General features: G+C 39.7%; 3 protein-coding genes across 3 annotated transcripts in view; all 3 read right to left on the bottom strand.

The window, feature by feature from the left end:
- Positions 1 to 23595, bottom strand: part of PHEX (phosphate regulating endopeptidase homolog X-linked) — a 103333-nt gene extending 79738 nt beyond the window's left edge. Inside the window, exons 1-5 of the mRNA XM_027902472.1 lie at positions 23056 to 23595; positions 18790 to 18858; positions 17486 to 17647; positions 2124 to 2210; positions 327 to 553 (exon numbers count right to left, since the gene is read on the bottom strand). Coding sequence (XP_027758273.1) covers positions 327 to 553; positions 2124 to 2210; positions 17486 to 17647; positions 18790 to 18858; positions 23056 to 23167 — 657 coding nt within the window. The 5' untranslated portion in view covers positions 23168 to 23595. The remainder of the gene's footprint in view (positions 1 to 326; positions 554 to 2123; positions 2211 to 17485; positions 17648 to 18789; positions 18859 to 23055) is intronic.
- Positions 23596 to 37404: 13809 nt separating this feature from the next.
- On the bottom strand, positions 37405 to 83466 carry SMS (spermine synthase). Its single transcript, XM_027902470.1, has 11 exons — positions 83319 to 83466; positions 69089 to 69209; positions 60202 to 60295; positions 59373 to 59437; positions 56549 to 56724; positions 54292 to 54446; positions 53264 to 53353; positions 52121 to 52235; positions 51371 to 51450; positions 41502 to 41617; positions 37405 to 40219 (listed from the first exon to the last, which is right to left on the bottom strand). Exons 1-11 carry the CDS (start codon positions 83368 to 83370, stop codon positions 40177 to 40179), a joined length of 1107 nt encoding a protein of 368 aa, XP_027758271.1. The 5' UTR covers positions 83371 to 83466; the 3' UTR covers positions 37405 to 40176.
- Positions 83467 to 105207: 21741 nt separating this feature from the next.
- Positions 105208 to 141760, bottom strand: MBTPS2 (membrane bound transcription factor peptidase, site 2). The gene is made up of 11 exons (XM_027902471.1): positions 141600 to 141760; positions 140705 to 140853; positions 138937 to 139075; positions 135108 to 135211; positions 132849 to 132976; positions 128899 to 129017; positions 127764 to 127944; positions 125236 to 125330; positions 122825 to 123020; positions 112809 to 112884; positions 105208 to 110884 (listed from the first exon to the last, which is right to left on the bottom strand). Exons 1-11 carry the CDS (start codon positions 141666 to 141668, stop codon positions 110662 to 110664), a joined length of 1479 nt encoding a protein of 492 aa, XP_027758272.1. The 5' UTR covers positions 141669 to 141760; the 3' UTR covers positions 105208 to 110661.
- Positions 141761 to 144179: the final 2419 nt, after the last annotated feature.

The raw sequence follows: 144179 nt of genomic DNA, 5'->3' as shown, positions 1-144179 counted from the left end.
GTCAAAAGCAGCACCCAGAATATGCCCAGAACTAAATACTGACCTCTTATTCTCATGCACATAGACCCTGGACACTGGTCTACTGGCAACATTTTTTTTTTCCCCAGTCATTGGAAAGAAGAAAACAATCTGTAGGAAATATTTTTCAATAGCATGTGGTTGCTAGTGGATCCTACATTCCTACCAATTGGCAGCTATGAACACCTGTGTGTCGGTAGATAATAACAAGAATAATCAAGTGCAAACATTTGGCATGCAAACATGTTTTAAAAAAGAAGACCATAAAATACCATGTGAAGTAACCTATTAGATATGCTATATGGTACCTTCAGGATATACCGATTGGAGATTTTGTCATCAGCAGCCACATATAAACGGATGAAAACAGAGTTACTGTATTGGCCACGAAGAGTTGCCAAGGCTTGGACTAAACTAAACCTCCTTTCTGACCACAGTCCTTCAGGCCCAATATTGGATTCCAGCACAGGCCAGCGGAAGGGTGAATGCCTCAGGATGCTTAACAGGGGCTTCACATCGGCTTTTTCAATTTTATCTGAAATGCCAAAGTGTGACAACAATTACATTCCAGATAATTCAAATGCAGCAGCAGACACACAAGACAAAGATTTAATGGCATCAATTGATTTCTAGGCAAGACAAAACACTATAGCTGAAACCCAAAGCCTCTGCTCTGCCTGTGAGCACAGCAGCACCGTTTATGTGTATTAAGAATAATAGGGGCAAATCAGTACCTTTCAAAAAAGGCAAGGGCTGGAATTAAGTAAATGTTAAAAAAAAAAAAAAAAATCTGATTTAGAAACTAGCATAGAAACTTCACTGTTTCTGTGGGGCCGAGAAGGGGTTGGTTATCGTACATAACCAAAGCTAGAGGGGCAGTATCTTGGCACCAAGGCTGCAGGACAGGCTGTCTCAATTGCTGGCAGTCAGTCTTGGGCTGTGCTGGAAGAAAATGGTCCAGGAAATAATGGAATCACAGAATCACAGAATATGCTGAGTTGGAAGAGACCCACAAGGATCACTGAGTCCAACCCTTAGCCCTGCACAGGACCATCCCCAAGAGTTACAGCACGTGCCTGAGAGTATCATCCAAATGCTTCTTGAATTCTGTTACCACATCTGTGGTAACATACCAAATGCTGTGACCACATCCCTAGGGAACCAACCACCCTCTGGGTGAAGAACCTTTTTTTTATATCTAATCCAAACCTCCCCTGACTCAAATTCAGGCCATTCCCTTGGGTCCTGTCACTGGTCACCACAGAGAAGAAATCAGTGCCTGCACCTCCTCTTCCCCTCATGAAGAAGTTGTAATTGCAATGAGGTCTCCGCTCAGTCTCCAGGCAGAACAGACCAAGTGCCCTCAGCTGCTCCTCATTTAGCTTCCAGTCAAGGCCCTTTACCATATTGGTTGCCCTCCTTTGGACACTCTCTAATAGCTTAATATCTTTCTCATACTGCAGTGACCAAAACTGCCCACAATCCAGACGGACAAAGGGCACTTCCAACTCATCTTTCACCTGTGCAGCTACATAAGGGTAGTGATGTGCTGCTTACAGCAGCATTTATAAGCTGAGGAAAAGCACTGCAAACAGGGCTGTAGTGCTTCCCATCCTAACTTGCTTGACTCAAAGCAGATAAAGAGTCCAGGGCTGTCTATACTCAGCCTTGAGGAAGTGTTTTGATTAAATAAATTTAGAGAAATATAGAAGGTGCTGAGCCACAGGCTGTTGAAAATATCAGTATAAGAATTTCATCGGAAGCTCCTCTGCTTTAGTGACCCAAGGCACTAACCCCACAACCCTGGGACACAGCATTCTTTTGCACAGATAAATATCTATTCACAGTTCTCTGACAATCAGAGGTGTCTCTAAAACTGATTTCTAGTGCCTGGGTGTACCTCAGCTTCAGAAATGTGTAGAAGACCCTCTGGACTCAGTTGAATCCGTATCAGCAAAATCCGTGCATCTGCACAGAGCTCAGCAGAGAGATAAAACTCCTGCCTTTATAAACACAGGGAACTCATATATCTTAAAATCATTGAATATGCTGTGCTGGAAGGGACACATCAGGATCATATGCCCCTCTCAAATGAAGGCACTTACTCTCATTCATGCAGGATGCATAAAGGATCTTGGCCTTCTGCACAGCTTCGCTGTCTCGCCTTTTGCTGATGGGTTTCTCAAGTAATGCTGAAAACAAAAAAATTATTTTTCAATACATTGAAAAATGTAGAAACTGTTTGTTTGCTTCAGCATTTCCTTTAATCATGGCATTTGTTTAATTAAGGATGAGGTTCCACATATATTTTTTTAAGCACTAGCACAGAAATATTCACAACTTATTCAAACCCCAACAGAGAAGAATTTTTAAAATTTATTTATTTTTAAAAGGACTGACTTAAAGCCAGGTACTGGGTGCTATTACCTGTCCTCACAACCAGCTACTCCCAGCAAACTGAGGCGACAGGGAATCACAAGGTGAGGATGGGAACAATCACACAAGTCAGGGAGTTAGGAATTCTTTTAAGTGTCTCAGCTGCTCGTGCTGGTACATTATGAAATCAGGGTCTAACAGAGAGGGTTAAAGAATCCCAGAAGCAAGACCCCTAATGCTCACTTTTGCCAGCTCTGCTGCTGCTGAAAGAAAGAAGCAGAGAACTGCCCCATTGTCTGTCGAACACACACAACCTCAGTCTTGGTAATGACCCAGAAGACCAAGTGTCCAGCTACTGTTTGTAAAGCTGTGCCATACACACTCATATCACACTATAGGTGTAAACGTGCCTGGTGTTCAAAAGCCAAACCGGCTGCTTTTAAGCTGTTGTCTCTCTACATTCTTTGCATTCCTCACTTTATGTAATGAAAGGGAAAGAGCATGAAAAGTCCATCTGAATCTCAGCAGTCCCCTCTCAGCTGCCTCAAACTGCTTCATCCAAGTTGTAAATCAGCCATGATGCAGCTGCAGATACAGATACTATGGCTAAATGCAGAGGCATTAAAAAAGAAAAAAAAGATCAAATCAAAACAAACAATGCCCAACTCATTTTCTTGGACCCTTAAGACATTTAATGAGATAATTCCCTTTTAATCATAGATAAGATTTTCCCTAAGAATACTTCTGGACAGGATCCCCAATACCTCTGTTTTCAAATCCTCAAATTGCTAATGTTTTTCAGTTTGTTAAATACAATATAATGCCAATCACTGACACATATCTTCAGTGTGCACAATTCTTGGTTGAATAATCAGACCTGTTCATGTTTTAAAAATGGCACTATAGCAGAGAGTGAGGTGGGGTAGATACTGCCAATTGCTCAGAATTCTTTTACAAAGACAATTCTTGCTTTCAATAACAAAAAATCCAGTTATCAAACATGAAAGACTTAATAAGATGGTTGAATCCTGTGGACACTGAAATAGGGGATGTGATCCATGAGCGTTCTTCAGGCTATAAAGGTTTCTCAGCTTTAACCTCAAGTTTTCAGAAAGGTTTAGAAGCTCAGACCTGGTGCACGGCTCACATCCATGTGATTTCTGCATTAGCTAGTATAAAATCCAAATATAAGGCTTAGAAATTTTGTTCTTATTTAGCTCACAAATACATATGGATTTTACATGTCCTTGAGTATTTAAACTCTTAAACATGAATAGCAAAAAAAGGCAAGAAGCAAAGCAAAGTGATCAAAATACGTGTAATCAATTAGTCTGTCTCCAGGTTGCTTATCCATGGAAAGAAAGGCACTACTGTGATTGAAATCAATGTAGACACATCAGGCTATCTTTAAATTAGCAATATTGGGTACTGTGAGTAGCCTGGCCATAGCTGCAGGCTCGACAAACCCACTCCTGCACTGAGCAAATCTAATCGTGTGGGTCGATACACCCTGTGCTTCTACAGGGCAGTGTTTTGGAGGCTGCAGCTCAGAGTTTCTGCTCTCTGAGGACCTCCACAGGTTGATCAAACCTGCCTCAGGGCCATCCCTCCGTCTCCTCAGCACGGAGAGGCACTCCCTGAACAGTGTTCCATCTCTTGGCACGACGTGGATTTCCTGCTACACTAAGGGAAATGCCGGGAGCCCCCGGTGGTCCAGGGGAAAATACACTGCACTGTCACTGCAGAGACCCGGGTTCGATTCCCGGTCGGGGCCCCTCCCCGGGCAGATGGAGCTCGTTAGCCCGTAAGGCAATCCATCTACGTCCTGAGGACCTCACTGCCACCGTCCAAGCGTGCTTGGCCCCGGCAGATGAACCTCAGGATTAAAGGGTGGGCTCAGTTCCGCGCACACTGTGTCTCACCTAAAAAATCCAATGCGCAGGCTGGAAGGTGGAAACACCTTCCCCGGTTCTTCGTTCGCGAAGAGACTGGCCATTATTGGCATTTAAGGGAAATGCCAGTCAGGCACACAGAGACAGGAAATTCAGCACCTCAGAAAAAAATCAGCTGAACTGTAGCTGTCTGGGAGGATTGCCTTTCCACCTTGAAAGACTGTAATAGCTTCAGATATTTTCTGTTTGGACACCAAAATGTAATTAAAACCTATAAGGTCTTTCAAGGGTAGGAAGAGAAAGACCACCAGAGACCAAATATTCAGCCTCATAAGATACAGACAGACCTGCTGTTTAGTTCCCTACTTTACTTTTCCATACTGCTACTCTCACCCTTCACTAAGGAATTGTTTTTCATATGAATCCACTGAAAAGTTCAGTCTAGGAGGCTTTTCTTAAAGCACAGTTTTCTTAAACTTTGACTTAGTTAAGGAGATCAGGGCTACCAACATTTTAACTAAAGCAGCTCACTTAGCACTGAGAAGGACATTGAGTTTGTTCTACTTGCAGCTTTCTTTCTTTTATTTTTTTTTTAAACTTAGTTTTCTTGTTTCAAGTTAAAAGTTCTAATTTCCTAAAGTAACCTTCCGTTTTAGGACACCAAACATTTATCTTTAAATAAGAATTTTTAGGAATAAATGCTTTTGATCAGACTAGGAAATATACATCACTTCAACAATATCAAAAAACATCCTTAAAATAACAGCCCATCTGTTAGACCCCAATTAAATGTTACAGTGCTAGACAATCTGGCTGCAGAGGTTATAAAACCCCCACAGTCCAAGCTGATTTGCAATGATTATTAACAATTTAACAATTTATTGCTGATACTGAATTACAAAACTAGCCTGTCACAACTGCAAAGCAGAATATCATAACCAAAATCACCAGAACAAGCAAAGTGAACCAGCATATCTTAGGTCACCAAACGAAGTCTGGATCATTTTCCTTTGGCCAAATATCAAGTACATATTTCAGTGGCTTTTCTGAAAAAGCAGCTCTTCTTCACTCACATCTTTTACTTTCTTCACTTTCAAATTATTTCCAAAGTCATTCTCTTGGGGATAAAAAAAGATCTTGGCCTGTGGCACTGATCTCAGCACCTCACTGTCCGTGTTTCCATATGCACAGGACTCCTAGATGCAAGATTTATATTTCCCTTCACATAAAACTTAGTTATGGCGAGTGTCAAAACCTGTTGGCAATTCCACTCCACAGTACTGTAATAACATAACTCATCTCATTAAGCAACTACCACTTGAACAGTCAGAAACTGTTTAAAGGTGTTCATGACATCCTAAACTTCTGAGGCTGCAAATTGCTTCATCATTCAGTTTCTTCTTCAAGGGGCTGAGGGTCGGGACGTTCCCATTGCAAAGTTCTGGTACTTCTGGCACCCCAGGTCAGGCAGGTTTGAATCATTGTGCTCTTGTACAAAACACAAAGAATCAGCACCACCAGCAAAAAAAGCCACTCCATAGCTGGGAGTGATCCTCACTTGCCTGAGCTGGAGATGCTCAGATACATAGTCAAGGAAAAAAGCCACAGCTGGGGGTGGGGAGCTGAGAAGGGAAGGAAGAGAGTTTATATTGAGTTGCCTTCACATAGTTCTTTTCCAGGGCAAGAGGGCTAAAAAAGGCCAACTTCCTGTGGTTCACTACCCTCCAGTAAACAGCAATCATCTGCTGTTAAAAGTGAGAGCAAGGCACATTGCAAAGCAAGCTCTGCGTGAGTGTTTATTTAACTGCATGCTATTCTGAAGCTGCTAAGGATAGTCTTGTGCTCAAGTGTTACCTTTAATCTTACTTTCCATTTCCAGCCCTTGTTGATTTTCCAGCCCACTGTCTTGCACAGCTTCACTTTTCAACCACCGTATTTTATTTGTGGCACCAAGAAATCCTGTGCCTTTCCCTCTTCTGACACGGAGTGCATGAAAAAGGGATTGTAAAGCCAGATTTGCAGAGAAAAGAAACATGCATGCCATTTATTCCAATTAGAAATATTGATTCAATTTATCAGTGTCCTTATCAGCAGATTGTATATTTTCTTTGTCCTATCAGACAGTTTTCCACATATATAATTGAGTTGCAATCCTGAGAAACACCATGTGATTCGTGAAGCTTACTTCCTATCCTAGAGAAAAAATACAAGTTTTCTCTGCACTTTCCAACCTGATATGGAGAATACATCACGCTAGTAAAGACAGTAGCATTTTTCTCCACTAATTTCTTCCTTATCCTTTTACAAATATTTGCTCCATGTGGAAAACGCAAACTGAAGTGTTTGCACAGTGGTATCTGACAATGATCTGAAATACATTATAATGCTTTATATCTTGAAGGAAAACAACTGCATGTGCAAACATCCCACTGGGAATATGCTCAGACTTTAAACAAAACAAAAATTATACAAGAACCCCAGGGGACATCCCATTTCCTGGAAAGTTGTAACCCTGGAAGACTGAAAAGCTAGAAGCAGACAGATAATTCAGCATGAACTCCCAGGGCAATTCTAGAACAAACAGCAGTCTTGGACTGCAAAACCAGAGAAGTACCAAAGTGGGGAGATGATCTTATTGTTGTACACAGGCTGGTGAGACAGACTCCCTGCCCTTCAGCTGCCTGTATTGTAAAAACAATGTTGGACAACTGGACAAAGGGCAGAAAAATATCAAAACAATTGGGTTTTTATTTTGGTTTGAGAAATAGAAGGGAGGGAAATATGAGAAAACATGATTTTTCTCACAAGAGATGTGATGGAATCAGTTTGAAAGCACCATTAGGAAATGCTTGGTGCCAGAGAGGTCTTTAATCTATTGAAAAAAGTTAGAGAGAAAGCCAGCCACTGGAAGATGGAGACAAATTCAGCAGTAACAGTGCTTAACCTCTGGAACCAGCAAGCAGAGGAGATAGTGGCTTCTCTGCCCCCTAACATTTTCAAGACTTGAAGCTTTTTTGGAAGATAAACTTTTTTCCAAAGTGAATTATGCTGTATCCCAGTACAAGCTATTGAGCTGCATTACATGGTTAATGTAATTTTCTATGACATAAGAATTGTCATAGGAAATAATCTAATAGTTACTCTTGGAATTGCTCTCTATACATTTAGGATACAGATCTCATAGCACTCTTAGACACGAGGAACTAAGGAGACACAGCCATTATCCATTGCTGTAGATAAAGTGAGCCACAGATTCCTCCTTATCTAATTCATGCCAGACTCCTACTGATAGCAATGGTGCTCCTTTATGAGTATAAAGCTTGCTGAACTTGGTCCAGACACTCAGAGAGCTTGATCCTTTTTGGAGATGGTGAATGCCCTTCAGTCCCTTTAATGTCAGCGACAGTGGGAGTTGCTCAGTATTGCCCAGATGATGCTCAGTACTAAAACTGAAACCAACTTGTAGCACATTCTTTTCGGGATCAGACTTAGAAAGCAGCCCAAGGACCTACTCATTCAGTGGGCCACAGTCAGAAGATGCTTTCATGTGCTACGTCCACAGTAAGACCCTATCAAAGCCTCACACAACAGCATGCTCTCCCTTTGGTAGCAGTAACTAGCAGCCAGAGATTTGTTCCATGTTGGATATTTATGTGCTTCTGTTTCTTAGACCAAAATGCAGGAAATCTGCTTGCGGAAAGGGAATTTATTTGCAAATACATAATAACAATGAATTTCTCTTTCAATTCTTGAGAAATAAAGGCCCTGTTCTTCACCCTCCCCTCTATGCTGCTCTACAGCTATAGGGATTGGGTTTCTAAACTGATGAGAAGAATAATTACAAGAGCTGTTCACCCATCTCCAGCTATCACTGAGAAGCTTTGTTTGCTCCTTAGGTTAGCACTATTGCATGCTACCTCTGTGAAGAAACAAAACACAAGTTATCATTTGGAAATTTGCAGAAGATCCTCTGATGCCAGCAACAGGTTGTTTAAAGGATGTTCTGTGAGGAATTACCACCTACAAGTAGAGAAAAACCTACTCAAATCTTGGTTTGAGTTTGGCAATCAAATCAAACGCACACCAGAATGTGTGCAGAATGTAATTCCCTGAGGCCCCTGAACTATAAGATAATTATGATTAATTTAGTCCTCATTAAGAATGTCTAACCTTTAACTCCCATATTTTCTTCACACTTAAAAGCTGTGGCAAAAGAGTTCCTGGGAAGCAACTGCAATGCCTCAAACCCAAGTATCCAACTGCACTGTGCCACAACGGTTATCTGAGCATTCCAACAGCGTCATGGAGGTATCACCCTTTCTTCAAACTCTCAGCACACTAGATTTAAGAAGTCAAGTTCAGTACAGTTCACAGAGCAAATGCTTGGCCAGGATGCCAAAGGACACACAAAAAAAAACTTCATAACCCTGCTGTTGTTATGGAAATTACAGCTAGATAAATGTATAGTCTTAATAAAGTAACACTAGCTCACATGTTCCAAGGGTGATCATTTCAGAATGGTTTGGGGTCAGCTGATGTTCATTCAGAGTATCTGGTTTCCAATTCCTTTTTTCAGAGCCCAAAGTGAAGTGAAGGAGAGCTGGCAGTGTTAAGTTTCATAGTGTCTACGAGAGACACAATGTTCAACCCCAAAATAAGAGCACTGGCCACAGCATCCAAAATTATACACAAGACTGTTGAGATCACTTGACCATTGGTAACATTCCTGTCTTGCTACATGAAAATATGAATTTTAAAGACTGCAACAGTTCAGGTCACAAAATAGTCAAAGAAGAGAATCTGATACATATATTTTTATTCTCATCAGTTCGAAAACCTGATCCCTATTGCTGGAGAGGAGTATACAGGGGAGAGGGAAGAAAATATATATAATGTATTTTATATATACATATATAATGTATGTAATATATACATACATATATATATATATTCTAAAAGGAAGTGGCAGACTTAACTGACATTTCCAAGCTGTACATATTTCTTGTGAACAAGACAAGTATTGTCAAGCCAAGATTATTCTCAGAGTTAAATCTGTTCTCACAGAGCACTCTCCTGAGAAAGACATGCACATTTCCTGCTGAAAGATGCAACATTTAATGTTTCTGTACAGCTTTATCCCTCCTTGCAGGTTTATTAGCACAGGTCAAACTCCCACACAAATGCACCTGTCCAGCTTCCATTTCAGAGCTGCTTTGCATCTGGAAGCCTTGGAAGAAGAGCAAAGCAAAGTCTTGTCTGCTGGAAAATACCACAGAAACAAACCTCAGTGGATGTGCAGAAGCCTACTTACAGCTCTCTCCTGACACCAGTGTAACCCAACTTCAAATACATAGTTTCAAAGCCTCAAGAAATTTCTTTATGCCTTTAAAACACAATTTCTTCTGATAATTTCTGCTGATATGCAACTTTAGTGTACAAAACAACTCATTTCCTCTACTAACAGTTGACAGCAATATATGGTTTTCGAGGCTTCCCTAAAATACGAGTCAACTTAAATTTATTTACTTTTGTAAACTACGAGTTCTACTGATTGCCCTGCAGTGCTTCTTGTTTGTTATCTCAAGTGTCTTATGCAAAGTCTGACATGAGCAGTCTGGGGTCCTCTTCCCCACCTGCCTCTTTACAAGAAGTGAGCTGCAAATGATTGGTTTACAAATAAAAGCTTGTTTTCAGAATTCCAAAACATGAAAATACACTTTTTAACAAGCAATGAAAAACAAAAAAAAACAAGCAATGAAAAATCTTCTCATGACTGTAGTTAAATAATTTTTAAAAGTACTGACACCTTACTGACATAAAGGTTCTTCTTCCTTATTTTTAATTGCTGGCTGTAAACAATCCTCAGCTTCAGAGGACAGGAAGGGAAGCTGTCCAAGCCTAATCAGGTGCTGGAATGGGCTGCCCAGGGAGATGGTGGACTCTTGGTTTCTGGACGTATTTAAGAAGAGACTGGATGTGGCACTGAGTGCCATAGTCTAGTAACTGTAGTGGTAGTGGATCAAGGGTTGGACTTGATGATCTCAGAGGTCCTTTCCAACCCATCTGATTCTACGATTCTAATGCAGTAAAAAAATTATTTCACTGCATGCCATAAATAACTTTTTTGAGTTTCTGAGGCATTATAGTCCACATTTCTTTACTGTTTGCTAAATATATATATATATATATATATATATATATATATGGAAAACCAAACTAGCATTAAAGACTAGCAAAAATCTTTCTCCATATGCTTAAAACTATCCTTGCCTAATTAAAGCTTTTCCCTTTGAGCCTAAAGTAAAAAAAATAGCAAGTCAATACACCTTTCTAGTGCTTTTAATGCATCTTTTACATTTTACCAAAGCATATATTATTTCCACTTTCATGTCTTTTCCATTCTCATCTTAACCAGCCTTCTACTACTTTCTTACCTTTTTTCTCTCAGTTCCTCATTGCAAATACTCAAGTCACCAGAATCATCTTTCTGGAGGACATAAGGATTTGAAATAATCACTCAAAGCGACTTTTGTAATGGCAAACTCCTTGTTCACACAGGAAAATGAAATAATGCAGAGAAATACACACCACCTAGATTGTCCTGCCACTTGCTGTATTATATGTTCCCACCTCTTGGGAAGGCAGAAGCATCCAGGATGTCAATGAATGAGGCTAATGGTCCCTTTTGGAAGGCCCTGCGTGGGCTTACACAGCCTCAGATATGCCTCAAATATAATAGTTTCCACATTTTTCGTACCATTAACTTTTTTTCTTTAATAAAAAACACCAGTGTATTCTGCAGCTCCGTGAGCTCATTCCTCAGAATAGTCTTTGTGGAGCTGATGCTTCAATCTAGGCCTGTTTGTTTTGATAAACTGCGTCTCCCCCACCCACTTTATGATCTGGGGGGAGACAGTCATTTGGTTGGCTTGGTTTTGGGGGTTTTTATGTTTGGTTGGTTGGCTTTGTTTTTTGGGGTTTTTTAAGGCCTTTAATGGTCATCAACACATTTCCCTTATCAATTCAGGAAAATATGTATTGTATTTGATACAATTAATGTCCATCAGCCTATTTCTTGATGTCATCTCACCATGGATAGAGTAGTGACTCTTGAAAACAGCAAGCCCATAATTTTTAATTCTCCTGACATTCAGATGGAACACTTAATCATTATGAATTAATTTAGCATTAATGAGGACATAATTAATATGCATTTCCACATGAATTCATTAAGATCTAGTAATTAATCAGTTCATACAGGTTCTAATTTCCAAGGAACATAAATCAAGTAAATCAAACAAATGTTCCCAAATACCAATTTCATTAAAAGATGCTGTATTTACACAAATAATCTTAACTAATATATTGACATTCTAAGGTTCCCCCTCACCCCTTTGAAAAGAAACTCCCCAGTTCTCTTCTTGAATCCATTTTAGTAATATGGAAGTTCTCATGGAAATGGCATTGACACAGCCGTGCTTACATAAATGTTTCCTAATGCTGTTCAGTGCCCTAATATACAGCACATTTCCTAAACGGAAGTGCTGTTTGTTTACAGTTTCAGCATTTTGTAAATTCTCTGAGTTTTGTATATCAAAAGATAAACCCATCATGTGAGTTCCTCCAAAAGTCAACATAGCTGCACACAAACTGTAACTAGAGCAAAAATCATCTTATGGGGATGGGAGAGCCTCTGTTCACAAACCTGATTTCAATAATAAATTTTACTCTTTTGAGTAGTATTGACCTTTCCCCTGCAGTGCCCCTCTAGCCTCCCAGTGTTATGCTGTAGGGGATAACACATGTCATTATAACATTAGGCAGGAAGAGTTTAAGCCACATTTAAACTGGAGGATTGCAAGTTTCCCAATTGTTACAATATAGGTGGAGCTCCATACTAAATGGCAGCATTACATTTACTTCATTATAGTAATACTTTCAACATGTACTTGCTTTTTGTCAGAAACATAATATTTTTTTTTTATTTTTTTTTTTGGTCAGAGGAAGGGAATCAAATGTTACAGACTGCTCTATCTTCCAAAGTATGAATCCCTGTTCTGTACAATTACCAGTCCAAACACAGTCATCAAACAATTTTGAAATTCAGTATCTACAGATATGAACATATCATCCAAAACAGAGGTTCACCATAAATAGAACGGAAATATTGTGCCACATGTGGAACAGCAGTGAGCAGCGTGCCCCTCTCTGGTTGTAGCCCAGGGCTCGGAGGAGGATGCCATTCTAGTGTCCCAGTCAGGGAGATGCTGTGGGAATCCTGCGGCTCAGTTACTGTGCTGCCTTAAAACCTCATTTAAGAACCAAAATTATCTCCTTTCTGTATTCATGGTTTCCCAAAATCACCCATTACAAATACAACTTTCATTTTCAGCAACCACAAAGCCTGGAAAAGTCGCGGCTTCTCCATCTTTGACTTAGGTACTTTATTTTACCAAACAGCTCCTTGCCCAGAGAGATTTACCTGACTTGTGCCACTTATTTTTTTCTCACATTCAGATGAATAGGCCATTGTAGGAAAGATCTGAACCAGTGAAAAAAAAAGAAGTCTGTACAATTGAAAAGGGATCCATTTATAGCAGAAAAATCCAAGCAAAACAGCATTAAATGCTGTTGCTGTTTGCTGCTATCTTGTTATCCAGGAGCAGGTATCCAATAAGATACTGGAGACAAAAACATAAATACGCTCTGAAGACTTTATTTTAATTACTGCTGGTATTCTCTCTCTTACTTGGGACAGCTCTCAACTAGCTACCTCTGAAGTAAACAAATCACAAAAGACAGATCAGCAAATACAGAAACCTGAGGATGAGTGCCAGCAGCTACCTTACAGATTTCATGGGACACATCCAAGCTATTCCAGTGGGCCCAGCTTAGCACCAGCTGGATTGTGGGAGAAGAGAAAACAGCCCTAAAAGAGCCCTGCAGCACAGGGTCCTCTGTCTAGGACAGAATCACTCAACAGCAACTGCTCCACACCTACTTCTGGGGTTAGTCTGAAAGGACCACCCTATAGATAAACACTAGAAATTTCCAAACTGAGATATTCTTACCTTACTGGTTTTACTTATAAAGAATTCATTTCCCAAAGAAAACCATTGCAGATTATATTGGGAAAAGTTGCCTATACTGCCAAGTTATTTTGTTTGCTGTCTGTCTCATGTTCTTAAAAAACCCACACGCTATATCCTGCTAAAAGGCCTCCATTTCTTTCTCTTTGCTGTGATAGAAATTCCTCATTTTAAGCAGACTGACATTCAGAAAACAAACATGCTACAAAGCTTAGCACAGCAAATCAGTCTGAAGTAGGTTTCTCACTGGGCCAGGAATAGTATGGAGACTTAATTTGTAAACTGGTTTCCACAGACATAAATTAAATTTAAAAGGCCTGGAAGACACGTTAACAAATGATTCGCATAATTAAAATCAGCTCCATTGCAGTGTTGAGATTTAGGAATGTTTATGTTGTTATGTATTGTTGTTGTTGTTGCTTTTTTAATTTATTGCTTCCTGCATGGTCACTCGGAGAAAAAAAAATAATAACCCAGCTGTACACCATTGTTCTGCAGACTTCAGAGAAAGGAAAAGAAACTGCTTGGTTCATAACCAACATTCATCACAGGTAATAGGTACTTATTTACTTGCCTCAGACTTCCAGCTCTGAATTATCCACAGAAAGCCACTTCCATATCAACAGTAAGACAATAGCACTCCCAAAAATCTTAATTGAGGTCAGCAAATCAAAACAGAAAAATTCATCAAGAACACAAATAGCTTTGCAGAAAGTATTAGAGTAAGTGAAGAAACATTTATTAACTCACAGAGACACTGCAATCTTGACCTGACTGAAACTGTTGCAGTTTGAGATCACTCTCATTCATACAACACATGCCACAGGCAAACCATTTTCTTTTCCATTTTGAAGGGCTCCAAGAGTACCTCAGTCCTCTCCAGGACAGTTCTATAAGGAATCAAAAAATTTAACCTAAATATTACATATCCATTACCTGCATTTGGGTCATAACCAAATCATAAGTCTCTGCTTTTGATATATTTCTGTCTATCTAAAATTATCTCCTTTACCTTCCTCCACAAAACATGAAATCCTGCTGTAGGTCACGTCCAAGGAAAGATCTAACATTACTTTTGCCAGGATAGGACTTTATTAATTTTATATAGCCAGGAGATCAAAGTGAGTTACACATGTGGTTTGTGGATTCCTCTGAGAGCAGAAAAAGAAATCCAAGTGACCCTCACACAAAGCACGGAAAAGAAATTAAAGGGGAAATGATGATATGGTTTTAGTTTGAATCCATCCTAATACAGCTAGAGAAAGCCATGGGAGCACTATATATATATATATATTCTTAGCCCATTTTAATCCCAAATCTTTAAAAAAATATTTTTAACTATTGTATTAAGTTTCACAGATCTAGAAAAATCCTGAAATAAATGTTTCTTATCCTATTCCTTCAATCAACCAAAGATATGCACAATTACCATCCAGTAGTTCTTAGCTCTTTTCCATTGACGCATTGCCATTCGACTCTTTGGAATTCCCTATTAGAGCAACATAGACCTTCACCAATACAGTAAATGTTCTACACCTTTTTGAAGCTGACACCTGCAAAGTCAAATGCTCTTCTGTTCCTATAACCTAAAAAAAAAAAACCCCAAACCCAAAGCCCCAAAAGAAATAGGAAAAAAAATTCTTTGTTCTCAAACCCAGTAATACCTAATGCAAGGTTTAGCATGTTATACAGTTACATCTACCTTTTTTTGGTAAGAAAAAATTAATTCTTACACATGATACCCATTATCAACTGGAAGATCTTCTTCTGTAGCAAAAAAATATTAAGCTTCAAGAATATTCAAGATATGCTTGTGTAACCAAGGCCAAAGGTCTTTGCCCAAACTCCCTTTCTCAGGAACAGGAACAGGCTTAGGAACATTCAGGGACCAGAAAACAGATTAGATGTTCAAATAAATTATTATAAGTAACATCATTTTTTAATATATAACCTGAATAAAAGCTTCCATCTATATCACACCATCAAAGAATATCAAATATGAAAAATGTGGCTTTCTGGCCGAGCCATGTTATCACTTCAAGATTAATTGTTTTCTTTAATATGACAAATATTTCAGAACATAGAACTTGCGTAATAATCAGCTCTTTAAAGACTGGGGCTTTTTTAATCTACTGAGTGTCAAATAGGGACATTTACGATGAAGTACAAAGTTCCACTAAGAGTTCTTGAAGAGGAAAAGATTAAATTGGCTTCCAAGGTCTGGTCAGACATATAACTGTTTCTCTATGCAAGAGTTATTCCTCTTGCTAAAACTTCTTCTAGCAAGTTGATGGTCATACACAAATTAATAACTCAGTGTTGAGATAATTTATTGAAATAACTCAAGTGAAAACACAAATATACATAGAGGTTGAAACTATGCCATGTTATTTCAGCTGCCAACACTGATATCCAACACTTTTTTTCCCTTTTCCTTTTTTAATTACAAGGAATATATTTTGAAAAGTTTATTAAGTTAAGGAGGAGATGGCAAATGTTGTATTAAAAAAACCTGCTGTACACCAACCAACATTTCAATATCTTTGTCTCTGTTTCATGCTAAGGAGCAGTTTAGGCCTCCTATTAAAATAGTTACACACTATTTTTTTGATATGAAGTTTCCATTAAGCAAATACTTGGCACTTGGTTTTTCTTTTTTGTCTTGTGTTTTTCTACCTATGGATTAACAACTTCTAAAGGGCTTCAGAAAGAAAACCAAATAAAAATGTGGCTTAGCATGATGTCCTTGATTAGGCTCTGTAAAAGAGGAAATTAAGGATGACAGTCACAGTTTGCTACTCTATATTCAATTAGGACTGGCTTTTTGTGGCTGTGGTTCACGCAGGATGTGCAGTTATCTAATACAGCCCAATTCTGGCAGCAGAACAATTAGAATGCAAAGCATAACTTAAAACAGGCTCTGGCAATATTTCTTTCCCTTTGGTTGTGACATCTTTAGCAGACTTTAAACAGAAATCTTGAGATCATATCCTACCCTGACAATCCAAACCCCTATTCGGAAACCAAATGCAGCTTTTAAAATATTTAATGATGTGAAAATTGAATATGATATGACTGAAGAAAGCAAGTGGAGAAGGGTTTTGATGCCTACACACACACGTACAAAATCCAAAAGAAAAAGAAATCCTGTATTTAAGCATAACATCCTAAAACTGACCTCTGTTCTGTAGTGAGCTCAGGGCAGGCTCTGATGTCAACTAAGAGGTCAAAAATGTGCTCTAGGTGTGTAATGCTCAAGCACACCACCAACAACATTAACTCTTGCACATCTCCATTCCTTTGTATGATTCACTTTTAGCAAAGACTATAAGAATCTGGCTGGCTTTTCCTACCTAAGAATAATCACCATCCGTTCTTCCCTGTTGGTCTGCAGGGCTTCCTGATGAGTTGGCTGCAGTGCAGAGTATAGCACAAACTCAAGTCACACGAAGATTAAAATACCTCTCTTCCTACACATTTCCACCCTGGGGCTATTTTTTCCTCCAGAAACACATTCTTAAGCATCCTTCTGTTTCTCTGATGATAGTTCAGGTACTCCAATGGCAGCCTGAATGGCAATGTGAAGGAAACCCAATACCCAACTAACCTCCATCTCCGGAAGTCTGGGAATTGCCTCTGCCAAGAGCTAGGTAAGTTTACTGGAAAATATCACTCTGGTTTTGCCTTATTATATTGTTTCCTGCTGTTGGCCTCTGTTAGACTGCTGTACTGAGTTGGCAATTGTCTGATTCTGGGACATTCTTAAAGGTGTGTGTTGTGTTCCTGCACTCTGGTCTAACCAGCTACTGCAAGAGGGAAAGACTTAAACCCCTCATCTTTCCTTTTTGGTATAATGAGTATCATTTCACCCCTCAGTTCTTAACTGGTAAAGTTTCCAGCAGTTCTATTCTTCCTCCCAACTTCTGTTTCTCTTATAATTCACTGTCTCAATAAAAACAACAAAAATATACTTAAAAGAGAACATCAAGTTGGGCTGTTGGATGTGATCCAATGATCAGAAGTGTGCAGACTTTTGGTCATTTCAAAACCAGCAGGTTAACAAGCTACAGTGACAAGCCAATCAGATACCTTCAGAAATGACATATTTACCCTTTAGTTTGAGGTCCACATTGTGTCGCAGCCAAGGATAAACACCATAGTTTGACATATCTTCAGGAATAGGGTTATTATATATCCAGCCATCACATGCAAATCGATAGAAGTTCTCACACGGATCTACAGATTGATTTATCTTGCTCAGGATGCCAGCAGCTGTAAAAAAGATACCACTTAGATTTTGTGGAACACTTTTTCCTAAATAAAAAATTACACAAGGCTACAGTCCAGAAATGATGATTAATGGGAAACAGACAACAACAACAACAAAAAAGACAAAATATCTACAATGAATCTTCTTGAGAGCCATACAGCAACGATGACTGAATTTAGCACTACAGGAACAAGAACTGCTGGAGCCAGACACCTGAAGACAGGCTCTCTCTATTGTTGCCATGATAGAATTAATTGCCTGAGGAATTTAGTAGCAATACATATTAAGTAGATTGTGATTAGCATTCCAGAAATTATGCACTGTTTACCCTTAGCTGAATAACTGCACAAGAAAACAAATAAAGTTCTAATCTACCATATATTGGAAAAGATAATTGTAGTATTTTCAGCTCCATTTTGTGAATTCATCCCCACCAGTTTCTCTTGCAGGCCAAACTGGTAAGAGAGACTCAGTAGCTTTTGAGTACTTAAACATCAAATCATAGAATAGTTGAGTTGGAAGGAGCATTTAAAGGTCACCGAGTCCAACCCTCTGCAATGATCAGGGACATCTTCAATTAGATCAGGTTGCTCAGAGCCCCATCCACCTGTCCTTGAACATTTCCAGGAATGGGGTGGTCACAACTTCTATGGGCAACCTGTGCCAGTGTTTCATCACCCTCATCATAAAACATTTCTTCTGGGTAACTAGTATGAATCTACCCTCTTTTAATTTAAACCATATAAAGTGTGTGCCACATCTGGCCCAAAAGCATCTCTGTGCTTAACAATTCACTTGCTAGTTTTCTGACTACTGCAAAGGAAGCAAAAAAATACACCTGAAGGTCCAGTCACTCAACACTTTGTTTCCTATTAAAAAAAATGTAAACCCTAAGGGAAACTTTGAGTTAACCTCATGAGACTGGCATTAGACCAAATTAAAACATGAATTTTAACTGTAAAAAATAAACAGAACTGAAGCGACTTTGACTTCTAAAGAAGTTTGGGGTTGTTGTTCTTTCCCTCTCATTAATTAAGTTTTCTGAGTAAAATGTATAATGGGGGAAAAAAAAATTAAATGGCATAAATATCTCATTAACATACTATAATCATTATATAATTGAGAGGATAAAATTGGTGCTTACCAGCTTCAATGCATTCTGCAGTCAAACAGTACTGTTGCTTCCGATGAAACTTTATAAGACCTTGGCTAACTGCAAAATGGGAAACCATAATGAGATCATTTGCAATGATTTTTGACAATTGCAGCCAAATGTTGTGTACTCAATCATTCAAATGTCAGGGCAACCTCTGGTCCCAGTGCATCTCTGACTACATTGATTTAGAACACTTAGAATGTATATTAAAGTAAATACTGCAGCTCATAACAAATAATTTCCCCTTCCTGGGCCTGCTTTCTCCTTCACCTCTCTTTGCTCACAGGCAGCACAGAGCAAGCGTGTATCTCCATGTAAGTTTGCACAATGCCTGGAGCAGCATCACTTCGGCCCTGCTCACTGACAGTGAACACCACACGATACAGGCAACCCATCATTGTTGGTATCATCCTCCAGAGATCTTACAAACACAGAATCATAGAATGGCTTGGGTCGGACATTAAATATCCTGTAGTTCCAACCCCCTGCCGTGGGGCAGAGACACCTTCCACCAGACCCAGTTGCACCTTTTGCAGTTGGCAATGCAGCAGAGAGCTCACTGGCCACCCTCTGCAGGGCTTCCCCAGCTCCTCCAAGCTGTGGGGCTCACAGTGCCCTGCAGCAGCACTGCACTGCCCAGCACAGCCCAGCGCTGAGGGGAGGCATTCAGTGTCTCCTTATTCCAGCCTGGAATAAAGCAGATAGTAATGGGCACAAGGATGGTTGCGGTTTATAAGGCTCAGCCCCGTTTCTCTCTGAACTGTCTCCCAAAAGTACTGTAATTGAATTTGCTTCCAAAAACCTTGCTGAGAAGAACTATGAAATTGTCAGTTGATTTTGCTCATCTTTTAAAAATGTGTATTTCAACTGCCAGTGAAAGTTAAGCACAGGAATTGCTAATCTCAGACACTGCTGTCAGGCAGCAAATACGTGGATAATTGATACTTGGGATTAGGAATGGAGAAGCTCAAGGGTCAGGTGAAATAGGACTCACTAGATGTGCTCAGTAGGCACAAAGAAATGTCTCATTATATCCATTATCTTGATAACAGTCCATGAAAAAAAACAGATAACACCAAACAAAAAAACCCAACAATTATGGTGCTGTAACTTTAGCAGTGCTGACAGTTATAAAGCAATTTCTGCTGTAGTTATGTATTGTTCAAAAGTGACAGGAAAATGTGAAATGGTATTTCAGCCCAGGAAAATTTTATTATAAAAAAACCTAAAGCTAGAATTGAATATAAAGCTGTTTCACCTCCTCCAAACTCACAGCTTTAATGACAGAAATGGTTGGATTTCAATCAAACTTTCTTAGAAGCTGAGAATGTAAAACTATTCTGGACAGCTTTACCAAAGCTTGCACTGGTTCAGTGAAACACAATACCTTAACCACCTTTGTAAATTAGCCAAGAAATACATGAGATTATGAGGCATACAAAGGTTGTAGTTGGAATATTGAAGAACAGTAAAAAATAGAGAAATGGAGATCTCCAGAACATGATTTTGGGACATTACAAATAATGAACTACAAATAATGAATAATGCCCCTATTAGCTAAGAGTTACACTCCTCCCAACTCACCTTTTTCCTCACTCTGAATTTAGGCTTCTAGAATCTGTCCAGGTCTTGACAGTTTGCTAGAGTTTTGTCTTAACAAAGCAGAGAAAGGAGAGGAAATCCCAGACCTCATTTCATTCTTAATCTGAAGCAGCCCTTATGGATTTGATATTTATAAACAAAAGCAAAACACCACTTCAGCTGGTTTTGCTCCACTTACAATGTTATCGTTAGAACTGATTAAAAAAACCCCAAAACATTGGTAGTAACATTTTTCTTTTAATTAACAGCTAATTTTGATTGAAAAAACTTTGTCTGGTTTTGTTCTCTTGTCTTTTTGTTGTTAAGAGAACTAACCATTATATTATTACCTAAAGTTTTGGTTATAACCCTCAGTGACCCATCTTCTTCCTTTATAAACCTGTTTCCAGATTCTTAAGCAAATACAACTGTATTTAGTTTCAAAAAAAAAAAAAAAAAAAAGAAGAGGAAAAGACATACAAATGTGCAGATGCAAATAAAGTGAATAATCCTATAATCTGAGAAGCCCAGAGGGCTACCAAGTCAGGAAGAGAGGCTATCAAGCTGAAGTTCAAAGCTTCCTGACTTCTCACCAAAGGGCACCAGAGAGTGATCTTCTTCCCTTTGCTCTGGTTCCAGCTCCCAGGGAGGAGGTGGCTCATCCCTGCCATAGCCCACACCACTGACAACAGCAAAGCAGGCAGGGCCCTTGGGATGCCAAATGATTCCCTGGTAGCTCCCCACTGAAGTCACAGCCCGTACAAGCAAGGAACAGTAAATAAAAACACATGATTCTCCCACATTCTTCTTAGAGGTGTAGGAACTCTGAGAAGAAGAAACAAGAGAAGAAGGAGAAGGCTGTTTCACTCCTCAGGTTGGAAAATTGATTTCAAGTGTACCAGAAACAGCAAGTTTTGAAGATTAAATGAAAACTGAGGAAAAAAGAACATCTTGAGGTGCCTGAAATGACAAGAAATAATTATCTCCTTTTCTACAGTCTAATAAAACTAAAAAAAGAGTTAAACTCAAACTTGCAAACAAAACACAGTGTCACAATGAAACATGGGAACACCTTTTTTGACCAAACTGACCAAATGTTAGACCAAAACAATTTAACATTTTTTTCCCCTTTATTCTTTTGGTTGAAAATTTCAGGCAATTTCCAAAAAAATCCTAAAAACATTTAGGTTGACCCAAGGCCAGCATTTTTATTTTCTTAGCAGATATGCCAATGAAAATTTTAACACTGAATCCCCCTATGGAACACACCATAGCTCACTTGGAAAGCTGTTTGTAAGAATTAATATATTTGCTTGGATTTTCACACCTAGTCTATGGATAAAGCACTTATATCCCCGAGAAGCTACAGTGGTAAATGTCTATTGCTTTTTACAAGCAATAAACAAACAATCTAGTGCAAACAAAAAGAAAAAAGGTCTCTCCATTATTACTCCCTGGTGTTTATACTGCAGTCTCAAAGTGGAAAATGTTTTGTGGTTTTTTTCCACCTAGAAAAAATATTTTGCACTAACAAATTGAAGATTCAATTCTGCTCACATTTATAAAAAGTTTAGTTAATCGACTGGGATCACTCACACAGAAGTCACTTGCCTGCAAATGTTGCAGAATTTGCTCTAGAGCAGACAAACACTAACCAAGTGTGAGCCTGGAGCTTTAAATATTCTATAGAAAACCTGGCATCATCCTCTTGTTGTGATTATAAACGAAACAGACCTTTCAAACAAGATCATAAAGGATTGGAGGGAAGCAAAAGATATGCTTAGAGGCAAGGTTTCCCCCAGCCTAGGGGAATCTGTGTTGGTCTAAAGAAATGACATTTTGGGCTCAATTAGTCCAAAAGAAGATCCATCTCTGCAAGTTCTTACAGGATACACCACTTCTTTCTCTTCTCTGCTTGGAGTTTCTGGCTACATTTACACTTCTAATTGTATTATTTCAGAAGTGTAGGCATATGCTTTCATTTGATATTGCAACAAAACCAATCTACATAGGATTCCAAATCCAGGAGAGGAAAAACTAATTCCTTCTCTATTGCCTCTAGTTACAGCTTATAAATCTGATCAAAACATTTTAATTTCATCCCAGATGCACTCTTTATGATTTTTGCAAAGCCAACTTAGCAATTCATCATAGAAGAACAGAAAGATCTAAAAAATGTGCACACATAAGCACTATTTGAAGCTTTCTACAGGAATTTTAGTCAAGCCCTAGATGAAAACCAAATGAAGGAAAACCCAAAGGATTCCATGAAATGTGTGCACTACAGATTAAATTTCAGGAAACATAGAATATTACTCCACATTGGCCTCAACCTGTGATTTTGTAATCAGCGTTACTGATCCACATAATCTTACCCATTCCTGGACATTCTGTGAAAGAACCCAATTCCAGCTAGAACACATTCAACTGAGTATCCAAATCTAAATTCAGCATTCAGAAAGTTACATGAGCTCACATTGCATCTTCCAGCTCTAGTATTCCCATAAGAAGAACTCCTTTCCCGACACATATCCCCTTCAGGACAAATAACACAAAATGGGGGAAGAGGAGACTGAGATTTCCCCCAAAACATGTTGCGAAGCACAAACACTGGCACCAGGCAGACAGGCTGGGGAGGGTTGGATTCAGGTTAGTTCCAGCATTTTCACTTACCCAAGAAAAGCGCAGTGCCAAGCACAACAGTGCCGCTCACAAAGACACCGAGGGCGATCCGTGTGGCTTTGCTGGCTCCTCTCCTGGCCTCGGGTGCCGTCTCTCCTTCCATCAGGGTAGCTTGTGGCGTGCTTGCTCTCGCAGAAGTCTGGTTTTCCCCTGCTGCTGTGGTGTCAGTGTTTCAACTGTTCACAAAATGTGCCCATGAGCTCTCCTCCTCCACTCTCCTATTTAAAACTCCAGGTTTCTGTCATGAACCATTTCCTAGGCACTTCCTGCTCTCTCCCTCTCAAAGGAAAATCATGTGTAAAACTGTAGCTGTCTCCTATGTTTTCCTCTGGCCAGGAGGAGGGAAGGCAAGCGGTGACCACTGTACGTACAGCCCTCGCTGCCTGTAGAGCCTCTATGAGCCAATCGCTCAGCAGTCCCCCTTATCAGGGGTTCTGAACATGAGGATTTCACAATGTCACTGAACAGATGTTTTAGCTATTCAAACATAAAGCTGTAAACCCTTTACAATCAAAGCAGGATTGCTGGCAACTTCTACAAACACAAGACTGGTGGAAGGTTTTCTTTCTTTTCCTCCTTGCACTAATTTAGGGAAGACTAATTATCTGCTGACTAAAGTTTTCTCCTTTTATACCATTCCCACTGCATCATTTGGCTTCACCAGAAGAGGTACCCACTTAGCAGACAAATCTCTTTTTAAAGTTTCCTAAGAACTCTTAGAATATCATGTAGCATTTTATTTCGGGAATTTGGTATGTGACACTGCGTGCCAAAAATCACAGTCATGCAGCACAAAGCAATAATCAGCACAACCTACAGAATAGTCCTGCTCTAAAAGCTAGATACGTTTTTTCCAGGCAAGATATTTCAGTCTTTGCTGATGCACGATACATTTTAAGAGATGATCCTATGCTTCCAAGTCAAGTACTACTATAAGCTTAGTAGAAACAGATCTATCTGGCACTTTAAGATGGTGGGGAATATATATATATATGGATTTATATGGATTTCTCAGTGTCTGATGTACTCTTGATAATCCTTTCTCCATGTGGCAAATTTTCCCAATTCAATCAAGTACCAAAAATTAGTAATTTCAGGGTGAATTCTCTGAGCTGAGTGTGACATTCAGCCCTCTGAGGAGTTCTTGCTTTCTCCAGAGCTGGACTTTGATGAAAAACATAAGCATGCAGGGAGAAGCAGCATTATGCTCATGCTCTCAACAACAATTTATGTGCCTGAGTTACTTTTTTGTGGACTAACGAGTTCTTATCTCAGCCCTCAACCATCCTGATAAAAAGCTGCACAAGCAGAGAGGAGAAAGACATATGTACATCACGAAATGTGTGTGATGGTAGTTATCAGTTTGGAGACTGAAGGGTTTTTTTCCATGTAAGCACCATGTACAGAAGTTGTCCCGGATGTCACATGGATATAAAGGGAAAGCCCACTCTATACAGAAGACGTAGAGTTTGAAGGTCCTGAAATTCTCACTCCTCAACCCCCTCTACAACTTGGCTGGGGTCCTGCAAACAAGATGCCCTGAGTTCTTATTCCTGTCCCTCTTGACCCAGGAAGCTGCAGGAGGACATTCTCATCACTGCTTGGTGTAAAACAGGAAAGAAGTATTTGTTTCTTTTCATCTGCCCACTTGTCCCACATATAACCCATGATTTTTGACAACCATCAGCAGAGGAAGGAGAGGGAAATGATGCCATGGAACCAGGAGGACCACATACCACCAAGTACAAAAGTTCCTACTTATGCACAAATGACTCCCTGGGTATGAGCACATCTCTGATTGTAAACAATACTCAGTACAAGACTGTTACCAGCACAGGTTTGAGAAGGTATTTAAGCAACATTGGTGCAATTTAGTCTTTATATCAGAAATCTCTATGAATCTCAGAGGGGCTGCCAAAAGGACGGGGTGTTGACACAGAAAATGCATGGACATGGTGTGATCTTAACACTTAATCCATGGTGCCCACAATCTGAATGCTGAGTACAACTTAAAAGACCCTTTGACAAGAATTTACTATTGGCTGCCTGATGGTTTTCCTTTTGTGTCAGTACTAAAGCCCTGACAGTACTAACACTGAACAGTTATTAGATCTGTGCATATGGACCATCAGCTTGATATCCCCCCAACCAACACTGCATTATCACATCCCTACTCAATTCCCCCATACTTTAGAACTTTCAAGTTTTGCCCCCTTGTACTGACTGTCACGCTCTATCAGTGTTTCACTAAAATGATTTTGCTTTCAAGGCATGATCTCTTTCTGGAACAACATCAAGCCAGAAACCAAAAACAGCTTTCAACAGCAAAAAGCAGCAACCAGTTATTTTTCTTTGGAAATCTGGGTGGGGGGAAGGGGGAAAGAGGAGATAGGGAAGCGATAGGAAGGAGAGGCTGGACAACTCAGTCCCCTCTCCCAAACACCCAAAAGAGAAGGTGAGGACTATGGGAACATGGAGCTATTCCAACAAAACCCAACAAGCTCCAATGACAGGATTCCTCTGGAGAGTCAACTCCATGCAGCACAAGATCCTTGTGGCAAGAAAAATCACAAATCAGCTGTCAGCAACACTTTTCTTGTGTTTGGCTTATTTACACAGTGGCATAGCATATGTCCAGCATAAGTGTCCTTCCCTCTGGCTGTAGAGCCTTTCTGTAGTCAGCAAACCATTTTGGTTTCTCCAGTATGTACAGAACTACTGAATTAGGGCTAAACTACAAACAGCTGCAGGCAACAGCTGCAGAGGTTCATTTCTGGAAGGATTTGAAAAGGTGCACGGAACACACGCAAGTAAATTCCTGAGCCTGCTGATCTGTAACAGAAGTCTGTGGAATTTAATACAGGTTTCTGATGATCGTGCTAGGATTTGGTTGCCTTGCTCATCTGAAGTCCAGCGGCTCTTTGGCAGGTACAGGATACATGGACACGCTTGCTGCTGGAACTGCTAACAGCACTCCTGGCCACTGCAGCCCAGGGAGGCACTGTTTAATGAGGCTGTGCAAAGACTGCTAAGCATTCATAAAACACTGAATAGACAGAAGGGGAAAAAAAGTAGTGGCTAAATGCTACATGCTCCAAATCACTCTTCATTTGCTCAGAATTGCCTCTGACCAAGATCCCAGTCAAACAATGGGATCACTCTGGTTCTTATAACAAAGCCAGGACAATGCACAAACAACTCCACCCAAAGCCATATGCCAGAGCTGGCAAACCCTCCAGAACATGCTTCTGGGCTGAACCACAGCAGGAGTGTCCCAGTTTCTAGAAAAGGTCTGTTCATATATTTAAATGTGGATGCATGTGAACATACACACAAATACACACACGTGTATTATCTTGCTGTTTCAAAAGCAGACACAATTCTTACTTCTATCCATTATGACAGAGTCAGACAAGAGCACTTGATCAGAGATAAAATCAACAGTACTGTGAGCTTCTCCTCACATAGTCTGGTCTAAGGAAGTTCCCATTTATTGAAGTTTGATTACTCAATAGACACACAGAATCACACATTTGCCTAGTTTTCACTGTAAGTCAAAACCAGTTACATAGGTGTTGCTGACTGTCTGGAACAGCATAACTGCTGGAGATCAGCACATGTTCAGCCTAAGCTTGCTGAAGGAATCTGCCTGCAATGAGCCTGAGGCTAACTGATGGGTTACCTTAGTGCAAGAAGAGCTTAACAGAAGCAGTCCACAATCACAGCATCAACAGCTTTGGTGATGACTTATTGAGCATTTTTAGCTCATGGTAAAAGGAACAACACAGCCACTGTCACACTGATGGAAGCAGAGTCAACAGATACAGCTTGAGTGGCTTCCTCAGAGAACAGAGGTATATGCCAGCTTCATTGAAAGAGACTAATTAGTGTGGGACAAAGTAAAGGCTGTATTCCATTCCATTTCCAGGGTTCTACCATGGGGCCTTGAAGTGTTTTTTTTTCAAACTATGTAGATGTTCTAGCCAGAATTGGCCAACTGGGCTTTATGGACACAAATGTGCTAGAGAAAAGCCCAACGTTGCATTTGAAGACAGCTTGACCAGTTGTCATCAGATCTCTGAATCTTATAAATTACACTCTTTTGGCTGCAAAAATCCCCAGATTCTGTGCTGAAGCCAACAGCAACCACACTGTGGTACAACTTCATGTCCTTTATTCATGTGACAGATACAGCTGGAAATAAATGGCTCCATTGTTTTCCACTGGTACAGCCACATCACAGAAGGCCTCAGTGCATCTATGAGAATGTGGGTCATTAATTAGAGTCAATACTGAGCCAACAGGATTTGCAGGACTCCAAACACTGCTGGTGGCAAGCTTTTTGACTAACTATAACCGCAACTTTGGAAAGAACACCCTGCAAAGCAGAAAACTGTTCTCCAGCACTTAACTCCCCAAATCAGTTTTCTTTTCTTTTTCAATTTCAAGTAGGCTAATCTCAATTTCAAGCATAGCTAAGCTATGCTCATTAGTCCAAGAAAAATTTGCCTCTGCTGCTGGAAACATTGCATTCTCTGACCAAAAGGTGTTTATATCTAACCCAAACAACAACTGACTATGAAAACCAACATCTGGGATGATTAAAGTTAAGCCACTCCAATCCGCAAACTTTTTTAGAGTTGCTTTTGAAAAAGCACTTTAATGAAACAATGCATATGTTCTCATGCAGAAAGAACTGCTTTAGGTCTTCCGGCAATTTTTCTTCAACAAGCACATTAAATTATAGCTAAACAAAACACAACTTCTCCTAAAGACCACATTCACACTACAACAAGAGTGTGTTTACATATACACATCACATGTGCTTACTTCTCATCTGTCATCCCCCTGTATAGATTAAACAAGCGTGCATGCTGACACATGCTGCAGAAAGGCGTGTTACTTGGGGATTAAGAAATTTATAAGATACCCTGGGGTAACTCAGAGCAAATTTTTGTGGTTTTTTTTTAATATGATCTAACTGTGAACACAGGCTGAAAAGGCACTAAAAAAAGACATTGCTGGGAAATGTCACTTTTTCAGTGGCCATTGCCATAGGTGCAGGGATGTGGACAGGACACAGCTCTCTGTTGTTTCCTTAAAATATTGCATCAGGCCACCAGAGCTTTACCCACTTATTTTGCTTTGTCCAGATGTTCACTCACAGCTGTCAAAGACTATTTATATGAACAGTGGAAGCAAGGAAGCTTGGTTAGCAGTGAGTTTATGTCACATGGATGAGTTTTCAGGTGTGCAATGAGACATACGTTCACTGGTATTTTAAATTAAAAGAGGAAACCCGCATGTGGCTGCTTTCAGCATCTACCAAAGAGATCCTTCTACTGTGACCTCCAGTCCCTCAGAGAAGCATGACTGCCTCTGCAAAAGCAATGGCTCCTTCCTGCTCTTAACAGTTGGATCTTCAGGAGCACAAATCTGTCTTTGACAGCAGCAGAGCTCAGAGACAGCTGGAGCCAGGAAGGAGCAAAGGTGCCACTGAACAGGTAACAGGCACTCTGTCACTGCTATCTTCTCGCTTGCTTGTGCTAACTTTTGTAGAAAACCAGAAAAGGTGGAGCAAAAAGTCCTCCAAATGCTTTACTACCCAAGGCAGTAGAGCTCAGCAGTCCCATAAGATGCCAGCTGTGATGAAAGCTCTTCTCGTACATGGGTTGTTGCGTCCCATCCCTCTGCACAACAAAGGCACCTGCACCTTCCAAGGGCCACACTCACACTGAAGCCTTTGTAGCAGAAACAAGAGACCTTTTCACCCAGGCTAAGAGTTGTCAGAATTTAATATCTTTGAACCCAAATCCTCTCTGTCGAATTTGATTGAAGTTGACTGACAAGGTCCAGCGTTACTAAGCAAGGCTGCGTGGGAGAGAGGGGGCACAGAGCCAGGAAAAGCACAACTGCATAACCTCTGTTTTCAGAAGAAAACAGCCTGGCCGAAAAAAAACCCTGAAAATCCAATCATGGTCTTCCAGGTTTATGCTGCAACCAGCTCAGGATCTTCCTGAAGTTAGTTTTACTTTAAAGCATTTTACTCAATTGAATTCTTCTTCATCTTAAAATGACATTACACCTAAATTTGCACACTGCTAAAAGCCAGAAAAATCCCACATTAAATATGAGGTCCTAAGTAAAATGCCCCTTGACAACATCTATCAGTTCAGTGCAGGAATTTCTAGATATTGTCTGTTCTTGTCACCATCTTGGTGCAAATCCAGTAATTATGCACATATCTAATAATGACAAACAGCAGCCCCTCAGGAGAGTTTAAATGCATCAAGTTCTTCAGAAAAGGGAGACCAGAGTCAGATCAGGTTGAAACCACAGCATGAGGCCCCACAGGACATTATCATTAAGACCAAACATATGCTTTCCTGAAGCTGCAGAAATCCTCAAAAAACAAACAGTTAGGCACGAACTATAATTATCTTTACAAGTCAAATTGCTATGTCTCTGACAGCCCTTCCCTGAAGTTTCCAACATCTCTATTTAAAATAAAGATTTGTTGTCTTTTTTCCTATTAACAGAAGGCTGTAAAACATATAGAGATATGTCACTGCTTTACATCTTTACAGATTTACAACAAAACATGACTAAAAACAAGAGAAAAAACAAGAGTAAAACCCGTTGACACATCTACTATTTGCTGTATTCATATATGTTTCTCAAAGTCAATGTTTCAGATTTTCACTAAATCTGAATGATTAGTGTATAAACTTCAAGCTTATTGCAATGCTTGTGTAGAGGACTTATCTAGGACCAAAGGAAAACACATAGTGATTTTCTTCTTTTGTGACTTACCTGCATAAACTGGAATGGAAAAGTAGGTATTTTGGTTTACTTGGTTTCAATTTCTATTATTGTAAAAAATTTGCATGAAGAGAGCACACATCTGAAAAGGGTTTCAGCAAAATGTCAAACATTGTTTCTGCTCTGAGCAGAATAATAGGAGAAAAATAGTCATGCCTCTGTAAAAGCCAAAAATGGAACAGAAATTTAGTAGTAAAGTTAAAATAGCATTAGAAAAGGTGGTCAATTCACAGATCTCTAATAATTTAGTGCTATTTCTGCTGATAGTTCTTTGAAATTACTGAAAACATGATCAGACTCTTCTTTGGCTGTACTGGTTGAATGAAATGGGAAATTCATTACCCAACTTTACAACAATATTCAAGTCAAACTTTCATGAAGATTGTGCTTTTAATAAAAAAGTCATAGATATGATAAGTATCTTGCAATTTTGATTACAAACAGAAATAAGATTGGCCAGAAAATACTCATAACATCTGCTTTGCCTAAGCAAAAATCTGCAGGCAGAAAATAGGTTTCTAAAAGACAAACTAGGAGTATCATGGCTTTTGAAGGAGCAATTAATGAGAGAAAACAAGAGCCTGTAGAAGCATATTCCATCTTCCCAGCCCAGAGAGAAAGCGCTCAGGCTGGACGAAGACACACAAGAGAATTTCCAACTGGTTTCCAAAACATTACTTGACGCCACATCTGGGCAGCCACGGACATAAGAACACTGCCAAGACCTCAATGAGAATTGCATTGTGTCAGGGGCATCAGAGAGATCAGGATCTAGCCACCCAGGATGTGATCAAATAGTCCAGGCTATTGATTATTTTAAATAAAAGACCTCCATTTCTCACAGATCTTACACCTCCTAGAGACTGAGACCTGCTCAGACCTTACACAGGCCTTTCCTAACTTTCTTTGGTTCCAAGTCTTTCTCTGAAAAAGCAGTTTGAGAAAATGCAGTGCCATGTTCCTGCTTTTCACCAAGGTGCTGACTGTTGCTGAAATTAATTCATTCCCTTTGCAGTCACCACTCACACCTTTCAGAGCACCAGGACAGGTTATCAGGAATGATGCAAACACAGTCCATTTCACTCTGGATCAGTCAGATAAACTCACACTCCAGTCCAGGCTTTCATACTGTCATGCCATGACTACATTTTCTTAGGGCATTGCAGCCTTTGCCTCTGGAAAATATGCTCTTAAGAGGAATCGTGTTTTTTCAACCTCATTTCATAAAACATTTATTGCTTGCTGGTTTTATTTTAACCATGCATTTTTCTTCTCTATATCTGGGCATAAAAGCAACTATAAAGCACTATTTTAAGTCAAATAAAATACTGAATGAGTCGCATCCACTGTTGCATGACTCTGGAAGCACCATAAAACATTTAAAGCTACTCAAATGTATTTTGATCAGCGTGACATTAAACATATTTTAGCATGTCTGAAATTCAGATGTATTTGAGTATCATTTGTTCACAACTGAATGCTCAAGAAAGGCCAAATTTCTGCTGTTCACTGGAAAAACGATTCAGCCACTACCACCAGGCAGCCAAGCCGGTCCTGGAAAGCCAGGTCACATCCAGACCTAGCCCACATTGTTCTGTTCTCCCAGATAATGTTCAGTACAAAGAAGCACTTTTAGTAGATGAAGAAAATCACTGTGGCCCACACAACTATTTGCAGCTGTAGCTCACTGATCAGGCACTTACGTTTGTAATAACATATGACAGCACTCCTGCTCACACATCTGAAGCTACATTGTTGACTTTGTAGCAAAAATAAAATTAAATAATAGGTCTTGCATTTCCTCCTTTTTAAAGAACAGAGAAATGTAGATCAACAGCCAGGAAGTTCACGCTGCACTAAATGGGTGCTGTCCATGAGTTCTTTAAAACAAACTCCTCAGTAAGAAAATGTGCAATAAAACTTGAGTAGCGTTTTCATCTTTTTAACTTAACCTCAGAAAACAGAACAAAATCAGTCAATATAACTGAAATTACCGGGAGAGGTAAATTACTAACATAAACAAAAATTTATTTAAAAGTTTTGAAGGTATGAATGACAAGTAATTGAAAAACAACACATACCCTCACAAAGCTATGTGCAGAGTACTGACAGATAAAGCTCTTAATTCCCCATCACCAGTTCTCATGCCTGCACACCACTCAGGTCTGCCAGCACAACTGCTTGTCTGGCAACACGAACCAGACAGGTCCATTTTAACACAGATTACTTTTTTACCCATTAATTTCAGCAGCACAGTTGAAGTGACATCAGTTCCTCGCATCCTTTTAATATCTCTGCCTGCTTGTTTTTCATGTGACTGGTTTGCCACTTGGCCATGGGAGAGCTCACTGCAACTTTCACAGCAGAGGAACTAATGCAGGGTGAGGACAAAGAGGTGGGAGTGCAGAGATGACTGGGACCATTCACATGGCATAGCTACTGGAATAAATGTCTTCACAGCAACCCTTTCACATAAGCTGTACTGTTGAGGGAACTGGGTTGAATAGATTTTAGAAAAAACTCCAGTCGAGAAAGTCTGAAGTATTTTTGATCTTTGAGAAGTTATAGCTAATTAAAATTTCCACACATCTCTACATATTCATGTGCATTTGCAGCACTTCTAGAAATAGAAGTTTAGAGGGACAGAGAACAAGGGGGACTATACCTTCTAGACTCAGCAAACATAAAGGTGAGATCCGGTTTTGAGCAAGCTCTTACAATAGTTCTAGCATAAACAGTTCTAGCATGACCCACGGACTAAAGACACATTACAACAGAAAGGCTTTGGCAATAGCTTGACTCTTTAGATTTAGCTCAAGAGAACAGTTTCTTGTTCCAGAAGTTCCAAAAGGTGTCAGTATTTTCAAGCCTCCGGACTAAGCAGTCAGCAGCTTAAAACTGGTTTGGGCTCCTCAGTTTTAATGAGGCTGTCTCTTGCCTTAGTTACCTTGAAGATCACTACATTCCTCTCTTATCTTGTCTGTTTTCACAGTCAACTTACATTTAAACTATCAACCTTTTTTTTTATTTTTTTAGAAGATGTTCCAGGGAGGCATTCCTGCAGCTTGCATATGGTCCTGCAGAAGAATCCAAGTGACCTGTGTTCACTGTCTCATGCACCCACTACCAGCAGGGAATCCATAAGAGTGTGTGGGCTGCAGACTTCCCTTGTGGTGAGAATAGTGGTCCACCCTCAGCCACCAGTCTGATTTTTGTCCCTCTCCCTGTCCTGCAGCTCTGTCTCCAGCATCTGGCACTTCTAGAAGGGAGTGTCTGGGCAAGCACTACACACATCTGAGTTGGCCTAATACATCCAGTGCTCCTGGACTGCTCTCTCCTTACTGCCCAGGTGCAAACGGTACCCACAGCACAAGGGCCCAACTGTGTGCACACAGGGCAGGACTGACAAGCACAATCATTCCCATTCTAAATGTTGATGGCTTTGGATTGTGCTCAGGAGCAAGCTCTCCACATCTCACATAGGTCTGGGCTCCACACCAGCTGTAAGGCACTTTCACGTTAAGGCAAGTTAATTTCTGTCAGAACTGGAAGAGCTCATCAGGGGTGAGCTGGAATGTGACATTGTCATGTAATGTTTTGCACTGTTAGACATGCAAGTGACAGCCTGGACAATTTTGATGCAAAAGTCCATGTATATGATAGGAGAAATGATTTGGTAAGTGTACTGCAGTCCACCACCCGCTAGTCCCATATCCCTCGCACCATAAGGTTTTGGGCTATCTTGGGTCAGCCTTCTGTTTCTGAGGTACTTCCAGCATCACAGTTCACACCCCATAGTGTCTGGGACCATAAAAAACATAATGAATGCATAAACAAAACACATGTATGTGCTAAGATCATCAAGTCTCCAGAGTATGTCCATGTATAAATGCATTACCAACCAAAGGACGACCAAGAAAAATTTCCATCCTACAGACCTCCTGGAGAGGCTGTGGATGCCCCAAGCCTATCAGCATTTAAGAGGTATTTGGGCAATGCCCTGCAACAACTTTAACTTTTGATCACCCTGAAGTGGTCACAATTTGGACTAGATGTTCCTTGTAGATCTCTTCCAGTTGAAATATTCCATTCCATTAATCACTTACCAGTGGAGAGACTTGGGGAAAATAGGTTGAATTTGTTGCCAACTAAAAATGCTGGGAAGTGAGCAACAAAGAGTTGCTCCTCACATTTCTTTACTCACTCCACAATGCAGCATTTTGCCTCTTCTCACCCAGGCACTTCTGCAGCTCTACCACTGCCAAGCCTGGACACCTGGGACAAAGACACCCATTTCCCTGTATCAAGAGTCACCTTCTCAGCCTTCCGGGTGATGCAGGCAATACCTCCACTTTGGAGTAGTACAGAAAGAAAACTAAGAAACAGGTCTGTGCACACAAGCTGTCTCACAGCTGCCATCAGACTGCATCCAGAGGTAGATGACGAGTGCAGATGGGAGTGAAGATCTGACAGTCAGAGAGTAACTCAATGGACTCTACAGGCCTGTGGGGGTTCACTTTATGGGACCCAGAGCACAAACCTTATGAGGAGCACCTGACCTAAATGGGTTTGTTTAGCCTTGAGGAAAGAGGCTCATGAGAGACCTCTGCAACTACCTGAAAGGTTGTAGTGAGGTGGTCACTCTCTTCTCCCAGGTAAGAAGCACCAGGACCAGAGGAAACGGCCTCACTTTGTGCCATGGGAGGTTTAGTTGGGATACTAAAAAAAAAATTTCACTGAAAGAGCTGTCAAGCACTGTAAGAGGCAGCCCAGGGAAGCAGTTGAGTCACCATCCCTGGAGTAGATGTGGCACTTGGGAACAGGGTTTTAGTGTTGGCAGTGTTAGGATAATGGTGGGACTTGATTATCTTAATGATTCTATTAAATGCATCTCGACTATAACTTTGGGCACATGGCTGTCTGCAAACCAGCAAACAGAAACTTCAAGCAGATATCTTCCCTTTCCCTAGTATTTAACTGTTATATTTTATATATATGGTAAGAACTTTGTAATAGTAGTAGGAACACCTTACTTCAAGACACAGGTAAAATTTTCTAACAGTATTCTATCCTTTCCAAAACCAGAAGTCAATGCATGTTCCTATAATTATTCTGTCAGTCTTTACTGGAATTTGAAACAACGAACTGTCAAAAATTTGTTTCCTGAAAAAAACCTGTCATCCTTCCACCCCAAATAACTAACCAGTGATTATAAAAAAACATCATTGAAAACACCCAAGTGTTACAAGAGATGTCCCAGTGTGAAGCATAAAAGCAGAATCTGGACAAAGCGTGGAATAAAATATTTTTTTTTAAGCAAAACCATCAGTTTTGATAATAAACTAAAGTTAAATGGAGAGGTGTTGGATAACAACAGCAGCTACCAGAACAACAAAAGGCTTCACATAGCTGTACAGTCTCATCTTTGTTATTCTCATCTACTAAAACTATTGTTTTATTCCATTGGTGCTTTTATGTCTATACAAAGAACAGTCACACAAAGATGTTTCCATTCTAAATCAATAAAATACTTTTGTCTTTGGGTTTTCCAAGGTGGATCACACTAATGGTGCTGCACAGGCAATATGGCACAGTGTGTTGTGCATTCATCACTGAGGTCATGGAACATCCTCTCAAGTGACACACAATGAAGTTGTCATGGCACTTTGAAGTCAGATGGCTGTAGCAGTGCTTTTTCTTCTTCTTCTTCTTATTATTATTGTCATACATTTGCCAGTTCTGATCAGATTTTCCAGATCCATGAGCTGAAGACAGCAGAGATGCCGCTGGGGTGCTTCTGCCTTCCACCCTTCCATGCTCAGAACGACAACTCATGACAATTAAATCCCACAGTTGCCTTTCCCTTGGGCTTCATGAAGTTTGTGTTTATTTGCTCAGGTAACCCAGTCTACCCTTAAATACTCCTTAATCCCAAGTTTCCTTTTGGCATCATTTAGCTTCCAGCAGCTAAGTTCTTTACCTCCTGAAATACTTAAAAGCCATCTTGCAATCACCACTCAATTAAAAAAAAACCCACACAAACAAAACAAACCCAAACATTTCCAATCTCTCCATCTGGTACCTTCAGAGGACAAGGGGGTGGTGTGACTGTCACATCTTTTTCCATATGTCCAGATGTGTCCCCCAAATCCCCACACCACATCCATTGTGCTGTCCCGTTTCTGATTCCTCCTCCTGGCTCATTCTCCCAGTTCCTTTCCATCTTACCAGCTCTTGGCCCTGTATTCCTTCTTCCCTTGACACTGCACAGGAGTCCTCATCACTTCCAATTACAAAGTGCATTTCACACTCCTTTCTACCTTCTCCACTTCTAAGTGCACTGAAATGTACGACCACTGTATAAACTTCTCAACATCCTTCCAGTTCCCCTTCGCCACTTCTCACTCCTTGCTTCCTAAAGCAATCCACATTTTGAAAAGGCACTTCTAAGTTGCTCAATGCTATTAATCACTTCTGCACTTGCTTACTTTGCTACTTCTCTCACTTGCTCCTTCAGCATATCTAATGAATTGAACTACTCTTTTCTCTGTGGGCAAGGTGTCAGCTTCCTCCTATTACCCACAGGCAACATCATCTGCCGTCTCCTATTCCTAAATTAAAATAACGAATTGAGTTCTCTTCCTCTCACTTGTCCCTTTGCCTTGTTCCCTCCAGCAAGCTGTCAACACCTCAAATTCTCAAACAGCAAAAATAAAATATCAAGAGATACCTATGTTCTCTGTCGTGCATGTAGCGCTTCAAAATTACTCTTTATCCTGCCCTCAGAGTCTGTATGTGAGACTTCTTTTCCCCCTCAAAAAGTTAAGCCTTCCCCCTTCTTTTTCTCGATTATCAATCCTTCTGCTATCACTGTACTTAATGCAGATGTAAATACTTCTCCTTTGCGGTGACCTGGAATTTATGTAAATCTGTATTTTTTAAAAGTCACATTCTTTTTTCATTCTCTGACATTACTCTGGGGTGTGATTCAGAAAGATTAGTAACTTCTTCGATGTGCCCATCCAGGTTCGTGCTCTTCTCCCTCTTCCTTACACTTCTGTGCCAAAGCTTCCATCACTCTCCACGTCTCACTGACTTCTCCCAAGCCTGTGTTTTCTCTGTGCCACGCCATGAGTGACACTGCCACTCAAAGCCAACTTGCCACTCAGGCAGAAAAACTAAAACTTATACTTACGAACCTCCAAATTTCTATCTACAGCATTCCACAGAAAATTTATCCTTTCTAGGTAAATATCACTGGAAGCCTCAAGTGATTCTCCCCACTGCAAGTATCAGTGTGCCATTCCATACTAGAGAGTATCTTACCTGAATGTTTATTATATCAAAAATCACTGAATGTATTAATCTGAGACAGAAAAGAAAATAAAAAGACCATGAAGTACCTTTATGTTTGTCATGTGACAAGGAGAAAAGAGGTACAACGGTAAGCATCATACCCATCAATTCTGTCATTTTAACACTGAATCCACAGTGGATTTAACAATTCAAACACACAAGTAATAACAGCGTACCTTTATTTTAACATGTGCACTGCACTGATGCAGTAGATACAACGCCAGCAGTCTTCTCCTTGCACAAACTACTATCAATCAAGTAAATTCTAGGTGGAAGCAGCATTTAGTGCAAAGAATAGTTAAGAAACCTCTAATGTTAACCATATCTTGGGAACTGTTTGCATACATAGTGCAGCAATCATAGCTGTTTCCCAAATGGCCTTAAACATGGAAAACCGATCAGCTATAGCAGTTTGCATTTGAAAATTCTAACACAGACTTGTTTTCTTTTTAAAAAAATCTACACTACAGTTACAAATAAATAAAGACCGACTGTGTATATATTTGCTCAAAATCAATTCAGCAACTTAAAAAAATATAATGTTCAGTGTTTGCTGAATTGCTTTATACTGCATCTATAACTTCAAAAAAACTAGGTTAAAAAAAAGTTTAAAGAATAAAAATAATTCCTCCAGCCCTCTTTTTGTTTTGTTTTGTTTTGTTTTGTTTTTTTTCATTTAATCAGTTGAAAAGAAAAAGTTTGCAAGCACTGCTGCCTCTCACCCATTAATATGCGATTCAGGTCCCCTGGTCAATCTGGGAATCATTACAGAACATCCCTGCACACCCAACAGCTCCCTGTGCTCAGGCAGCCCTGAGCAGCGATGCTAAAGGGCAGTACAAGCCTTGGTACAGCAAGCAGATCAAGTCATCTTCCAGTTCACAAGTTTCCTTGCTAAAAAACAAGCCACCCCCACTTGTTGTGACTGATTTCTACACCTGTCGGGCTCACCCGGGAACACAGACGCTGTGAGCTCTGTCCCAGGGAATGCCTGTGTGCATAATTTCACCTACATGAGTAATCACACTAAGAATCAATGGAAATATTCATGCTTGCAAAGTTATGAATACACCTATCTGTTTACAGGACATCTGCATTCATTTGCAGCTATACAATATACTGATTGCAGTCCTGATCAAAAATGAAGGGTCACTACTAGGTTACAGGTAACACCATAAAGGTATTTTCTGGAATGCATACAACAGAGCTAAAACCCTCAGGGAAACGCACTTTTCTCCTTTTTAGAGGGAAGCTCTGCTCTTTGGGAGTATTTAGGGATGCACAAGCTGTGGCCATGGAAGAACTATGCCCCATGTATACGGGAGAATTAACTGCAATAATTTAAACAGTAAGACTGAAGAATGTTTCCATGGGCACTCCAAACTGAAAATATTTTAACAATTATACACCAATTATAAACCAAACAAAGAGCAAATTTTTGCAAGTTTTCCAGTATCGATCTGGAATTACACAGAGGATACTCGGATTCCATGAACAGTTTATATATGTGGGATGCAATAAAATTCTTCTTTATGTATGGTTTAAGAATACAGATTAAGGACAGGTTTTGGTCTTTTTGTATTCATTAACAGTATCTTGGGAGGGCAAATCAACTCTCTCCAACAAAACTAAGAAAATGTTGATACTAGGTGTTGAATGGAAAAAAATCATTATTTTTCAGGATTAGAGTATTTAGGGAAATAGTGCACTTTTTATTCTATCCTGGAAAAATACAGAAATGCACAGAATGGTTATATCCTTCCTACCTACTTTCAAGTGGGATTTTTAAACACTGAAAGAAACGTTTCAGTCAACACATAGCAAATTCTTAAAAAATATAACTTTAGACAACATGAGAAACTGCTAAAGAAAAATGCTCTGTCTTTAGGAATAACTACAATGCAACCTCATCTTCCACTGATTTTTACACTGCAAGCGAATCTAATTCAGCAAGGGCCTCACACAACATCGTCAATCTGTGGCAATACAACTAAACCTTCTCCTACTGAAGCCTCAAAACATTCAATACAGGGGCACATGAAGATGGATCACACCCACACTTCATCCTCTAAAGCAAACTTTGCTTCAGAAATCTAGTGCTTCCCTTAAGGTTGGGGAGAGTATGCCCGCGAGAACCTCACTGAACTCAATTTCTTGCCCTGTGGGGGACGGAAAACCAGCTTTGATCTTCATGCTTTTCAGTCCAAAGTGCCTCTATAACCGACTGTTAAATCCATATCAGAATCCAAATAATCAATATGGCAGCAGCTAAAGAATTCCAGGAAGTGAAAGGTCAAAGATTCTTCTGCAGCAGAGATTATGACGAATGAAACTAGGGTAAATAAACAAAATTTTAAGACTGGCTTTCTTCCCTTTCCAATGAAGGATTTGGGGTATTCTCTCAGAAGATTTTTTCTTTTTAGTTATGCCCTTCTCTATATGGAAGCACTACATTGTTCATTTAAAAAAACTAAACAAAACCCAAAACCAAACAAAAGCCCTCTCCAACATCAAAAGCACCATACATGAAAAATCTCTAGGAAAAGCAAAAACAAACTCCATGGACCACCTTTCAGGGATGAAATGCTAAAGATGTCTTTTTTAATCAACCAGTTTGTGAAGGTCTACAAAAAAATAAAAGGATCACATTCTAAAGGTTCAGTGCAGTCAGCAGCTACAGTTTTGCTGCTTATTCATCTTTAAGTTGACTTTCAAAAATAACACCCTAGCTCGTCAAAATATACATTTTCCATTTGCTTTTAAATTAAAATAATAATAAAAAAACATTTAAAGAATTCACAATCAATAGCATGACTAAGTTTCAGGATCATCTACAGCATATAATTTAAAGGTTCAAGATGCCAATATGCAGCATGTGGCAGGCCTATACGCTCCATGCAGCATGTACATTTAGGACAATCTCAATCTTGATGTTCAGATGTCAGTTTGCTTCTTCCAAATAGTGTAGAATACCCATCTGGAGAAAATAAGCAGTTAAGGAAAAAAAAAACCAAAATGGGCAAAGTTTGTAGTTTGTAGCACAGTTAAAATGGAAATAGCTCTTTTTACTTAATATTTCAATTTTGAAAACTTCTGGTCGTTCATAGAGTAGGTAAAACACTCAAAACTGAACTCTCCCTGGATTCTCTTTGACCAGCAGTTCAAGGATGCCTACTTCAAGGCATGTTGTTTTAAGGCCTGGCAGTTGTAAAGAAAAAAATAACCTGTTTTTCTGAAGCTGTAAGGTCAGGTATCTTTATATCCCTCCCTCATGCTCTTTTGTCTTGAAAATGTAGTCAAATCTGAGTTTGACAGGAAAGTTGACAATAATGAGAAACAGGAGGAGCTTGTTATAGTTAGCAAGGAGTCCAGAGCAGCAGGTTCCAGCATTAAACAGTACTGAGAGACAGAGAAGGGAGGTAAAACGAACACACAGAAGAAAGGCTGGGGCAGTATCACATGCTTAATGTATTATGAATAAGCAGAATCACAGAAAGATGTCTCCTGTCAAGAGAGACAACCACAGTAGGCACTATCCTTCAGAAACATTTCCGGGGTGATCACACAAAAGCAGTAAACGCTCAAGGCAAATCAGCAGATCAAAATGTACCACTTGAGCTAATGGCTGGAAGTTTAAACTTTTAGTTTGCCTGTCACTCACAAACTGAAGAAATTCTGAAGGACTATTTTTAGTAATGGCATGTTGCCAAGAAATGTGTATACCCCTCCACTTGGAATATTTTTTTCAGTAACACTAATTAGTAATGATTGTTAGGAATCACTATCCTCCCCCATCTCCAGCCTTAAAAATCATGTCTCAGCTGTATGTTCAAGAATAGATCTATCAGCCAATATTTTAAGAAATTGATCATGGCCATCTCTAGGAAGACTCTTATTTTTTGTAAAAGAAAAAAAAAAAAAGAAGAGGATATAGCCTTGTCAGAACTTCCTGGCAGCATTACCCTTATCATACAGTTTATCCTACATTACATAAACTTGGAAACACTCAAAAGCACTAACCAAAACAAAGCCTGATCTTGAAAGGTGCATTTCACCAGCTGTGAATTTATGGCACCTTTAGAAAACAATTCCTGCAATTACCCTCAAAATAAAACTGCAGTAGTCCATTTGCTATAAAAAACATTAATAGTGGTTTTAAACTAGAACTGCCTTCTTGTGCTTAAGTTACCTCCAAGCAATCTAGACTTGCTTGATTTATTAATACACAGTCTCCAGTCTTTTTCACTCTTTAAGGATACAATTCCATGTAGGAGGGAACACACACGGTTTCTTTTGAGAACTCCACAGGACAATAAAGCCTGCTTAGCTGTTCTTCATACAGAGTCAAGGCATCAGTCAGATTTATACAGTTTCCCTGAAGAACAAAAAAGAAAAGTCACAGTCAAAATCAAAGCAAAATTTCAGCTGAATATACACTTTTTGACATTACTGCAAGGCTCCCACATATTTCAGAACCAGATACATGCTGTTCTTAATATTTAATATTTACAAAGCAAATACTGAACAGCTTGTCTTCATTCTGCCTACAATAATTCGCATCTTTTCAAGAAAGAAAAAGTATGGGAAGATTATCTATATTCTCATTAGCAGAAGCAACCATTATAGTAGGGCTTTCAGTTAAAACAGATCACCATGTGGTGTTTACCTATAACATCTACTCAATAACCATTTTCTTTATGATTGCTTAAATATATTAGTAAGCAGTACTACAACATCCAGATTTTCTCAATTATTTAACATTGCCTAGATCTTAAAATGTTTAAATGCACTATTAAAAAAAACATAACCTATTCATTTTAAACACAGCAATATGACAAAATAAATCAGATTATACAGAAATTCTCGCCTGGCTTCAGGCTACAGTCTTGAGTTTCTGCATATTGTGCTTCTGAAAAGGAAGTGATTCCTATCATACTTTTTTTTCCCACTTGGATCTGTGTCTTAATTCATCTAAGAATATTAGTAGTATCCTTTTCTGAACAAAATAAAAATCAGTGCTTTGACAATTTTCTTCTTACAGTGGAACTGTGAAATACCAGGCACAAACACATCTCAAGGATTACAAAGCATGAGAAATTTAAAAACAAAAAAACCCAAACAAAGGAAAAACCCACATCCAGAACAACTCCTAATTGCAAGCACTACTTGTCCCAAGCTAACTATTATTATCAAGCAGAAGTTATGCAGCACATACGTGGGATGCCCATATAGAGAAAACTCTAGTTAGAAGAGTGAATTCTCCATATCCGTAAGGAGTTTGAAGATTTAGTGGTAACAGTGAGCTCACAGAATACCAGACTGAACAAACACCAACCACCCCAAAAAATAAAAGTCAATTGTGTAAGTTGAATAAATAAAAAAACTTGACCACGTTTCTTGCCTCTCTTGCCTGTATAACTGAGTAGCCTAGCAAATACTTTATGACCTTAAATACAATGCTCTGAAGAGCGTGGCCAATGCAAGTTATTTGGACACTAATTTAAAATCAAGTAAAGTTGAATGTAGTCACCACTGCATGGTCTACAAACTACTCAGCTTCTGTTGTCCACTTGTAGTGGAGGAACACTTCCCACAGAATACAAAAAGGAGAACAAACAGGAAACCCTCATGTTAATGAATACACAGCAGTCTTGTCCCTTCCTGCCCTTCAATAACGTGTAACCTGCACCTGACTGAAAAAGAATGCAGACGGTTCAATTAAAAAAAGAGCTAAATCTCATGAAAAACAGTCGCAGCTTATTCAATGTTTTAAGACCTTTACCTTGAAACAAAGGTCAAGTTGTGCGGGACTCCAGGAACCAAAGACTTATTCAACACTTCCAAAATGTCTGCACTACTTATGTTACACACGTGTATTTCTCTGCTAGCACATTGTGAAGCTTTTAGAACCAAGAGAATAGTCTTCAAGAAAGACTCATTTTGCTGTTTCCTGCTTTTTGGTGCTCCCAGATTTTTAAAAACAGCCTTAAAATAATTGCACACACACAGATGTGTGCAAGGAAGGAAGCAAGGAACTAAGATGAGTTTGACCAACTTATATTATCTGTGCTCTTTAAAACAACAGTTAACAGGCAGAGGCCAAAAAAGCAGAGATCTTATTTGAAATCAGTATGTCTAAACAGCTCCATCTACATTGCTTTTTGGTTGTAACAACATCAGATGATAACCAGAACCAAACTGTGAAATGCACATTCTGTCTTTGGGTTTTATACTATTTTTCTTGCTTTTGATTAGTTGGATTTTTTCACAATGTATTTAAAATATACCTATTTCCAGAGGAAGTGAAAAGAGATTTCATCCTACTAATCTTTCTCTGAATTTTTTGCATCCTGCTCAATGTATTTTTTGCACTGTGCACAAGTTTTCACAAGTTGAAAGAAAACCGCAACTTAAAAAATCTTAACACAGCATCTCCACAACACTCTCAGGCACCTGGTGCGATTTTTGGGCCTATCCTGTGCAGGAGTTGGACTTCAATGATTATTGTGGGTCCCTTCCATCTCATGATATCCTATGATTCTATTTTATTCTATGAGCTTTTGAAAGTCATAATTTTGAAAGCCTTTTTCCAAAATAATTTGCATAAAAAAAGTCTTATTATAATTTTGATCATATTGCACAAAGAAACACGCCCTTGTTTATTTGGTAAAGGAAGATGACAATTTATATGGAATATTTCGTATTTGGGGTTGGGCATCAGAAAACAAATGAGGTTTGTAAAAAGGTAAGGGACTAACACTAACTGAGTACAATGATGAACAGACTGCTGTAGTACTTGTTTAGTAACCTGTTATTATCCAGGGGATTGTGGCAGTTTTTTTGGTTCAGCCGCCCTTTACCAAACATATAATTTTGTTTCAACATCAGACTGAACGCAAAAGAAAACTAAAAAACAACCTGTGTGTAATTTGAGTTATAAATAGAAAGCACTGCTAGGTAATTTCTGGAGCATACCACCATTATGTAGGAAATTGAATAGGATACACAATGATAGAAAAGTATCCACAGTTTCCCAGCCTGTTGCTTCAATATTTCATTATTTCTCCCTTCTCTAGATGGAGACAAATCACTGCAGACAACACAGAAAACAAATTACAAGAACAATGAACATGCCAATAAGCAATTTTTATTTTTCAAACTCACAACTCCCCAGTGTCCAAATCAAGATCTTGCCTGAAGGCTCAGACAACCTACCTGGCTGTTCTATTAACCTCTTTCTTCTAGAGACACCATAGGATTTTATAGTTCTGCACAGTTACAATTTTTTACAATTATCTGGCTTTACTCAACACAAAGTTAAGAATTTCAAAAAAAGTCTTCTTGTATCACTAAAGTGACACAGTGAACCAAGTCCAGAAGACAACATAGGGATCAGTCTAATAACCTGTGTTCATTTTAACTCCCCCCACCCGATGAAGAGTTATGTGGTAAAGCAATACATTATTTGTTCTGAACGGACACCATAGACTCAAACAGTAACTAAAACTGAGCACTGCTTAATAAGGTTTAAAGCTGATGACTCATCAATTATACTTTTTCAAAGAGAAATAAGTAAAATTACTTTCTTTTTTCTCCCACACTGTTCATTCCATTTTCAACGTATACAGAAACGCCACCAAACTCCTCTGCCTGCTCCCCTTAATCTGTGTTCCATGTCAAACAATTTGACAGGTAAGAACTGAGGGAATGCTGAAAATTTTTTTTACCCCTTAAGAAGCATCTCTGACACGGAAGTATTTGAGTTTTAAACTCTGAGATTAACTGATCTCTATTTATAAGACCTGCTTAAGACTGATGACTCCTGAACAGTCTCACAGCCTGAGTTTGCTCAGTGCTTGCACACACCTCAACAGTTCATGCCTGTCCCCCAACACCAATTTTTTCTGGGCTCTCACAAGGCATACATTCTATAGTTCCATGGGTTTAGTTCTGAAGTTTCTTACAGCACAATGCATAACAAATTTATGCTTTGTCAGTTCTGGAGAGACAATAAAAAACATTCCTTAAAATAAGTAGCAAAAAAAAAAAGCATTTGTTTAAATTAAACCTATTAAGTTCCCTAAGTTAACTATGCCCACACATAAAGGTGATGTGTCCATCAACTGGTTTCAGGCTGAACTTAGGCCCCTCTGCTTCCTCCAACCCTAGAAGAGTTCCTTTGCCATACTTGCCAAAGCAGGGGAAAGGGTCCCTTTTACTTACTTGCCCATTTCTTCCACGTCTTACACTACACGTCATTGCTACTGGACACCTTTGTCTGTGACCCAAAACCAGAGTTTCATTTTTATTTTAAATTTAACATGGGGTTCTGTTTTGTAATGACATGCCAGAATTGAGCATGGCCAAGGTTGTGTTTTATCCTTCCTCACTTCAGAGTGAGACCTCCTCACTAAGCAGTGAGACACACAGAGCATGAAATGCCCAGTATCAAAGCTAGGCTTGAGTTTTGGGTGACAGATATGAGTTTTAAGGAGCTACTGGAGGCAAACCTGACTGAAAATACCTCCATTGGCCAAAAAATCAATTATTAAAACTGTACTCTCACTAACACAAGGAAATAAAATGTCTGTGCCTTGAAGTCTCTCAAACTGCCAAGAAATCACAGAGGTTCACACAGGGACATACACCCGTTCTCCCAGCCTTCTTTCATGTTTCAGTCAAGAAGAACCTTCCTCCCTCACTGCAAGTGCTAATTAGAAAACCCACGCAGCAGCCAAAAAAAGGAGTCTAACTATGGAGCAACATGATGGTGGTCTGGACATTCAGAGGGCAGGGCCACACTGTATTAAAGAGTGGCCAGGAAGAGACAGCTTGGTGAAGGGCCACATGTGCATGTGGGAGACACATGATCCCTTGAACCAGGGGTTAGTGCTGTTTACTGGAACGCAAAGCCATGAGTGGTCTGAGTTTCTATCCTGCCTGGGCTGGATGACCCAGGCCAGGAAGGAGCAAATTCCTGTTCAGAGGTATTTTTAAAGGTTCCACTTCATAAACAGGCTGAAAATGATAGCCTTCTCAACCTCAAAGGATTAGATCAACAGAACAAAAATCAGCACAGAAAAAGGCATTTTCTTAGCTGCACATAATCCCCTGACACTCAGAGACAACCTTACAATCAGCCTCTGCATCTTACAGAGCACAGTTTCACAGCTGTTGGGACAATCCTCACATGGTATGTGGAAGGCATAAGACAGTGATGGATGAGAAAAAAAAAAAGCTACGAACATCACACTGGTATCTACAAGAATACATTCTTACTTGAAAGAAATCACTTGGGCAATCTGAAAATCAGACTGGATTTTAGAAGGTCCAATACTGCAAAAACACTTAACGTGTTCAGAAAGAAGTCACTAGGAAGGTGTATGAGATGAAACTGGACCTCAGGATACACCAAGTTCTCACATCCTCACCAACTCCCACTTCTCTCCACTGTGACGGTTGGGAACCTGCACCTGTAACTGGCTCCCCTTGGAGAAGGCAACACTGAGCACCTCACAGACACACCCCCACACTGTATCATAAAACACTTCAAAAGGAGAAGGAAGAAAGCAAACAGAGCATCCCCTTATGACCCTTGAACATCAGAGCAGGGGGATTATGTTTAACAGTAAGTTCTCACAAACAAGCTTTAGGTCTTAAACCTACAGACAGGGCTGCAAGTTCTGCAGGCTAAGAGCCCTAAAGCTCATCAGTCTCTGTCCAGGTCCTACGGGCTGCAACACTCAATATGGGTGGTGCAGCTAAAAAACAAGAACATGCAAAGCAAGGCTGCTCTTCATACAAAGTAACGTTTTTTTCCAAGTGTGATTACTATTTGTGGAGGCACAGAGCAAATACGGAGGCATTTTTCCCCAAATATACTTAAACACAGACTTTAAAGCAGCAGAGAATGACATCTATTAACTCTCCTTTGATATCTTTCCAGAGCTGAAAGAAGGAAAAAGTCCCTCTCGCATCCTAAAATTGGCCACATATGTTATTTTATCCCCTAGGAATATGAATAAATAGTCTGAAAAACCTTCCACAGGCACAGTCTCTCTATAAGGGATAGTTAACTGCCAGGCAATACTGGTTACCTGCCTCCACCTACTGGTGAAAGGATATTCTGCACTAGCATTTGGAGACCACTTTGAGCATCACCAAGGAAGGTATCCCAAGGGAATAACCAGGTCTGTTAGAGTAGCATGCCAAAAAAACAATTCTTTTTATAATCTCAGATAAATTATATCTACCTAGAGTTAGACAGCTCTAGATTATGCCAGCTAACAGTTCATGTGTGGACCAGAACATTTTCTAAAACTTGTGCAGAGCTCAATGAAGAGGTGATGAGCATTTCCATTTATTTTTCCCAGCAGTGGCATTTAGACAGTCAGGCAGCAATACAGGATGTGAAAGGCTGTCATTCTGTGAACACAATTCCACTTCTGGGTAAAGCATTTCTTGAGCGCTGAAATAAATTACATCCTAACCAGGTGCACACAGTTCTGCTCAAGGTGCAACTATCAGAGAACAGGCTACAAACTACAAAGGACAAAAATCTCCAATGTTAACACAACATAATGCCAAGGCAGAAGAAACAATTATAGCTACTGGCCAGTAGCCAACAGGACAATGACCCTTTTGCTGCATCTTTTCTATGAGACATTTCCTCATCGTAGCAAAGATGAGGCTCTAACAAATAAGTGGACATTTAACAGTGATATGATACATTTTTTGTTTCAGAGGAGCAAAACACACTTCAAGATGGACTGGGGGGGCACACAAAGTCCTGTACTTTAAAAACACAACTGCCTTAAAAGGCATGTGATTCCTTCAGCAAGGTCTGCTACGTAAGATAAGCATCCTGGAAGTAGACAGCTGGAACAAAAGCAATTTACATTTCCAATGTTAATACACAGAGCTAAAAACCCCTGGCATTTAACAGCGAACACAGCGGAGCATTCAAAATCATTTATGAGTTCCAGTGTGTGACTAAGCTGCCAAAGTTGGTAGTGGTCATGTTTGAACTTCTCTCCACAGTCTAATGCAATCCTTTAAGTAGCCAGCTTCAATTAGTTCAATTCAAAACCTAATTTAAATTTAAAGTTAAGACAGTTGATTTTATTTAAAGCACCCTGATAGACTGTTCATCCTATGACCAGACTACTGAGTCTTCTCAGGGTGTGGTAGTTTGATCCTGGCTGGGCACCAGGTCTTCACCAAAGTCGCTTTGCCACTGCCCTCCTCAGCTGGATAAGGAAGAGAAAATAAGGTGGAAGTCTAGTGAGTTAAGATAAGGACAGGGAGAGATCACTAACCAGTTACCATCACAGGCAAAACAGACTCAATTTTGGTAATAAATTCAATTAATTTCCTCAATAAATCAGAGTGGGATAACAAGAAATAAAACCCAGTCTTTAAAATACCTTCCCCTGCCCCTCTCCTCCCTGGGCTTTAATTTACTCACAAATTCATTACCTTCTCCCTGCTGCGCTGTTGGGGAATGGGGATTGTGGTCAGTTCATCCCATATTGTTTCTGCTCCTCCTTCCTCCTCATACTCTTCCCCTGCTCCAGTGTGGGGTCCGTCCTACAGGAGGCAGCCCTCCACAAACTTCTCCAATGTCAGTCCTGCCCACAGGCTGCAGTTTTTACAAACTGCTCAGTGTGAGTCCTTCCACAGGGTGCAGTCCTTCAGAACAGACTGTTCCAGTATGGGCACCCTGCAGGGTCAAAGATCCTGCCAGCAGACCTGCCCCAGCTTGGGCTTCCCACAGTGTCACAGCCTCCCTCAGGCATCCAGCTCCAGCATGGGGTCCTCCAGGGGCTGCAAGTGGATCTCTGCTCCACTGAGGAGCTCCATGAGATAGCCTGCCTCACCATGGCCCTCATCATGGGCTTCAGGGGAAACCCTGCAACAGCACCTGAAGCACCTTCTCCTCCTTCTTCTCCACTCTCTGCAGGGTTGTTCTCTCACATATTCTCCCTTCTCTCTCTGGCTGCAACTGCTGCTGTGCAGCAGCTTTTTCCCCCTTCAGAAATCTGGTATCCCAGGGGCGCTACCACTGTCACTGATTGGCTTGGTCTTGGCCAGCAGTGGGTCTGTCTGTCTGTCCTGGAGCCAGCTGGCATTGGCTCTGCTGGACATGGGAGAAGCTTTACGCAGCTGCTCACAGAAGCCACCCCTGTAGGCCCCCTCACGCACACACACACACGCTACCAAAACCTGGCCATGCAAACCCAATACAGAGCCTTAGTCTATTTTTACAGTGGACTGGTTTTTTTTTCAGGCCCAGCTGTGAAACGGCTACAAGGACCATCAAATGAGCCACGTTAGTGTCTCAGCAGATGTATCGAAAGCTCTGATAGCTGTCTGCCCCAGGATTAATTCTCCTTTTTCAATACACCCAAGAAGACTGAGTTTCCAGAGTACACTGCTTCTATATTCCAGTCCTTTCACTAGCTACCAGTTACCCAGCCACAAGTCCAAATTCACACCACTTCCACTACAATCTGCCACGGATACTTTGTTGTTTGGACCATGAAACATAACACCGCAGTTTCACAACAGCTTAAACCCACCAGAGCAGGTTCATCCTTTCTGTGCAAGCAAAGATGCTGGAGAGCTGACTCATCTCCTCCCATCAGGACAGGACAGGTAGCGGGGCTTGCACGGGTCTCAACCTCAACTGGTTTCAGCTGGCACAAAACAACCCCCCTGTATTTTGGCTGCAGCACAGCCATCACTCCAGCTTTCAGCACAAGCTTCTTCTTAAAGTCCCTCAAAGTCTGACAAAACCTGTCTACAGACATACATTTACATACATTCTAATACAGCCAGCTAAGTCTCACCATGTATGTTACAAGTACGATGACTGCAACACAACAGCTGTTTCGGACAACAAAGTCCAAAAGATGCAGTGTCCTTTGGATATTAAAGTCTGTCAGAAATATTTCCACTATTTAGAGAAAGAAAAGCCATTAAGATTTTACAGTGTGACACAACCATGGTAATCACATCTTATATTTCAACCACAAGATAATTTCTGTTGCCTATAAAACCAGAGCATTTTAAAATGGAGCACATTTTAAAGGAGCACATTAGAACTGCCAAAAGCCTTATCCCACAAGTTTTGCATTTCTTTATAAACCTGCACAGTTTTACAGTAAACTAGTTCCTTTACACACCTTGGAAACTCTGTGGTGACATAATTTCAGCTAAGCTATTTCAGATCTTGACAAGATTTTTCCAAAATGTAGTACTTAGATGCTCCACACATCAGAAAACTAGTTAAGGTATGAGCATGACTAAAGAAATACAGCTTCAGAGACTTAGACTTCACTCAACCATCTGTTGGCTCCTGTCACATTCTTGTATAATTGCACACTCCTTTGTGGCATTCCAAATTCAGGATTACATAAAGTATCTTCAGTTGAAAGCTAATCCACAATTGCATTATCTAGGTATTATCTGTGAGGTAGTACTGCCTACACTGTGGCAAGTATACAAATTGTGAATTATTTCCTTTTAAACAGAGCTGCACTTAAAATTTCATACACAAGGACAAAACCTAAATTATGACTATATAAAATACTTCACAAAATGCCAAATATTCTAACAAACTTATTCAAATGTTCAAAATGCATTTTGCAGAAGCAAAACCAATGAATTGTTTTAGGAATAGAGAACAAGCAAAAAGAGTATTTACTCCCAAATGAATAATTTTCTCGTGCCATTGCACCTACCTCAAATTCTTACACCTTAATGGATGACGAATTTTCATGTCTTACACTCTACAACTGGAGATATTAGCTTAAAAACCATGTATCTGTTTATAAAGTACATCTGTTCTGCTTTCCCAAGAACTGCTTACAGTTACAATATTCTGTTAATATGCCCTGCTGATTCTTAAAATAATGCTTTTAAACTCAAAAGTGCTACAAATTCAGCTGAAATAATGAAAAAAGACAAGTTAGTCAGCAAAGCCTAAATAAAAGTCATTAAAAGTAGAAAAAAACAGCTCGTAGTAGATTTTTAGTTTTTTCCTCCTTTTTTATTTAACTGAAAAATGCAACCTATCCAACTGCAATACATATAAAGCAATATTTGCTACATCCAGATATCATACCTGTGTGAAGTATTTTCCATCTTGTTTCAGAACTTTCATTGAGAGGTCAAGAATCAACCGCAGAAATTCCCATGTGGAATCTGCATACAGAGAATGATTGAAAAACAGAACAGCACATTCCTGGTTTATTCATTTATTACGTACTCAAGACTTGCAAAAAAGCCACTGTTTGAAAAGCAGCTGCTCTATATCTTAAAAAAATAAAATAGTAAAAAAAAAAAAAAAAAAAAAAAAAAAAAAAAAAAAAAAAAAAAAAAAAAAAAAAAAAAAAAAAAAAAAAAAAAAAAAAAAAAAAAAAAAAAAAAAAAAAAAAAAAAAAAAAAAAAAAAAAAAAAAAAAAAGGAAAAAAAAGCCTGGTAAAAAAACCCAAACACAAACTATATGCAATGGCAGCGATGATGGAAGTACTGCTACTTTTCTTCGCAGTAATTTTCCAGAAATTTCCAAGAAATTATAAAGTTAGGAAATTTACTGGAGTAAGAACTCCTAATATTTTCTAATGAACTACATGAGTTCATATTATTCTGGAATAAGAGCACAATTTAAAATAGTTCTAGGTACTTGCTAGTCTTTTCTAACATTCAAGAAAAATTCAGAAAAGAACAGATGTGTTACTATCATTCTTTCCCTCTCAGATTTCCTATTAAGAAGGAAAAAAATTGAAGTACTTTTGCTGCAAACTATTTTAAAGCTGAGAGATAGAAATGTTGAAATTCTCAGAAGTTTAAGAAAATAAATTAGAAGATTTACCTTCCTCTGGAGATGTGGAGATTGGAACAGCTGTCAGATCATTAATTACATAATCAAACATTCTCCCTTCTTTGGCATACCTCTTCAGTACGGGAATACAGTCTTCAATTAGAACCTGTAAGAATGAAGTATTTTAGGCAGTCCTCAAAATACCCCAAAAGTGACCAGGTAAAAGGAACAAATGTGGATTCACAGGAATTTAGAGGTGAAAAGCACAAAATTAAATATATGATTAATTTTACACTCCATTTTCAACATGATATACGCTCCATTTTTACATGATATAGAAGGAAGGAAGTGCCATAGAAATTATAAAAGTGACAACACAGGCACTCCAGTCCTGAACTTCCTAGCTCTGTCACTGACTGCTGGGTGACCACTGTTCCGTCTACCAAATGGTAACAGCAGTTAGTTGTTAGTCTCAACAAATGAGTAAAATAAGGTATTTGTATGCAAGGCCACTGACTCGTGACTTCTCCAGTAAGTTTTTGTGCCATTTTTTTTTAGCTCACACCTGCAGGTTAATATCTCTGAGAGCATATAAGGAACAATAATGAAAACAGAATGAAAACATCAGATTACACCTGGGCTAGGTTGTAAGTTGTGTTAGATCCAGCACATAAAGACCTTAACTGCAGAAATGCATGACGTTTGTTGGGGGATTTTATTATTATTTTTAATGTCATAGCAGAGAGAGATTTTGCCCGCAAATTCAAAATAATTGTTAACTGTGTATTATAAATTCAGATATTTTCAAGAGTGTAGGTCAACTAACTTAATTACACATTTCTTCTATCTCTTAAATGACTTAAGGAATAATGTTTAAAACTACATTTGTACAGACATTTTCTCTTATTCATAAGCTATGGCAACAAACATTCTCCTATTTCACACTCCTTATATATGTGATTAATTTCAGAAGTCTGAAGACAGACAACTAAAATATTTTGATGCTAATATATACTTCCAACACAAATCCCAGCTTTTAAAATTTGAGAGTGACATAAAAAAAAGAAAAAAATAATTCCTAAATTTAAGAAAACTCAGAAAACTTGTACCCAAAACTTTACCACAGCAGTCTTCCAGGTTACGTATAAGTGCATTTGAACTATTACTTCTAATGAAAGAAAAGCAAAGCATTACCTGGTAGCACTCTCCTTTCAGATTGTCTAAGACATCTCCGCATGTTTTACGCATGTACTTTTTACACCCGTCAATCACCATTTGGTCAATGTTTGAAGCTTGTTAAGGCATGGTACGTTCAAGAAATATCAGAGGCAGCACTTCCTATTTCTTCAGAAACAAATTCTCAAAAAGGTGCCATTCACAAAGGAATAATAAGATGTGTCTACTGGCATACATACTGCAACAGCCAACCTTATGGACTGGGCTCCAGATTCAGTTAGAGGTTTAGGAAAGGCCTTATTTTTGGTTTTAATCAGTATTTTTGATATTTGAGGTTATCATCACTGTGAAAGCCTGAAATGTGAACTATTAAGACCATCAAAACCCCCATAAAGTTAAACTAGGTTGAGACTTTAACCTACAGTTATTTAAAACCATTATTAAAACAATTATTTTCAGTTTTAGCAAAGGGATCCCAAAACCCAGGGGATCAATATTTCATATGGCTAACAGTGGTTTGCATTACAAACTATATGAACTAAGAATGTTGAAAACTTGATTTGTATTGGTATTTTTAAAACAGCGTTGGTCATTCTGCCACCAATACAATTCACCAAGTCCTGACAATCCTACTAATTGAACTTTTTTGCTTCTAGGCACTATTATTTATAGATTTTTTTAGAAAAACTGAAGAATTCAAGAGGGCACAACTGAGCCCAAACCACAGACTTGACAGACCTGTCTTCTGTTATCAGAGAAGGCATCAGTCTGGTGACAGAAGCATTCCTTTCCAGTTTTACATAAACTGCTACTCAAAGAGTCATAGAACTTGAAAGCAGGTGCTACATAAAGATGCTCAGATATGTAGTCACAGATATGCAGTCGCCCCTAGTAATGGATCTCTGTAAGCTGACAAAAAGAAATTTTATTTTAGATTCTATTTTCTAATGCAAATCAGAACCTGGCAATTAACTGTGCTATGGTACCAGCAGAAATGCAATCTGAAAAATGTGGAAATGAATGATCGTCTGTTTGTCAAAGGATATCTCTACCATAGTAACCATCTTTGGCTTCAGTTTGACTATCTCATATAGTATACCTCCATCACCACCTCCTAGGATTAGCACTTCTTTCCCAGTGTAGTCTTCCTTTCCACTGCCCATTATGGCTTTAGTATACGCCAGGTCACTTTCTGCCAGATCTGAATGAAAGGAAGAGAAAGAGTTGGAGATAAATATTACATCTTTTGTTTTTCTCATTAATTGATATTAATCCAAAGGTAATATAATACAGAACAAAGTAAGAGCATCTACAGAAACAATGTAGTTCTCTGAGACAGCCCAAGTAATGGGATCCTCCTCAGAATCCCCAACAGGGTTTCTCTAATTCTCAATGCGAACCCAGCGATGGCTACCTTGGCATTAGGAAGTATTGTGTGCCGGGAGAAGAAAACTGGTGGAGCAAAACTGTCAGTACTTAGGATTTGATGTCCACACTTGATACTTCAATGGCTTTTTACCTACAACTAGTCCTGCAAGGGACAGATCAGGACAATTTTGAAAACGCACTGTGGACTCCAGCCAAAGATAGTAACCTAGATGCACACCAGGGGATCCCTGCACAGAAACATGAATACAACCATTACCCCCCAACTGCTGAAGGGCCCTAAAGCATGGGCATGGCACTGCTGGCTCGTGCAGCACTAGCTTCAAAGCAGACAGCAGCACTCCTAAGTTGTAACAGCAGACCTGAGCCACAAGGGCAAAGCTTTGTGCAAGCAGCACATCATGGCATATCCCATCATTCTGCCTGGCAATTTACTTATAAGTGCAGAGTAACCAGGAGACAAAGCAGTATTTTAAAACCCCATGGAACGTAAACAAGTACTAGTACACTTTCTTTTCTCTGAGGCATATTGTGACAACATTCCTTATCTCCATACTAAAGTCTGATGGGAGCCCCCGGTAGTCTAGGGGAAAAGACACTGCACTGTCACTGCAGAGACCCGGGTTCGATTCCTGGTCGGGGCCCCTCCCCGGGCAGATGGAGCTCGTTAGCCCTGTAAGGCAATCCATCTACGTCCTGAGGACCTCGCTGCCACCGTCCAAGCGTGCTTGGCCCCGGCAGACGAACCTCAGGATTAAAGGGTGGGCTCAGTTCCGCGCACGCTGTGTCTCACCTAAAAAATCCAATGCGCAGGCTGGAAGGTGTAAAGACCTTCCCCGGTTCTTCGTTCGCGAAGAGACTGGCCATTACTAAAGTCTGATGAAAATTTCTGGCTAGAAGTATGAAATAACTAATTTGGTGATTTCTAGTACAATTCTATCTGAATTAGAAAATACCTTACTAATGTATTCTGTAACAATGCTTTTCAGCTGCTGTCTGCACAGAAGTCTCCAACAGCTACAGAAAGCTAACTGAATTGTTAGAGTTATTTAAAAAAGCTATAGTTAAATTTCTTAATTACTCTGCTATTAGAGTGAAATTAGGTATTCTATCCTTCATTTACCACAGTCAGTACTTTTCAACATAAGAACTGAGAGATTTTACAAAGTATACTCCTTGCTACCTAGATTTTCTAGCAAACAGCAGTCTTATCCAGCTCAAAAGAAGAGTAGTCCACCTTCTTCTAAGTTCACTTTCAAAAATACAAAGATCGCAGGCACAAAGCACCACATACAAAAACCCTTAAAGGCTGGGTCACTCTGTCAATTTACTTAAAAGTTCAGTTGGGCATTCTGAAGAAGAGTCAAAAGATGTTCACAGCAAAGCAGCTAAATGGTTTGAGATACAGTTGTCCTAGATCTCACCAAGGAAATTCCCTCAAAGAATCAAAGCAACAGCAGGAATACACACACAGACAAACATGCCAGCTCCTATTTCTTCATATTTCTTTAGAATTCCATTGTGTTTTGAAGACCAACAAAGTAGCTTGTTTTACTGTCAAAGAGAAACTCTCAGGAGGCTGGGCTGGCAACCAACATGAAAAAGCTCATATGAAAGAAAGGAGTAGAGTAAGCTCTTCTATAGAACACTGTCTTCTATTCTCCTGTGCTGCTTACCACAGCAAAGACAGCAACTTTGGGAAAAGGAATTTTATTTTTTTACTCCTACATTTTAAACTAGTCAGCCTTTCTGATTAACATACTTAATATACAGAAACAAATATATGTGCACATGCATGTGCAGTTTCCAGCATCAGAATAATGACCCTTAGTCATCTGTTAAAATTGCCACAGCAGGACAGAAAACAACACTTCCAACATTTTCACTCAAAAGATCCTCAAATGAGATGACACTTACTAACATCCCCACTGAGGATAAGAATATTCCCAAACTGTTTTGAATGCAGAATTTTAATATTCTGAAAAGGTGAATCTTCATCATAAACAACTTCATCTATGTCATACTCCACCAGGCGTCCATCAGCTGTGGGCCAGTATCTATCAATGACACCTCCTCTCAGAATGGCTGGCAAACTAGAAAGAAACAGAAAGAAAAAAGATTACAAAACATTTGGCACGCTTATTTTTTAAAAAATCCACTTTAAACATCCTGTGGATTTACCATAATAAATAAATTACATTTACAAGAGGGATCTAAGAAAACTTCCCACATTTAACACTCAACAGACAGAAGAAGCCCATCAGCCATAAATATGCATTATAAATATACATAATAAATATACATAACTTGGTAAGGCACAGATGACATAAATGGTTCTTTATGTATATCTTCTACAATGTGCATGTGAATCTCTCTCATTCTAAGAGAGGGAATTTACATAACATAACAGCCTCTTTAGAAGAATCAGCTCATGACTAGAAATGAGTACAATACAAAAGTAGAATGCAAACAAAAAAACATGACAAAACCTCTTCCCACCTTCAGCTCAGCTAAGAATGTCATTTGTTTGAGACCAGTGAATCTCACCCTTCTCAAGTTGTACTGAGAACCATTTAATATACAGAGAAACATAAAAAGTGAATTATTACAGTGTTTCAAACTGAGCTAGGTCACCCTGCAATGTATAAGCACGATCCTTGATATTAGCTGACAGTCTGCATTACTTTTTAAAAGGAGTTCAAGCGTCTGCATAATTTTGTTTTGTTTTGTTGTTTATGTTGTGGGTTTTTTTCATTCTTGGTTCAAATCAGTATTTCACCTGTAAAGACAAACTATATTTGAAATTACTCTGAATGATCAAAACGATTGCACTTAGGCAAGATGTGCAGGCATAGGGTTCATCAGATTTTCCACACACACTTCAAAGAGTTAAGGGTTTTCTTCCAAAGGAGGGTGTAGCACAAGACCAGACACAGACAAGCTTCTTCTAAATTCACTAGGGATTCTCAATAAACATTTCAGAAATCCATCCTACCCTCAGTGAGCCACACGATGGCAGCACACAGTGAGAGCAAGATCACCCACTCACTACCTAAAACCAACAAAAAGGCAGGAAAAACTTTTCCAGCTACATTATTTCCAGCAGCGCTGCATGCACGAAGCTAACACCAAAAGGATGCAAAACAAATTAAAAAAAAAAAACAAAACACGTTGAGGGGTGCGTGACAAGATCCATGCTAGATACACTGTTCTAGACAGTTCATCTTCCTGTGTTAAAGGTAACCAAATGATCTAGATCAGGCAGATGTTGTCCTGACCCATTTTTAAGAAATTCCTATCACAGAGATTCCACAAACTCCCAATATCATATTTCAGCATCAAAATATCCTCAGAGAGCTTCTCCCCCATAAACACATACACAGTATCATCAGTGTTTATACACCGTGTACCTTGTGAGGCTTTACCAGCTTGAAGGAAAGCAAGATAACCACTTCTCTGTTTTACACACAACTGTTAAGGAGAAATAACAATATTCAAGGTATAACGTCACTTTTCAAATCACTACCACTTTACTTGTGGTCTCAGATTACTTTCTCCTATAGTACTTAACTGTTATACAGTGCTTAACTGTTCTCCCATTTTGCAGTTTGCTCCTTGGCTTTACTGAATTTTGTTGGTTTTACACTTGCTTTTTCATTTTCTTATTTCCCCTTCTATGTTCCTTCAAGCATCCACTGCACCTTCCACCAAGTGCATGCCTGCAGTAAGCGCTCCCTGGCTTCAAGGTGTCAGTCACTGCCAGAGAGTCACAAGGACAACATGAGCCATGTCCAGAGCGAATGTTATTTCAGCAGCAGGCCACAAGCTACAATTTGAATCCTTACAGTTTAACGTATAGCCCTGAGTTTAAGCAATCCAAACTGACAGATGGCTTGCAAAGCCCCCATTGTTCAGTTATCAGTTATATTACAAAAATTTGCTACAAAACATTTCTATCTTCTTGGCAGCTCCCTAAGCACACAGGTTCCACCAAGGTTTTTGCCACACAAGCCCACAATGAGCACTGTGAAGCACAGCAGAGGCGGAGCTGTGAGAGAAAGAGCTGTAGGAAATCTTGTCAGGGCAGGGTCTCCTCCATGGGCTTGAGCTTCATTTTAACTCTAACCCTTGCCCCTGGTCCACGTTCCCACCTGCACAAGTTTTTCACCAATCCTTAACACCCAGTTTGCCGTCAGAGCTGCCTCAGTACTACATCCCAGTCTGACAGACACAGAGCTGGGTTTGATCCTCGTCATCATCACCAGTCCTGCTTATCTTCTCCATGAGCTGTGGGATGTGGCCTGTAGGGTACAGTTTATGCCTTGGTCTATTCCCCTAACACTCTTGGCTCCCCAGCCCTTCCAGAGAAGTCTGCTCTTGCATCCTGGTTGCCTATTCTCACATTATTTCATGCAACCACTGCAACAAACTAAAAAACAAACAAACAAACCCCAGCCAAAACACACAAACAACCAAAAATACAAACCCCATGAAACAAACCCCACAAAAAACCCATGCCCTGTCCTGTAAGTAAAAATACCAAAGATGAAGCTTAAGAAAATGACAAACCCCACAATACTTTCAATTCTGCAATAAAGCAATTTTAAAATACTGGAGACAAAAAAACGATGCATAAATTCATACTCCTGGTATTCACTGCAGTACAGCAAAGCATAACCTGCTTCCTATCTTTAGTAACTATGCAAACAAGACACATACAGAAGGAGAGGTACAAACTTACCGTTTCACCCTTTTTATATTACCATGAAACAGTTCTTTCATTCTTTCTTCTACTTTGTTTAGAAGCTGGAAAAAAACAGCAAATGAGAGGCGGAATTTTTAGGTGACCACTTAATACAAAATATCTCCTAAATTAGGCTACCTGGAAGGTAGCACCTGCACTGAAAGGCTATGAAATGTAACATTAGAAGCCCATGAGTAACTGGCTGGCCCCTTAGCCTGGTTACTAGCAAGAATGTGCATATTATAGCAGCTGTCATCACTGCATTTAGCTTTCTCAAGGACAAGAGAGCCAGAAGGGGGACATGAGAAGTCCAAGGTTCCATTCCTGCTAAAGCAGTGACCTATTCCCCTGCAATATCCAATGTCTGGAGCCTTCTTATAAAGGAAGATGAAGTTCTTTTCCTCCATGGGGAAAAAGATTGAATATAGAGGCTCCACATCTCTCAGAATAGAGAAGGAAAAGGCATAATACATCAGGTACATCAGGTTGCAGGTTGAGCATCACTTCTCCCTCACTGCCCTGAGTACCTAAAGAGAACTAAGCCCTAACCAAGGCTGCTACATCTTCAAAACTTTTACATCAAAGAACACAAGGGCCAGTACATGCAAAAAAAGAATGTGTGTGTGCATGTGTGTGTGTGTAGGCATGCACTGACATGTGCATGCATCTTCAACAGGTGTTACTGTTCCTCATCTGTAAGCATTCAGGTTTGAACAGACTTTAATATTTTAAAATCTTTTACCAAGATATATTTTGATAGACCTGAAGAAAAGAAGGGTCACCCCATGCAGCTGGGTAAGCCTAGTAAAATAAGCAGTACTCATACCTGATCAACTTCCTCTCTTCCTTTCACATGATCATTGTAGCTCTGCAGATCCACCAACACTAATCCATGAGGGTGAATTCTCAAATTGGCAAAACTACAACAGAGAGAGAGAGAGTGATGACAAACTTATTATCAAAAACCAGAGTGAGTGAGGAAAGAAAATCTGAAACAAAATTATATTAGATTCAGAATGAATGGGGGTTTTTCCAGCATTTGTTAACTGCTTGCGGTGGAAGCTCCAATCTTCCTCTTCAAGTCACTAAGTAGCAGACAATTTCAAGAACTTGCCTATCACTACACAATTGATAAAATCAGTAGGCAGCAAGGCAGTGAAATAGGGTGTCCAAGCCACAACCACCACAGTACAACAGGAAAATACACTGTCAAATCGTCTCAGCTCTTTAAGTAAAGGCCCGGGGTGAAACAGGTCCAGTGAAACAGGCCCTGTGTAACAGGCCCTGTGTTGCGCTGCTTTGGGCTTTTAAATTGAAATCAAGCCTTAGCAAAACAACAGGAGACTTTTTTTCCCCTATTTATTTCCTTCTCGCTTCTAGGGGGTGTTGGTTTGGGGTGGTGTTTTTTTTTATTTTTTCAGCAACTATTTAGAGACACTGTGTAAAACAATAAGTATGCTGGAGCAAACCATGGCTTTGACTGGTAAAGAAATTGCAGCAGCACACTCTCATTGATGAATACAGATGCAAGGAAGACAAAACGACTACCACTTACACTGCAGAAGCTTTTAAAGATCAAAGAGCAAAGCTTCACCATGCTCAGTGTTAGGTAAACAAATAGTGGACCTTGGAGAATTTGCAACTAACAAAACAAGAGCTAAGGACAACTGAGAAGGACACAAGAAAATAAAACAGTGTAGCAGAGGCAATATGTTTTCCATCATAGGGAGGAGAGAAGACAAAAGGAACAGTAAAGCTACAAGGGCATTACATAAAGGAAGGGAGGGGGAAACACACACTGAAAAAGAAGAGCAGAAAAAGGAATGAGAACAGAAACATCGCTGAGCAAAGAAAGAAGGATATCCAGGGATAGTTGTTCATTAGTACAACACAGAGAAACTTCAGATAAGGCTGAATGCTCCTTTCTTTGCTTGTCTGCTCTTATCACCCCACTCAGCCTCACAGGCAAAACACAAACCAACTCTTGCTATGACAAAACGTTTAGATGACCTCCCAGCTCCCCACCACTCCCACCTTTTTTTTGTCCCTTCCAGAGTTCCTTTTATAAACTGTCACACTCAGTATGAACACCCTCTCCTGTGGTGCTGGAAACCTTGGTCCTTAGCTGCAGACAGAGATAAAACCCTGAATATTCCGTGCTATCTGAAGATCTTAATTTTTGGTAACTGTAAAATGATCATATTATGAAACTGACTGAAGCAAATCAAGAATGAAAACGCTCCTGCTGGCTTTGGACAGCAGCAAGCTGGAGCTGTGATGTGTCTGCAGCTGGCAGAGAAGCTACTGTCATCCTCTTCTCTTCAGAAGGTGGGTGGGGAGGCTGAAGCTTTCCTCAGGACTCTACACACAGGTCTTGCCTTCAAGAAGGAAAGATGTTTCTATACAACATGTACTTGTCCACTGTGCTTCCCTCATCCCAGTGCCTACAGACTGTCACCATCTTCGAGCAATCCTCCCCCACCCCAAGAGCTTGCCCCCAAGGTGCCCTTTCCCAAGAGATTTTGGTTAGGGAACACAAAAGCCTACCAGGACTCTGTTTACATCATTTTCATGTCAATGCATTTATTTTGGGATGTGTAACACACAACAAAAAACCCCACAGGCATAAGCATAAGAACAAACAACTTTATTGCAAGACTCCGGGAGATAGTATCTTCTGGTTTGGGTTTTTTGTTGGTTTGTTTTGTTTTGGTTGTTGTTTTTTTGGTTTTTTTTTCTAAAGGAGAAAAAGACAAAAGAGAAGAGCTCATTAGATGGAAGTACTGGTCACTCCAGAACACTTCGGACACAACCACTCACAGCAAATATGGACATTTCTTGTCAAGTCCCTAGACATGCTCCAGGCTCTCAAGCTGTTGTACTACAGATACAAGTGAATATATGCAGTTCATGGGACAGCACTGTTATTAAATTTCCTGAAAACTGGCATTTCTGTGTCAGAAATATTTCCACTGTTCAAAAAACTTTTTTGAGTTTATTTCCATACTCCAGAAGTTGCTGCTGGCGCAAATGAGCAACATATTGATTGTCCCATGACTCAACTCCTCTTTTAAATTCCTGTTCTACAAGAATTCCATACTTTCATAAGATTTGACAGCTGACATGGTCTTCACTTCCCCTTTGATGGCAGGAGTTGCTCAGCAGGGGACGTTACTGCCTCTGCTTTGGGGTGAGAGGCAAGGAGAGGCAGAGGGGAGAGTTGTTTTAAAAAAGCACAATCACAGAACTTCAGATTTATTAAGGGAGATGCTAGCATTAGAATACAGAGACAGTAACACTGCAGAACCATCACTCATTTCATCAAATTGTTCCATCTACCAGAACAGCAGGGTCCTGACATCTGGGGCAGGAGGGAAGAGATGGAAAGGCTGGCACCAGGCTGGAGCAGTGCAGTGGGACAAAGATTCAAGTTCCAAGCATCTGCCTGGTATTCTTAGACAATTTATGGTAAAAAAAAAAATTACTAAATTCAAAATTTTTAAAAGTCAGTACAAATGCAGGTTGGTTACACTTCTTTGTAAGTCACCTAGCTGAAAATGAACACCCAAAGTAACCTAAAATGCCTGTAAAGATTTAAACATGCAGCAAACAGTACAAGTGTAGTCAAAAGTGACCAGTCTAGTAGTATTAAGGTAGCAGCAGCAGCACAGTAAAGCTGAACCCACAAAAGCTTTAATTAGCAGAGAGCAAAGGCTGTGCTGGCTTTTGTTACTTTACATTTGTCTGCTTGGTAGAATGCATGTGAATGCAGGTTTGAAGGAGCAGCAGCTCTTTTAATATATGAAAGAGGGTTCTTAAGTTTAAAAGTCTCCCCTCATCCCTCTTGTCTTTCTGAGAAATATAATTCCTGTTTTAAAAATAAAACACCTGCCACACTTCTGGTGCATGCTTGCATGTACCTTCATAAGAGCAATGAGGAAAAAAGCTCAGTGAAGAGGTATCTTCTTCCTTTACATTAGGCAAGGAAATTGCCTCTGAAAAGCAGCCCCTACTGTAACAAGGTTCCACTTGCTGCACCTGCAGAGGAGCCAGGTCTTCTCAGGCAGTGCTCAAGCTTTTTTTGCTTGTGTGCAAAGGAGTGTCAACAACAGCAAAACTTTCTGCTGAGTGCTGAGTCTGGAATGCTCCATCTTAGCACCTGAACAACAGGGAACATGGGATGTTAACAAATAATTCCCAACCGCACAAATCAAAAAGTAACTGCTTGAAACAGTGTCCTCTTTACTTAAAAAGAACTAGAAGCGGAAAGACCAAAACATCCTAAGCCAAAATGTGTGGCCTACCTTAGTTACTTGTAGGGGACTAAGAAAAATTGCAATTCCATGTATTTCAGAAAGGATTTCCCAAGAGCACCCCACCCAAAGAATAGAACTAGATAGACAGACAGACAGACGCCTATAAATTCCTCTTTATCCATCAAAGTTTCATATGTTGGCACTAGCTTTGAGTTACTATAAAATACACAAAATAACTCAAGTATTTGAAAAATAGCTTGCTAGTAAAAGCATCACCAGTCAAATTACTCAATGAGGAAGAAAATGAAAATCTGCTTATACTAGGAAATTAAATTTTTTTTTAAAGTCGTGACACTGTTTCTTTGAAACAATTTTTTTTTGAAGTGTTCATTTTAATTACAAATTACTTAGAGACCTTTAGGAACAAAGCAGTCACATTTTTTTTCACTGCACCATTATTCTCTTCTTTTTGCAAAATAAGAAAATTAAACAAGTGAAAGCTACAACAGTTCTAAACTGTTGCTGATTCCTACCAACTACTTCCTATTCTTCAGCTCATTTTTACACTCTGGGTAACTACATGAATAAACTACAACATTTTAGCCTAAAACAAAGAGCTAAGGAATGTTCATCCTGCTCCTTTAAAACATGCTGACTAGCATACAGAGTGGTTAGCAAAAGACTAACACAGAAAAGAAAAAGTAAACACACTCACCCCTCCCTTCACAGTGTTAACATATTCATCATCATCTGACACACAAACCAAATTCAACTGAGTGTATCTTGCACTGTTGTGAACAGTGAAGCCAAACACCAGCAGGATTACACTTCTCTAAACAAGAATTCAGACACAGAACAGAAATTAAAAATGGGTATGTCTATAGCAGAGGCCAAAGCTTTTCTGAAAGACAGTCTTCTACTGCAGAAACAGTGGCTCGAGGTTCGGGTTTTGTGGGGTTTTAAAGAACTTTCAGGTGGAATATGAGAAGACAGAGAGCATAGATGCACAAAGGACAGAAAAACGCTGGTGGGTGCACACAGTGTAGCAGAAGAACAATTGCTCACAAGCAGTGATGACACTAAAGCTAGTATTTGGAAACTGAAATCTTCTCAATACTGTATTTTAATGATTTTTTTCCTTGTCCTAACTTACACAACTCCTAATAATCTTTTAAAATATACTGGGCACTATGACTCTACACAAAGCACCATATATGTTAAATGAAATAAAAACTTCCTATTTTTTTGAACTAAACTTTTAACTGTCCAATTCAAGGGATCTAAGTGGCACTTCAGTAAAAGCATGCTGCTTAATGGGACCCTGAAAACATTCTGAAACTGATCTGGAAACAGATTCACTAAAATGAGACTGGTGGTGCCCCAAAACTCAGACACCGAGCTCCTCTCCTACATGTGCAACAGTTCCACAAGTTGCGCTGGAGAAAGGGGCTGGCAAAGCAGAGAGGGGTGTATCCATCCCCACCACTACAGACAAGAACTGAGTGGCTCAAGTGACCCATTTCCTGCCCGACTCTAGAGCCTTGTGTCGACAACCCCATTAAAAAATGTTTTCAGCTGGACCTCCCTCAATTAGGTCCTTTGTCAGAGTAAATCACCAAGTAAATGGACCAGGTAGAGTTGCCACATGTGACTTTTGCTTGCTTAGCTTCGGACAAAGGAGAATAGGGATCTGTTGCTTCGGTAATGACAACAGGAAAGCATGTCTTAATCCCTACATCAGCTCCAATTCGTTTCACGACCAAAGCCCTCCATGGGGCCTGTTCACGTGGTATCTTTGTCAGAGACAAAGTTTTGACAAGAGTGGTGCCCACAGTTCAACCCTCCAGCACGGGGCACACTGCAGGCTGTGGGGGTTATCTCTGCAGACTTTGGAGTGTAGACACTGTTTAGCAATATATTACTATCTCACCTCAAACATCATTTTCCAGGGATTAGTACCCAGCTTGTTACATCAGCTGTGCATTTTTGTATAGCAAAGGCTCAGTCACTTTTGGCTGGCTAGAAGTGTGTTTGTGTGAACATACTCACGAAGCTGCCGCTCCCATTCAGCATCAATTCCTGCAGCTTTCATCCTCTGGAACTTGGGACAAGTTACACCTAGCCATCCTCAGAGGAAACTGCTCATGACATACCTACCCTCCTCATCACAATTCCTTTTTTCCCAGTTGTTACTATGAGCTAGTTTCATTTTGTAGGAAGAGGAAAAATCTGTACGAGCTGGCTAATGTCTTCCTAGTTGGGTCAGATATTTTTATGCTAATTTAAAATGTATGACATTTGAAGTCACTAAGATAAAATGCAAATGTGCTGGTATTAAAATAATGCCTATTTAGTGAGTATCAAATCCTCCATGGGCTCATCAGTTCATTCTGTGTTTGTTTTGCAGGGTTTAACTGTCCAGTCTATTAGGTTTTATGGGTTTACACCTTCATTTGTTTCAGTTAACTGAAACTATATCAAAGAAATACAAACAAACTACATTAAGGCAACCTTAAACAGCATGTTTCTGTTAAAAAAAGTATACACAGTTTCGGCAACCACAGGGAACAAAATTGCTGAGGTCCAAAAACTCAGAGAAAGTTCTCTTGCAAATGCATGCCCCAATTCAGTTCAATGGGGCGGGCAAAGCACAGAAGGTATTTTAGCTGGACAACTTATTTCTGTAGTAGTGCTGGTTAAAGTGAGCAATTTTCAAGGAAGATAAATACAGTGTGCACTGGAGCTCAGACAGCAATGAATATACCAAGAGGAAGCAATAACCACTTTATTAATTTACATTTAATACTGCACCAGAAAAGGAATTGTTCATTTGCAAGGGGCTATCTCCTTAATACTCTTCCACACACTCTTGTTCTTCAATCTTCAGTTTTGAGGCTGTACCCCAAACTGCAGTTCTTCATTATGTTTAGCATACTCTCCTGGAGAGCTTTCCTTAGAAGCTCAACAGCAAAAAATGGCCAGAGGTACAGAGAACCACACCCCAACAAAACAGACCCTTCTCCTTCCCTACAGGAAGCCCACCAGGTACACTTTCCCCATCTTCATCCTCCCACAGTGGTTAAGAATATTGTGAACCACCCTCTGCTGCAAAAGGAGAAGTTATATTTAGCTGTATAGTGAAAAGCTGGACTATTCAAAGTGTTGCAGTGCTGGAAAGTACAAGGCTAACACAAGTAAAACCCACTTAGAAACCTGTCCCAAAGCTTAGCAATTGCTCATCTATCACACATGGCTTTCAGGAAACAGCGTAGTAGGGCAGTGGGGAGAACAGGATGCTATCTACATGAGGACAGTTCTGAAGCAACTAAAAACTGAACAAAAGGTAGATTTCATTAATTTACAGTTCTCCAATACGCTGCCAAGGCTATACTCAGAGCAATAAGGATATCCATATGTGGCCTGTGCTTTACCAGGGAAAACAGCAACTTGACCAACTCCTCTGTATCCATGAGAGCACTGTACACAAGTGTACCGGTTTGTCTCTCCCAGGAATTACTCCCTACCCTTCCTACACAGAGAAATCAACTTTCACATCTTCTCTCCCTCCACACATTCATTAGTATTATACTCCAGCACTTCACAAAGACAATGGAATTTGCAGCAACAAGTATTTCCAGTTGGTAGTGCAGTAAGAGAAATCAAGTCAGATATATTAAAATTCAGAGCTTTATAAGGACCTTTTTTCCCCAGAGATGCTTCCAAGTGCCTGTTCAATTACCTCCTGGAAAAGTCATATAACAGAAGTCTGTTCTCTAGAAAGTTCCTGGAACCCATCAAAAGGCAGATAATTTAACTCTGGAAACTGCTCCTTTAGAAGGGGCTGTCATCTTAAGGGGAATGATCAGATGAGTTTGCAATGGGGAAATCCAGTTTGAGAATTCACTTATGTCACTTTCAAACTCAAGTAAACACAGGAAAGCAAATTAAGTCCATGTAATTAAAGAAAGCTAACCTTTACATCTTCTAAGACTTTTTTACTTTTAGTATTTTATCTTTAATTTGTTCAGAGATTGTATATCCTTGATATTATCTTTTAGGAGAATTAATTACAAGCTTAACCAAGCAAGCATAGAGGAGGGATGGCACCAGAGCAGTAAATTTTGCTATCTTTTCACTGACCTCAGAAACAAAAGGTTATCCAGAATTGCAGTTATTTGGGAAGGATTCTAAAGCCCATGTAACCAAAGACATAATAAGCAAGGCTGTACAAAAACAAGATATAAGTAACAGGTTTTTCAAGGTACATCAAGTATAAAAACCAAATAATTTAGACCAGACAAAGCCAGCGTCATTTTTAAAAACCCAACTGAATTACATCAAGCACTTCATGCAGCAGAACTGGGAGCAACAAACAAAACTAGACTCACATCAGCTTGTTACCTTAATTTGGGTCCCAAGTTTGACAGTGTAGTTCTCTATACTATTTATATATATAAAATACATAGATATGAAGATGCATAATACAAAAATGTTCACACATGGTAAACATACAGAGACAAATTCTAGAGGGCGAAACACTCAACCAGGATATGATTTTCCTTCTAGAGACATCTGTCCCCTTTTATTACAAGGAGAACTTAAAAATCTTTAGCAGTTCTCCTATGTTAGGAGTGGGGCCAAATGAGCTACTTAAGAGAACACTCAGCAGAAGATAGCCAACAAATGAAAGTTTATTTAGCCTAACTCCAGTCCTGGAGAACAAAGTAAGTAAAGATTAAAAACAAACAACCCCCCACAAAAAACAAACAAACAAAACCCCAAACAAACAAACCTAACCACCAAAAGAGAAAAAAAACAGAAGCAGCAACTGCCACAATGGAAGTAACTGAACAACTGTAAACAAATGAAGTGCAGTAAAATTATGGTAGTTCACAAATTAATAGAACCATAATCAGCTACCCCTCACACTGTAAAGCAGCATCAGGAAATAAAGTGAATGCGTTTTTTCTTACCAGTTTGCCCCAGCAGACTGAGTTTAATGTGAGTGTCACTTATGACACCAACCACTCTTATATTGCTGTTAGTTACTTCAGTAGCTGCTTGAGAATTTGAAGAATAAAGCATGTGAATGCACATACAACAAAACAGAGACAGAAAGGTTTCATTTTTCACATGCTAAGGTTAGGCACGGATATATTTAAAGATTTTTAGGCAAGAATTACAAAATACATTTAACTGACTTGGGCTGTCCGGCATCTGGAAGGATTGGTCCTGAGACCAAGGCACCATACTGTGGTACAGACCAGATGGGCCAGTTCAACTGTTCTGATATCCAAACTTCAAGATTACATATTCCAGATTATAAACAGTTTCTGCTTTATTTTAGCTACTTCATACACAACAGCTAGTCCTGTCAAAACCACAAGAAATCCCACACAGGGAGAAATAAATGTAAGGGAGGACAGATGAAAATCTACAGGGAGAAAATTCACTCACCTGCCATTTTTTTTGATGTAGGTTGCTAAATAACCATGGTCTTCCCAGTTATGAACTGTTTCTGTCATTCCCTGCTCCTGAAAAATGGGCTGTAGAGCTTTAAGAACAGCATTGCAATCAGCTGCAAGATTAAGAGAGAAATAATAATCAGTAAGGATTTTCCACTCAAGTCACTTCTGCTTTCCTTTAAAGGCTGAGCAGTTTTTTCTGACAGCCTGAATTAAAATCTGAGTACCATCTGAACATCCTTCATGTATCTTCTCTCTCCATCCCCGGAGATGTTTCTCACTGCATGGGGATCCAAACAGTTTTCTTTTAAAAATCAGTTTTCACACCTAAGCAGAAGTGGTTATCTACTGTAGATGTAGTACTAGTACTTTTGTTATGTGACTGTTGGTCACCTTCTGTATCACAATTCAGACAAGTCCTTACTCGTGTAATTACTTTTAAAATCATTTAAAACACAAACAATATTCCCAAAAAGAAACCACAGCACTGACATGAAAGTTTGAAAAAAAAATGCTGAGCTGTAGGACACGGATGCTACAAAGACACTGAAAACCAGAGAAGGCAAACCAACCTATTCCCTCAACCCCTACAGAAGCATCCATATTTTAACATCCAGGTCAGAGCAGATCTCCAGTCAAAAACCTTCCTATGGAAGAGACCTCTCAAAAAAACCACAAAAACTCAATTGGAAATAACTGAGGTTACTCTGGCAATTATCTTCAAAAGTAAGCTCATGATTTGTCTATCAAGATATTTCTTCAGTCAGAATATCATGATTTCAGAAGCCTCAATTTTGCTGCACACAGTTTTGTGAGGGTTTTTTTACCCACAACGTTGTTCATTATAACTACTTTCGATTCTCTAAACAAGTGCCTCAAAAACAAGTTGCAAGTTTTGCCTATTTATTTTGGAATCGACAAGGTGCGAGGTCATGGAGGATGCTGGTAAGGTTGTACTTACCAGAAGAGGAACAAAACTGGAAGGACTTATGTCAGTGAACAGACCTAACAAAATAATTATCTACAGGCTGTCCTAGTGAGGCGAGTATCATATTTTTTGCTTCACAAACACAGATCTAAACCGCTATGGTCATGTAAAATGTCAGTAACAAAACCAGGATTTAGAGTAGGTCTATCAGAGAAACCACCCAGCACAGCCACATCATGGAGGCACAGCTTAGAGCCAAATGTTTCAGCACAGACATTCTTTCCCACAACTTTACTAAAAAGAGTTATTGCCAAGGTAATTATTTTGTTTTAATCCCTGCCTCCAAAATGCATATACATTGGAAAATAGTAAGTGTGGCCTGCAGACATAAATCAGCAATAATTTCCAGGATGCCATTGAGTTGTACCAGCTACAAACAAACAAAAAAATCCATACCAAATAAATCCAAATTCAGCTCATCTATCATCTCTGTGAAACTCCACAAGCTAAAAATCTGATTACTTGAAACTTATGTTTGCCCATCTGTAAACCCTGGACTCAATTACCCCCGGAAGTTTTAACCAGACAGACTGAAGTAACAGATAAGGTGTTTACTTTAATCTTCCTCAAACAAAATCAAGAGCAAACCAATTCCCCAACAGTCAAGGATATTTAATAAAAATGGAAAGGCTTTGCTTCTCACTGCCCAAACTATCTGATCTTGATGCATAAGATACACATTTACTTTTCACCTTCTGTCCCTCACTCATTAATTCTTCATGTGGCAAATTAAGGGAAAACAGAACCAATAGAACTAAATTCTGTTGGACAGCAGTGAATGATTTAACTGCTGGCCCCTTCTCAGTCAGTAGCACCAGTGATGAAACACCACACAGATTCCACTCCTACTATGAAGATTTTTCCTCCCCCCTACCTTTCTGTAAAATTCTGCTACATTTGTACTGGTAAGTTTTCAGGTTTCCAATCCAGCATCATGGTACAGGCAATAATTAAGGCTCGTAACACACAGCTTGTCTGCCCAATAACCGTGGTTACAGTGGGCCAACAATCAACTCAACATGGTTTTTCAGACATCAGAAGCATAGATGAAATGGGGCCACAATTAAGAGCCACAGTTCTTAAACTGATTCTAATCTCTGCAGCTTTGCACTGGGACAGGAACTTTGCAATGCACGCTTTAAACCTGCAGTTTCTGGCAGGCATTAGGGCTGTTTCTGGAGAGGATAGGAGCAGCTACTCCAAGGCCAATACACTCACAAAGAATTTTTGTCACTTTAGACGTGGTCCACCCTTTCTGCCTGGCATTTGTTTCCTTGCCCCAGTCCTTTGCCTTCTCCCTCAACTTTTCCAAGACACATACTCATTTCTGTCTCTTCCTTACTTCTTAAGTCACCACCACAACAATGTTAAACAAGAACTCAGTTTAGTAACACATACAGTGCCCTTCCAGGGCAGTAAAATAGCATGAAACTCAGATCCCCTCACTTCCACAGCTCCTCCAAGACACAGTAAGATGGAGAACACAGTGGAAGAACTGAAGTGCTCATGACACATTTAGCCTGTTTTCAACAGCTTCAAGGATTCCTGTAAGGTGCATCCTGGCAGATGCTGCAGGACAAACATCACTGATCTTTTTCTGCTCCATGAACATACCAATCCCTCACAACCTGCTCATCATTCAGCAGCAGATTTCTTTGCTAAACACCCAGGCACAAGCTTGATTAAGGTCTTCCTATTCTGCTATTAACTTTAGTAAATTAAAACAACATGCCCTTTCATCAGGTCTCTTTTTAGTTATACCACACAAGATTTGCCTCGGAGGGATAATTAATTCTTTCAAGCTGGAAACTCCTTTATAAAATGTCCGAGGCACAAGTGGTTGCTGGAAGGCATCAGGAAGTTGCAGCAATCTCAGTATCTCTCACCCAAATCCACTTACCACCACCTCACTCCCAGCTCAGATATGCTTGATCACACACTGATAAGCAAAAAGGACAATGATGATTAGAACAATAGGAACACGTCTGAATCTACATCAAAATGTTTATTCAAGTAGTTATTTTTCTTCTATTCGGGAACAAAGGAAACAAACTCCAGTTACCAAGTGTGAAATACTGTTTCAAGTATTTGGTAATTATTTGGTAGAAGGAATGACAAAAGCCTGGAGATTCAACTCTAGAGAACAGAAACAAAAAAACACTGTATAAGATTTGAGATATACCTATTTTTCAGGAGAATTAATACCCAGTTTAGCCAGAAAGTTTTTGAATCCCAGCACACTTAGGAGATGATTTGCAGGAGTTGCAGACACTCCTCTGACACTGGAGCAGCAAAGCAGCCATTACCTGGCAGTAATCTGTGAACATGAGAGCATTCCAAGTTCAGAGTTACTGTCACCATCCAGTCCAGCCTCATGAAAAACACTGGCTAGTTTCACCCAGATACTCCAACAAGGAGCAATCTGCTATTGAGCCAGACTATTCCGGTTTAAGACACCCTAACACTAGATATTGACAAAAGTCTTAGTAAGCTATGGGAACAGATGAGCTCTCATTTGAAAACATTCATGCTATATCCAACTCCAAAATTTTCTTCCCCTAATTTTACATCGTTTCCTCTGACAAATGAGAATGCAACATAACCAAAATAATAGGACACATCAAAGCACTTATATATGCTTCTGCATTTGATGCATTTTTCGCTCGGTAGCTACATTTTCAATAGAGAAAGGTGAAGAAAAGAAAAATCAAATGCTTCATTAAGAACACATTAAAGAGTTAACACATATTAGGAGGCAAAATGCAGAATATGATAATGGCAAACAGCAACCTGAATGGCTGGTATATTGTTTCAGTATAATAAATTGCTGTGTTATGCAAGTCTGATGTTCTTGCACACAGGCAACTCCAATTCTCCAAAATTATCACAGGATAAGAAAATACGCAGAGACAAGGAGGGAAGGGAGTACAAGTGATGAAGGGAGCACACCTGAGAGAGATTAATTTCTAAGCAGATGAGGTCCTGGGGCAGTGCAAGAAGAGCAGCAGGGGGCTGTGCCTTCAGCCTGATACAGCAGCACACCTGACTGCTCTGGCACTGAGCCCATCAGAGACAAGTTCGGCCACTCACAGTGCCTCCCTCCACCCGTTACTGGAAACGGAGTCACCAGGTTACAGGTGTACAGGGAATCTCACTCAAACTAATCCAATGCATTTTTCCAGTACCAATACTGCATCCCAATCCTAATCATAAAAAAACCCCTGGAATTAGAGGTGTGCTGCAGAAATGTTTAGTGATCAAATTATTCATAACTTTTAAAATCCAGAGCCAAGGAGAAGCTTCAGGCTCCTGTGCCTGTATTTTACATGCCCTAGCTTTCTTTTAGGCACTAAAACAAATGGAGAGCTAAAAGTCACTGTTTATGGAAAGCCAACAGCCCCATCCTACTAGCTTCCCCTCTCTACCATACATGAGAGGATAGAACAGTACATAATAACTTGTAGATAACTGGTTATCATTTAGTCACCAACCTCCTCCATGGCAATCTTGTTCTTAAAAACTTGAACCCTTAGGAACTGTACTCCTTTTGCCCTAGCTAAAAGGATCAGCCTGCACAGAAAATAAGTGCACAGAGCACACTGGTGTTTGAAACAGACACTGGCTCAACAAAGAACTTGGAAAGCCAACAGTTGGCTAAACTGGTCCCTGTCCTTCAAGAACAAAACAACCCCGTGCCTCAGAAGAATAAGAGTACCCCCCCCATCAGAGCACACTCCAAACCCCCTGCTTTCATTACTGCCCAGAACAAAGCAGTAGCTTTTTCCTGACATGTCAACAGATGTAAATGAAAAACAACTGGCCTTAGCAACAAACACTTCCCGGGTATTAATTTTGAAAGTCTCCCATCGGAACCACCCACCCCCTCGGCCACAAAAAATACTGTTTTGTCCTTGTCAGCTCCGCAAAAGCAGAAAACGTCAGGAAACATAAAACTATACTAAAATTATTTCGATCAATTTGCACCTGTTAGGATCATCCTCATCATATTGATTTATACAGAGAAGTCAACAAATCATGCATCACATGTAAAGGGGCAGCAAGTGGAAATAGTCATCTACTATTCACTCATCCATGAGAAAAATAGATCAAGTTTTCCAGTGCACTTACTCCATTTCATTGTGTATTACACAAGGTTAAGAGTAGAGAGCGCTTTTTCCACAGAACACCTCCCACACTCCTACTCCTAAGGATTTCCAGCTATATAGTGAATACAGGCAAAACCAGCTATTCTGTGTCACAACAGTAAGAGCATGAACCTATTGGCGACGTCCACGTATTCACCACAGCCAATGTAAGTCACTCTGCATCCAAGTGTCCTTTGGGAAGCTAGGAGTAAATCAATCATGAATCAGAATGAGCTCTCAAAGTATTAGATACCCACTACCACCTTTATGTTAGTTGGGACTGCCAAGAGAAACACACAAAAAACATGCACTCACACGAGATAAAGCTCTCTGCCAAACACTAGAACTTTTCAGTGCAGTATTTCCAAGAGCCTCTTCCCAGACATCCAATTTTCCCACTTAAGGTTAATTCTGTGTGCATCCCTCCGGCACAGCCAGGTCACACAGCTATCTGGCTGCATATGCTACATATACAGCATATCCAGCACATATTCAGACCAAACTTTCTGTGTTTCAATTTGTGCCCACTGCTTCTTGTCCTGTCATAGGGCAACACTGAGGAAAGTCTAGCTTCAGAATTCAACTAAAAACGATGGTTATACAGTGAACAGCAACAGCTCTGCTTGGGAGTTACTTAGGAAATCAACCACTGCAAGCATACTTGTCCTGGCTTGCACAAATACAGGGTCCCTTCACTTATGGATTCATCAACATCTGAAGGCTCATTCCTAATGACTCCTGCAGCACAATGCTCTAAGGAAGATTAAAAAGAACCCATCAAAAGAAACTATGAGGGGTTTTTCCTTCTTAGCTTTGGGCAAAACTTTTAGAAGACCCTCATTGCTGCTGGAAGCAACTGAGGACCAAATTATGTTTTCCAGTTGGAGAGGACAAGTCCCACAAGAACATTCTATAAAACAAGTTTAAGACACCAAGCATGTCAAATTCTGACAGCCAGGACAACTCTGAAGGAGAAGATATTTGAGTAGTGCCCCTTTAAAAAAAAAACAAAGGAAAGAAGAAAAAAGAACTGCCAGGTTACTAAGGTTACTATACCTTTCATAATAATCACATGCAGAGTTAAATAATGTTTAAAAAGTCTCGCCTGTTCACCATGACATTTACAAGTTATCTCCCTTTTTATTTGATAAAATACGTGCTTTAAAAGAGTTTTTCTATACCTGGCATCTAAATGCAGCTAGTTATGAAGTAACATCCAATTACAGTTAACAGCTTTTTAAATGTTTATCTTCTGGAATGGTGCACAACACATCGCAAAGTCCAGCCACTCTCTGGTAACTCTGAAAGAAAAAAAATTTTAGGCCTTCACAAGTAACAGTGGCTTTGCATGCTGTTCAATATTCACATAAAAGTTTAGTTTAATAAGTTTTTAACTTTTTTCTTTCCCTAATTGCTATTTTACCCTACAAGTCTTAAAGGTTTTTCCACTTCATATAAGTTCACTGTTCTTTAATACAGAAGCAACATTTGATTAGAAGAAAGATGTGAAATACTTGTCATGCTGTTCTGAACAACCCACAAACAGTATCTTTTACACCTTTTTTAAGCATCTAAGTCTTTCATACTCTTTCAGACTCACTGTTTAGTCAAGTCTAAGTTTGCTATGGAAAGACAGCATTCTATTAAACTTCTTGTAACTCTTCATCTCAACAGATCAGAGCTGAGCAGTAGGTCAAGAGGTAAACCAAAGGTATTTGCAAACTAACATTCTCATTTATAATTTTGGCATACCACCTTTACACAGAGTATTTGTGTACTCAAAAAACTTCCTTCTTATGATGGGTAGCTTGAGCCTTAATACTAACAACTGTGGTTTCAATGCCTCAACTCCACTAACCTCACTTGTCTCCCAGTAACTCATAAACTCAAGTCCATCATCTGGCATACAAAACTGTTCATGTTTTGAGTCTTAGCACCGGTTGAAATATCTGCAGCCCTTCCATTAAAAAAAAAAAAAAAAATGCACTTGGCAACAGAACTTCAGCATGCCTAACTAATGCCAGCTCTCTTGTTCACTTACACCTCTCAAGCCATTTTCATCACCTAGTACCTGACCATCCTTCAGAAACATTAGGTGATTAGTACTTGTCATATGTACTTTCTTCTCCTTCCAAGGATTTTGCTATTTAAAAGGCATGGTCAGAGAAATGTACCTGAAATGGGAAATACTGCTGTGTCAAAAACAGTCTTCATTTCCTGCAGGAATTTGCCCTGCAGCCTCTAATCAGACCCTCATGAAAAATATTTCCCATGCTGCTAACCTCCACCTTTGCAGGTGACAGCTCCTTCAGGTCTCAGCAAGCGGCCACTGAGATTTGACATCATGCTGGAGAATCAGATAATTATATTTTCAGAGTTCCAGTCATGAAGCATTTTAAATCTTCAAAACTAGAAACCAACCAAAGCAGGGAATGAGTTCATAGCAGTCCTTACTGCTAAAAATGGAAAGCTATTAATTCCTGTATTAACACCTCCTGACAAGCCCCATTTGTGCTCTGACACACAGCAGGCCAGTTCTCAGTCCAGACCTGTCAGACTGTGGAGACCTGCAGGGCTCAGCTCAGAACAGCCCAGCCAAAAGCAAAGGCTGAGCCCACACCACTCAGGGAGGCTACCAAGGGAACATAACTAAAACAGACCCACTCCTGAACTGCAGCTGCAAAGTAGCTGCAAACACACCTTTAGCCCAGGTTGCAAGTCCAGAGACATTTACTTGAGTCTTGTTTAATCTTTATTTACATGGTCTTCACATACATATCCCAGTCAAGGAGTCAGCAAATTTTGCGAGCATACCCTAAATCACTGAAGTAAAGAGATAAGCATATCATCTGCATGTTATCACTGTAATCAGATGTTTCAGCACTCCAGACAATTCAACACTTGACAGAACCAGTCAAATTTAGCTACGAGGATAAGAGATGCCATTCCCCCACAACATGTTCAAATATACTTAATGTGTTTTTAAACCTAACTGCAGGCAGCTTCTGCCAAAAAAGCAGAATCTGCCCCACAAGAAAAACAAAGCCCCAGCATCTCTAGTACATCAGGCAACAAAAGCACCCATCACAGAGAACATGAAATTAAAAGTCACTCTCTACATAGCTGAGTGCTCAAAGATTTTATTGATGAAGTTTCTCATGTATAATCTTAGCAACTTCCAAGTATTTAATATTAGTTTAACCCTTCTCCTTCACAAGTAAGATTGACTTACTTGAAAAACAACTCCGCAAGTCTTCAAGAAAAATATCAACTTTTCAATGCCAGCCATCTCTTCTGCTTTCTGATATTTCCATGCTTTGTATGGGATGAAACATGACTCAGCCTGAACTGCTGATTATCTGCTAAATAAACCAAACCCAGCACCAATTCCAAGTTGTCTTCACTAAAGCACAACTACCTCAGCATAGGAGCAGCTGAACTCATGTAGAATTTTCGCAGATAGAAATTCAGGTAGAGGTTTCAGAGACAGTCAAAAGAAAAAGACAATATAGCACCCCTCCTCATCATCTAGTTCTCTTACACACTCCTCTTTCTTTCTAGGAAATCATACCTTCAGAAAGGTATTTTTTTAATTAGTCCTTCAAGTGAGGAAACTCGACTAACAAGGCTTTGAAGGGATGCAAAACTCAAACCCTTATCTACTCTCGCCCCTCCAAAAATTTACATCAGCACAGCCAAAAATAAGTTCCACCAAAGTGTGGTACTGCTCTATGAAGAGCATCAAGACTTCCAATCAAAACAAAGACAAGAATGGAAAATACTAGCTGAACTGCATGCAGTTCAAATATTTAACAATTTGAAAGCCTAAGTAAAAACTTCAACACTTCAATACAAGAACATTTAAGAAAGTAACTTAGAACACCTTATAATTAAAATTGTTACCACACACAGATTCAGAATTGTGCAGTGGACTCTGCAGACAGGAAAAAAGCCACTGACAGAGCACGCTCAGCCTGCAAAAGGTAACTCCCTTCTTTCTAGCTCCACAAAATCATTCATTTGAGGAAAAACAGATCATGTGCACACACACCAACTTACTGTTTTTCTTAAAAATTCAAGGATTGCCTTACCTGTATTCCAAGCCCAGCATTCCCATTGTGTGCTAATTCATACAAGAATTTTGTATTAATTTGTTTCAGCAGCTGTGCCAGTTTAGGTCATCACTGCCCTCCTCCACCAGCTCACTCACCTGTGCCCTGGCCCTGAATATTATCAGCAGAACACTGTATCATGAATTATATATAACCCCCCAACAATAATCCCAACCTAAGCTTATATGACACATTCATGCATGGATGGGAACACTCCCACATACAAGCAGATTTATAACATAGAGTGTATCTAAAATCAATCCTGTACAGGTATAAGGCATCAAGTATCTACATACTGTCATAATAAAGTCCTTAAAATAAATAACTTGAAGAGTCTCAAATCCATCCCTTCTGATGAAAAATACACAGTTAAGGCCTTCTGTGCCCCAATTACGGAAGGCCGGCAACGTGTGACCATTTTTATAAATGTTAAAGTAGCCTTACTGTATTTTAGAATAGGGATCACTGCATTGTTTGCTTGCTAAAGTTGTCTGTTTATCTCCAGGGTCACAGATAAGATACTTCTGCCCAAAGGGCTGCGCTCTATGTTATCAGCTGTTGAGAAGGCCATCACCAAAAGTCAGGCTGTGCTATCCAGCTACCAGAGATTCAACCTTGCTTATATTTAACTGACAGTTATATAGACAAGCAAAAGGGCCTTTCTTCTTTGGACTAATCGATTTTTGTAGCACATTACAATAATTTTTTTCAAGTTTGAAAAATCCTGGCAGCTTTTAAAAGAAGTACATGGCCTCACTCAGCTCATGCAGCCTCATTCCCAAGACAGTGTTGTGTTCCTCCCCATCTTAAACCAATACAAGAGGACCTGTTTTGTCCTCTTAACTTCTCAGATCCATGTTTTTATTGACATTGCTGACCTCTGTCAGTATTTCCAACCAATTTACGGAAGTGATTATGGCAAACACTAAGAAATGCCTACTATGACAGTTATCATTCTCAAGATCCTTGCCGTGTACACACAGGAATCCTAACGAACACACATGACATGCACCACAGTCACCAGAGGACTGAAGGAAACAGGGCTGTTATTGAAGGGGTTTGTCACATGCCTTTTAAGTCACACAGTGGGAACCCAGCAGAACCTTCATCTTCTGCAGCACAAGCAGTTGCTAGCTAATAGTTGCAAATGATTAACACACTACTAAACTAACACCTGACAAAATCTTCTTCATGCAGAGCTGTGCCTTCCAGATTCTTTCAATGCCACCCAAAGACAGCTTCCCTCCTTTACTCACAGAGAACCTCAGAAGACTGAGGATGAAAACAAGTCACACACAACAGAGAACAAAGCAATAAACAGATCACAGAAAACTTAACATCTCAAATACTATCCCACCCTTTATAATCATGTTCAGTCTTGATGCTCAACAGTAACATTGAAGCCTTTAGATAGCTGCTATGTTAAATCTGAACACTGAGAAAAACACATACAAGTTACTTCAACCATATACAACAACTCATACAAGATCATACAGATTCTTAAGAAATGCCACCATAACCACGTGCAGTTATTTCAAGATGTGTTGCAATGAAACAAACTATTGTACAAACTTGCTTTCATAACCTAAATTCTTGCCTTCCTACACACTACAGATATCATTTACCTGGACTCCTGTAAAGCCTTTGACACGGTCCCTCACAACATCCTTCTCTCTAAATTAGAGAGATGGGTTCAATGGGTGGGCTGTTAGGTGGATAAGAAAGTGGTTGGATGGTCACATCCAGGAGGCAGTGACCAATGGCCCCGAGTCCCAACGGACATCAGTGACAAGTGGCATCCCCTCAGAGGTTTGTATTCAAACTAGGGCTTGAATATACAAATATATCACTTTATTAATGATATAGACAAAGGGAGTGAGTAAACTCTCAGCAAGTTTGCAGATGACACTAAGCTGAGTGCTGTGGTTGCCACACCAGAAGGCACAGGATGCCATCCAGAGGGACTTGCAGAACTCAAGAAGTGGGTCCATGAGAATCTCATAAGGTTTAAGCAAGACCAAGTGCAAGGTGCTGCACCTGGGTCAAGGCAAATCCCATTATCAATCCAGGCTGCTGCTGATGGGGGCTGAAAAGATCCAGAGCAGCCCTGATGAGAAGGGCTTGGGACTGCTGGTGGATGAGAGGCTGGACGTCACCTAGCAACGTGAGCTTGCAGCTCAGAAACCAACCATGTCCTGGGCTGCATCCAAAGCAGCATGGCCAGAAGGTGAGGAAGGGGATTCTGCCCCTCTACTCTGCCCTGGTAAGGCCACCACCTGGAATACTGTGTTCAGCTCTGGAGTCCCCAGCACAGGAAGCATGATGACCTGTTGGAGCAATTCCAGAGGGCCCACAGGAAGGTCATCAAGATTAGATGGATGGAGCATCTCTTCTATAGGGAAAAACTGAGAAAACTGGGATTGTTCAGCCTGGAAAAGACAAGGTTTTGAGGTGATCTAATTGCAGAAAGGAACTTAAAGCTGGAAAGGGAGTATTTACCTGGAGTGACAAGACAAGGGAGAATGGCTTCAAAGAGAGAATACGCTTAAGCTCTATATCAGGAAGAAATCCTTTACTATGAGGGTGGTGAGGCACTAGGATAGATTGCCCAGAGAAGCTGTGGACGCCCCATTCCTGGAGGTGTTCAAGGACAGGTTGGATGGGGCTCTGAGCAACCTGACCTAGCACAAGGTGTCCCTGCCCACAGCACAGGCATTGGAAATAGCTGATCTTTAACCTCCCTTCTTACCCAGGCCATTCTATGATTCCAGGATACGCTGGCAGCTTTAACAGTTATACCTACCCAAAACCACATATTTGTCAGAAAATGAGGACACAGCTAATGTTCTGAGGAACAAGGAGTGTGCATTTACCAAGTTCACAGATGTTGCCTTCTCCAGAATGCAAACAAAGATGCAACAACTTCAGCTGAGATCTAGAAATAACGTATAATGCTCACAAGATCTAAAGGTCCAAAACCACACATTTAATTTTACTAATTGCCATTTCATGTCATTCCAGACCATTTAGAATTTTTACTGTCCACACAATTTGCAGTAGAAACCTCAACTAGTGGACAATCCATGTTTCAGCATTTAACTTCAACTGCTCTAACAAACTATACACCAATTTTGCTTATTTAGACAACTCTTCCTGCTTTGGGCCATAAACACCAAGCAAGAGGAAAAACGCCACAAAAAAAGTCCAAGCTGTCATGGGCAGGAGAAAGTTCTTCACATCTCACTGTTTTGCTGAGCCAAACATAAGAAGGAAAAAAGCCTTCCTCCCTCCTTTGATCTACACAGCAACACTTCGACAGTTGGTCCATCAACCCACACCTATTTAGGCACATCCATCTCGGTCAGAGAAGAACACAGGCAATATCTTCAAAAGTAAAGGGAAATGGAATAGAAAAGCCTACCCAAGGCCAAGACAATAATTAGGATCGTTACATTAATTAACGGCACTGTTTTTTATATCATAGAACAGCCAAGAAACCTGTGGCTTATTGACAGTACATCTAGTCCTAATTTTATCCCTGGCAATTCTGACTCTTCTGCAGAAGCCAGTCATTGATGTAAGTCTTGAACCTGTGATAGTCCAGGGAACTACAGAGGCAAAGAGCTCATTGAGGGGTCTGGGTGGTATCTACAAATATAATTTTTATACTGCTTTAGCTTCCTAACTGTTCATGCTAGGTCAGTCAAGCACAAGGTGCAAGAAAGACAGCAGGACTACCTCGCCGACCAGTAGATCACCATTAGAGTGGCTCTCGTCGATATCACCTGGGGAGTCTTTCTGCTGTACCTTCTGCAACCGGACTTGTCTATCTCGCATTGGCCTTTTTAGCCATCAGCGCGCTTGTAGCAAGCGTGGGTAGAGCCCTTCTCAAATCTTCATTCGCGAAGCCTAGCCATGATGATTAGAGCGGCTAAGCTGCTCTACAGAAATCTCACTGTAAAATGGAAACTGAAAGATTTTCACTGTGAAACACAGTACAATACCCTGAAGCACACTGCTTGGGAACATCTCCACTGTTACCTTCCCCTCCCCACTCCTGGCTTTCCGAAATGCACACGCAGCAATGCCACAAAGGGCACAGCACGCAGCAAAGCCCCTGCGCTCAGGAACCTCTCTTTCTCAAATCAATCTATTAATAGATTTTGACTGTAGATGCAGGGAACTGCCTTCACACCTCCCTTCCTCCAAAAAGGGAGGGAGAGAAAGGGGTTCGACACAGCAGGCCAGACAGGGGGCGGGAAGGCCCGACCGAGCCCGCGGCCTTGCTCAGCACTCACCGAGCCGCTTTGGCGCCCACGGCAGCTCCCCCCTTCCCCCATCAAACCTGCCCACACATCCCGACCCCTCAGGAACTCGGCTATCGCCGCCGTTCCCGGCCCGAACGTGCCCCCTTACAGACCCCCGCGGGCTCAGGCCCCGCCACAACCCGCGGTTCCAGCGCCAATCGCTCCCTCCACGCGTCCGAGCGGCACCGCAGTGACCCGGCACCCCCGCACCCCCCGGCGGGAGCCGACAGCCGGTTCACCGCCGCCGCCTGCAGTGCGGTGCGGGGGCGGCTCCGCGGGGAGCCCCGGCCCGGCCGCTCGCACACAGACAGGCCCTCCTTCCTTCCTTCCCCCCCTGCCCGGGGGCCCGCGGCGCGGCACCTCCCGCCCGCCTCCCCTGCGCCGCGGGCAGAGCGCGCCCTGGGGCCGCCGCGGGACCGCCCAGCCCGGGGCACCCGCACGCCCGCCCTCCCTCCCCATCGCGGCGGGCTCGGGCAGGAGGCCGCGGCGGGCCGCCCGCCTGCCCGCGGGGACAGCGGTGGGTACCGCGGGCACGCCCAGCCCCGCGGGCGCGCCGGGAGAAGGCCCGCGGGGGAAGGCGGCGCCCGCGCGGGGCCGGCGGGGCGGGAGGAGACCCCGCCATGGGGGGAAGGGTCGCGCCCCCCTCCCCGCCTTCCTGCGCCGCCGTTACCTGTGGCGCCGAGCAGGAAGTCCAGGGTGCTGTGCCGCGCTGCTGCTGCCATAGTGAGGTAGAGCCCTGTGCCATGCCTGGAGCGGCGGCGGCGGCGCGGCCCGAGCGGCGGAGCGGCCCTATATGCGCGCGGGGCTGCGGCGGCGCCGCGGGGCGGGAGCGGCGGAGGGGCGGGGCCGGCGGGGCGGGGCGGGCGCGGAGCGGCGCGGCGCGGCGGGAGGGGAGCGGCGGATCGGCGACCCCCGGGGTGGGCCGCGGCTGGGCGTCTGAAAAATGCCCTGCGGGGGCTCTCGGGATGCTGGTCACGCTGCCCGGTGAAGTCCCGCAGCGGTGTTCTGGCGCTGAGGCCGCGGACCGGTGCCGGCGGCGGCAGCGATGGTGGCCGCGGGCCGGGGGCTGCGGCATCTCACCTGCTGCCCGCGGTGGGCACGGGGAGGGCCCCCGCGGGCCTTCCCTGCAGAGGGACCACCACCAGGGCCTCTGTAAGGCCTTTTATTTAAAGTAATTTTTTCTTCTGTAACGGGTAAGTGTAAAACGGCGTGCTGAAGGTAAAGATCACACTAACCACGTGCAGCCACAAACCCAGAAGCAGTTAACTACAGAACTGGTCACAGAATCGCAAAATCACAGAATCAGTTAGGTTGAAAAAGACCTCTGAGATCACCCGAGTCCAACCTATGACCAAACACACCACCATGTCAACCAGACTAAGACGCTGAGTGCCACGTGCAGTCCTTGCATAGTGCAAACACCTCCAGGGACAGTGACTTTACCACCTCCCTGGGCAGCCCATTCCAGTGTCAAGTCACCCTTTCTGTAAAGAAATTCCTCCTGATGTCCAACCTAAACCTCCCCTCGTGCAGCTTAAGACTGTCCTCTCATCCTGTCACTGGTTACCTGGAAAAAGACACAGACCCCCACCTGTCTACAACCTCCTTTCAAGGGAGTTGAAGAGAGTGATAAGGTCACCCTTGAGCCTCCTCTCCAGGAAAAACAACCACAGCTCCCTCAGCTGCTCCTTACAGGATTTGTGCTCCAGACTCTTCATCAGCTCTGTTGCCCTTCTTTGAACCTGCTTCAGCACCTCAGTGTCCTTCCTGAATTGAGGGACCCAGAATAGGACACAGTACTCGAGATGTGGCCTCACCAGTGCCGAGTACAGGGGAAGATGTTTGACTGTCGAATCCTATGAGCTTTGCCAGCTCTTAGTTCCTTTAATTTTATTGCAGGATTGAGAGCGAGTTTGCACAATGCCATGGCATCAGTGCTTTCACATGATTCCACAATTAAGAGATTTACAAGTAATTGTTATTGTGTAATCCAATGTGCTACCATAATTATTTCTATTAACTTGCAATAAGAATTTTTTTTTTTTTCGGGGCAGACTTACATTATCCTTGTTTTGAACACCTATAGTTCCACACAGGCACTCTGAGGAATGCAAAAATGTTCTGTGGAGATATGCATCAGAGGAAGCACAGACATCTGCAGTTCTGTAGTAACTACACTTTCATCAGCTGGTGTTCATTTGAGGCATCTCATGCATGAGAGGCTCTTTTTTATGATTAATTAGCTAAAATATATGGCTTTGCAGATTCCCATTCAACATCTTTGATCCAATCCTGGATGTTACAGGGGATTACATAGTTCTCTTTGGGTGGCTTTTGTACCCTTGTTGCCATTCCATCAGGAATTCTTATGTTTCTTAGTGCCATGACTTTTTTTTCTTTAACCAAAATCAGTGGTTTTCTGCTGCTGTCTTTGATCTCTCTACCATTCTTTTTTCCAAACATGCAGCTGCCACAAGACAGCCAGGAAACTCCCTACACTTTAAAATCTCTTACGTCTCTCACCTTTGCTTGTGGCGGCTGCAGTGGTTTCAGTTACTTCATTCCATAAAGGAACTTTTTGGATTGATTTTTGCTCTCTTCAATGGGAGCAACGCCTTGTGTTCAGTTCAACCTATTACATTATCTTTCCATTATGGAATAATTGGAAGAAGGTAATAGTGATGTTGTCACCTAAGTACCTTCAAATTTGTTCATACGTGCCAGGTGCCTCGCTAAATTATGCCCTTACACACACACGAACAGCTTTGCTGGGTTCACAGGAAAAACATCAATATGTCATGCAAATCTTTTCCTGGCATTAATTTTGCAGCTTAAGGCCGACCATTCCAGACTGGCACTTGAAGAGAGGTAGAGCATCATCATTTTAATTAAATTTGCTGATGAAAAAAGAACAGTGGTCTTACTGTTTCCTTTTTTAAATGGATGAGAATTTTATGGATTAGTAGTGAATTCAAGTGAAGAGCTGAAAAGACTAATAAATTATTTCAGAAAAAAATACAAAGTCTTTCTTTGACTTAAACTTTGACTTAAAGATTGGTTATAAGCCATAAATGGCTTTTGCAGCTGTTCGTTAGGTTAGGTGGAAGTGGGAAAGCTGGCAAAACAGCATGAACAAATTCAATAAAGAGTGGAAAAGAAGAAGTTCATCTTAGAAACGTTGGTAGAGCTATAGGAAAACATTCAACAAGAGGAAGAAACAATATCAACATGTAGGAGTGGAAGCAGAAAGTGAATTACATATGGTTTTACAGAAAAGCATAATAATTGTTATTGTTATTCTGCCCACAGAATTTAAGCTTCCATGTGAAGGATCCCATCGCTGAGGAAGAAACTAATAGACTTTCTCTTCCACTTCTTTGGCATAACTCCTCTGTGCATGATACTTAACTAGGTCATGCCTGGGATATTTTTGGGAATCTTCCTGTTAGAAAATTACACTGAAGGAAATTTTAAAAAGAGCAATTAAAATAATTAAGGAGATGAAGGGATTGATTTATGAGACAAGATCAAAAGATCAAGAATATTAAAACATGTTTCACAAATACTGTGGTGTTTGGATGACCTCATGTTGTTAAGATTAGCACAGACTACATGGAAAGAGTTTATTCAGTGTAAGATTGCATGCATGTCTTGAAGCCAGTGCAGACTGCAAAAGGGGGTTCAAAGGGAAAAAAAGATTGAGGCATCGATCCTTGCTGGGTTGTGGAAAGCTTTGTGCTGAAAATCGAGGGCAGAGACCCTACCCTCTGGAATTAGATCGGACAGATTAGATAAAAGACACTGGCTGATGGGAACAGTCTTGCACTGCAAAATATTTGGGACAAAGGCCTTGCACAGTATGCAATAGATGTATGTTTTAGTCTGCATAACCTCTTTTCTTTGTACAGGACCATGGCAGGCTGAAATACCAAGTGTTTCGAGTCTCAGGATTTTTTTAAGCAGAATGTAATAGCATTTTTAACCACAAGCTCCCAGTTCATCTGCTCTGACTATATCCGCTTTTGTTCATTGGTCTGAAAATATTTCATTTACAACTGCCACAATCCAGAGTTCACCTTGGGAACTAAAGTTAGAATCAACTTCTTCTCATAGACAGCTAAGAAATATCCTTTAAAAAAAATGATTTTTTTTTCCTCGTGTTTTATGACCTGTTCAGAAATTCATTCACTTCAGGTCCTTCTGAGTCCAGCGTAGGGTGCACTAGGGTCACTTAAGAATAGTAGACTTTTTTTCCTGAATGGCTAAAAAAGTTTCTAAAGTAATGACACATTTAAGACAGGAGTTCACAAAGGTTGTGTCAGCCCTTGTTTAGGAATAATTAAATGTCTCATGGCTCTATCACTTGTGAATAACGTGGCCATCTCATAATGCTAATTGAAACCTTGAAATCAAACATAACTATTTAAAATATACCTGTACAGGTTCTCTCCCCATACCTGGTTCTGTATATTTAAAGTATTGTAAACCTTGATGCATTACAATTAAAAAAGCAGAATAACGTGCAAACATGCAACCCCATGCTGAAGTGCCTGCTAGAAGATAGTATCAAAATGTGAAAAGCAGGGGCTGCAAACAAAAAAGGGTTAGAGTTTGATGCAAACCCCTGATTATGCTTTCATCATCTTCACTGATTATGAATCTTACTGGGTCAGTTTTTTCCCTAGGAATTTTAATTTTTTAAACACAACTCTAGTCCTTTAGTATTTGTTTAGAATTGATATAAGTCATGGTAACTTTTGAGGAGTAGGAGAGGGAAGATAGTACTTCATTTTAGAAAAGTAGTATGCACAGGATAGAGTCTTGTAAGTTAATGGTTGTTTTAGAAATTATGTGAGGTAACAACGTGGTACCACAATTATGAGCAACCGTGAAATTCATCACTTTGGAAAACAGCCTTATCTCATTATATAAGACAAATTCATGTTTTCTAGAGGTGAACATCTGTTTAATACAGATAAGTAGAACTGAGTATTCTAATGAATTTACATCTATAATTCTTATTTCTGCTTTTGTGCCTGAGCATGTTACTGTTTACTAAAACAAATACAATTTATTTCCCTCTTCTTGGATGCTTGCAATCTAATATATAGGCTTGCTGGGGCATAGCTCTGGAGGTTAAAATAAAAAAAAGATAGCAAACTGTCTATTTCAAATTAAATTTAGGCAGTGTGGAGCCTACATCTTACTGGAAATCATTAAAATCTCTAACTTTTAAAACAAGCATATTGAGTTGAACATGGAAACATATTCAGGTAGATTACAAGATGAGTAAAGACCTCTTTTTTTTTTTTTTTTTTTTTTTTTTTTTTTTTTTTTTTTTTTCCCCTAAGTTCTGCAAAGAAAGACTCTGGAGAGTCAAATTATATCATAGGATGTAAGACTTCTCACAGAACAAGAGAACAATTTCAGGAAGTTTTAGCAAACTCAGATAAGAGTTAATTACTTAAATAAGTGCTACCATAAATTATAGCAGCTATTATACTCTCTGCTTTTTGAGAGCCCTCTGCTGTATTTCAGCCAGAGTGCTGCTTTTGAACCCTTAGGATTTCCTTTGGTGCAAATAGACTCCAGTCTGTTTCTTTTGGTCAGAGGTTATTTACCACAGAGGTGAGACCTCAAGTCCAGTCATCCCTGGTTATCCTGCATACCTTCAGGGACACCTTACTTCTTGTGTTAGTACACTCACTAATCAGGTTTCAGTCTTGACAGAAACTAACAAATTATTTTGCTAACATGGAGAAGGAAACCACTGACAGACCATTCCTTATGTTTTCCTCCCCACCAGCACTCTCTAAGCTTAGCCTTTAGGGTTTTACCTCTCACCTGTACATAATGGCAGGTTTGGGTTTTTTTCCTAGCTGCCAAAATGCCACAGGCCTGACAGAGTTTCTTTCTGTGTTTCTGTATAAATGTTTGACCACTCGACAGAATTCCCCAGAATCCCAATGAGTATCAAGACTTGATGAACACTGCTTTTCCACCCCAACCACAGTCTTGCCTGTGAACTCATCATATGATGCAGCAAAATGGGATCAAGCTTTTCCTTGACATCTGTGTCATGTCTCAGAACAATCAGATCCTACAGGCAGTCCCTTTTGGTGTTTGAAAATAGCCCCTGAGGAACTTATTTAAAATAACTTCGATCAGATGACCTCCCCCACTCCTTCTTCATCCCCAGTCATCATCTGATCCTTTGGGCAGCTCATCAGGTGATTCCCAGTACCACATCAGATGATCATGATCTTGGATAGCAACCAAAGGACTTTCCTGGTTTGTCCACCTTCTTCATCATGCCTGTCACATAGTCTGGATATTCATCCTCAGGCACCGATAGGGCCTGCCAGTACTAGTCTTCCTTTTGGACTTAAGTTTTAGAAGTTAGGTCTGATAGCTGCATCAGCTTGTTAGAATATCTTAACCACTCCCAAGCGGTGACTTACAGGCCCAGCTACAGGACAGGACCTGTGGTTCACAATCAAAAAGAACGTAACAGAAAAAATTGGACCCTGATGCCTTGTTTCCCTGCACATGAAGCAGAACGATGGCAAGCTTAGTGAGGTCATAAAGCCAGTTCTGGGGGTTGGCTATGTGCAACATGGTTGGGGCTTCAGGATAACCCTCTCCTTGTTTCCATCAGCAATACAACAGAATAATTTTTCTATTACCATCAGCTGGTTTTGTTTGTTTGTTTATTTTCTCTTCCTCCATTTTGTCTCTATTTCCTAATAATTACTGTCACAAAACCAGTAGAGCACATTTCCCCAATCTACTCAAGTCACAACTTCTTGTCTATTGATTATAATTTCCCATGTTATACAGATGACTCAGGGAGATGTTAACCCTAGATATCAAAAAACACACTGAACAGGTAAATCCCCTATTTTTTATCACAGCACTCTGTATCCAGTGGACCCCATTCTCCTTTCTTTTGACCAACATTAGCAGCTACAGTTGAAATAAGGTAAAAATTTATTCAGGCCAATGAAATCTTAAGAAAAAAAACCAAAACAACCTGGTCAGGGAGAGAGTATATCTTTTTATGCCTTGTAAAAGTCTTTACATTAGGGAAAAATATACATGGCTTGATAATTTGTAACCCTGGCCTCTCATAACATGACAGAAATAATATTCTTTCTGATCAAAGTGTTTTTATGGAGGGAGGTAAACCCTGCACAGAGAAGCATAGATGGCAAATTGATTAAAATTAGAATGATCAATTCATCCAGGCAGCATGAGGAGGCAGTAAAACAGATGAGCAAAAGAGAGGCAGTATCAAAAAAAGACAATGGAAAAGATGTTTTATCTAAACTAGAAATCAGTAATTACTTTGTATGCATGTTTAACAATATTGTATCTCATAAAATTGTTCCTTTTAGTTACCTTTTCTAATTCCCTTTTGAGTGACGATGCCTCAGTGTGCACTTTGTGAGAAATGCTGGTAGATGACAATGTGAATTTTATTCTCATATCTGTATTATATACTGGATTAAGCACTTCTTACATGAAATTCTGTTGCCACCGAAGTCAAAAACAGACTTACTGCTGGCTTCAAGGGAGCCAGAATTTCAGTATTTGCCTGGTGCACTGCAGACAAGGCTAGACCAGTACTGTTTGTCACATGGTCATTTGACTTTCCAGGCAGAATTTTATGTAATTGCATTAAAAATACAAAACCAAGGAAAATGAACAAAATGCTTAAATACATACTAATAAATCATTCTAGTTACAATTAGTCTATAAACATGCCATCATAACTCTGTAAGGGGTATTGGTTTATGTTCATAGGGTCAGCTTTTTTATTATGAGATGAGGTATTACGACCTTGCCTGTCATGAGAGAACCTTTTGATTGCAAGTGCAATACAAATTCCAAGTCAGAAAATGGTCTCTTTCTCAAAGGGATTTCCAGATTAAATAAAGGTGCCTGTCTGAATAGGCCAAGGTGTCAGTGCAGAGCAGCTGTTCCACATCAGGCTCTCCTGTGAGGCCTGTGCACGAAGCTCATCTCCTCTAACCTCAGATGTCTACAATCCAGCAGCCTGCATTTGATCTGGTTGTCTTGACTGTGCTCAGAACCAGCAGCGAGCCAGTTTTAAGATGTGATTCATTTCACTCTGCAGTCTAAACCAGAGCAGATAAAACATGTTCTGCTATTATCTGTTGGCTATGAACACTTCAGGTGAACTCCACATCAGTGGAGTGCTTTGCACAAGTTAAATTATTTTCCTTCTACTCAGAGATATTCACAACATGAAATAAGAGTTTCCATGTGGGGAGCTAGAGCCATGATTAATTTTTTAAAGTTTTCTTCTAAGCAGAAGCTTTTGCACAAACTTCTCCATTTTCTATTGTAAATAAGAAACAGCATGTGCTTAGGAAAGAGAGATGAGTTTTCCAAGGAAAAAACAATACGGTAAGACAATATGATCAACCCAGCAGGCCATGATCTCAATTTATTGCCTGTCAGACCATCTTTGAGTTCATTAAAGGCATCACAGAAAAAAGTTGAAAGGACTTGTGAAAGACTTTGTGGTTTTTCACAGCCAGTTCCTCTAAGAAGTTGTCAGGTAACATCTATTATAAATTTGTATGTTTTTTAAATGCAAGGTAATTCAATCAAAATGTGGAGTTAAGAGTATAATCCAAAGTGATTGATCTATAGCTCACATAAGTAATTTCACAGTTAGAGCTACAATGAATAAATTTGGAGAAACAGTCAAAAATGTAGCTAATCCTCCAAAGCCTACATAAAAATACTAACCCTGTTGATAAGGTAAGATATTAATGTATTGCAGTCTGTTACCAAAACTTCACCAGAACTCAGTAAAATAATAGTGGCACTAATTACAGCAAAGCAACTTTTAGAATTGACATAAAAATTTACAACAGCCTGTTGTAAATATCAGAAAACTTATGTGTCCCTGCAAGCCAGAAGTCTGCACAATATCATATAATGATTGTGGTATTTAGTCCTCACTGGTACCAGCTCAGTCTTTACTAAAATGTCTCAGCTGATACTTTGAGAGAAAGAAATGTCTTCTAACTGGAGCAGTAGGTTAGGAGTCAGGAGATCAGTATTTTAATTCTTAACTGCTAATGATTATTCCACCTGAAGCGTGGTGGTAACAGTACTTTCTTTCTCTATTAGTTTGTAAACTCATAAGGAAAGAAACTGTTCCAGCTGTGGCATTTTAAAAAATACAAATTCAACAGGTAACTATAAATTTCTCGTGTGAACAATGCATATGATGTTCTACATAAATTTTCCGTAGTGAGTCTTCATTACTTGCCTTATATTATCTGAGTAATTCCTTACACAGTTTTTAATATATTCTCCAGTTAGTAGTTTGCTTGGAGGTTTTGGTTGCAACACTTATATAACAACTATTATTGCCAGCACTATTACCCTAGAATACAAGAAAATCAGAAAAGTAATCAGATAGGAATACTTACCACGTGCAAAGTTCAAATGTAGGTGTTTTTTTTCCTTCCCAGCATCAGAATTCTGGAAGGTTTTCTTCAAACAGGTGAGAGGTGAAAATATGATAGGGAAGATTCTCAAATTTTTAAGGGGATTTCCAATAGAACTTGCAGCTATGTTGAACTGGTAACACCTGAGTATAATTTTCAAAGGCAGGACTTTAGAGTACTGTATCTATTTTGACTTTTAGGCTGAAAATGGTAAGAGAAATGCAGACTTTTTGAAAAAGAGACAGAGCAAAAGAATTTCTTATTCAAAATGTAAATCCTCATTAATTTCCTCTGTTGGGACACAATTAGAAGAAAAAACTCAAGTTTTTGTCAAAGCATAGGCATTGAAGATGCTGGTTGCTTCCATATGCAAAGGTATAAGATTGTTCAGCTACATAAAGGAAGGCTATTCATACAGGGTTCTGTACTGTAAGGACTTAAAATATCTCATGCAATACCATGAAATTGTATTGTCTTTATTTCAAATTGTATTAATTCAGGGTCTTACTTTTGTGAGTGTATAAATCTTAAAAAAAAAACCAAAAAAACAAACAAAAAAAAAAAACCACAAACAAGTAGCTATTTTATTTCCTGTCATTTCCCAATCCCAACTTCACTAGCGTGACATGCAAAATTAAAAATGTCAGTGAATAGGCAGTGTCATTAGAACTTCTGGTGTGGAAACATTTTAATTTTTCAATTAAAACTTGATTGAAAGATTGCTTCTATGACCTAAAGCAAGTGGTGGGTAATTTAGTTTGGTCTGGCTCCTATGCTTTCACTGTTTTTTGAGGATTGTTACTATGCAGGGGTTAAGTTGTAAGAAGAAAAGAATGTATTGTCATACCTGCAGGGTACTAGAAATCATGGTTAGGTTTCTCTTCTGATCTAGGCAGTGATATGATGGCATTGTGTTTGATGAATTCAAGCTGCTGTGTTCTGAGTGCTCACAACTTCCTGACTTTTTTTTCTGTTTTTCCCTGTTTTCAAGGGCTACATCTGTGGTAACCAATGATACTGTGTCTCATTGTGCCAGAAGAGCTCCAATTTGTGTCTTGCCGGTGCCAAAAGACATTGACTCAAAAAGACATTTGAGAATGCTGAAATGAAACTCTTGGATTACATTTTCTTCTTGAGTCCCCTTTTCAAGTGCACACTGTTGTATTTCTCTTCATCACGTACTCCAACTGACACAGCCCCATGTAACAATAAACAATACTGAACTGCCAGCCTTTAACTTTTACTGTTTGCTTAGGAAGTGTGCGAGAGCTAATGAGAAAGCATATGAATTCATTTTTTGACCAACAAATGCTGAATAACAGATTTTGCAATAAAATATTTCAGGAAAAAACAAGACACATTTTCTGCATGACAGCCACTTTTGACTATGTCATACATAAGCTATAAAACTTAACTTTGGCCACTGTGTCATGCAGATTTTTTGGAACAAAATTATGCTGTTGCCTGACTCCGTTCTTTCAGAAAACTTTTCCACAGATGTTATTACGCTCTGACATGGTGCCGCTATGCCACTGAGAGCCACTGGCACACGGAGCCCAGGGCTCTCCTGGTGGATGGGACCAGTTTTCCTTGGTGCTACGGCCAGCTTGGTGCAGCCAGACCTGGTGTGGAGCCTGTGCTGGATGGGGCACTGCAGGAGTGTAGAAGCAGCACAGCGCTCTGCTTTCCACACACTGTCCTGCACTGAAAAATTATTTAGCTGGGTTAAAAGACCTGACCCTAAGAGATAAAAGCTTGTCCTGCCATAAACCAGACCTGAATAATGATGTCAGAGTGCCTCCCACCTGTGTCTGAGCTGCAGACACGGTACCTGCTGCCGTGCTTTCTCGTGGCATTGGAACAAGCTCCTTGGGGCCACAGCAGGAGCTGCTGCAGGACAGTTGCAGGCGGAAGCCGAGATGGTTGGAGGAAATAGTAGTAAGCACCTTACTCTTTAAATATTCCACTTCCCTGAAGATATGTTGTTGTCAGCATTCCTAGTGTTGGATCCCTCCTAGTTATAAGAACACATGATTATGATTTTTCAGGGTAAACTTAAGGGACTCTTAAAAATGTCTTCAATTTCCTGACAAGAGAGCAAGACGTTATCACTATACAAGTAGGACTGTGTAGACTATTGACCACTTGGCAACAAATTGGCTTTACTTTCAGTTAGATTTATTTGAGGTGCTGGAGTGGGAAGGAAAATAGAGCTGGTGAAGGGACTGGAGCACAAGTCTGATGAGGAGCAACTGAGGGAGCTGAGGTCATTTAGTCTGGAGAAAAAACAGGCTCGGGGAGACCTTATCACTCTCTACAGCTACTGAAAGGAGGGTGTAGAGAGGTAGGGGTTGATCTCTTCTCCCACATAACAAGTGACAGGACAAGGGGCAGTGGCCTCAAGTTGTGCCAGGGGAGGTTTAGATTAGATATTAGGAAAAATTTCTTCACAGAAAGGGTTGTAAGGCATTGTAACAGGAAGTGTTGGAGCCATCATCCCTGGAAGTGTTCAAAAAAAATGTGCAGGTAGGGCACCAGAGGACATGGTTTAATGGTTTAATGTTGAACATGGTGGTGGTGCTGGGTTGATTATTGGACTACTTGATCTCAAAGGTCTTTTCCATCCTTAATGACTATGATTCTATGATTTTTCCTATAGTTTTTTCTTTCTCATTCATGAATAATATGAAGCTAAAAACACATTAAATTTTTTTCCTATTTTTTTTTTTCAAAATGAAAATGGTACTTTTTGATGGGAAAGAGACCATAGTTTTCTGCTCATAGGTAATACTTCTAGTCAAAATTACATGTTGTCAGTAGCATTAGCTTTAGGCTTACTTCTGTTAGTGAGCCTCATTTCTACCCTTATAATAATTCAAGGAGCTGAGCTTTAAGGGATAGCGCATGTGTTATTGCCAGACTAGTCCTATTCATATGACATCCATCATGCATGGCATATTTCATTGCCTGGATCATTTGCAGCCTGTCTGAATGGTAGCCTCAAGTAACACATTTACAGTATATCCTTCTGTTGAACACAACTGTTCAGAGCTCTATCTATAAACTGTTCAGGAGTTCAATGTCTCATAAATGTTCCTGTCCCTAAAAGCAAGAGTTCCCACTTCCAGTGTATTAGTGAAATTCACCCATTTATTCACAAATCATTCTCTGGACTGGTTTTATCAATTCTAAAGCACAGCTGAATCAATGAAATTTTATCCCTTCATCTGGCTTTCAGTCAAGCTCACAATCACTTCCCCTGTGTGCCTTGAATGTTTAATTAGTAAACACTGCAGGAAAATATTTAACTACAAATAAAAATCCACATTACTGCCATGTCATAAACAGATAGGGAAATTCCAATTTAATTTTCTGAAATTGCTTGCTTACAGCACTAAATATGTGGGATTAAACTGACTTTGAGAAAATGCTGAGAAGCAATAAGATGCTGTTGGCCCTGTGCTGCTTCTGAAGGCTTTGCAAAGATGCTATCATGCAGCATTTCAGTCATGGCAGGAATGAACTGGAAGTTTCCTGAGCAGAGGTGGTGTGTAGGTAAAAGGTTGCTATAAAACCTTAAACCTCCCCTAAGGTCATATTGCAAAGCTGCTTGAAACAACAAAAGTTAAGAACATGTAATGCAACATGCAATTGGTGTAAATACAAAAAGCGCTGCCTGACTAAGAAGACAGGGAGATTAAAAAAAAAACACACACACACACAAAAACCCAACAGAAAAGATGAGATACCTCTGAAAGAATGAGAAGCAGTGACTATCTATATGACCTCTTTTTAATCCTTACACTCCGTCTGCAGTTTCAGACCCCCGTCATCTCTCCCATTCTCCCTTTGAACATCCTGTCTCCTCAGTTCCATTCTCTCTTCTTTCCCTTCTGTGAAACATCTTCCCATAACATTTTTGCTGACTGGAGGCCTCCTTTTTCAATGCTCCTCCAATTATTTCCCCTCTGTTAGCTTGGTTTCTCATTTGCTGCATGCTACTCCAGCCCTGCTACTCCAACCCTGCAGGTCTTTGATACTTGATTCACCTTATTATCTGTCATTTATCTTGGCATCTTTGCCTGTTATTTAGAAATCAGTGGAGCTTTCTCCATCTTCCCATTCAAACTGCACAGTCATTTGCCCAACTTATTCTGAATGAAGCACTGTCTCTTCTCAGTGCCTCTTCCTTCCTTTTTATGTTCCTAAACCATACTTTATTCTGTTTGATACAGTCATTTGCATCCCCTCCTGCTGTGAGTCCTTTGTATGATGTTCATTCCACCAGTTTCTGATTTCTCTGCTGTTTACAACTGCTTTTTCTTGCTCTGCCTGCATTGTTGCTGACTTCTTGACTGAATTAATTGTCAAAATGCATATACTGCTGTTGGGGTTTGGACTGTGTGACAGAGATCATGTTTAAGACCTAGTATCTCTTTCCTAGAACAGTCTTTTCAGTGCACACTACTCTCAAACCAACTTTGTAGTTATATCCTCACATCACCACACTCAGAAAAGGGAGCTTCTACACGGAGCATTTATGGTCTAAACAGTGAAAATAAAAGGGATCAGCAAAACATCAAAACACTATTGCTCCTGTTTCACAGTGGCTGAGCCGAGAGTTTAATTCAGACTTTGTAAAACTTAGTCCGATTTCTTAATGTTTGGAATATTCTGTGACTTGGACCATCATCTTGCTGGTTCTCCCAGAAGTGAAACCACGCCTGAGCAGATGTGAAGATTTCCTCAGCACCTGCTGTGGTTACTCAGTGTCACATTTAAGGTGCTGCCAATTTTGATGACAGATGTATTTGCAGACTTTACTGAGAAGTGCCATCACCCAGTAGAAACTGGTTCAAAGGCACTAAACCAGGCTCCTATTGTTTCAGCTGTCCAGGAACCAAGTGTGATTGTATGTAATAATATGGTTAGTGCCCTTACTAGCAGCTGTCTTCAGTTTTTCCAACCTTTTTATTTTTTATGTCAGTGGGAAGGAAAGCACAAACAGTCACAGATATAAACACAAATGTTAGTGTGTAGTAAGCAATGGTTCTGGTGTGCAAGTTGGCTCTTTTTAAAGGACTTGATTTTCTGTTCTGTGGCACTGGAAAAATAAATATTTTAGATTGAGAATATTAAAAAAGTGCCCAGATTCAATTGGTCACTTTCCAGAATCTTGGCCTCATCTTTATATGATGCATGTAGCGCTTATTCACTGTAAAAACCTCTTTCTTCATAAATCAAATTATCCTTCAAATGGGAACGCAGGTTTTTCCCTAACATCTCTAATGCCCTCAAGGGAGATAATACATTAAGCAATAGATTGTATGAAAGTATGCAACCCGGTATATATAAGCTGCTAATAATCCCTGGCCAGAAGTGCAGCCTTTCAAATAGTTGCCACAGCTGGCAAACTGAACATAATTAGGTAAGGAGTCATAATTCTATAAGCAGTCCTTGTCAATTATATCACCACAGTAATTTCTTTTAAAGAAATGGAAAAAACCCAGAAAGTTTGACAAATATATTTGCTAATTAAGTCCCCAGCTAAATCAAGATTAAGACACACAAATGTCTTCCACCTCCTTTCCTTCCTCCTGGCTGCATAGGAATGGCTTGCTGAGAAATTCTCACTTTTTCATTTAAAAAACTTGCATTTACTGACAAAACAAAGGCAGGCAAATATTAATAACTCTAGAGTGTGGTTCTGGATTTGTTAGTGAGGAGGTGAAGTCAAGGCGGGGAGGAGGAAGAGGTGCTGGGAAAGGCAGGAGGTAGAAAAAATACAGGTTGTGAATTCAATGTCAAACTGATAATCATGGGATCCTAGAATAGTTCAAGTTGGAAGGGACCTTAAAGATCATCTCGTTCCAACCCCCCTGCCATGGGCAGGGACACCTCCCACTAGACCATGTTGCTCAAAGCCTTATCCAACCTGGCCTTGAACACTTCCTGGGATGGGGCACCCACAGCTGCTCCAGGCAACCTGTTCCAGTGTCCTACCACCCTCACAGTAAAGAATTCCTTCCTAATATGTAATCTAAACCTGCCCTCTCTCAGCTTCAGCCATTTCTCCACGTCTTGTCACTTGTGGAAGGTCCCTCTCTTATGAATGAATGTGATGGTCTGCTATGACAGCAAAGATTTATTTTTAACTGGCTTTCCAGTCTTCTTTCTTGACCTTGGCAGAAAGATAGAGAAAAGGCTCGAGGACAGTTCTGTAGGTAAAAACATAATTATTTACAACTACAGCAGAGATGTGCAGTGTGGGAGGTGGAAAGGGACCATTTGAAGCCACACATCTAATTGAGGATGCCTGTCTTCAAGCATACATTTGACTTATTTCTAAGCCTGTCCTAGACAGACTGATTTCTAAATCACTATATCATTAGTACTTTTAAGCATTACTGTTCACTTTCATAACTCTTATTGTAATTGTTACTTTAAAAAATAAGAAGAGATTGATAATTCCAGATACTTAGCATTTACAAATTGTTTTAGTGATCTATATGCATATATAAGAAGAGATATTCTGTTACTAAAGTATTTTAAAATTGGAAATGATTCAGACCAATACTTACAATTTTTAGAACACGTCTCAAAATATTCTTTAGAAGAATGTGGTGCCCATGAATAAAGACCTTTTGTGTAAGGTGACTGGCCGCAAACCAGTGTTTATTCATGCAAAGCTTATTATTCATTAGCATGCTATGGACCAAAGAAAGAGAGATTAGGGCAAGAAAGAATTGGTTCCTAAGAACAGGAAGCAATACTCCAGGGTTTCTTGGGATTGCTCTGAGCAAACCTATTTATTGAAGTAGTCCTTCTGCAACATGGCTGCAGAGCAGGCTGTACCCAGACTGTGTCTATAGTGTGTTTCACAGTGTGATTGCTCCTCAGATGGCTATCTGTGGTGGTATGTCTGTCTTTATTGACTGTAGAGAGAGGCTAAGGTGACTATACAAATGCCTAAAGCAAGTGACTCATGGTAGGTGGGGTTGGATCCCTGAATTCCTCCTCTCACAGCAGCACCCTGTTCAATCAACAAGCAGCCTTGAAAGCTTGTTACAGCCCAAAGCAAAAAAACCTTCCAAATTCCATTTGATTGCTACATCTTTATGCTTCAAGATGAAGTGCCTTTTACAAGATGTGCTTGAAGAAGAAGAGGGCTACATCTTACACTACACAAGTAAGGAGCTTTGAAAAATCCACTAACTATAACAAGGCAAACGCCTTGCTTCATTCTTTAGGTTGAAGCAACTGTTTTCCTACTTCAGCAAGTCCATTTCTGTCAGTTCTTTAGGCTATGCCACCTTATTTTGCTATTACTTTAAGACCTGATACTCCCCTCCTCATAGGGGCAGGATGTTTCCCACTGATGTCAGTGTAGCCAGATCACGTTCATGGTGAATGAGGACAGAAGAAAGAAGTCCTTTATATTTTCATATTGGTAACAGCCTTATTACTCACGAGTAATTTGGCTCTGTTTTCATGTGTATTCAGGATTTACTTCATGGACTCTATTTAATTTGGACCTGCAGTTTCCTGGTATCAGGTCTAATGTCTGGCGGCAGTGTTAGATTTCATAGGACAGCATTCCAAAGCCTGGGATGCACCAGCAGAAATTTCTGATTTCAGATGCCCAACTGACTAATAATTTAACCTGTTTTTAAGACAGATGACTTTCCTTATGGCTAGATAACTGCAATCTTTTATCAGCACCAAACTGATACAGCAAGGTCAAACATTTGGAGCAGCTGAAGAGGAGACAGCCTGCTTCAAAGCTCCTTTGTTCATAAGCCACACATTTCCTAGACTTTGAAGAAAGTTACAGTTTTTTTAAACATTGAAAAGGTTTTTCAGCAAAGACTGTAGAAAAGGAGAATAGCTATTCAAAAATTAAAGCACTTTTATTCTTTAAATTAATTGTAGCTTTTTTCCCAAAAGCTTGAAATTGGCAGCATCTCTTTAATATCCCTCTCAAGCAAGAAACCCCCTCATTCTTACATGGCTTGTACACATCTGCAGAGGATGCATTCCCCCTCAGACTGCTGCATTCTATTAATGGCCCTGGACTAAAAAGGCCCAACAACCAAAGCACAATTTAAAACATTCTTGAAAACTTTGTGGTTCTGTCCTGGAGCTTTTAAGTAAGTCCTGGTCAAGACCTCAAACTCACCTATAGTTTACATGAACTGTCTGTTTAGTGGTTCACTAAACAGACACTGGATTGTATCCAGGCTGTTTCCCATCTGCTGTATCCTGCTCCCACTCCTGCACACAGGATTTTCAAAGACAAAACTAACCCCTGCTGCATTCTGTGGGGTGCTGGGATGAAAAATGTCACACTGAGACCAGGTGCTTAACTAAGCCTCTCGGGCAGCAGGAAGCGCACACGTCCATTGCCAGACCCCAGGCTGGATGCTGTGCGTGACCTGCTCTGCTGCAGCAGGGCTGGGCACGTGCAAAACACTTCAGGGCTATTTTGACTAAAAGTCTGAGCTAATTTTGGAGGCCTGTTGACCTCAGGCTAAGCAAGGTCCTAATGGTGGAGCTTAGTCAGGTCCACTGGTCTAAGTTCCTCCTTAGGACTGCAGGTCCCCTTCTGAGGCTGGCCCAGGCTGCTGCAGGTCACACAGGGAAGGAGCAGCACAGTGGGAAGGATCTTGTCCCACTGGGTGGTCTCACATCCCAAGCCCATACAGAGATGCTGAACCATTTTTCTTCACTGTAAGTTCTGATTTATGGATCTGACAGTGCCACTGCACTCTCCCTCACTGCAGCTAAGGCCTCTGTTTCACAGCTTTCTAAGGCCACCAGCAGTTATTATTTTTATCTAAGCTGATGCTAATGCAGGACAGAGAAAGTTAACCAAATGCTTACCAAATTAACCTCTGTGTGTATACACAAACCCATGGCACAAGAAAAGAGGTTTATTTTGCCTTTCAAATCACCTTTTTGATCTAGAAGAGTGCCTTAATTCAAGGGGCACTTTTTTCCCCCCTCCAAATTATTTACTTAGTTCTAATTAATAAGGAAAAAAATACTTTTTAAACCTGCATGACCATTCATTTTCTGGATTATTTTTGCTATTTTTCATTAGACTGTGACAGGTTTGGTTTCATGACTTCTTAATCAGCTATATTTGCTATCTAGATTTTTTCCCCATGTTATTATGATGAACAAGTTCACAAGTTCTTTGGTTTGCTGCAACCTTAATGGCTTCAGGTACATTGTACAGCTATAAAAATTCATACAAATAACTGCATTGCACTTGCATTTGACTTAGTATAGAGCACAAAAAACAAACTGGAGAATCACATATATGAGAACAGAGTAATTCATGATGTTTAGTATCACATTTAGAATCACTTTGTTAAATGATACAGTTTAATTTTTGCACCATCATTTGCACATGCTAAAAGGGAACCCCAAGAAGTAACCCTGTATGTGAAAGCTGAGGTGCTCTCTTCAGAATTACTCTTGATATTTTCATGTCAAAATAAAAAAAAGGTTAAAAAAATGTGCCGTTCCTGGCTAGGTAAAGTCTCAAGTGAACAAAAGGTTTCTGCATGTTTACGAAAAACTATCATTTGACAATATGCTAAAGTTTTCACATTTATGACACTGATATTTTAACCTCTGTTTTAACTTCTCATTCAGCTACATTTAATTGCAGAGGTCAGTTAGGTTAATTACCAAAGTGCTCTCCCTATGAGTAACTTTTAATATAAATGCTGGAAAAATAACCTAAGTCTTCGGTATATGACAAAATAATCTTATCTTCATTGGTTCAGTAAATGAAACAGTGAATTTTGGTTGTAAAAAGCAGACTATGCAAGTTTTGGTTTGCCCATTTTTTTTCCTTCAGCACTGCAACACACTGAGCATTCAAAGCGCCCCAAAGAACATTTCCAGGGAATAAATTCAATCATTTAATAAAGAGCAGTAAACAGTGGCAGCAAAGGAAAAAAACCCAGGTTTGTTGGTATAAGCAGTGGTAAGTACCCAGGAATTTGTGGTTTATAATGCACGTTCATAATCTGTCTTTGTTGATTTCACAGCGATGATAGAGATACAGGTGGTTTGGCCAAGTTTCTGCTAGTTATTCAGATTGCTGCAGGAATGAAAACAAAGCCAAAGGGCAAAACATTATAAAAATGGATTGATTAACTTTCCTTAATAATTGCATCTGTAAGGGGGAATGTGGAAGCAGGAGGAGAAAAGTTCTGACTTCGCATCCAGACTAACTGAAAGTCAGGTTGGTTCTAGTCTTCAAACAGGGAGAAGAATACAACTCTGAGTTCTAAACACCCTGAACTGCTTTCTAGGACAGGCTTTTTAATGCCTTTCTGATCTTACTAAACGGAGTGTTTCTACCAGTAAAGGAAGTTTGTTAGTTCTAGTTGCAGGTCAGCTCTGTAAATGCTTTAAATGCTTCAGGGGGAAGAAAAAGTAGTAAAAATGCTTATTGTGGAGTTACTAATGATTCTATAAATGAACAAACCACCTCTCCTTATCACACTCCTTCCCTGATTTTGTCCCATTCCTAACTGTTAAGTCTCACCATTTCTTTTCTCCTGCAAGGAAAAAACAGGCAAATACTAAATCGTGGCAGTTGGCCAAGATGATCACAGTCCCCTCACAAAGCCTTGTCTCCACAGCTAGAGACAGATGGAATTTCCCCTATAAGCCTTCCCTTTTTCTTTCTGTAGAAAAGGCAGCAATACTCATTTCTGCTGCTTCCAGGCCTAAGGTCCAGAGCAGAAGAATGCATGTATTCTGCTAGCCTTCCATAGAACAGCCTGTATCATGCTGTTATGCAAAAGAAGAAAAGCTTAGATGTATTTTTATGTGAAATAAATTCACTCAAAAAGCCTCATATTCTACTGTAATTCACAAGTCAAAAAGAAAAAAAAATGCAAGGAAAGAAAACGAGTCAGTGTGGCTTGATTTGTTGCCCATATATAAACATCTGGTGTGATACAAAATGCCCTCAGGTGTCCTTCCAAGTATCCAGCTGCTGGTCCAGAATGTCTTTGATCTCCAGTAAGGCTTCACCCACATCTGCCAGCCCCATGTGTAGGTCTAAGAAACCCTAAAACTTATCTACCAGGAGACAAAGGGAGACAAGTGGGGGAATGTTTTTTCAAGTCAGGTTATTAACCTAAGAACACCTTAGGATATCTCAGACCACACCAGATGCCTGCGTGGGTAACTGAATCACATTCAGCTGGCTTGGAGAAACTCACACTATAAAAAATTATCTGGTAATATTTTAATAGAGATCCCCACAGAGCTATGAAAAGGGGAAAAAATGCAAGTAAAAAAGATGACATTTAATAGAAAAGAAAAAAAAAAAGGAGAGAAACAAGTAAAGTATTTCTTTTTGGTTTGAAAGACTCCTTTGAGGGGAAATGAAAAAGGATGTACAACCATGTGTTTTCAAGACTTTCAGAAGTGGTGGTTAAATAGTATTCAGCCACTAAGATATTTGCAAAGAACTAAAAAAAGGTCGAATTAATCATAGAGAATACGACACATAATTGGTGAGAACATCCAATTCTATTTCAACAACACTAGAGCTTTAAAAGTATGAAAGTAAACACTAGACCCACATCTCTCTGAGGTAAAAAAAGGGAAAATTTTAGTAGAAATCTCTGTGACTGGTGCTTATGTTGTGCTTTCTCCCAGCTTACTACCACAACATTAGAATCAAACCTTAAATTGTACTTCATTGGGTAGTTCACACCAAAAGGTCACAGACATCTTTAAAAAATGTTTAAATGAGTTCAATGCATACACATCTGCTGTAGATGTTCAGGAATGCTTCTGCTTGGTGGTTCAAACTGGTACGATCACAGGAAGAATTATATTAAGCTTTCTTTATAAAGTTAACAGCAACTTTTTATCCTGAAACTCTATTAGTGATTAAGGCAACATTCCTCACGATGACATTAGGATATCATGGATTTTTTTCCAGACTACAGAACATACATAATCAGAATAAGGGATATTATTTTCAAAATCAACTGAAAAATCTCAGAACTCTCTTAGAAGCTTAAAAGCTTCAGCAAAAAAATATGCTATTGTCTCTAACATAGGTAAGAGAAAAAGAAAACCCTGCCAAAAAAACCCCTCATGCAAGTATTCAGAAAATTGCAGAAACTGCACAGGGACCTATGTGGGAAATCCTACCAATGTGTCTGATCTGTGCTTTGTGCTCATTCCTCATGGTAGTCTTTTATCTGGGAACAAAGCCACGATTGCTGAAACAGTTCTGCTTGTATAAAGTAACAGCTTGTCCAGTAAGCAACAAAGGACAATTTTGTTCTCAGTACAAATAACCTGGCTGACTGTAGATGAGCTTCCTGAAGAAACAGATAGTAGCACTCCATTCTCCAATAAAGCTGAACTAGCCAGTTACACCGTGCTCACCCAGCCCCAGACACACCTGGAGACTGAAAGGAACTTGTTCAGAACTAGCCAGGATATGTGCCCACTTCTGGCCTGTATATACAAATCCCAGGTTGTGACATCACCTTCATGTCATCTGAAGATCTGACATTTAATGTCTTTCACGTAGGACTGGCCAGAGGAGTGGTTTCACTTACCTTGACTATGCATCCTGTGTCAAATATTTCAACTCTTACTGTGATAAGCTGGTAATTAAGGGAAAGTAAAGTGATAGTTATTATTAATTTTAGGAGGTGGTCAGATACTGAAAGGGATAGTGTACCTTGGGGTGCCTTGTCAGTACCCAGAGAGAGAATATGCATCACAAATGAAGAGAACGAAAATATATGAAAGAATATGGCAATTGCCACAAATAAGGGACTATGTCACTCTACCTTATTTGTAAAAACAGATTTAAGCACACTAACAATCAAACAATCAATTTATTTGCAGGATACATTTATCATACATAGAAAACAATACTTATTGTTTGGTTGATTAAATAGACAAAAAAAAGGCAAAACAAAACCACAATACGTTATTCACTGTTCCATATATTTGTTAGCTGACATTTTAAAAATGAAGCTTTCTTTTTTTTCCCTTTTTTTAAAAAAAAACCCCAAAACATGATCATGAACAATGCATAGTGGGAACAAAGGGTCTAGAAATCTAACATTCCACAGCTGTGAGTCAGTGTGAAAAATAAGGCTATGTAGAGGAAAAAAACTCCACAGTGAATTTCAAAACAATACATATTCCATTGACAGGCTTCAGATAAGATCATCTGAGTACATGAAATCTAAAAGCAAAGTTATGTAAGGAAAAGAGGAATTTAAAACATTAACAAATGACTTGGAAGGAAGGAAACAGATTTTTCTAGTGATGGCTTGGAAATAACCTCCAGCATTTCAAACTAGTATCAACAAAGGTCAATTACACTACGATGCTGCAAAACCATCCTAAGACGAACATCTAGAGGTGAGAAACATCCAAGTCTGTTTTATAAAATGAGCTACAACTACTCATACTACTTTTTCAGCACATATTTATCAAAGGAAAGACAAAATGTTAAAAAGTTTCATCATCAGTCACTACATGATTCAGAGAAGGGCTGGAAAATGTACCTTCCTGCTCTGAAATGTTAATCACAAGTTCTTTTCAGGTTTCATGACAATGTAAATGGAATGAATGGAATTGCAGTGTCATATCCTGCTCTTTGTTCCCATCCTTTCACACTGGGTCAGCAGTGGGAAGGTTTCATAAAGCTGCCATAAACCGAAGTTCTTCACTGCCCTTAATCACTGCCATCTGCTCATCACCTGATGGTAGTGGTGGAGTCCAAGGAACAGGAGTCACAGAGCTGCCCTTTCTTGGCAGTCCCTTGTACAATGCTTCCCAAATGCTGCCTTAAGACAGGTAATATACCCCAGGTAATTCCGTCACATTAAATAACTAATCTATATAAAGTGTTGCATGAAATTCAGGAGAAGAGGATATAAAATACTTGCTAATATTGGATCTTACCCATGTTCAACTTCAGATTGCTTACTCACAAGGGTACAAGAACAAAGCTGAGGCAAGAATAGTTGTGGAAATTGGTCTGAATGCAGGTGTACAGAATGCATATTTTACAAAAACTATATCTAGAATTTAACTCACGTCTTTTTTTAAAACAATTAAATACAGACTACCTACATAAACCTTTATAACCCTGCTTCACCTGCCATAAATGACATCCAGATCCAAATTTAGATATTTCATATAGAGGATGATATACTTATTAATTTTAAAAATATTTCCTACTGGTCAGCTTTTGCTGTCATGTAAAATGTATAGGAAACTATTGGGAAAACTAGGACTGTTGATGTGCTAAACTGAACAAAAATATAGTCTTACTCAAAGAAAGCTGAAACACCCTGACTGCTATGGGGAGGTCTGTCCTGAAAACTTTATTTCTTCGGTATACTCTACACAGTCTTACTTATCCCAGTTATCATTCAGAACAGCACAAACAGCAGCATTAAGAGAGTGATGGATTTCAAGGTTGACCTCTTTTAGTTGCCCTGAAAAATCTATGTTTACCATGCTTGTAGCTGAGGCTTCACAGAAACTAAGAAACATAAACATCATCTCAACAAAACTCACGCAGCTGTTACATCCCCATCACTTACCTTCTCTTAACAAAGTTAACATCAGTTATGGGAGAACAACATAGTTTCTGTTTTAAAATCCAGAGAAAGCCATAGAGAGAATTCATAGAGAGAAGGTAAAAGAAAAACAAAGGCCTACATTGCAGAATATGGAGGACTGCTCTAAGTTATCCCTAAAAAAGCACTAATAGATCCTGCAGCTGTAAATGTATCTGTTATAGAAATGTATGTTTATATACAAATATATATCCACAAATGCAGAACCATCACTGGAAAAAGTAATTGTCAATATAGTTGGTTGTTTCATTCTCAATAAAAAGGATGAGTTAACAAATTTTCCACTGCAGCTCATAATTTGGGCTAATTAACCTGCACGTTTGTTTATACTTTTTCTAGTGAAGCCTCTTTCATTTAACTTGTACAGAAGCAAGCTGGTTTTAATTTCCTAATTAGCAAAGAGCATGTAACATCCTCCATGCTGAGAAGTTTGCCATTTTCACTTCGTATTTTGCATTATCAGAACATGCTATGTAAATCTTTGCTGATATAAAAAAAAATCTCATAAAAAGCAAAGGAGAACAGTGATAATAATTACAGAAATTTTCTGGCAATTTTCATGTAAAAGATACTTATAACATTTCTGAATATTAGACATTACTTTTTCCATCTGATACAGATTTAAAATGCATAGTATATACATAAATAGTAGCAGCCATCCAATCTTTAAGAGTGCTCTGTTCTACAGTCCAGTCAATATGCCCTATAATTACATTGATGGATTTTGTATTGAAGACTCTGAGGGGCTAATTAGAAGTGCAAAGATTTCATTTTAAGGAAAGGTTTCCTTCCTATTTTTACAAACATGGAAGAAACATCACAAATACTCCAGAGTAAAAAAATCCAACACACAGAAATCACTGTGTCCTTTTGTGCTAAATAAACAAGCAAAACCCCAGGAAAAATCCTTCCCATAACTATACATGGCACATGCTTATCAGAATGTAATCCATATGCTGGGATTACAGGAGAGTGAAATGGGCCCACCGAACAACTTTTTCTCCAGACAGAGGTCCAACTTAAGTACTACCTTTGTCCACAGGTAATTAAAGATGTGTTGGGTCACCATTCATGCCCACTTTGCTTGAAGTCTTGATTCAAAGCACCTGTATATACCTAAATCACCCCTTATTCAGTAGAGGTCCAGTATGTGGAGAAATGGACTCATGAATTATTTTTTTAAACACTTTTAGTAGTCTCTCTTCCATGTAAGATATCTAGGTTCTTTACAGTACACCAGTGTGTCTGTTTTGCTAAAACCATGACCAATGTTTTCTCCACCCTCTTCTTGATCTTGAGGTCAGACACAGACTGACATTCTACTTAGTGTAACTGTGACTTTCAGTGATTACGTAAAGTAAACTGGATTTAATTTTAATTTGATAAGACTTCATGGTTTGGTGGCACACTAAATAACCATGAACAACCTGCTGGCCTCATTACAGAAGATGAAATTTGTGTATGTTAATTCAGAAACGTTTTTTTAAATCTGTTGCCTACATCTCCATGAGAAGCACTACGCTAGAAGGTTGTCACAAGCCCTTGTAGCCATATATATAAAGTATCAAACTTGACTGTTTTGAAAGTAAATATCCTGCCTTACTGAATTACATTAAAACTCTTAAGTGCAAATTAATTTTTTGCACTGTAGCCTGGACAAGAACCAGAGCCACTGAAAGGAAGAGCTCAGATCAGTAAGCAGTCTCTCTTAGGTGAAAGAGCAGGCTTCTAGAACTGAGCCTCAGAGCCAGGCTTTGTGCAAGGACCAGGATGCTCCTATCCTTCTGTTCATGGAGAGATGGCAGAGTGGCCCATCAGAACTGCTCCCTTGAAACTTCTGTATGTTTCCAGGAGTGATTACAAGTTAGACTTTCAGGGCATAGTTTGTTTTTCCCTTTCCTACACTTCCTGTGACTTTTAACAGTCCCCCCAAAGGGACCAACTCACACTGGACTGACTGGAGGATTTACTCTCTCTTACCAGTATCTGTGTCCATATGCCTGGGCTGAAACAATTGAAAATGGCAGGCACGAGCCTGCCACCCCACAGAGGTGAACTTCAAGAGGTCCACCCAGCCTGTGACAGCACTGGAGAGGTGAGTAAACTAGCCAGCGACAAACAGACATATAGGGTTTCATTACTGCTTGCATCATCTTAAGAAAGGAGTACATCTTAATAAAGTGTGAAAGGAAATGTGCAAAAATACACATCGGTGGGCAAATGCAAACATCAGTGAGGAATCCAGGCAGTAGCACCAGGAATTGGGTTCAGCTCCACTTGTAAAATTATCCAGGCTTTTACCTCTAGAGCCAAAAGGATGTATTTGACCTGGTCATGAAAGTTTCAGTACTCCCTGCAGGCCAGTATCCATGAGCTTAGGTTCCACTTCAGTTCCTGATGGAAAAGCCATTTCTGTAAAGGAAGTTTGGGCTGCAGCAGCTCCTACAGGGAGCACTGGATGAGGCAGAAGTTGCAGCATATTTTTCAAAAACTTTGTATTTCAAATATTTAGGCCCCCAAACTGGAGCACTTTTGTTTAAATATCAGCCTATATTGAGACAAGGCTCTGATTGAATCTGATTTATATACTAAGCAATATATCATAAGAGGACATGACAGTTGATATATAATCCTACTGGGTACAAAATATTACAGACTTACAGAGCTTCAAAGTATGTCAGACATACTTCAATCAGCAAAACACTGACTGTTCTTCCACTGTTCATTTAAGAACAAGGATATGGTCTGCATTCAATTCAGAAAGCAAAAGAAAAATGTTTACATTGTTCAATTCAAAATCATATTCTTCCTCCAGATAATTCTGATCCAAAACCAGCTTCAACTACGTATCTTTGCTAGCTATCTTTGAACGGAATAAATCCTAGCAAAGGAAAAAAACCCTTTGAAATAGAAAAAGCCATCAGTGAGTTACTGTACATATTACATGCATAGCATCAGAAGATACACATCATAAAAACAACAGGTTTCACTTTTAACTGTAAACAGGTAGAATACAGTATTATTTTCTGAGTAAAACAACACAAACATTACATGTCACTGAGGAAAAATTGTGCACAGCATACTTCAGCACTCAGAAACTAAATTTCTGTTATCTTGTAGCTATTGCTGACAAATATTGCCTTTAAAAAAACCTCAGCTGCGTATGATAATATACAACTGAATGTGTTAAGAAACAGACATGTGGGCTTTGTTATCCTCCCACATGCTTCATTTTTAGCAGACACTGGCACTTCTCATCTACATCCTGAGGACAACAATCCTTCAGTCATTTTGGCCAGCTGAAAAGGAAAGCCACTAACCCATATTGCTGCTGTCTCCCGATTAACACATGGTAAGCATTTGCGTTTCACCATTTTGAGATCAGACTTTAGGGTTTCTTACAATCCAGTTCGGTAGAATACCAGATTAAAAAAATAAGACACTCAAGATGATGCTGACTGACAAATTATCAGAGCCCACACAGATTTTCTGACAATTATTCAAATTATAAAACTGGAATTTTTTTTTTCTCCCATTTTACAAATGTTTGAGGCCAAATAATTCCCTTGAGACCTAAATTAATGAAATCTAACTTTTTCCTGTGAAACTTTATAACAGAATTTGTCCAAAATTATTAGTGTTTAAAGAGTAATTAAAAAGGTTCTTAGTTCTATTAGACTTTTCATGACCACAGGCACAATGTTGTACAGTTTTAAATTAAAATGGCAGCCATCAGTGATTGTTCTTTCAGTATCATTTTAAGGGAATTATTTCAGTCTCAGTACAGGACAAGTTTTAAAAGGCAATAGATTCATTATTTCTGTGTACTTTGAGAACTGATGGAAGCGTATCCAATGTTCTATCGTGCTGTCACCATCCAAAGTCCCAGTGCAACGTTGGCAGCCAAAAGTGCGCTACCAGCAAGCAAAATTAAAAAGCCAACAAGTTCTCTGTTTTGTTTTTCTACAATGAGAGAGCTCAGCGTGGCTTCCAAGAATGAATTTAATATCCACTGACCATCCAAAGCGAAGCAGGGTACAGCATTGATAACTGCCAGTGCTCCTGATAGTGAAATTAGGTACCTGGTTGACTTTAGTTAAGGTTCATATACAAAAAAATGTAATAAATAAATAAACAAACAAACAAATAAAAAGAAAGCATATATGTGATGGTTTGGACTTGGCTCTCTGCCAAATGTCTAACCTTCCAGCAGCAGCCTCTTTCTTCCGCCTTTCTACTTTCCCTAGGGCAAAGGAAAAAAAACTATGCAAATTGAAGAACTCGAAAATTAAGCTAGTTATATAAAAAAAATATATATTTTATGTATATTACAGTTAAGGTGCTATGTATACAGTAAAAGGGAATCCAAACACTCCCCGAAGGGATAGGGAAAGGGGAAAAGGAACAAAAGGGAACAAAAAAAAAGGATACTGAGCAGTTATCCGCAATTAAACCTGAGAATTAGTAAAATAACTAGTAAAACAAATTTCAACACGTTCCTTAGAAAAAAACCAGGATTGACACACCCATGGCCAGCACTCCCCAAGCCTCCATGTGGCAGGTCAGTGGATGCTGCAGGCCTCAGCTTTAGATAAGCGAGACTAATGCAGGGACCCACTGTTCCCGAACCTCGCCAGAAGAGAAGAGAGCAAAGGCCTCTCCTCCTTTTTTATTTATACCTCGATTTACATAAAAATCGTATGGAATACTGGGAACACTGCCCCTTCCTTGGTTACAAACTGGTAACCAGGGAAGGCCTAGATTAAAACCATCACAATATATAACCATACTATTTCTAGTATGCAGAGAGATACATATGAGGGTTATTTTTTTTTAGCTGCCATTCTGTTTCACAGAAATTATATGATAAAGTGAATTTTACACCATAACATACCTGCTCAGAGAATTGCCTTTGTAGATCTTTATTTTTTAAGTGCTAGGTTGGTATACTTAGACGACCTGCACTCTTCGCAACTTGAATGAATGCAGGAGACAGTAAAACCACACTTGATGCTGCCCATCTCCTCCCTTGCTTTGTGTGATTTTGGAGGAAGGTTACAGCTCTGACTGTAAGTAAGAAGGTATTCTAGACCTATGGCCCAACTATGAAATCACAATTAGGAATATTTTCCAAAACACTCCCTAGTAAATGACTAGAACATAATTGGAAATCTGGCCTATCTCTCCTACTTACCTATTAGGCAGAAAAGTTGAGTGGATTTCTGTACATGTGTGCACGTGAGAATGAGGCATGGGCAGACAATTTTGATTGCTGGTAAAGGCTTGCTAACTGCAATACCTACATCCATCGTAAATGGCCAGGCAAGAAGACATATGATTCAGAAAGCATCTGGGGCAGCGTGAACCTTGATATGTCCCCAGAAAAGGGGCGATTGTCTTTACTCCAGTTCTATGGACTACACAGTTTAACTGTTCTATAGCCATACATGAATATTTCAGTTTCTAAAGTAAGAGTTCTTAGATTAGCTATATTCAAACCTACTAAGCTTTGTGCATGTGTATATGTATCATCTCATTCATTAACAAGCATGTATTAACTGAACTATCCTGCTTTGTGAATATGCTTTGCTTTTCTGTTGAAGAAAAATTAAAAAGAATAACCATACCCTGTTATTTAGTTCAGTATAATGACATAAAAATGGTAAAACTCTGACATACCAAAGCTAGCAAGAACATCCTATTTGTGCTGCCGTAAATTCAGACTTACTTTCACTTTCTGGTCACATTTGTTAAGGCTCACCCTCAAGGATTAAAAAAAACACTGACCAGAAATATATTGTTAAGCACAGGAAAGTGACAGATTTCATTTTGAGCTTGGCATATGGACAATAATCAATGAAGAGATGAGATAAAGATGTAAAAACCCTACAGAAATATTTCAGAGCATCCTGTCTAAAATGATATCCAACTGAAACTTTGCTAGGTCACTAAATTCTGAACAGTTCCATTCTTGCCTTAAAAGAACAAACATACTTTAAAGGATACTTGCAAAATGTCTCTATCACCACAGGCAGATCGATGCTTAGAAAGTTTTGGCGTGGTACAAAACTGCTGAGACTTACTGAAATGAAAATATAAAGACACACAAAGCATGAAAATTAATTCCAGGGTTATAACATTACAAATTTTAGATTATAATTTTGCAGACACATCAGATATGAAATTACCTTCTTCAAGGAGGAATAACCAGTCTAAATATGGGTTTGCTTGTTTTGTTTTCACAAGAGTGCAGCCATTAAATCTTTCTTAAACATGGCCACTATCATAGTAAAGTCACTCCATAAAATACAATTAGCATTTCAGTAAAACTAGATCTAAAATACATATTTTCAGAGGCAACTGTACATCTATAGTCATAAAGACCCCTTTGTGTAATTTCAGTTCTTTTCAAAAAAAGATTATAGTTACCAGACTTTTTCAACACATGCAGTCCACATGTATACTGTGGGTGTACATGTGTATTTTCTCTGAAGGCCAGAAAATTCTTCTCTTGTAGTACCCGCAGAAGCTCCCCCTGACCTGAGGCTGAGCTCATGGTATGCAGGAGTGGGGCAGATGGGGAGCAGAATTCTGGAGTCCCTCTGAGAAAGCCAAGGCTGCAAGGTGACGCACAGCTGCACTGCACAACATCAGTTAGCCAGTACATAAAGCAGCTTCGTGTTCAGATGATAAGTGACTCCAAGATATAACTTGATGCAACTTAAAAACCTGAGACATGGAACTCGGCATCCTTCCTATAAACAGTGACGGGAAAATTGCAGTGTCAAGCACAACGTGATCTCGAAATACTTTATTGCTGTATACACTGTTCTTTGAAGGTGCACATGAACCTTCAGTTTACTGCATGTCGAATGTTTCTTGAGAGGGTCTTCAAAGAAAAGTGAGGTAACTTGTGACCTGCCAGAGTGGACATTGTTAGTTCAGGGATGCACCACTCAGGTTGTCTCATAAAAAGTCTTATTACAGTCTTTCAAAGTAAACAGCGGTTTGAGTCTGTCAGCACCAGGGACCATGTGGAAACCTTAGTTCTATGACAGCTGACAAAAAGACACCTTTCCTGTAGAAGGAAAGTAGAACCGAGTCTTATCCCCAGAAGGAAGGGTTTAAGGTAAATTAAGGCAGAGATAGAAAATGGCCTTGGTACTTGCACAGTACCAACAACAGTCTTTCTGTCCCTAAAGAGCCACTTTGGATGTGAATTTTCTCTACCTACTTGGGAAAAAGTTATAGCCATAAGAAATACCACCTCCACAGAGATATGTGAAAGCAAGAATTCAAATTCCACACACTACAAACATCCCTTGGGAAAGGAACAATTTAACCCACCCTTACAGAAAATTTAAAACCGTAGGCTAAGAGAACACTGGGAACATAACATACCAAAAATGTTATTCAAATTCGGAAATGCTGCTAAGTATTTAAGAGTGCGATCAGGTTTCTTCTGGTTCAACAAAGAATTCAAGGACATGGCAACAAAGGTGAGGGAAAGTAGTACCAAGGGCACATAAGGCAGACATTTTCTTCTGTTGACAAATGTCCTTGTGATAAGTCCAGCCAGCAAGCATGCCATGGGGATGGAGATCTATATATATATAACAAAGAGTCCCAAAAAAGAATGATTTGGTGTGGAAACAAGCAGAGAACTTTCCAGTACCAGAACTGTCACTGTGCTTGAAAATCACGTTCTCTCTTACAGCTTAAGACTAATGTTTGTTTTAAGGAAAATATATGTTGGTCTACTGAGTGAAGAACAAACCAGACAGAAATACAGGGCACCACCCAGATCAGAAAGTCAGAGGCATCCAGGTCAATCACAGAATCATAGAATGGTTTGGGTTGAGAGGGACCTTAAAAGATCACCTAGTTCCAACCTCCTTGGCATGAGCAGAAACACCTTCCACTAGACCAGGCTGCTGAAAGCCTCATCTAACCTGGCCTTGAATATTACCAGGGATGGGGCATCCACCACTTCTATGGGCAACCTATGTTCCAGTGCCTCACTATGCTTAGTGAAGAATTTCTTCCTTGTATCTAACCTGCTTCTAGAAGAAAGCCTGTATGATAAGCCACTGATTATCCGACATACAGCTAGGAAGGTCCTGAGAACATTCTGTGTGTTTGTCTGGCAGTATTTAGTATCAGCCACTAAAAAAAAAACCAGTAAAAAAACAGCCAGTAAAAAAACCAGCTGAACCACAAAAAAAAAACATAAAGAGAAAATATTTTTCCTTGACATCCATTCTACACAAAAATTTACTCAACTAAATGCAAGATTTTATTAAAATACTCATTTAGCCTTGTTTTAAAAGTTAGACTAGTTAATCAGGAAGACACTATAACCTTCTGCAGCTTGATACTGGAGGTTGCCCTGAAGCAGGTGCGAGACCTTGTACTTGGTCTTATTGAACCTCATGAGCTTTCCATGGGTTCTGCTTCTTCCCTCTGGATGTCTTCCCGTCCTTCGGGTGTGTCAGCTGCACCACTCAGCTTGACCTCGTCTGCAAACTTGTTGAAGGTGTAGTTGATCCTGCTGGGGGAGGCTGTGTCCCAGCCCTTGCATAGAGCTGCCCTACCGGGTGTGCTCCCCTACCTGGGAGGGCAGCTCCCCACACAGCCCTGCCCCAGCTCTGTGGCCATTCCAGGGCCATGAGGTCACAGAGCCCCATGGTGCTGCACTGGCCCGAAGAACCGACTGCTCAGCCCCTTCCCTGACGGCAGCAGCAGCGACACCAACAGCAGTAGCAGTGGGCGTGAGGGGGACCATGGTCCTTGTCCACCGCCTCCTCCTCCTCCTCCTCCTCCTGACTGCCCTGCACGCCAGGGCTGCCCAGGCTGCTAAAGGGCAACTGCAGGAAGCAGGTCAGCTGGTGGCACCAGTGCAGCCTTCCATGGGCCAGTGGGGTCTTCTCACTGAGAAGTGTGGATGATGGGCTTTTCCTCCACTGCTTTTCTGAGTGTTTCCTCTGTGTGAGCGCTCTCCTGGTAAGAGAGTCTCCAGGGCCCATCTGCTCCTCCAGGGTGTAGCACATCGCCTTAAAGGAGAGTTGCGCTGCCAGCTCAAAGGTCCCCAAGTCCTCCTCTGCAGCTTTGGCAATCCACAGATACCTGGTTCTCACACAGTTACCTGACCCCCTTCCAGTTCTTCTGTTCAAAAAGGCAGAAGATCCTAACATGCAATGGAAACATTTCTCTGTGCTTGCTTCTAGCTGATTCTCTAAAAGACTCTCTGGCAGCTTGGCAGAAAGATGGTTTGGAGCTCTTGGAACCTGCAGGTAAATTCTCAACATCCCTTTCTTTGAAAGAATAATGATGTGTCAAGAGTTTATTAATGAGCAATTTTTCTTTAAGATGACGAGGTTGGTGGCTTGCTGAAATCTTTGCCAATTCGAGTCCTCAAGCAAAAGCGTGAGCCCACATGTAAGTCAGTTGGAGAAAGTAGCATTTACCTTTTAATCTTCCTTCCACATGAAATGCAAGTTGCTCCTTCCATGGCCAGTGGCAACCACTGGCATGGCCAGGTACTTGCTGTCCTGTGGTCAGCTGGTGTCAGCCATCAGGATGGCTGTGCAGCAGCAGGGTCTTCCCCCTGTGCCTGCTCTTGCACGTCACATCAGCAGCCAAGCTAAAAAGTGTGTCAGGTTCAAGACATCTGGATCATATTCCACAAATGATGAAAAACAGGACTCTTCCCACTGTAGCTTCATCCCAGGGCTTGGCCTGAGTAACTAGAGGTCCAAGGCACAACAGCAGCCCGGAGAAGGATCCCTTTCATGAGCTGAGGTCCAGAACAATGTTCTGGCTCCCACACTGGGCAGGGAACCTAGAGGGAACTTCTCTATCCTCCTGCATCCTCTGTTCCTGAGGCATGCTGAGGTTTTACCTGTCTCTGTTTTTTGGCAGTGCTGTCAAAGTCTGGAGAAAAGCACGATGGAAATGCCAAAAATTCTCCTAAAATGGACTCAGAGCACTCAGGTACTGAGCTGTCCTGCTGGGGTCCCTAAGTGTGAGACACATCCTGAAACCTGGGAGCGGCTGCAAGGGGTGCCCAAACTGGAGAAAAGGCAGATGGGGGAGAGCACAGCTCAAGTGTCTCCTGAGAGGGCCTGACTGCATCCCTTTGGGGTGTGGGAGTTGGCCCAGGGAAGGAGAGTCGCGGGTGGCACTGCCTGCTGCAGGGATGGTTTTTGTCCATGCCCCTTGAAAGAATGACTGGTCAAGCAGTGATGCTCCCCCCTGTGCTCTCCTCCTGACCATCTGAGTTTCATTTGGAGGGACAACCTGTCCCAAAGGATGGGAGTGTGCCTCCAGGCACCAGCACTGGGGGGAAACAGAGAATGTCCTGCTGGTATCAAACATGCTGCAAGCTTAAAAGTGGTGCAGAGGATGTGCTAACATTTTGAATTTCTCCTGCAGAAGTGACTGTAGCAACAACCACACATGTTCCCAAACCTGAGGAGCACATTGAAAGTATATTCTGTCGTGGAGCAGGCTGTATGATAGGCATAGTGATAGTCCTGGTTGCCGTGCCAGTTGGGATACTGTTGTGTACTGCTGCAATCTGCTGGTGGTGTGACAGAAAACGGTGAGTCACCAATCCCCCCACACCCTCTGCTTCCTTCAAAGGCTGCTCACAGCCATGAAGCATTTTTAGTCAGGCTGCTGTGCAGCAGTGAGTTAGTGGATGGCCATAAAACTCTGCTGAGGTTTCTGCTGCTGTTAGAGGCTTTAACTTGACTTTTAATTCCTGGGTCTTCTCCTGGGGAGCCTGCTTGCACTGGAGCCAGTGTTTGCTCAAACTGAGCCTGCCTGAACAAGAATAGCCCCCACGAGCAATAGGCAGAGGCAAAGCAAAGAGAGGGGGAGGAGAGTAGGGGACAATACTGCTCTAAAAAGCAAGACATGCACTGGCACCTGCCTGGAGGAATCCCCCTGCTTAGCGGTGCCTTGAGGTGCAGGTATTCACCTTTGCAGCTCCACCTATGGAGGTGAGCCTTGTCAGCTCTGGGCCCTGCTGTGGAGGAGAGTCTCCGTGTCCCACCTGCAATTTAGCCATCTCCTCTCTCCACAGGCGCCTCTATGGAGACCGGCAGGAACGCGTTGGTCTGATGTCCCGCCCAGACAGCCCAAACAGTTTATCTGAACCTGACCCACCACTGTAGCAGTCCTAAAAAACTGGCATATCTGATCCCTGAGCCGTCCTTGTTCCCCAGCCCTTCCTCAGCTGCCCTGCAGCAGTTGCAGAAATTGCCCAGCCCCAGCCACAACAGGAACAGCCACCCTCCAACCTGCTGGCCCAGCCCTCTGGACAAGCTGAGGGTGGGCTCATCAGGGAAGGGGTTGGGCTGACAGAAACATGACCCACAGCTTCAGGGATCAGCTCTTTTTGTCTCAATAAAAGGAACAGAATCATCACACAAATGTCTCAGTAGTATCACAATATCCCAAGTTGGAAGGGACTCACAAGGATCATCAAGTCCATCTCCTGGCCCTGCACAGGACCACCCAAGAATCACACCATGTGCTGAGGGTATCATCCAAATGATGATTGGTGCTGTGACAACTGCCCTGAGGAGCCTGTTCCAATGCCCAACCACCCTCTGGGCAAAGAACCTTTACCTGATACCAAAGCTAATCCCCCCCCCGACACAACTTCAGGCCATTCCCTCAAGTTCTGTCACCACAGAGAACAGATCAGTGCCTGGCCCTTCCCCTCCCCTCGTGAGGAAGTTGTAGCTCATGATGAGGTCTCCTCCAGGCTGAACAAGACAAGTGACCTCAGCCACTCCTCAAATGGTTTCCCCTCCAGGCCCTTCCCATCTTCGTTGCCCTCCTTTGGGCACCCTCTAATGGCTCAATATCTTTCCTATATCGTGGTGCCCAAAACGCCCACATTATTCAAGGTGAGGCCACCCCAGTGCAGAGCAGAGCAGGACAATCCCCTCCCCCCCCGGCTGGTGATGCTTTGCCAGATGCCCCCCAGGACACGGTTGGCCCTCCTGGCTGCCAAGGCACTGCTGACTCAGATTCAACTTGCTGGCGGCCAAGACACTCAGATCTCTTTCTGTGGGGCTGCTCTCCAGCCCCTCATTACCCACTCTGTATGAACATCCAGGTCAAGTGATATCCAAAGCAAACAACTCGTCATGCTGAAGGCTGGTATCAGAACATCTGATCTGACCTCTTGTTCATGAGGCAAAATATCAAAATGGCTGAGGCATCCAGTGTATTCAAAGGCTTCAAAAGACACACACTCCAATATACTTTAATTTCAAAAACCTGACTGCTGCTTGACTAACACCTAATGGCCACTGTCACCACCCTGAACCTGAAGCTGTGCCTACACTGAGAATGGATCACTAATCTTCTTCCCTCTTTGCTACAACAAATTGTTGTCACCAATAACCACTAGACATGGATCTAAACTTCAAACTTCGCTACTGAAGCAAACTCCAAACACAAAGAAACTCTTTAGGAAGTTGGTGGACTGACCTCTAGCCACTGTAATATGAGGCAATGAATTTAGTGGTTGTAACGGATTAAAACCTAATGGCAATAGGCAAATTTGTCCTCTGAGGACTAACAAAAGAATTACAGAAATTATGTTCCCTAGGCTTGTCTTCAAAAAGACACTGCCGGGAAGAGGTGAACAGCAATGATCCCGGGTGAGAGAAAACAGTCATTGTTTTCCCACTCTAATTAAACAATTCTTTGACCTGGAAATAACATTTCTTTTGTTGGCTAATGCTAGATGGTGTTGGCAAATATCAAGAAGAATGCACAACAGACACAATTTTAATTAGAAGTGACTGGGAGACTAGGTTGACCAAAGAGCTTTTCAAAACTTCTTCATGGGGGAAAGGGCATGTATGCTATAGAGGAGAGGGACAGCATGGCATGAGATATTTCTGTGTGGTCTCCAGAAGAACTATACATGTAATTCTTTAAGTATGGGTTAAAAGCAAAGAAGGACCATCCTCAGTGATAAGGGTAAACAAGCATGGAAATACTGAGAAAACAGGCTGGACCACAAAGACCTTCATCATGGATTATGGCTGTTGTTGCTCATAAACATCCCCAAAGACAGGAAATGGCCCTTTTTTTTTTTTTTTCTTCCTCTAAGAATCCTCAAATACAACAGAAGTAGGAGTCCAGCTCAGGGAAATTATCTCCTAGATAAGTTCCATCTTCTTTTCATGAAGGAAATCCCACAGTTTTTGATCCCTGATGGGCAACAGTAACATTCAGGGACATGATGTTTTCTCAAGTAGTGTGAATTCCAAATATGAACCATAGTCACCAGATTTTTTCCAACCAACAAGGGCCAGAGAAAGAAGCAGGGCCCTCCATTTCAGCCTAACATATCATCTGTCCAACAAAGGGAGAGCTCTAGAGCTTAACCCCCTGCAATTAGAAAAGTTTAAATTCTTGAGTAATGCCACATGTATTAAACTGACAGTATGAATTTATACTGGATTACATTCGATACTTTTTACAGAAGGAATGCTAATTAAAAGGATTAATCAATGTGTCTCTCCCAAACAACATGCATTCCTAATCATTCCTTCTGTTTTAGTTTTGGCCAAATCTCCAGTGATTTAAGTTCATTTAGGATTATGATTCTTTCCAGTTTTTCGTTGTGTTTTTTGTTTGTTTGTTTGTTTGTTTTGTGTTTTTTTTTTTTTTTTTTTTTTTTTTTTTTTTTTTTTTTTTTTTTTTTTTTTTTTTTTTTTTTTTTTTTTTTTTTTTAATACTGGAAACAAGTGCTATAAATAGCATCCATATCAAGAAAAAATATTTTTGCTAGGATATTTTAATTTGAGGAACAAACATTTAATAAAAATAAGCTGTAGAGTCTCTTTCTTCTAAGTAGCTATGATGGATATACCTTTTTTAAAATACATTATATGGAAGTTATCTTCAAAAGGAAATATGAGATAATTACTGCTTCACCATAAATCAGGGCTATCGTGACAACATTACAAGCCTACATAGAAAATAATAAATGCATAATCTTAGAAGGTTATTCAAACATTACTGACATTTCTAGAGAAAGTAAAGACATTATACACCCTAGTGCTACTCTCATATCATGTTGCATGTTGAATGTAGCACCATTCTAAAAAGTAATGTTTCCTGCAGGCAGAAAGATCACACTAAAGAATAAGGCACTTCTCTAAAACATATTCCAATTTCAAAACTCACGCAGTAGAGGAGTAAGTTCTTTTCTTTTTTTAACTGTAAAGAAATTGTTACCACACTCTGATCAGTCACAATTGTTAAAAAAAACCCCACACCAGACCTATTGGCCCCAGCCAGTATAGTACAGTGCAAAACTAAGTCTGAAATATTTACAATCTGCTTCACTGGAATGCATGAAACTCCATGATGGTACAGTAGATTACCTGCTGACCAAAGCAGGATCTTAGAATTTTAGCTCAGATGTTTTTCCAAGGGGAACACAAAGCATAGGTTGCATTTGCAGCAAAGTTTGTAATAAAGTCAAGCTTTTAGCTTTCAAATTAATACATTCAATACACAATTCCCAGGGACAATAAATCACTTTAGAATTATATTCCTACATGTGTATGTAAACAGTATTTTCACACAGTAACTTCTTAAAGTAGAACTAGCTCTTTAGATGCAATAACATTTTTTTCTGACAGATTGACAGATTCAATTCTTTTGCAGAATTACTGTTCAGTAGGAAACACTGACCAAAACTCCATTACTCCAACATACTGGAAAAGACAATAACATCAACTGGTCTACAATACTGATAGTTCGTATTGTTAGAGACCAAGAAAATTATTCTGTATAGTTATAAAACTCTTCTCTTAAAATATGTTGCTCCACTTGGAATAGATGTCAACAAATATAGAACTGTGTGTTGATATCACATATGAGAACAATGTTTTCCTCTTAAATGGCAAGAGGCCAGAAATAACAAACAAAAAGACCAGCTTTGGGGCTTAAATGACAGTATATGGTAAAAAAAGTTTAAATAAATACTCCTTACAGAGTATCAAATTACCAGCACAGAAAGATAAAGACTGACAGATTATTAAAAATATGTTATGCAAGAATGTTAATGGCTTTACACTACAAAATTTCATCACTGTTTATAAAGCTCTTTTGTACCTAATTCCAGTGTTTATTCAGAAAAGTACAATGCCTTGCTAAGGAGTTACTTCCAAATGTCTGAAGTAAAATCATCCTGAGAGGTACGAGAAACTATGAGGAACAGGTAGGTTCCTCATGGGAAGGGACAGTAGTTTAACATTTAAAACTTTTTAAAGCCCATTTGAAGCTAAATTTCACCATGTCACTTACGCTAGTAAGTAGGATGTTCATAAGTTTGTCCATACGGAGAGAGTATGGAAAGCAGAATTACTGGTCACTTATATACCTGGCTCAAGTATATAAGCTTGCCAAAGAAGAGCCACAGTGAATTTCAAAGTAAGGAACTAAACTGTTATATGTTATTTAATTTAGGGCAATTAAACGAAAAAAAAAAAATCAGGAAAAGACTACGCTGTGATAATACTTTTGGCTCTCTAGTCATGGGAATCTGCCGCTGATACTTGGATATTAGGTGTGATTCAAGCAGTCATGCTAATATTCCAGGCAAGGTGGTAGAGCAAGATGCCCTACAGATTTTACAGTAGCACCTTGAGAGGTTTGTGTGCTAGGAAAATGCAGGTATGTGGTCCCTGTGACTAACCTGAGTAAGATCTGTTCTAGAAATAGCCCTTTCACACTTTTCTGAAAAAACAACCATCTCATACCACATATGGTTTCTATTACCTTCATAACTCATTGCACTGTGCACATTTCATTTTAGGCCTGAGTAGTCCATGTCTCTCCACTGGCTGTAACAAGAAATGGATTCTGCATTAAACAATTTAACTGACAAACATTCCAAGACCTTGTTCAAGCAGCCAGGCATAGGAAACCATATTGGAGATTGTTTTTGCTAAACCGTTTCAATAAATAATACCAACCTGTGTACTGAAGATGCATGGGGTGTCCTACATATAGCATGTCAATATGGGGTGGATGCTTTACCCTGATTAGCCTTGTTTGGTTCTCCAAAGAAGGAGTCACACAAAAGCCTGGAACAAAGTCCTTCTGGCAGTCCATGTTGGTTCGACAAACTTTGCTGGCTTCAATAACTTTTCGTGCTGGCAGACAGGCATGCTGCAAAGGGCATTTGAAATGATTATGAAAGTTAAAAGTATTTACCAAGAGATCAGAATAAAAGAAAAGAAATGCCTCACTGATACCAGCCCACAAAGAGCTGAAATCTGATTTCTCTAGAAATCTCTAGATTTCTCAGGCAGACATCTCTACCTGATACATATTCAACCTTTCACTCCATATTTAGTGGAATGAGGAAGAAAGGGTGTGCACATATACTAAAATAAAAGCAAAGTATTTTTTGCATAACAAAAAATTAAGGCATCAAAACATAAGTCAGTGATTTCTAATGGACAGAATCAACATACTAGTGACTTACCTTGTAGTCTTCATTGATCTAAAATCTCATTTAGCTGAACAAAACCTTATATGGAGTAAATAAAACAGCAAACTTATGAGGTGTGTGACAGCTAAGAAACTATTCTCAAATAAGATGAACATAGGACTTAATGCAGTGCTGTGTCCTTATAACTCCTACCTGTAACTCTACCACTCTACAGTCTGAAAGACCACATCTTTCTTGCTCCCTACAGGCCAAAGACAGTAAAGCAGAAGGGAACAGGAAATTGGTTTTCCCCCTCATATCTCTTGTAAAAGCTCAGTGACACTTTTCCTTTTGTTCTTAAAACACAAGCAAGGAAAGTTCTTAACCTACTCTTTGCCTTAGGAGAGGAGAAAAAAAAAAAAGTGATTTCTAGCTTTTTAGCCTGATAAGCATGATATAAGGCCTTCCTACTCTAATGAGAGGGAGAGGACACACTTTCAAATACTATTGCATAGCACTGCAAAGACTATGTAAAATAATTGTTCAAAAACTCACAGCCAGTCTAAGGACACTTGAAAGTCACAAGGTTACAGGCTTCTGGATGCTTTTATTTCTTCTCTGTTCATAAATAGCAGCTATGAGCTTAAGAATGCCAAGGCTCAGTGGGATAGTGATTTATCAAATCTTGCTGAACTCCAGGATGTTACCAGTTACTGCCATATTTCAAACGAACCACTGGAATGTGCTCAATTCTTAGTGGTTAAATACCGCAAAAACACCCTGGAGTGGGAAGCTTACCATCACAGAAACTGTAAACATAGCAGATTTGGAACAGATTTATTTGAATTTCTTCAAGTATTTATCACTAGAGGTCAGAAAAATAACAAACTGGTATGTGTACAAAAGTTGACACAGTTGATACTAGTGCTTTTTTTCTCGTAAAGAGAACCAATAGAAATATTCCATCACTGTCAATATGAAACAAATATTTTAACAAACATCTCTATATTTTCATAGAATCATAGAATAGTTTGGGTCGGAACATAAAGATCATCTCGTTCCAATCCCACTGCCATGGGCAGGGATACTTTCCACTTGACCAAGCTGCTCAGAGCTCCATCCACCCTGACACTGAACACCTCCAGGGATGGGGCATCCACAATTGCTTTGGGCAACCTGTTGCAGGGTTTTACTACCCTCGCAGTAAAGAATTTATTCCTCATATCTAATCTAAACCTGCCCTCTTTCAGTTTAAAGCCATTCCCCCTTGTCCTATCACTACATGCTCTTGTAAAAAGTCCCTCCCCAGCCCTCTTGTAGCCTCTTTAGACACTGGAAGGCTGCTGCATTCTCTTTTGAAGGAAGTAAGTCAAAATCCTACTGAGAAAATTTGTTTTCACGTAACAAGAAAATGAACATGGTGAAAAAGGAATCAAAGAGTGGCCGACATTTTGAGAAACTGGGTGACCTCTAAGACTTTCTCCTGCATGTTTTTAGCTTAACTTAGGGAGCAGTACTACTGACTTCAGATAAAATAACTGAACAGGCAGTCCAGTGCTTTGCTTTGCCTGTAGTGCTCAGTACCTTTAAAGACTGAAGCACCAAAATAAGCCAATTTTACCTTCTTCTCAAAAGTTGTCTTTTTCTCACCAGTTCTGCATCCAGGATACTGAAAATCAGTTAGGTGTCTTTTTGCCTGAAGGAATGAGGGCTCTTAAGATTTTTTATGATTCTTCCAGAGACTCACTGATTGAACATGGGAAAAATCATAACTAATATTTGTGGGGTTTTAAGCTGTAAATGAGGAAAATAACATACATACATACCTTAATTAAAAACTGTTGATATTCTTAAACATTTAAGCATGCTGCATAAATGTTGGTAAATATTACTAATTAATTTAAATAATTTTAGTTTTACCAAAGAGAATTAGCAGTTGAAGCAACTTACCAGATGGCTGTCCAACTTATTGCTGTATGAAAAGCAAATGTCTGTGAGGCTGTTGTTACTACAACATTCAACTGTGCCATCGAGTCTTCTGTAGACTAAAGAACATAGGGATAAAGCAAATAGTTGATATTACAGTAACTTCCTGGAAAAAAAATTAGTCTCTGAATAAAGAAAAAACAACCATCCTGTAGCCTTCGAGAATTATAGTAATTCACACAGCATAGCTGAGGTTCACTCGCAACTAAAAATAAGTTTCACCACCAATGTGTTTGAATGTCACATACTGATTTTTTCATCTTAATAAATCTCCTGGAGATACTGGGCATCTACCACTGCAGTGTTTTGAGCATTGTGAGTTATGAAAACCACTTTATTCATTGTCCCCAACCTGCATCAAGATTTGGCATAGAACTTATTCAGCCACTACTGTACTGATGTCACTGGCTGGCTATGGAAATGACCAACGCTCAAAACATACTCTTTAAAATGCAAAAGCCTTTACAAGATTCAAATTCTGAAGGCTTTTCAAACCTTGAGGGTTGCAGCAGTGAATAAATGATGTTTTAAACCATGATTTACCTAGTCTGGAATCTTTGCACAGACGCTCTTTAAATGAAATAAGCCCAACTAACTGTGCAACAACAGCTTAAAAACACACACACAAAAGAATGGTCGCTCTAAGAACCTGTACACAGCAACTGCAGTACCTTCCTTAGGTAGAGCAAGCTTGTGATAGTGGTTGCTGCTTTATCACTGCATAACCTGCAGTCCAGTAACACGGAGCTTTATGCCTGGGGCTTACAGGTGCAAGCACTGTACCATACAAACCTTTCTTCAAGTACCCTGAGGCTAAGAAACCACATAGATTTTTGAACAGTGAATGACCATGAAATTAGTTTCCTTATAAACTACATTGAAAACATTTTTTCTTCTTTAATTTCAAGAAGGTCCTTGGAGCATTGTTTTCTGTCTAGCTTCATACTCATATAGTTTACTCTCCATTTGTTTTATGATCAAGTAGATGGGGTCCATTTGCTATATACATTTTTATTGATACTCTGCATTTATGTCAAGTTGTGAACTGTCAAGGTTTTGATAAATGACAGCTGCTAGAGACCAAACAGAGTTCATTTAATTTCAGAGGAATATTTCTCACTGCTGGAGGCTTATAACTCTGAAAATGCAGACAGACTGGTCTGATTAGAAGGCAGCAGTGGGAACAAAGGGCTGCTAACACGATACAGCAACCAAGCTTGGAAGCAATACCAAGCCTCCAGTATTAAGCCTCTAGTATTTTAATCTAAATAGGACTGGTTCAACTGCAGAATATGCAGTTTTATTACCCGTTACTCTGAAATTGCGTTTCAGAGAACAGCAGAACCTCAGCATACGTATACCTACAGTGCCTGAGAATTGGTTCTTACCAGCCCTGCCTAGCTGAAAGCATGTGCCAAAGTTACCCTCCTCTTCAGAGGCATAATTCAAACTGTCAGGTTTCTAAAAGCAGCTTCTTACCCATACTCCACTAGTTTCCAGTTTAAATATTTATCTTAGTTCCAGCTGTAAGATTCCTTTCCTTACATACTAAAAAAAAAAAAATTGCCTCTTCAGTTTCACAAAAGTACTACAATGCATCAAACAAGAGTAGTCGAGTTGCCTGACCTCCTGTTTATTTCCAGTATGATGGAAAAATGCAGTGACAATTTTAAAGCTCTGAATAGCATCATATAGGTTTTGCTCACCAGCAGTCCCTTACCTTTGGAATTCAGTTTCCATGGATGCTTGCATGTAAGAAAGTCTAGAGAGCTTTAGGGCACATCACGAGACATTCAGCCAATTTAACTTGACTATTCTTTTTTGTTCTACTTAATTTTTGTTTATTGTTCTGGTTTAGTTCAGTTCACTTTTTGTTGTTGTTGTTGTTTCTCAGGGGTAAGCCTTTACAGCAACAAGCACTAATGTATAAATGGAAACAGAAGGAAACAGACTGACTTCCAGAAGCAATATGTGCAATCCAGACAAAACTGAGTTTATGGGCAATGACGTAAAACCAGTATAGTGAGACACATCAGAAGAAGTGACCATAATAAAGCACATCATTGGGTTAAGCCATACAATTTGCAATGTCATGTGATCAAAGCTGTAAGGTAATGTGTGGGGTTTACATCTGCAAAAGATTGCTGAGTGATTTTAAGTTAACGGAACTTAAAATAGAGGAGATAATTGCATTACTGCTAATAACCAAGTTTTGCAATATCCTGAAGAAGCAAATTTTATTATTCAGATCATACAGGGTATTTATACAGGATGACTGAAAAACAAGAGAAATTCTTCTGTCTACCTCATCCTCACTTTCAGATTTCTCAAAACAGCACTGGTAACTGCTTAAGACAGGACAGCAGACTTGAATCCTGAGAAATCTGACCCCAACAACAAATCCTAAATCTAAAACAGTCTTTCAAACATGATAAAATTAAAATATAAATAATTTATACATAAAATAATGAGGAGAGCACCTAAAGTCATACCTCTAGTTGGAAAGCTTAATTGCTGTAGGGTGGCTGCACTTACACAGTAGCCGACCTGTGACTTCTCTGAAATGTCTCCCAGACAGGAATTCCAGTCTTCCACATTATAAACTGGGCAGTCTTGTAGGTTAGTGACAAGGTCTCCTACAAAAAGACCTCTTGGTCCATTGGCAGGAGAATCCTGAGAAAAACAGTGAAGTCGGCCATATCACTGTGGTTAAAACTACAAGGGTTAGTTTACAGTTCTACTGAATAGCTATGAAATCTTTAGGTTAAGACACTATTTCCATACAAACAAAATCTCAGACTCCACTAGAATTGATTATTCAATTTATGAAAAAGCATACAAAAAATACCATCCTTTACAAATAATGACTATTTAGTGCAAAGAAGGAAAAGGATGAAAACGAAGAAAGGAGGGCCTGCAAGTGTCCCAAGGACCTCTTCAAATTTAATTAATTATTTTCATACAAGTTAAAAGGCTAAGAAACCCCACAACATATTAAATTCAAGCAACTTAAATTAATACCCTGAAACTTTCAAGAAAGCAGCTTGTAACTATACTTTAAAAGGTAATAAAGCATAATAAATGTCACTCTCTCCTCAGATATATCAGTTGACTTTCAGACTGAAAAAAGTTTGAATCCTTTCAGCTCTGCTGTTCAACTGCGCAGTATTTGATTAAGTCAGAAAAAAAAAATCAGTCCTTTCCAGAATCTCAGAAGTCTATCTCCACTTTGCTTCCAGCTGACCAAACAAGGAAAGCAGCTCAAAATAATCTTTAACATTAAAACCAGATAACAATAACCAGAGTGATAATGCAGTTTCCAGTAGATTTGCTTTGTGCCAATACTGAAAAAATGTTAAAATCCCTCCAGAAATAAGCTGCAAACCCATCTCAAATGCCTACACAGTTTTATAGTATGCTGAATAGTCTATAATTATTCACACTCTGTTCCTTTATTTGCTTATATTAAAATACAAAAGACTAAGAAGAAAACTTTAAGCAAGAAGTTCAATATATTTGATTCTGCAGAGTGCTGCACTGACTAAATCTGATTGTGGTAATAACAGAGAGAGCTACATTTCAGGTCACAAAGCATATAATGTGAATACAGCAAAGATCTTTTCTTACCTCTGCAACCTCAGTGACAAGTGCCCCAACACCCGTGTAATAGAAAGGGAAAAGAATGGCTGGCAGCAGAAACAAAACCATGAAACTGGCAACACCAAGAACAAAATTATGCCACACCCCTAAAAAGAAGGAAAAAAAAAGATTCTAAATAAAAACTAATAACAAAGCTGGGTTTGAAATTTTCCTACAGCTACCTTCTAATTAACTTTCCTGAAATTGTTACTGGAAGAATGGATAAAAAGTTAATTTGTGTTGAACATAGGCATAAAAGAAGAATACATATATTACTTTACAAACTTTACTATGATGCCATTTTGTAAGGAGGTTTTAGATAAAACTCTGAGCTCCCAAGAATTACAGTATCAGAAAAGACAGGGAAGCAGTAAGTCCATTTCCAAGGTGTCATTCTACCACATGGAGATTTCATCATGTACCACTACTTTTCTAAGTATGCAGTGAGTAGAGCACCCAGAAGAAAACCTGAGCTTCTGAATCAATTATTAAAATACAGTTTCTATCTACAGAGTTGTCTTCAATCATAAATATAATTTTAAAAATGGAATGAAATGTAGTACTTGTCACCTTCTATCACAGTAAGCTGCTGAATTTACAAATAATGGGCTGTTTGCCCTAGTCAGCAAGATGTCTGAAATTTAGTGGCAATTCAGGATTTGTCATGGCTATCTCCATTACTTCAACAGAAATTATTATGTGTATATGTGCCAAACGAGTTTAGAAAATTATTTGAAAAAAAGGCTTCTCTTACAAGAAAATCTGGACCTAAAACCGTATCAAGAAACTAAGTTGTGCAATCAGCATTTCCTGACACATTATTTTGGGGAACAGATTTGCAACTGCAATCTTTATGGTATTTTCTTCTCCACAGGAGGAAATGAACCACTATCATAAGACACAGTTGGCTTTCATTATCAAAGCTTTATGGCTTTCCTCATTCAGTACTGTTCAAATTTTCTCATTGAGTTTGTGTTCTTGCACATTTTGTATGAACAATGCAAGAATATTTTGTATGAACAATGCAAGACCCCTTATTTCCTTCTTACAATGCTTCATTTTATTACAATGAGTTTGATTCAATTCCATATTTACAGCGCAGTTACAGGACAGGAACTGAAGTAAATATATCTAAATATATATTAAACCTATCTTTCTTGAAGTGTATACAACACAGGAATGGGAACATATAGCAGACTTATCTCCCCTCTCTACATCTCACCTGGTCTTCTTTTACACTTCTAATTCTGCAGAAACGAGAGACATTTTTGAAGTAAGGGTTTGTTGCCTTTTCCACTAGCAGACACTTCTCAAAGCAGTTTCTCTTTCTATGGTTTTTAATTGTATCTCATTGAAAGGCAATCAAATATAGGAAATGTTTCTGCAATCAGTTCTCCTGATCTCATATACACACACACAGGCATGAACAGACACACAAGTGCAACAAATCCAAAGCAGTAAGTAAATATTTTAAGTTTATTGTTTTAACCTTCTTATCTTAAAAATATTTTTTCAGCTTAACAGCTTAACAAAAGATAAAAATGAAAAATGGAAATAAAATTCCTTTGCAGCAGTGTGGCTGCTACAGAGAGCAAACTGAGAAAAACCCAACCTCATAATAATAAAGGAAAAAAGAGGTAATGGAATTGCTAGAGTGTGACAAGGAATACTTTCAAACAGCTGGAAAAGATGAGCATTGCTACCATAATTGACACAGTTTGCTGTGTGGAATATAGCAGAAAAGTCTAAAATAGAAAGGTTTTTAACTCATCCAGGCGATTCATAGAAAAATAAAAATGCTCAAAAAGAGAATACCTGTAGAGGCACACTGCTCAGTATACCTTCAACTTCATCTTGCTAAAACAGCCTCATCCCCAGATACCTAATTCCTTATATTCAAAAAGAGACACTTCACACAACTCTTAAACCACCTTAAAATAATTTATTAATTAATAAACTTTTAAAAAATAATTAAAAAAATATTTAACTCCTGTTAAAGGTGAGACAAAATGGATTAAAATTATCTTAAAAAGTAATACAAATACTCAAAGTAATTACAAGAAAGTTCTGCACAGAAGCACTTTTCATCTAATAGGCATGGAATTGTGCTCTAAACACTCCGAGTCTTGCAGGAACTCCCATTTACTATTCTTGAACTCACGATGCCATCTGCTGTACAACAAATATATTTTTTAATCTCCAAAGCATAGGTGGACTACAAAAAGAGTATCTGGTGTTGTCCTCTACTCTAGCTCTGTTACCTGGCTGCCATACAAAAATCTGAAAGCATGTGTCTGTAAATTCAGATCTTCTGAACACTGAGAATAGGCTCATTCAGCTGTTCTGACAATTCAAACAAATAAGTTGTTTACTGAGTAACACTTTTTACCATTATCAAACATCCTAGTTCTGAAACATATCAATCATTAAATGTAAAAAAAAGCATGTATTTGTTATACCTAAACTGAAAACAAGCTGTTCATGCTAGCTGTTCATATTCAGTCTTGCAACATGCTTGCTCCTTCCCTTGTGTTACCCTATTTCAGGTTTCCTAAGAAACATGACAAATTATTATAAGTGCTTGCTTGCTGTCAAAACATGCAAACAATTATTTTCTATTACAGATTAGAATCTATTTTTTCTAGATGATTTCTCAAGAATCTATGTAAGCAATCTATTTTGAAAATCAATAGGCCTTTTCTCAGAGTTCTGTTCATAGTAGCTGAAAATGGAAATTGATTAATTTGAGAAATGGGGTTTCATAAAAATTAGTCTATTGCAGTGAATTATTTTTGTTGATTAGAGTATTTAGAAGATAGATATATTAACTTACCTAACATTTGTAATTATTTACTTGATTTATGAAAGCTTGAAAACAAGTTTGCTAAAGGCTTCTGTATGTCTACCTTCTATATGATGTTTTGATACAATATTCAAGAAACAGTGTTAGAGACTAAATATTAGAACAGGCTGGCTGCTAGCCTACTGTCCCCTGCAATAGAAAGTCATCAGTATCAAGAAGTAAACCAAGATAATGAATTCTTTATCTTTATTTCAGTTGTTTGGGAACCACCTTTGTCTATAGAAATAATCATACAAGTGGTTCAGGCAGAATAACACAGTCTCAGTTTGACTTGTCACGGCAACAGGGCTCTAGTTCCCAGTAGCCAGAGGCTTCAAAAAACATCATGTCAGAACCATCTGGAGGTTATTTGGGGCCATAAGCTATGACTCTCTTTGGACGTTTGTGTTTTAACCTTTGTGTCCTCCTGATGGCAACATCAAAACAGTGACCTGTATAATAACATAACTCACAGGTCAATGAAAATCACTTACAATACTACTGAAAAACAGATTGCTCCTATTGCAGAAAACAGTACTGAATTGCTCAAGGATGTTCACCTGTGACAGCAAGTTGTGTTCTTACACTACATCTTCTGACTGAGTATTTTCCAGTTTTTTTGCTCCAAGGTTTTGCTACTTAGGCCATATGATATGCAAAAAAACCCTAAACAACATACAAATAAAAAAGACAAAAAGGTGCTTCTGCACCTGAGCTGGTGGAAGAGCTTTTTCTAATGAGAGGAAGGTCAGAAACCACGGTTTTTCCCCAAACAACATAACTGGAATTTCTTATGCATAACTATTCTGAATTAGATCTAGAATATAATAATGTTTTTCATGACAGGAAATTGGTACTCATTTAAGACACTAGAAATGGACATCTCTAGCCCAGAAAGCAGCAGAATATGGACAGTGATCAAATGATCTTCTGAAATAACAATGTAGGTTCAGAACAGAAGGATCAACTTTAGGTCAAGAGAAACTTTGGTACTTCTTCATTTTAAACCTTAAATCTATCAAAGATTCACAAATTATGCCTGCAGAATAAGTTACAATGCTAAGCAAAGATTAAATTAAAAAGCACAAACTATTACCTGCACAAAATATCCTTAACTGCTGGACGGGAGATATCAGTTGCAAGTGAGTTGTGAAAAGGTCAACAAATGCTCCAGGATAGACAATGAAGATAAAAATCCCAAATCCATTGAATCGTACTTGTTCTCTTAAAAAGAAGAAAAGAAAAATGTAGTGGTGTTACTGCAAACAAACAAAAGAAAAACTGAGAGATTCTATATAGAACACATATTTTTGACAACAAGAATAACTAAAATTATAAACAAACTTATTTTTCATAATACCAATAACTGAAAGATAATTAAACTAAAGAGTGTTTTCTGCAGTAATTGCCATGTTGAAGCAGCACAGATCTCTGAGTCTGGTAAAAAAATAAAGGATAAGGCCAGCTGCTTTTCTCCTGGTAACACATAAAATACTTTTTAAAAAAACACCCTACTTTCAAGTTAAAATATATTTTAACATTTGGGGTATCATCTTCTTTTAAGTAAAAGAAATGGCAGCCTGCAGGAAGCAGTTTCAAAGTCATCTATGAAAAATTATCTACAAGAATCAATTGCTTCCCTTTTAAAGAAACATTTATAGATTTATGGAATTTACAATTTCTTTGTTTCTTCTAAACAAACTTTACAGTAAATTGTAAACTAACAAAAATGAGAGAAATGTCATCTGAAAAAATGAAAACAAGCCAAGAGGTTAAAAGGACAAATGCTAATGTGCTTCCAACGCTTAATATTCTATGATTCTATGCTTCTATTTAAATATATTAGTAGCTGACATTATCATACAGATAATATTTTTTTTTCAGAGGGTTTACAATTGCTTTTAAGTGGAATGTTTTGGAACAAATACATTAAGTTTTTCTGATGCTAGAAATTTCGTTAGGCATGAAACAATCATGTAACATGACAAACCAGGCACAGAACAGTTAATACCATATCTTTACTGAGACAGTATACTGGGTATAACATGTTATTTATTCACATTTGGTTTTTTACTGTGTATATGTAAAAAATGAAGACATAGAATTACAAAAAATTTTTCAGAATGAAGTCATACACTAATTGTGTGGAGTTAACTCACCAGACTCACCCCTGCTGCCAATTAGTAATAGCCACTCTAACACCTATACGTGATTTCATGACTTGGGGAGAAGGTACAGAGTGAAGAAGACGATTTTTTTGGTTAAAGCCTTGACTAAGCTAAGGCTCAAATATTTTAAGCTCTTGTCACTGCTAATGTTACATTGCACTGAAGTTGGCAGAAGTTTATTAGATTTCAGGAAGGGTAAGTGACTTGGCAGAATAATAAAATTTGCCCACAGCACAGCTATTTAGTAAAACCTATACCCTCAGGATTTACAATAAAAGCACTATAGACCCAACCGGTCTAAGAAGGAAATAAAGTCAAGCAGAAAACAGCAGCAGCAACACTGGCTGCCAGTGTATACACTGGACAAACTAATTTCTCTCCTGGAAACAGCTGGGAGGCAAACAGAGCATACAAAACACAGAGGGTCCCAAACCATCCCTTTAATTGAGAACTTTGGGGCTTATAAAAAAAGATTGTAATGCAGTAAAATGAAGTTGTGACTCCCTTTACTCAAGAAAATCAGAGAAACAACTTAGGGCTTCATGCTCATAGGTTAGATAATGATGCTGTCCAGGAGAAACAAGTCCCAGTAATCACAACTCAACGTTCTTATGCTGGAGTGGCATTTAACAGGAATGATTAAACTTGTCAAGTAAGTTTTGTAAAGTAATCATCATAGTTAAGGAAATTAAAAATACAATTTTTGATCAAATTAATACATCCCTGACGTTAACAGGGGCTTATCACATTTAACTCATTTAACTGAGTTATTGCTTCAGTTCGTTCATGTGCTACTTCACAAGCTATGTTTAAACAAACCCATTTAAAATCTATTTTAAAGTATCATTGTGTATCAGCACATGGGTCCTCTTCAACTGCCACAGGTGCAGAAATGAAATTGCTCTGTGAAAATCAGGGCCACTTTAAAGAAGTATTATTTTAAACCTTGCAGCGTTGTATATTTGCAAAGCAGAAGTCCTTTCTCATTATCTGTAGAATAGACACTGCATTAAAACTCTATCCTTAATAGTACATCCTTCCAAAGTTAAAATATAAGGAAGCTATGAAATACAGACTAAACAGTCTCTCCAGATAAACCAAAACAGTGCTAACAACATTCACGGGTAACTGCTCTGGAATATTAGGCTGTGTTGGCAGAGAGCAGGAGAAAAGCAATTTGTGTTTACCGAATAGCTGCCACCCCATGGCCGACTTCATGTATCACACCACTGATGAGGATTGCAGAGAAGAAATAGGTCAGCTGGCTGACAGGCAAATTGACACCAGGCACCTGTTGATGTGGGCATGACAACAAAACAAAACACAAGAGGAAAACAAGAGGTACAAAGATGAATCCTTCTACTCCTAAAATTCCTGCTCTCACTCAGCTTCCTCAGTTCCACCACAGGACAGGGGCTGTTCTCATGCAGCACTATCAGTTAGTACCTCTTTCCCAACTTATCCAATGTATTTTAACATATATGAAACATATATCCTGCTGTTGAATGCTAAATAGGTCTCTAGGCACAAAACTCTGCCCTATTTATTCCCCACAGCCCTGACCAAATGCGTCCTACTCTATATTAAAATTGAGAAGTTCATAAAAATGTACACAGACTTCCACTCAAATGAAACAGGCTTGGAAATTCTGAGCATTAGTTTACAATTTCCTGCAGCCAGTCACGTAGCTGTAGAGAAGATTCACCCTTCAAAAGAAAATAACAAAAATTGTATTGCACTTAAAACACTTTAAAAGTTCAAACGTGACTGAACAGTATTCCTTCTCTCCCTCCGTAGAAATTACAAGAGTATCCCAAATTTATAGAGTCAGAGAAAAGGTAATTTTCACCTCTTGTTTTCATCTACGTAGTTTTGGTTGTCTACATATGGCAATTTAACCTCAAAAAACCCCACTTGAAACAAGCATACTATTTTAATTTACCTAAGACATAATATGCAGGCCCCTCATATTCCTCCAGTTTGTGGATTCCCACCACTCACCAGGTCCCTCACTGCTCTAGTTATATGAGACACCAGCTGCTTCCAGAGAGGCTCCAGAGCAGTCACTTCTCAAAGACTTAGGAACCATCCCCTCTTTCCTCCTGATAGACCTTCATCCTGTCCAGCTCCACCTCTCCTCAGGGCCATGCTGCAGTGGGACAATAAAGCCACTTCTGCTGCTCACTCTGGGGCAGTTCCCTTGTCTGCTCCACAGTTTTTTCCACTGGAGGCAGGGTGCAGTCCCCTGCAGTCACTAACAGCTGATGTGAACACAACTTGAATTGCAATCCAGTTTTGCAAAAGAGATGCTATAGTCAAAAATTTCTGGCCTGTTTATAGGACTCTATAAAAAAAACACCCCTATGGAAACCAAAAGGCTGCAGATCCAACTGCAGATCCAGAGCAGGTTTGATTCTACCTCTGTTCAATTCTGCACATTCCACACTTAAATGCATTCACCTACCCATGCAGCAGAACTCTGCAATAGGCTGAAACAGCTAAAATAAATCCTTCAAATGACTGTTTTCATTAATGTTAATCATTCCAGGTGTGATCATGACTAAGATATTTATCTTAAATGGCACAACTATGGTACCTCACTGGATGAAGACACCTGCTCTCCATTCTTTGAGCATCCCTTGGTTGAATTGCAGCATCAGCTGCTGGCACTAAAGCATTTCCAAGTGTTCCATTCCCCTCTGCAATGGGAGGACAGATGGCCATAGCAAGAGCTGCCATCTGAATACCACCCTGACTGTGGCCTGCTAGAGCACTGCACCCTGCTTTCAGATTTCACATCAAAGAAGATATTTTCAGATTCACCTAAAACAGAAGCTACCTCTCATGAATGGTTCTGAAAGCAACAGCAGTATTTTGTTAAAAAGCATGTTGTCTTAATATTTTATGGTCTTCTGGAAATGCCTTTAGTAAAAGAAGATCCTTTGCTAGTAACTGATCTGCCTCTTTCCTATTTTTGTCAATAGGCAGCCAACATGGGGCAGCTAAAGAAAAACAGCCCAGTTACCTATGGATAAGTATTTTAAACAAAGTACACAACTGAACAAAAGAGGAAAGTACAAAAATCTTAATAAAACATAAGCAGAATTATTTCTCCCTCTCTCCACAGCCAAAGGTTAAAGGTTAAACAGATTTATGCCACAGGCTAAGGTTAAGTCAAAAAAGAAAAAGTGGGATGGTTTGTTGTTTATTTTTTTTACTAACTCATAGTCCTCCAGGCAGTCAAATACAAGTAAATAATTTAACTGAGAAGGTCATCCTGAGTTGTTCTTCACCTCTTTACAACCATACATAGGTCACTGTTTTGTGTCAATTTATGCTAGCTCATTCCCCTTAAAAAGAATATTGAAAACTCATTAAAGGCAGAATTATACAACTGTGACCATTCAGGAATAAAAGAATGAAGTAGGAAAGGTGGAGTGAAGTTATGAGAAGTAACCATATCCCCATACATGGCATTACACTATCCCTATATAGTAAATTGTTCAGTGCCAGTCAGTGCTCGGTTTGAATACAGTGATATTGCCACAGGCAGTCACTGAGGAATCAATTCCACATTGAATTGCAATCATTGTCCTACTTTTCTTCTTTCACTGTTCCAATTCACACCAGATTAATTCCAAAGGTTCATCTTTACTTTGGTTCCTCCTGCATTATTTTCTCCAAAGAGCAATATATTGACAAAGACCACTTTACCCTGGTGTCACAGAAGTCGATAGATTCATACAATGATCTCAGAAAATTAAGATGTAAGGGAGGCTTTTCTTACTCCAGAATGTAATAAACATACGCGGTTAGGAGACACTCTGCTGGCATGTAAATTAAAAATTTTCTGTCTCAAGTTCCACTTGTGCCCTATGGGATGTACATACTGCCCATTCCTGTCTGTTTCTGGAAATAATTCAGGAGCAGCCTGTGGACTGGGTGATGGCAGTGGCAGTGCCAGCAGTTCTCTCAGATCTCAATGCCTGTTTTTGCCAACACATTCTGCATTTGCAATATTCACCTGCCCACGTGAAACACTCCCAGCCATCCAAAGGCACCAGGTTTATGGCACATGCTACTAATATTCAGGCTTCCTGCACTCATGCAATTTTTTAAGTCTAGCTCCATGCAGTTGGTTTAACATTTACAGGAAGGTCTATTATGGTGACACAACTTCTGTTCACTAGAAAAGCTGAGTACTTAGAGTAAAATGGCTGGGCACCCCTGCTCTAAGCCATTAGCAGAAGGCACGGAAACCACAGTTCTGGAAAATGACCACACATTTTGGTCAGAGAGCACTCTTGGGGTACCAAAAGTGGGTAGGAACCCTTCCAGATTAAAAATGTTGTAAGGCAACGCCAGTTCTTCCATTACTGCCTTGCATAAGAAAGACAGGATTTACAATCTCTCCTGTTCTGTGAAATACATTCTGTTCTAAAAGCATACAATATATTGTCCAGCATCAGAAATCCATAAAAGAATTAAATACATTGTTATTAGATACCACCAGAAACAGCACTTTAAATTTCAGATTGTAAATTAGGTCATAAGTCCTTGAACAATCAAAAGAAAATGCCACCTCCTCACAAATGAATTTTTGCTTCTACTACCACACAAGGCTCTTTACACTTCTTTCCTTCTCCACTGATATTTTGTATTGTAATAAATGAAACAGACTTGGCTGTTCTTGTGAACTCTACACTGCATAGTTCACAGGAGACAAATTCTTAGGTCTGGTTTATATTCTTTGTACTATAATTTAGTGTTTTTCAAAATGACTGGCCAATTCCCACTCCTGAGAATTTTTAATATAAACTCTTCCCCATTTGCCTTCATTTGCCCTCTGTTACTATACCCACTCCCCGTTTTTAAGGCTGATAACAAACCTGGACATTTTCATGTCATCAGGAGTTTGGTTATTCTTGCATGGGAATATTTAAGCATCACATACCCCATTAAGAAGCTGCTTTACATCACAGCTCTCACATAAAGACCTGAGGAGAGCACACGTACCACGACCTGCAGCATCCGATCGTTCTGGGCTCTCGGTGCCTCCGTGAGCATCTGTGTCAGTGTTTGCATCAGAGTCTTTCCAAGGAGAATAACAGAGCCAAACATGGCAACTATTCCAAACACCATTCCTACGCTGAACCTACAAAGAGAAGCAAATAGTTTAGCAATCCACAGCCACAAGAAGATGGGGTGTTTGTAACTGCTTTATAGCACAACTTAGCACACAAAACACAGGGCAACACTGCTACTACCATTCAAGTATCAACGATCCAGTACAAAAATATTAGCTAAAGGAAACAACAATAATAATATACACTAATAAAATACTTTCCATGGTTAATAAATGTTGGTCAATTTTCAAATATTTTTATTCTGTTCTTACACATTCTAAATTTTATTCAGCTACCCAATACATGTAACCTGCCTTTAGCTACGAATATATAAACATAACTAACAATTTATAATTGACCAAGTTGCATCACATCATCACATATGTAGAGACCTGGATCAAATGGTGGGGTAGCTTATGAAATTATAAGCTTTTTCAATACATTTTGTATCTTTCTTAGAAACAATAAAAAGTGCTAAAGAACAATAAATGGGACTCAATCTTTTTTAAAGAACAACTAAAAGGTACAACTGCAAGATCATATTAAAATCAATTATTTAAACAACATTGTTTTTCTCATCAATTTAGTTTCCATTAAAATCAGTGTTGAAAATAAATTCCTGTCACTCCATCTAGTAGCAAATTTTTATTCAGCATTATTATTTTACACTGTCCCATAGTTGAAGGATGTGATAACATTTATTTTCTCACTAAAACACTTCTCCAGCAGTCCTACCTTCTTCTCACAATAGCATAGCTGTTCTCTTACCATCCTTAATGAAGCTCACTGGGAATTAGTAGATTTATTTTAAGCAACATGTACTTGTAATGTTAATTAAAGAGACTAGGGAAAACATCATACTGTAATAAGTTATATGCATTACAAATTGTAATTGATATAGAACTATTTAAGACTGATTATTACAAAATCATTACATACCAGAGAAACCAATATGAAGCAGAGCTGTCTTTTATTACTATCTCACTGAAGGTAGCAATAAGGGAAATGAAAAGAAATTCAAACCTTACTTATTTTATATTTTCAGAGTAGATACAAAGTAATGCAAGGAAGGCAACTGAGCAATAGTTTCCTAAACCAGTTCAGGAGCACCCATACTAGACCACCTTATTCACCTACCCCTTCCCAGCACTTTGAAACCTCAGCAGGGAAAGGTGTGAAGGCAGATAGAAGGTGAGCAACGTGCTTTGAGCAGGTATCATTGCTGAATGTCTGGGCAATGATTGACTACAGGGACACAACTGAGTACTTTGCAAACTCTAGAGACTGGGGAGAGCTCAGTGTTCAGTGATGGAAGTGATAGACAGATCTAGGATATGAGAAGCTGCTTTCAGACCTACTTCTGTATGCAGTAGTACACACAATGGCTGTACCCTTAAGAACTATGTATAGTTCAAACCACAGGTTTACAGACTTCCAATTTTATAGCATCTCAAAATGCAACCTGTATTAAAATTATGCATTGTTTTAGTAGAGGAGAAAGACTTATACTGGCACAGTACAATTATAGCAGCCACTCTAATCTGGTTTTATCATTAGCCTACTGAAATAACCATGTCTACCCATTGCACTTTTAAGGCTAAAAGGCACAGATATGGTTCAGTATTTTGACAAAAATAAAAAAAATCCTGAATTTATACCATAAATACAGAAATTTGGGTTTCCATCTCCCCCAGTTGTAGAACTGGCGGTTGAACAGAGCTGTTTGCCATCGCATGTGAAAGGGAGAGATGCTCAGGCCATATGTCAGCAGCCAGTCTTCATACGATGCCTTCAGAGAGCTGGATGACTGCAAAACAATGGAAATCAGTTGGATCAAAAAATTCCAGGAAGATTCTGTAATGTGACCAAGCAGTAAATGTGACCTGTTTATATAAAAACAGATGTACCACTTCAGGTAAATGTCCTACACATTCTTTATATTTTGACCTATAGGTAGATATGACACGTAACATGAAAAAGTTATGCCGCTGTTTTGATGTCATTTGTAACAGTTCTAGGTTTGTGAGAGTGATCCAGTGGTAATTGACAAACAAGATCTTATAACATTTTTCCTAGTGTTAAAGCACTTTTAATTCTACTGTCCAGTTAGAAGGCTAAAGACTGTTGACGGTATTCTTTCAATGAGCAATGATATTCCAACAAACATTTTAAACACTACAATAATGAAAACCACTTATTTCATCTTCAGCGGAAAAAACTTTCTAATACTGGTGAAATATGGCTTGGTATTGCAGATACCCATTACTAAGGGTAAAAATGAGGTCTACTTTTCAAACACAAAGACTCTGAAATATTTGATCATGCTAACAAAAAACCACAAGGAATTATCAACTGGTATTGCATGGTGATTCACTACGGTAACTTCCCAGCATTTTAATATACTTGTAGTAGTTCCAAATATGTCCCTTGATGAGAAATGTGACCTCTGAACTATACTGATTAATACTTATCAGCAGTATTAGCTGCTCTTACAGACCAATAGACTATATGACATACTATTTGACACTTGCATTCTCAACAGGCTTTAATCACCTGCTTCATGGAAGCTACGATCAGAAATCCAGCTGAAGGAATGCTTTCCTCGGAGGTAAAAGAACTCATAGCTCAGGAAAAGCACACAAGGTGCTTGAGCCTTCTGACTTTGGGCATTTCCCAAGGCAGGAGTGTCTCTGACATAATCCAGACAATTCCTGGAGCTGTCTGAACTGGAACACTGTTCCCAAGGTTACCTACAGGCAGCAGCACCTACTGAAGACATCTGGAATGTGTAGTTCACAACAGGCTCCCTTCTCCTCCCCCAAGAGGAACTTTACAAGTTTCAGGCTGTTGTTTGTGGTTCTTTAAACAAATTTAGAACTTGCCATGTTCCTTGCTTTCCTCCTGCCCTGCCACAGTGGTCGTGGAGGGTAAGTATCTTATTTTGCACAACTATGTTAACAGCTTTTCTCACTTTGTCAAATTAATTAAAACTTGAACACTAAAAACTTATTTCAAGCAAAAAATTTCCTAGGACGTGAAATCCATTTATCCGGGTCACTGTTCACGTATCACGTATCACCTACTACACCATTTATCCTTTTCTGCCTATATATTTCTGTGTCATTTCCTTCTGCTTGACCCTATTGATTTCAGGCACATTTTTGTTCAGTCAGCTGATGGCACCAACAGAAATTTTCATTGTATTGCTTTCCCTAATTAACACTGCTCACTCCTTACAACACCATTACGTTTAGAGTCCACAATCAGATCAGCATTTGCTAACCCAGCTTTTTAAACTTTAACAGAAGAGATCACAAAAATTATTACATTTGTACTACCTAAGCCAAAGAAACAAAGAAAAAGACCTCCTCATGTAATCCACCAGATAATTAAAACAGAAATACATGTCATTAAGTACCTCTGATATGAGAAACTGTCTTTTGGGAATTAAGAAAACATATCCTATTCATTCACACAGAGTCCAAAAAACACCCAAAATAACCTAACACATTATTATAATAAAGGTACTCAGATACATTAATTTGGCACTTGTAAATGTGTTCATCATGTGCAAAACTCACTTTTTTCCCTAGAAATGCCACAAATCCTTCCCTTTGAATTCATTCCAACAACATCACAGTCCCACTGTAGTAGCAAGACATAAATAAACATGAAATTTTCCATGAGAAATATGGAGTCACTGATCATGCATTTGCCAAATGGGGAAAAAAAAAAGGTGCCAAAACATTTTTGTTTTGCATTTTCATCACAAATTGTGTAAACAGTACTTATGATCCCTAAATGACTGCATCCCTTGCAAAATACATTGAAAAGCTCTATGCAAACTTTTGCTCCCTTTGTGCTGATCCCAGTAGGATCCCCACATTCCACACGCACCCTCATGCCCTGGTGTGTTCATTGCAAACTCCCTTCACACAGGCCTTGGCTCTGCTTCTTCAAGTCGAGATCTAAGTGATCTCTGTTATACTAATTTTACTATAAAAGCAATACCTTTTTTATTTATGCAAGCCTTCAAAATAATGAATGTTTGCTAAATTCTCCAGGAGCTCCATAAATATCTGCCAGCAAGCAGGAGTCCTTAACATTCTTCTCTGCTGACAAAATCTGTTCAAGAGCTCTGAATCATTTCAGCTTCCTGACCTTAAAAGCTGAGAGCTAACCTTGGCTGAATGAGTCTAATGCATCCTTTATTTCTCATAGCAGAAGGAGGGACAACCTTCTACCCTTCACTAATTCCTAATTCTTCAGGCAGAACAAAATAAGATAATTTAGGATGTTGAGGAGAAGGAAATTAGGGATCTGTCTTATTCCCTTTTGTAGGATCCAAGCTTCAGTGAAAACTTTGATGACAGTGCTCCAGTAGGAGCAACAAAAGGGACTTATCACTCCAAATCCCAGCTTGCTTTAGCATAGCTTTGATATGTTAACACAAATGTATCTTGTAATGTAACTTTAGCAATATGATAATGTGAAATTATTTGTGCAAAAATACATTTATACCTCCTCTACTGTAGTCTTCCTAAAAGGCAAACTGCCCAATAAAATGATTGAAATCTGAACAAAAATAATAAGGGAACAAACTGAGGAAGAGGCATTGCACATGGAACAAGTTCACAGAATAAACATTAACTGCAAGTTACAGAACGCATCCTTCTCTCACCAAAATTATCAAGAGGATCATGCAAGGTAAAGTGCTCCTCTATTACTTTTCACTCATGCTCTACGTCCTTTTGCTGTAATTAAATTGTAAGTGATTTGAGGTTTAAGCAGCTTTTGCTACAGTTGCCAGCAGCCCTGTGAGGTTGTGAACGTAGCAGATTTACAATAATAGCAGTAAAACAAGCAACCCTGAGCTTCCCAATCAAGCAACCCTGAGCTTCCCAATCATATAAATCTGGTTATTTAACCCAAATTCTATTTTGACTGTGGTGCTCACAGTGAAGCTTATCACTGAGATGCCCACATATGTGATCTACCAGCAAGTACACTAAACCCCAACAGCTCCCCCACACTTCCTGACTTTTAATAACCTTTGTCAACTTTTAGTTAAAAGATCAAAATTAAAATTTATCCCCTGGACTCTCATGCTGCCTATAGAATTCCAGCCATTCC

Source organism: Empidonax traillii, unplaced genomic scaffold (genome assembly GCF_003031625.1).
Source record: "Empidonax traillii isolate 1590-97213 ecotype Southwest subspecies unplaced genomic scaffold, ASM303162v1 scaffold877:size283950, whole genome shotgun sequence".
NCBI lineage: Eukaryota > Metazoa > Chordata > Aves > Passeriformes > Tyrannidae > Empidonax > Empidonax traillii.
The sequence above is the reverse complement of the archived record's forward strand: the minus strand, read 5'-3'. Positions and strand labels throughout refer to the sequence as shown.

Coding starts and splice junctions, on each gene's coding strand:
- SMS (XM_027902470.1), bottom strand. CDS start 83,370: ATGGCAGCAGCAGCGCGGCACAGCACCCTGGACTTCCTGCTCGGCGCC. Junction 59,438..60,201: donor GAAGAGAGGAAGTTGATCAG/GTATGAGTACTG, acceptor GTTTTTTTCCAG/CTTCTAAACAAAGTAGAAGA. Junction 40,220..41,501: donor GTTCCCTCCTACATGGAATT/GTATCCTTAAAG, acceptor TATTTTCTCCAG/ATGGGTATTCTACACTATTT.
- MBTPS2 (XM_027902471.1), bottom strand. CDS start 141,668: ATGAGTTCTTTTACCTCCGAGGAAAGCATTCCTTCAGCTGGATTTCTG. Junction 140,854..141,599: donor TCGTAGCTTCCATGAAGCAG/GTGATTAAAGCC, acceptor ATTGTTTTGCAG/TCATCCAGCTCTCTGAAGGC. Junction 110,885..112,808: donor GTGATAGAGACATTTTGCAA/GTATCCTTTAAA, acceptor AAAGTCAACCAG/GTACCTAATTTCACTATCAG.